The sequence below is a fragment of the Lissotriton vulgaris genome, chromosome 1_1 (assembly GCF_964263255.1).
Source record: "Lissotriton vulgaris chromosome 1_1, aLisVul1.2, whole genome shotgun sequence".
Lineage (NCBI taxonomy): Eukaryota > Metazoa > Chordata > Amphibia > Caudata > Salamandridae > Lissotriton > Lissotriton vulgaris.
Window position 1 is genome coordinate 174,316,719 of NC_141685.1, and position 144,179 is coordinate 174,460,897.

Below are 144,179 nucleotides of genomic sequence, written 5' to 3' on the forward strand. Positions count from 1 at the left end.
AGTCATCCCCCTGAGCATATGGTCTCTCCCAGTACCCTCCTTACACTTCTGTTGCATACGTTCTCCTATATGATGTAAATGAATATTATATTTCCTATGAGCCGCTTTCATAGCCTCTTTGTAGCAAAAGCCATTCAGGACTTAAATTAAAATGTGATTATTATAATCAAGGGAACACATGTGTAATTAAATAGGAACCAACTGGCCTTTTCTGGGTATATACTTACATACTGGAGCTGAAAAGAGCTCATTGATATTAACAAGGTGGCTTTGTGTGTTCCGTGTAGTTTTGTCTTTTTCACGGCTGCCTCTGACTTTTCTGCAGTTTGCCTATACTTCCAAGCCTCAACTTTTACTCTTCTCACCAGAATGCTCCAGCCTTCTTGTTATTTTGCCTATTTTCCCTCCGGTTGAGGCACTCACTTAATCTGCCGCATCAAGTTTTTCCACGTTTCTTTTGCCATTTGGCAGTCTATCAAGCACTCCATATCCTCTTGGTGGTCAAGGTCTCCTGTCGTCGTGTCCTCCACGGTGATACACACACCTTAAATATCTTTATGTACGTTTACCCCATGGTGACGTGGACACCTGACATTCTGCATGTTAGATTTGGGGGTCTCTGGTTGGCACAGGTGAGTACTTGTGACACGCAGGGACCCTCTTCTCTAGTCAGGGCAAGGGACTTACTCTTTATAATAACCCCTGCTCACCCTCAAGGTTGCGTGGCGTGAGCAGACAAGGCTAAACTTCAGAGCGTTATGGGTTAAGCATTTATGACCACATACACTAATTGCAGGAGCCCTTCAGCTGGGCTAAGGAGTAGCTCTCTAGTCTCTCTTCTACCCATTCTATTCCTTCAATGTCAGAGTCTACAGATGCTGCCTTTTCTCCATTGACTGAATCAGGCATAACTTTTCTTTTTTTTAAAAAGGGAGATCTCTTGGCAAAAACAAAAATCAACAAGTATGTGGCTGCGTTATTGGTCTGAACTCATTACGTGGTGTTCACCAATTACTGTATATTAATCACAAATGCAAATTCGAAATCGTCACCGCTGCCTCCAATGTTAGATTTGGGGGTCTTTGGTTGGCACAGGTGAGTACTTGTGGCAAGCATTGACCCTCTCTCAGGGCAAGAGACTTAGGGGTAGATGTATCAAAATTCTATTTTGCGATTTCTTAATAGCGATTCATAAAGAATCGCTATTTAGAATTCGCAAAATGGAATGTATGTAAAAAATCGCTATTTTTTTGCGATTTCTTAGTCTTCCTTATTTGCGAATTCGCACTTTGCAAATTCGCAAATAAGGAAGAATTTCCCATGCATTCCTATGGGCCAGGAGGCCCATAGGAATGATTGAGAAATATTTCTCAATTTGCGAATCGCATTTTGCGAATTCGCAATTGAGAATAATTTCAAGGGTGCAGGGGTTTCTCAAATACACCCTGCTGCACCCCTGAAATGTACATGTGTGTGCATATGGCGCACATACATGCCCTATGGGCATGTATCTGCGTCACATGCCACCTTCACAAATGCCAAATAGGGCATTTTTAAATGAAATCGGAAATTACCACCAACTACAAGTTGGTGGTAATTTGCGATTTCCTAACCAAAATTTGCAATTTCAGAACCCCACATACATCGCATTTAAGGAATCGCTAAATTAGCGATTCCTTAAATGCTTAAGAAAAATAAGGAATCGCAAATTATTGCGATTCCTTATTTTGCGATTTTTTAATACATTCCCAGAAATGCAATGTGGGAGAGAGGTTAACTCCATCCACTAACCCATCTTGCTCTCTGGCCACCAGGAGGTCAGGAAGAGACTCAGTTTCCTCCTGCATCTGTTGCCAAGAGCATGCCCACTTTGTACCTCTCCAAGTGGGGCTTAAGGCGGTTGACATGCAGGACCCTCAAGGGGTTCCTGGGAGATTGCATGTCCACCAAATAGGTAACTGGACTCTTGCACTCTACAACCTCAAAGGGGCCTGTCCACTTATCCTGGAGTGCACAAGGCTCCACGGGGGCCAAGACCCACACCTTCTGCCCAGGCTGAAGCTCTACCAGAGTGGCATTCTGGTAATATCACCGCTTCATCTCCTCCTGGCTGGCTTCCAGATTTGCCTCAGCAAGTGCTCTGAAATGCCTAGTCTGGTTCCTGAAGGCCAGCATGTAGCTATATACATTCTGGGAGGGTTTCCTGGGAGATTGCTCCCAGCCTTCCTTGACCAGACTTAGAGGTCCTCTCACTGGGTGGCAATACAGGAGTTCAAAGGGGCTGGACCCTAGAGACTTCTGTGGAACCTCACGGTAAGCATAGAGCAGGCGTGGCAAGAGGACGTCCAACTTACGCCTCATAGGTTCTTCCAGACCTATAATCATGCCATTCAGAGTTCAGTTGAATCTCTCAACCAACCCGTTTCCTTGGGGGTGGTAAGGCGTGGTGAATTTGTAGGTTACGATTGGGAAACATCATTTAGTACGAAGCAAATAACGTGGAAGGGTATACTCAGATGTGAGTCCCTTGCTCATTGCACCATCAGGATTCAAGCAAGCCGGGCCGACGACGGCTGATATGCCAGAAACCGGTCCCCGGTAGCTTTTTTCCTTCCCAGTATAAGAATTGGCTTGGTAGTGCGGTTTGCCCTGTTCCCATCATTCACTGGGACAGGAACAGACTAATTTGCATATAGCCAGGTTCTGAGCTGGGATGGTGCAGTGAGCTAAAAAACGGTGATGGATCAAGCCCTGATCTTTGGACTGGGTAAGAGTGGTCTGCTTAATTCAGACACTCTGTTCATCACCACCCCCTTTTCTGAATCATTTTGTCCACCATAAGCGTGGAAGGGTATACTCAGATGTGAGTCCCTTGCTCATTGCACCATCAGGATTCAAGCAAGCCGGGCCGACGACGGCTGAAATGCCAGAAACCGGTCCCCGGTAGCTTGTTTCCTTCCCAGTATAAGAATTGGCTTGGTAGTTTGGTTTGCCCTGTTCCCATCATGCACTGGGACAGGAACAGACTAATTTGCATATAGCCAGGTTCTGAGCTGGGATGGTGCAGTGAGCTAAAAAACTGTGATGGATCAAGCCCTGATCTTTGGACTGGGTAAGAGTGGTCTGCTTAATTCAGACACTGTTCATCACCACCCCCTTTTCTGAATCATTTTGTCCACCGTAAGCGTGGAAGGGTATACTCAGATTTTTTTTTTTTTAATTTGTTTTTATTGCAGAATTGGAAACCAGTACACATAATAGATTAACCAGTACACTCATGGTGTCCCATTGCATAGATAAAGTAAGCAGAATATCGTACACAGCCATTTAGCCCACAACCCGGAGGCCGGGCGGGGCATCAATCCGTACTTCTAGCAAGAACATCACAGTGATCATCCCATAGGGATATCTGGTCAATTGCATCATTCTGTATCTGCATTTTACCCCCCTAAACTCCCAACCCTCCCCCTACACCAGCCAGCATTCTCTAGCAATCCAACTGAGCGACTTCACACTTGTAATCCTGGTTCCATACCCATCTACCAATGGACGCCTATCGTGTCGACCTAGGGTGGTTCCACATCACCCTTGCAGCCTACCTGGGCCCTCTCGGTACTCTTGGAAACATATCTAACCCTAGGTTCAACTGCAGTGCCTCTCTAATCATGGCCACGGTGCCTAACACTTGCCCCAAACAATGCCCTTCCCCCCCCCTTGCAACCGCTGCTGATGTGGGCCTGGTTGTGATAACACTACTGTGGAGCTCGCTACATATCGAGTGATGTCTTGCTCTTTCAAGCCTCATGGAGCCCCAGGTATACAATTAGTCTATTCTTCGTCCTCCACAATATATTCACGTAACGCCTGGACTATCGTCTCCAACGCCCTTGACATTTCCAAGCTCTTTTCATTATCAATCCTGACCGCCTGTCTCATCCGGAGCATACTCTCACATTCGGACCATTTCAGCAGTTCATTCACCCATCTCCTCACCGATGGTCCCTCCTTAGACTTCCAGTGCCAAGTAATTTCTCTTTGCGCCAAGATAAGCCCCAGATCAATGAATTTGCTCGTTACTTTTGTGTTCTTTGTGTGCGGGAACCAGAGCAATAGACACGCCGCCATGTCAAAATCCACCTCCCGATAAGTCACCACATTCAGGAGTGCCCCTACTTCTAGCCAATACGTCCCCAACTTTAGACAGCCCCACAGCAGGTGATCTATGTCAACCTCTGGTGCCAAGCACCTCGGGCACAGCGCTTCATGCACCCGGAAGTACCTTTTGATCTTTTCCGGGGTCAGGTAAGCCCTATGTAGGACGTAAAAGTGTAACTGTTGAAAACGTGCATTCCTTGTCCCCTTCCATGTTCGCTTCAGAATATGTCCCCACACCGTGTCTGGAATGGGCCTACCTATGCTATCCTCCCATTTTGATTTCAGACCCAGAAGCGGGTCCAACCCCTCATGTAACATCCTGTTATGTAGGCAGGTCACCGCTTTAAACGTACCCGCGGCCATCATTACATACTGGCAGGCCATGGTTGTTTCTGGCTCGAGGAGCCCTCCTTTCCAGTGTTTCTGTATCGCCGCCACCACCGCCGCATGCAAGAGGAAGCTCCCGTCCGGTAGACCAAACTGTTCCTGCAACGTCTGAAAGGGGACCAACATTCCATCCACATACAGATCTCCCACCATCTGTAAACCTAACTCCTCCCATTCCAACAGCGGAGACCAATCCCCTCCATGTGGTAGCGCAGTCAACATTCCCAGTGGTATCTCTGGGGCATAAGGCCGGGACTTCTTAGTCCTCTTCAAACCCCTGTGCCAACACAACCTGAGCGTCTTTTCTTCTATAGTAAGGCCCCTCAACTCTAGTTTCTGTTGCATAACTATGTAAGCCAGGACGTGGCGTTGTATACCAGTCCCTCGTTCGTTTTCCGGCCCTCTAAATTCCCTGGCCACATGCTGCGTGAATATTTGAAGCTGCGCCGCCAAATAGTACAGCTCAAAATCGGGGACTGCCATCCCCCCTTCGAGCTTGGGTCTAAGCAAAGTATTCAATGCTACTCTGCGACGTCCGTGACCCCAGAGGAAGTCCGTTATCGGCATCCTTAGTTCTTTAAAGATCCGCTGAGGATTGTGCTCCCTGCTCCTGTGATTCCTCCGGGCTGCTGCCAGAGAGATGCCCTGTTGTTTCTGCTGCATTGGCGCCGTGCATGGCGCCAGAGTGGCGTGTGCTGCTTCTGTGCTCCCTGATGGCACACATCCTGTACCCGGACTGGACGTCTATCTAGATGGGAGAGACAATGGTGACCGGCCTCGAGAGCTGCAATCCTATTACGAGCCCTGTGTGCAGAGACCCGCTGCCCGGTACACCTCTGCGGTACCACTGAGTGTAGGAGACATCATGTGGGCATTGAGCTCTTTCCGATCTGTAATGCTGGATAATGCCCGTGACTTAATGGATCGCCTTGATGTTAATGCCCCCTATGCTTCTCCGGTGGTCTTTGATGGCGCCCGTCTGCAGGACACTTCTCCACATCCTGCCCCCGATCACAATGGGGAGCCTACCCAGTTGTGTTCAGATAACTTGGGAGTGAGTGAGACTGGTGATGTTCCGGCGCGGATTGACATGAAGGAGCGGCTACCTGTGGACGGGGGTTCTGAGGTGTGGCTGGTGGGCCGTCCTCGGACGCCATGTTTGGTACTTCCTTCGTGTTCGGCTGGTGTCGATTGCAACTTTCTCCGGAGGCGGATGGCTTTGTTTTGGCAGACTGATTTGAGTGCACTGAAACAACGTGGGGTCCCCCTTCCTATCATCGTTGCTCGCATGACTTTGGTGTGGACATGCTCTGTTGGGCGGCGTTATACCCTGCCGGGATCGCTCCGTCTATCTCTCCAGTTCAATATGGCCACTGTACAACCGGACTACGTCGGTGCCCCAGATCGCAGGGGCCAGGGCTGAAGATGCTCTTACTATCCTGATCTGCGGTAGAGTGTACTGTCGGGGTTGCAGGACATAAACTGTGGAGTTGGTTATTTGTGTTTCTCTGTGGTTCGGGGATCCGGGAATGGGTGGCCGAGGGTTCACAAGCTGGTTGTTTCTTTGATTGATCCTAGTTGTTGGGGTGGAGGTTCGGTGTGGGTTGGGGGGTCAGAGATTAAGTGGTATTGGCCCTCCTCCGGTCTTAGATGTTCTATGGGAGGTTTAGATTAGGATACCCTTTTCTTCCTCCCTTTATTTCAGGTATTACTGCACTTCTTTTCTTTTCTCTTCACTCTTTCTTGTCCTATATTTTGGGTTTATTGGGCGACAGACACACTGCTGGGGGGGGGGGGAGGCCGTAGCCTCTGCATGCGTGTAGGGTGGGGGGTTGGGTGATGGGTTTTTAGTTTGTTTCAGTTTCTATGGTGCCTTGTTTCTCTTCGTTTCTTTTCGTCTTCTTTACTCTATCTTGGGTCCGTGGTTGGGAATGCTAACGGGCGGGTGGCGGTGGACATTGTCTAATATTTTGGATCTGATACCCTGTTACAAATACTTTGAGCCGCCATTCCGCCTGGGGGGACTAGACTTTTAGCTTGTTGCCTAGGTGGTGAATTTATCGCTACTGTCATGCTGTGTCTGCACGGACTCCGCCTTTTTAGTATATAGTTTATGTTTTAAAATGCAAAATGGGAAAGTCGAACTTAATAGTTGCAACAAAACATTGAAAATTAACCTTCATTGATCCTGGGACATGGTATCACGATGGCCTACAGTGTAACCTTTAAATGCTTGCCTATGTGATGATATGATATTGTGTCGCCGTATTGCGCGCTCTGGTGCTTCAACAGTATTCGTGGCCGGCCTGATGGTTGTGGGCCCGTATTTGTTCTTTTCTTAATGCACAATAAAGGTTTTCAAAATTGGAAAAAAAAAATAAAGATCCGCTGAGGGATCCAGATGGGCAGTGTGCGGAAGTAATAGAGCAACCTCGGGAGCGCCACCATTTTCAGTAATGCCACTCGGCCCAACACTGACAAAGGAAGAGAGGCCCAGAAGGATATACAACCTCTCAATGCACGTATACAACGCCCTATGTTACCCTCCAACAGATTCGCGACCTCATGGTAGATGCGGACACCCAAATATGTGAAGCAAGATGGCTCCCAGATCACACCCAAATCACAAGGGGGACGCTGTGTGTCCGCCTTAAGCGGAAAGATACAAGTTTTATTCCAATTCACCTTAAGTCCCGACGACTGACCAAACCTAGACAACATGCCTATCGCCCCCACTAGAGCCTGTCCCACATCTGGCAGGTACACCAACAAATCGTCCGCATACAGGGATATGTAGTGTGATTGCTCACCCTGTTCGATCCCCTGATACATGTCTCCCGACCTGGCCCACGCCGCCAATGGTTCCACTGCTAGTGCAAACAGCAACGGGGACAACGAACACCCCTGTCTCGTCCCTCTATGGACCGGATAATCCGAAGACACAATTGCGCCCAGGCGCACCCTTGCCGTTGCCGAAGAGTACAACACTCTTGTCCACCTACCAAACCCCTCACCAATACCAAACTTCCCCAGTACCTCTTCTAAGTAAGCCCATTCCAGGCTATCAAAAGCTTTTTCAATATCAACCGATAAGACCGCCGGTCTTCCGTCCGTGTCCGCGGCACCGTACAATATCCTAATCATTCGGCGTATGTTTAGCATCGTGTTCCTAGTAGGAATGAACCCTGCTTGGTCCCCGTGCACCAGTCTAGTCATGTGTGGAGCCAATCTGGTGGCCAGAATACGGCTTAATACTTGTAGTCCACAGTCAGCATGGACAGAGGCCTATAGGACGTTACATCAGAAGCCTCTCTACCGGGTTTCAGCAACGGTACTACCAGTGCCTCCCTCATTGATCTGGGCAGGTACCCCAATCTTCCAGCCTCCGCATACACCACCAATAGTCTGGGCGCCAAAATATCCACGTATTTCTGATAAAATTCGATCGGCAGGCCATCTACCCCAGGCGTTTTGTTCCTTGCCATTTGTTTAATGGCCACCCTAATTTCGGTTAGCATTATAGGCCCTCCCAACTCCTTTGCATCGTCGTCATCCAGCACTGGGAGCGGTACCAAATCCAGGTAAGCCCTGATTTCCGAGGCCTCCACTTCTAAGTGGCATTCATACAACTTCGTGTAATAAGACCGAAAACGCTCCATCACCGCTGCCTGCGAATAAACCATCTCCCCTGACTCAGTTTTTATGCTCATAATTGGGCAGCCTCTAATTTCCGGATTAGCAATCCTGGCTAGTAGCGTACCTACTTTATCCCTCTCGGCATGCGCTTTAATGGCGTATTGCTTATAATCATAACTCCGCAGCCGTTCCGTTTCAGTCGCCACTACCTCTTTGGCCTCTAATAACCGGGCTTGTAAGTCTGGTCGTTCAGGTCTACGCCGTTCCAAGTCCCTTAATACCTCCTCCGCTTTTGCAACTGCATTCAAAACTGACGTTCGAGCATTCGAGAACCTGCCCATGCATACTCCTCTCACCACCACTTTCATTGCATCCCATTCTGTGAACCTAGTATTGGCTGAACCCTCATTTTCCTCAAAGTAGTGTTCTATGCCCTGTTGAACCGTGTCACTAAACACCGAATCTTCTAGGGTGTCAGGCCGAAGCCGCCATGTTGGAACTGCTGATCTCGCAGGTTGCCACTGCACTAATACCAGCAAGGGGTTATGATCTGAGATGGTCCTGGTCAGGTATTCTGTGTGGGTGACCATGGCAGCCAGGGAGCCACTACATAGAACTGAATTGATCCTAACGTGTAACGCATGGAGAGCCGAAAAAAAGGAATAGTCCCTACTATCAGGATGTTGCTCCCTCCATACATCTAGCAATCCCCACCTCTCTTGCCAGTCCTTCCTATGTGTGGCTAACCTGCGTACCGGGGAATCAGCCAGCAGCAGGTGCGACCTATCAAGCGCCACATTAGTAACCGAGTTGAAGTCACCTCCTAGGATCATGGGGCCTGCCAGGAAATAGGCCAGTGAGCTCGTGAGGCCATCAAAAAAGTGAGCCTGATCAACATTTGGTGCGTATATACTGCATAAAACCCCATCCCTGCCATATAACCTCCCCTCCACCACCACATATCTACCCTCAGGGTCCACCAACTGGTTCGTAACCTGGAACGGTATGCCCGCCCTTACCCATATCAGCACCCCTCTAGCAAACGCTGAATATGTGGTACCAAAGACCTGACCCCGCCACCTCTTCTGTAGTGCAGTGCATTCTTGCATATTTAAGTGAGTTTCCTGTAACATTGCAATCTGGACACCCCGCCTCACCAGATAAGCATGCACCTTGTGGCGTTTGACCATTGTTCGCAGTCCCCGGACATTCCACATTAAGCATTTCAAATTAGGTAACGTCCCCATGGTAATCATTACTGTACCAGTTCAATAGCAACCAGTTGCCGCCCACATCGTTGCAGTTGCTTCCCTCCAGCATAACTGTTGAAAAAACTCCCCAAACCCCACTCCCCAGGACAGAGCCTAATAACCCAGTTTCAGCCCTGTTCCAAACCTGTAACACAACACACATCAGTCTAATCTGTGGTCGCCACCACAGAAGGCCTTAAGGGCCGCAAGGGGGTGATTTATCGCCGACCCAGGGCAGGCGGAGCCCCCGCCCGCGCCTCCCATCCCACACTGCTTGTGCACCACCATACCAGCCGGCCCTTCAACCACTAGGAGAGCCTGCCCCCGTAGAAACAACGAAATCGGCAAGCCCAATCAATAGTCACTCATTAAAGAGTCCATATGACGTCTGTGGGGTAACTGCTGGGCCCTTCGAACTCTCAGCCTCCGATAGTTCTTCTCCAGTTCTGCCTCCGTCCTCACCAGAGTCCGATTCAACCAACACCTTCTCCTGTTGCGACCTCGTGATACTAGCTGTGGCAGCCAGCGCCCCCTTGTTGTCCGCGGCCATCTGACCCTCCCGCTCCGCTCTCTTGAGCTTGTTTCGTGAGCGGATTCGTTGCGATTTTCGGATCTGGAGCGGTTTATGTCTTTCCCGTTGACTTTTACCAGTCCGGTCCGTGCCGGCTCGATACAACTCAAGCCACGACCACGCTTCATCCGGGGTCTGAAAAAATTGGGTGTTCCTATCCAGGATAACACGTAGTTTAGCCGGGAAGAGCAAGGAGTATTGAATGCCTTCCTCCCTCAGCTACTTTTTCACCGCTAGGAAGGACGCTCTGTTCTTTTGGACCTCCTGTGTGTAGTCAGGGAAGACCGTAACCCGACTATTGTCCACCTGAAAGGGGCCCAATGTGCGAGCCCTCTGTATTAACAGGTCCCGATCTTTATAGTGCAGGAGTTTCACCACCATCGGCCTAGGTGGTCGGCCTAGCATCGGTGGGCGAGCTGGCACCCTGTGTGCCCGTTCCAGGGAGAAGAAGGGAGATAGACCTTCTGGCGCCACCACCGTTTTGAACCAGTTCTCCATATAGGCCACTGCGTCGTCCCCTTCAATTTTCTCCGGAAGGCCTACAACCCTCACGTTGTTCCTCCGATTACGACTTTCTGCACCCTCTGCTCGTCTCTCTAGTGTGTCCAGGCGGCTGAGGATATCCGTCAGTTTATGTTCCGCGGTCACCACCGCCGGCTTCAGTTCTTGCAGCAATTGTTCATGATCTTTTACTTTGTCCGATAGCTTGGCATGGTCCGCTCTCAGGAGACCCAGCCCTGTGGCGACCTGCGCAATGTCCTGATGCAAAGCCTCCTTAGTCGCAGTTATTGCATCCAAAATGTTGTCCAGTCGCTGGTTCAGCCTCTGTTCCTGCTCCGTCACCAACGGGGAGGCCCGGGCCTTGCCATCTCGGGTCAGCGCAGTCGAGTCGTCCCGGCCCTGTTCCACGACGGCGGCCCCCCCAGCAGCCGCCATCTTAGTTGCTTCGGGCGTCATCATACGGCCGCCGCAGGCCTTCCTCCTGGTCTCGTGATCCCCGTCTCGGGAGCCTTGCTCCCTTATGTCGGTCCTAGTGCAAACATCCCAACTGGGCTGCCGAGCCGTGACCCTCTCAGACGGTGCCGATAGCCACTGGAAGCTGGGGCCGCCCGTCATACAATCACCAAGGCCGAGGCTGGGGGGTAGGGGAGGATAGAGGCGGACGTCGTGTCAGCCGTACCCCAGTCCAACGCGGGCCCCCGCACCTCCAAGCCTACTCCCTAGACCTGTTCAGGTGGGCCCTAGCTTCACCAGCCCTATTGAAAGAGGCTCACACTTCGTTTCGGTTCCGGTCCGCCTCGCCCCTTGAGCAGGGATCGCCGTCTCTCTACGCCGCCATTTTCTTCCCTCTCGGCGCAGCACCTCCGGCCTCCACCATCTGGTCTCAGCGTTATGATCGGTCTCCCGAAGGCCCCCAGCTGCTCTCCGATGTTTCCTCAACACTTTGCACGAAAAAATCGCCGTGCAGGGAACGCCAAAGGTGTAGTTTTCAGGAGAAATAGCGGGACCATGCGCGGAGCTGCAAGCTCACGCCGCCATCCCGATCGGCGTCCAAGCCACGCCCCTGTCGCCAGTAGGTATATATAGTTAGGACCTAGTTTCCATAGGAAATCCGCAACATTCTATTGGGAATAACTTTGACGCCGGTTGATGAATCTTCGCGAATTTCTCAAAGAAGATGGCCCGCTCCGCTCCTTTCCTGAAAGTTTTTGGGGGATTCGTCAAGTGGGGGCTGAGAAAAAAGGGGGGTCCCAAAACGTGTTTTCCCCATGTTATTTTCCATTGGACGATTAGACACGGCTACAGCCTGAACGGCTGAACGGAATTACTATAAATTTCGCAAAATGGTAGAGTCTGATTCGCAGATCACGCTTTTGCTTAAATGGTGTAAATCCCTCCAGTAGTTTCTGAGAAAATTAAAAGGAAAAAAAATTATATATCTGGGCGGAGCCTAACCACACATCTCATCGTGAAATCTGATTGGCTGTCAGCACTTCATCCAAGAAGTGTTGGCAGCCATCTTGGGACCAATATACATGAACGCACCTCATTAAAAAGCATTGCATTTAATAGAAGGTTTTAGGACTTTAGTTACATTATAAATCATTTGTTGATGGTACCATACTCATTTTAGGAATTGTGGTGTGTTCTAAGGTGATTTTACCATGTGAAAAAGCCTTCTGCTGGGATATCATGAATCATGTTTGAAAGAAAACTATTATCTTATGCTTTTCCCACAGTGGTAAATGCTAATTCCTAACTATATAAGGCCTGAAACCTATGGTTTTTTCAGTGAATATATATATATAATATATATTGCACGAAGGGCTTGTCCAAACTGTTGCTGCCTACCAAAATAAAGAACGGTGAATTCAAACAAAGTGAGTGGCATCTTCTCGCAGCGAGCAGCTTTCATTTGGAATATGTTGTGGTCCGCTCTGACCTCGAAGATGCCCCGCTGCTGACGGAGCAGATCCTAATGCCTTGACTCTGAGACACTGTGTGAAACTTTGTACCGGTTCGAGTGGGCACAAAGAAGCAGCGGGCTGACCTTGCCCCTATCAGAATTTTAATTGTGTTTTTGGAGGAGTAGTGACAGCTCAAAACTCTACTACAGAGTAAACATGAACTACGGTATCCAGCATGTCAAGTAAAGACACGCCCACTGGGCGGAGTCTAAACACTAGAAAACACCTGTGCAATTAATGCGGATGTCGATCCCCACAACCGCCAAGCCATGACAAAGGAAGTGTTCCGAAACGCGTAGCAGTAATTGGCGTATATTTTGCACGAAGGGCTTGTCCAAACTGTTGCTGCCTACCGAAATAAAGAACGGTGAAATCAAACAAAGTGATTGGCATCTTCACGCAGCGAGCAGCTTTCATTTGGAACATGCTGTGGTCCGCTCTGACCTGACTCAGAGAGACCTTGACTCTGAGACATCGGTATTTACCGATTCGGTATTTACTGAATCCTCATTTACCGATTAGATATTTACCGAATCGGTAAATAACATGTGGGAAGCACTTTGAAGAGTGCTTCAGTGCTTTAAGGATTTGTTATTTACCACCAACTATTAGGTGGTGGTAAATAATAAATACCTCTGTAAATGCAAATCTGTGCATTTACACCAGTGCCATGTGGCAGACATACATGCCCTTAGGGCATGTATGTGTGCCACATGTGCACACAAGCACTATTCAAGGGTGCAACAGGGTGTCAATGTGACACCCTGCCACCCTTGAATCTTTCCCTATTTTACCGAATCGGTATTTACCGATTCAATAATTGACATTCATTCCTATGGGCCTCCAGGCCCATAGGAATGAATGGCAATTACCGAATCGGTAAATACCGATTCGGTAAATACCGAATCTTAACGATTCGGTAATTTTTATTGAATATTTACCTACTTAGCATTTACCGATTCTAAAATACCAAATCGGTAAAATTTGGTATTTTAGAATCGGTAAATACTATTTACCTACATCTGGCCCTTAGAGTCTAATAACTTAAAGTATAAGTAAAAGATTCATATATTCATTAGAAGTTTCAAAACTTCATGTTCGATTTCTGAAGAACGAAAAAAATAATTGTGGCTTCTCTTCGCGCTTCTGGTTAACGAAACACGGCAGAGAAGACCTACAACATAAGCGGGATGCAGCTGGCAGCCCCAGCGTGTACATGCACGTTTTTACAGTGTTTAAAGATGGCCAATCAGTTGGGTGGCGGTTTAGCTGCCGCTTGCTGTGTGGTACAAGTGGGATGATACGAAGTATGCATCTCAGACTACCCAAGGTTACAGTCCTGTTTTTCAATCACAAACTTACTTCAAATGTTTAGTTTGATTTAAGTTATTCCTGTAACTGTTAAAAACAAAGAGATAGATCTTGAGAACACAATTTGTCACAAGGAGAGGCTGAAAAACAAATCTCCTGGTTTTATAGATTCCATCTTGTTTGTTACACAACGTGGATGTCACTGTCTGCGATGGTGAGACCGGGACTGTTCTTATCAAGGAGATGCCACTGAGTGCAAGCTGCCCAGACCTTTAATAGAGAGTTCTCAACCACAATATTTTGGCAAAGAGGTCAAGCCAGGAATAAATGGGTGAGGTTTGTGGCTGCCCAACTCTGTGAACTAAACACCTTGTTGCGGGGTTCACAAAGATTTTTTAAAGCACTCTGTACTTTAACAGAGCCCGTTTCCAAACACTTTAAAGGAGATAGTGATGCCTAAGAATATATTTCATACCAATCAAGTTACAGCCTGGCTCACCAAATGCAGCAATAACAGGCAGAAAAGGCTTACTTTAAGATCCATTACTGTCTAATCTAATCTATGTCTAATCTATGTTTCGTCTAAACATTAGGGGATTCAACAAAATGTATCCGGTTTTATAAAACAAAAAAAACATAAAAGTCATACATATGATGTTTTTTTGCAGCAGACTGCTGGGGTTCTGGACAAGGAGATGGAATTGGCTATTAGACGATTATCTCGCTCACCCTTCCACCCTTCCCTAGTGGCTCCTTCTATTGCTCCATATGCTGGTTCCCATACTCTGCCTCAGTCCCCTCAAGTAGGCTTGGTGGACATACCTCAAGATATGCCTCAAGACCAGGCTGGGGGTATCGCCCCCCTTACACCAGTTGTTGTCACACGGGTCGGTGCCCAGTCGCCAATTTTTAGGACAGCCCCTGACATGACCCCTGGCAAAGTGTTGGGCCCAGGAGGCGCTAAGAGGAAGAGCCCCTCAGTTGGGGGCCCTTGTAAACGCAGAAAGAACATTGGATCACAGTCATCTTCAGCAGTCCACACAGTAGTGCCTAACCTAGATGATATTTCATTAGACATGCTCAAAGCGGCCTTGCTGTCAGCACTTGGAACTAAATTGGACCCCATCCTTCTACAACTTTCTGCGATGGAAAGCAACCTGTCTGCACTGATCGCCTCCTTGCAAGAGGACCAAGCCCTTATCTCCACAAGTATTCCTCCTACAAGGCCTACGATCTCGACCACCATTTCCAGTACCAGTGGTAGTGGCACAGGGGCAGGATACAGAGCAGTGTCTATCACAAAGCAGCCCAGTCACAAGGTAGGATATACAACGCCACCTATTATGCCCAGGACTGACCCTTAAGACCGTTCAGTCAACCGGAGGGGGGCGGGGGTCACCCTGAACTCAGTATCTTTTCAGTCTTATCACCTTTGTTTCTCTAGCTGTGCTTGTCATCTCCGCTACCTCACTAAACGTCTCTCCCAATTTACAAGTGATGTTGTTGTCCAGTGGAAAGAGCAAGCTACTTCTGGTAAACTTTTACAACGCGGGAGTTACACACCCGGATGAGGGCAATATGTCTGCTGGGGTCTGTACTTCAGGATAGCATCTTGAAAGGTCAGAGTTATCACTACATTTTTCTAACGGAATTTTAACACTCATGTGTGGGGATATCAGGCAAGGAGGAGTGGAAGCTATGGACTGTGCACGACAAGCAGGTTACACATGGAACATACTCCCTAGGGTATTGAGCCTAACTCCATCTTGCTTGAATTTGATTCAACATCTGTAATGAAAAAGCTGCCTCCGGGGAAGACAGACATTACTCCCACCTTTATTGGGAGAGGGTGTGAGACCTTTATTGATTTCACCTTTGTATCTCCCCCCTTATTCTCTGGTTACCGAATTTCTGTGCAGGCGAGTGAAGGTAGTGACCACAACCCCATTTGTGTCTTAACAGGCTAGACCCGAACACTCGGACATAGCAAGGTGGGCGGCTGCTGGTGTCCCCTTTAAAGCGGTGGAAGTGGGAAGGAGCGTAAAGTGGGGGTGTATTGTCCCAGAGCTATTCCACGAGTCCCTTTTAACTCAGTGTCGGAGCAAGTTTGCAACCTGTCTCAATGATGAGGCAAGTGCTCCGGACATCATGGGTATATTTTGATCCATGTCTACTGTCATAAGGAAGTTACTACAGCCTCGGGTGGGGGCTGTAAGTACCAGGTCTACGATGGTTCGGCATGCTCCCAGGCTTCCAGGAACCTGAGACAGGACTTGGGTGTTAAGCCCTGAGACCGGGTGGCGCTCAAAGGTCATGAAGAGCATATAAAGCTGCTCTGCAACTCATGAGTTTGTCCTGAAGATGGAGGCCTGGATCGATTTAGTGGAGGCGAGTACACTGCGTAATAGCTCAAAGTTCAGGGGCATTATTAACAGCCCATTTCTATATGGAAATAATGCTGATTTACTGGAAGCCCATATCACTGAGGACAATTGAGTACATTATTTGGAGGGTATCTTCCAATCAGATATCCCGCCAACTGAGGGGCAGGAAAGGGTGGAAGGCAAGTCGGAAGGATTAGTTACTTACCTGTAATCCTAGTTCTCATCCAGGGGTATACTCATCAAAGTCATAATCTATGGATAATCCCCGCCCCTGTGCGGGATCCCAGAGCATATAGAAAATACATATAAATATATATGTATATATATGTGAAAACATATATTTGCAGCCTAAAAACATTTAACTGGCAAAAGTGCTGCAAAATTACATAAATTAGCATACATACAGTAGTACTCTTCCAAATCCTAAGGAAGAAAGAGAGCAGAAAACATTTCTATACAACAATGCTTTATTGCCATAGGAAAAACCTGTAATTGCAGGCATTTGCCAGTAGGCTGTAGTAGAGTATAAAGCAAACAAAGAAAACTGACACCTTGCCTTTAAGGCATTAGAGTAGGGGTACCGTGCCTTTAAGACCTGAAGGCAACCCCCTGCTCCCATGGTGCACCACAGGTGACAGTGGGGTCAGTTCTTTTTTCCGGCTCCTTCTGTGAGGATCCTGGAGCTTGAGCTCTTCAGTTTTCAACTGAAATTGCCTGGCCTCACAGCTGTTATCAATGCTGCAGTCTAGGTAGGCCACCCAGATTCTTGGGCTTTATCGATTATAGTCCCGGTATTTAAAAAGGGAGATCGGTACAGTACCTATTGTTATAGGCTCATTTCTCTTCTGGACTCAGTGGTGGGCCGCATGGTACTTGACACACTTGTATCTTACGTTGATGAAAACAACTTTTTATCCGATATCCAAAAAGGCTTTCGCCCAGGTCGTACCACTGTGGAACAGTGTTTTAAACCTGCACATGGTTCTGAACAAATACACTGTGGCTCGTTCCAGCCCCATATACCCAGCCTTCATGGACCTGTCCTCAGCATTCCACTGTGTCAATAGGTCCAAGCTGTGGCAGTTGATGTCCTCCATTGGCATAGACAGTAACATAATTTTATTTCTGAGGGATCGTCACCGTGATTCAACCATGGTTGTCTGCTATTCAAAGGATCTGAAAGTGTCCAGTCAGCTTGACATCAAGAGAGGGGTGTGTCAAGGGTGCATTTTAGCACCCTTTCTTTTTAATCTATATATTAATTAGAGAAGACCCTTTGATCACACATGCTGATTGTCCCCAGGTAGGCAAGCGTAGCCTGCCAGTCCTCCTATACGCAGATGACGCAGTCCTTTGGCGAGGACAGCTAGGTGCCTACAAATTTTTCTGAATTCTTTTGCCCTTTTTATGAAGGACTTGGACCTTTCGCTTAATCATACAAAGTCGTTCATTATGCAGGTGGGACCTCGTAAAACTAAGCAGTTCACTTTTAAATTCGGACTTTCGTCAATACCGAAGACTAATGTTTTCTCCTATTTGGGAGTTGTGTTTGACGATTCCTTGAGTTGGTGCCCTTTGCTTACTTGGAAGAAACGGGATGTAGTGAAAGGTTTTACAGCTGTTTTTAACTTTGCCAGCAGAGTGGGAGGGAAGCCAACAGGGTCTCTTTTGAAGACACATGAAGACAAATATATCTCAAAGGTTAGTTAAGGGAGTGAGATATGGGGCCACATTGGGGTAGGGGCAGTGCAAAGTGCTGAAAACTCTTTCCTGTGATGGGCCCTTTCTGTCCCACAAAGCACCCCGGTTAATGTTGTGCACGAAGAGTTGAGGATGCCTTTCCTCTCAGTTGTACTGGATTTCCGTCCCCTGGCTTTGTGGCTTAATATTTGGGCTAATTAAGAAAATACACTTAGCAAAGATGTCCTACAGGAATGCCTTTCACTTGACCATGTCTCAAGCATCCGATGGCTCCAGTATAGAAGAGTTGGCCTCTCCAGGGTAGGTAGGAACTATTTGCTAAACCTGAGCGCATATGCAAGAGGGACCTTTCTCTGGTCAAAGAGTGTTTTTTAAAGAATGAGCTGCTGTGATAGAGAGGGAAATGAGTGGTGTAAGCCTAGTGTGCGTAGGTACATTGTGTAAAAACTGTACCAACCACCAAACCTTATCTTCTAGGGCTTAAAAGCATTCATGATAGTTTTCTATTGACCCGGTTTCGGCTCAACATCTTCTATTACCTCATGGCACACCCTCGCGGCTTCCACAGAGGCCAGTGCCTCGTGCCCTGTGGCTGCAACGGTGACTCTCCTCAGGAAATGATTCACTTTTTTAATGTTTTGTAGTTTTTATGCTGTCCCTAGAAAGTTATTTATTATTCCAATTCTCAAAAAAGCGGGTTTTAAGCGGGTGAGACCAGCTCTTATCTTTTACAACTGCTCTCTAATGACACTGCTTTGCATACGCTTAACTTTTTATGGGTCGCTGTTAGACTCAGGTCAAGCTGCGATTAACTTCTGTACTGTAATTCATGAATTTTTTATCTTGTGTTCTGATTAACTTGGACATAATATAATTGTCAATCTGTAACTTGGAAGATGTTTTATCATTTTATGTATGACTTTTATGATTTTCTTATTATGAAACCGAATAAATACAATAATCACTAGGGGATTCATTTAGAGGGTAGCATGGTATCCCTCACAATAACTCCGTGAGTCACAGTTCACACAATGTACATGTTTTGTTCCCCCTACTTCCAACCTTACATGTATCCCCAATCACCTGCCCAAACCTCTCCCTGCTGATGCCAATGTGGTCCTCCGTCATCCCGCAGACCATATTTTTGGCCCCTTTCAAAGTGCCCCTACAATAAAAATGCTGCAGTTGTAAATACATATCAACTACCATTTGTTGTGATTGAAACATTTTATTGAATAATAAAACCTAATAAACATAAGCTGATTATTAAAGCAAAACAAAGCATCAGTTGCCATACACATAAGAGACAAAAGTAGTACATAAAAATCAACATACTGTAACACAGCAAAGTTATGTAGAGCACAATTCCTAATTTCGGGCAATCTTTAAAGTTCAACGATAGAAACGTTCATAAAGAACAGGAAAGGAAAGAAAGAAGGTGGGATACGGTGATTTCATTAATGTAATGCTTCCTAAATATAGAAAAACAAATACTATTATTTTACTTAAGCAATAAAGTCCGCACATTAAAATACTAAGAGAAAAATATTGAACAAAGAACATTTCATGTGTAATTAGAATTCAATTTGAATATTGTAACCTCCTCAGCATTATTTGACTCATGATTACAATCTGAATGCTTTCTGGAAAGGAACCGCCTCATGGGGTTCAAAATCACATATTTTCCAACAACAGGATTCAAATGTTAAACTTGAATTTCAATTCAATTTATTGATTTAGGCCTTTTTGGAGATCAACAATTTTAAATATAAACAAAATCCACACGCTTTTGCAAAATTGTCACCTAAACTTTAATTCAATCCACTTTCTGATTAAACACTTCTCATTCCAGCAAGCATCACAGGACCACTTGTTGTTATCTTCCGAATTAGTAATAATGTTTCGGATGATTTTGAGGGAGGAGATTATCCCGGTCTGGCTAGAACTGTTTAATGGGATCTTAGAAGGTACATCTCGCCTGCCTGACTATTGGAGTGATGCAGTTATTGCCCTGATTTTAAAGCCAGGGAAGAACCCAACTAAATGTCTGGCTAGCATTTCCAGTGATGCCTTAAGGATGGGTTCAAAGGGCCCTTTCATCAGTTCTGTTAGGACTAAATTTAGGTTCCATGCCGGCTGCGGCATCCTTTTAGGTGGTGCGATCCTTTTCGCCCCCTCTAGAATCTCTTTACTGCTTGTGACGTAAAGAAACTCCTTCCTGTCTCTCCTCTAGTGTAGGCCACTATCGCTGCTAGGTGTACCCTCAGCGAGGATGAACTCAGCTTTGCTTTCAGCAGGTGTGTGAGATACCTTAGCATCGTTGATTCCTTTGTTATCTTTCTGTGCAGTTTTTCCTTATTGCACCATAGTGTGAACCTCCTCCATTTTGCCATATAGCACTTTCGTGTTGTAGGTCTTCTCGCTTCTCATATCACCCGCAGGGTGCTCTCTGGTAGTCTTAGATGTGCAAATTCTAAGTTTTCAGGAGCCATGCAGCTAGTCTGAGGCTCTCTGGCTCTGGGTGCAGTTCTTCTCCGTTCTGCATGAAGAGTAAGTCTTTTCTTTTCCCGAACTTGTGGGGTGGCCCCTGTGTCATTTCCATTATTTTTGAGTACCACGTCTGCCTTGCCCAGTGTGGTGCCACCAGGATCAGTGTCATGATGCTGGTTCTACACTTGTTGAGTACCCTGGGTATCAGTGGTATCGGGGGGGAAAAGCGACAGCAAATCTTTTTGACCAGCTTATCCATAGGGCATTTCCCTGGGGTTGTTCCCCTGGTTGCCTGGATGCGAAGTGTTGGCATTTTGCATTCCGGTGTGTTGCAAATAGGTCTATCGTCGGTGATCCCTACCTTCTGAATAGCCTTAGCGTTTCCTGTGCATTGAGCTCCCACTCATGGGATGCTGATGTCTGTCTGCTGAGCCAGTCTGCTTCCACATTGTCCTTCCGTGGTAGGTTTATGGCTAGCCGGTCTATCTTGAGTGGGATGGCCCATCTCCATATCTCATGTGCTAAGTTTGATAGTGGTGCTGATTGTGTTCCTCCCTGCTTGTTGATGTAGAACATCGTTGGTGTGTTGTCAGTTTTTATCAACACTCTCTGGTTGTACAGTTTTTTTTCTGGAAGGCCTTCAGGACAAGGGACACGGTCTTCAGTTCCAGGTAGTTGATGTGTTTGACCGCATCTGCTGGAGTCCACAGACCCCTCATCCTTAGCTTGTTCATGTGTGCCCCCCATCCCTTCTGGGATGCGTCTATGGTGATGGTCACTGTTGGGGTTGGTGGTGTTAAAGGCTTCCCTCTTGTTATGTTCTCCTTGTTCCACCATGATATCTCCTCCTGCACTGCGTGCGTTACAACAACTAGATCTTTCCAACTTCCTGTAGCTTGTGATCATTGTTCTTGCAGTCATTCCTGGAACGGTCTCATGTGGAGCCGTACATCTCGGACTAGGTGTATGCAGGACGCCATCATCCCCATGATCTTGCTCGCTGTCCTCACTGTCAGAGCTCGCCCCTTCTGGAAGTGGTGTGTCTCCTTCAGTAGAGCCAGTGTTCTCTTGTCACTGGGGAACACTTTGCTCTGTATGGTGTCAATCTGTGCACTCAGGAAGATCTTCACTTGCTCTGGTTCCATTGAGGATTTCCCCCAGTGAATGGAGAAACCTAGGTTTGTCAGTGTTTCTGTCAGTGTTTCTGTCAACCGATGTGCATGTTCCTTGCACGTCCTGTGTTGCCTTAAATAGCCAGTCGTCGAGGTAAGGGTATACGTGAATCCCTTCCCTCCGTAGGTGCGCTGCCAATGCTGCAAAGCATTTGGTGAAGACCCTTGGTGCAGATTTTAGTCCAAAAGCTAGGGCTGTGAACTGGTAGTGTTCTTTGTTGATGGTAAATCTTAGTAGATGCTTGTGCCGCCTGTTCATGGGAATGTGCAGGTAGGCATCTTTGAGGTCCATGGTGGACATAAAGTCTCCGTCCCTTATCTGAGGGTTGACCTCTTGTAGGGACGTCATTTTTAATTTTTGTGCCTTCATGTACTTGTTTAGGAACCTTAGATCCAGGATGGGTCTTAGCGTTTGGTCCACTTTTGGTACTAAGAAATAGGTTGAGTACACTTCCTTGTTCCTTTCTCAGTATGGGACTAGTTCGATGGCCTCCTTCTGGAGGAGTTCTTTCGCTTCCTCTAGGTGTAGCGCTAGCTCTCTCCCTGAATACGCCTTTCTTTTTGGTTTTCTGTTTGACTGTCTCTTTTCCAGTTCTATGCAGTATCCGAACTGTATGATGTTGAGTATCCATTTGTCTGTGGTTATCTTCTTCCACTCCTGGAGGAAGTGACTTAGCCTGCCTCCTACTGGTGTTACATGATCTTTGATGTTTTGTCCGTGTAACCCTTTATTTGTCTTGTTTTGCCCCACCCTTGGAAGTGCTGTGTGGGTGGGCACATCTAGCGTGACAGAGTCACTTTGAGGTGGGTTGTTGGTCCCCTCTTCTAGTTTGTCTGCGTCCATTCGCCCTCCCGCGAAAGGACTGGCCCCTAGGCTGGTACTGCCAGGTTTGCCTTTGCTGTCCCCGTTGTGCTTGGCTGTCTCCCTGGTGGGACTGCTGGAATGTCTGGTGTGACGTTCCTTGCTGGTTTCCCTCTCTTCCGTTCGGTCTCCGTGTCAGGGTACCCCTTCTCATCCCCCTGAATTGTAAGGCCCCCATGGACCTTGCAGTTTTATTTTTTTTCTTCAGCTGGGTGAGCTTTTAATCCACCGGCGCCCCACACAGTGTCTCTCCATTGAAAGGGGTGCTCAGAATGCTGTGCTGTGCCTTTGGTTTGAAGCCTGAGATCCTGAGCCAGGCCTGCCTTCACTCCGTGATTCCCAACATCATCAGCCTGCTGGACGGGTCAGCCCCATCCAAGGCTGTTTTGAGGCAAGAATTCGCTATATTCTTTCCCTCCTCCACAGGTGTGAGGCTCTTTGTTGGTACTGGTCTGGGAGGTGCTTGAGCAGCTGTCCGATCTCATCCAGAATTTGGTACTGGTGCCTGTTAAGTAGGGCGTTTGAGTTAGCCATGCGTCAGTGCACCGCTGCATTTCTTCAATCAATCAATCAATCAATCAGAGTACTTGTAAAGCACGCTACTTACCTGTGAGGGTCTCAAGGCACTATGCGGAGGAGGGGTGCAGCTACTGCTCGAAGAGCCAGGTCTTGAGGAGTCTTCTGAAGGCGAGTAGGTCTTGGGTCTGCCGTATGTGGGTAGGGAGGGTGTTCCAGGTCTTGGCGGCGAGGTAGGAGAAGGATCTGCTGCCGGAGGTCGTTCGTTGGATGCAGGGGACAGCGACGAGGGCGAGGCTGGCAGGGCGGAGCTGGCGGGTGGGGGTGTAGAAGCTGAGTCTGCTGTTCAGGTAGGCTGGTCCGGCATTGTGGAGTGCTTTGGGTGCATGGGTGAGGAGCTTGAAGGTGATCCTCTTGTCGACGGGGAGCCAGTGTAGGTCTATCCGGTGGGGGGGGGATGTGGCTGCGGCGGGGGACGTTGACGATCAGTCGGGCGGAGGCGTTTTGGATGCGTTGTAGTCGACGTAGGTGTTTGGCTGGGATTCCTGCATAGAGTGCGTTGCCGTAGTCCAGTCTTGTTCTGACGAGGGACTGTGTCCCCGTTCTTCTTGTTTCGGTAGGTATCCACTTGTAGATTCTGCGGAGCATGCGGAGGGTGCTGTAGCAGGAGGAGGAGACGGCGCTGACCTGCTTAGACATGGAGAGGGAGGAGTCAAGGATGAATCCTAGGTTGCGTGCATGGTCAGTGGGTGTTGGTGCTGTTCTCAGTGTGGTCGCCCACCAGGAGTCATCCCAGGCTGAGGGGGTGGGTCCGAGGATTAGGACCTCCGTCTTGTCCGAGTTCAGCTTCAGACGGCTGCTCTTCATCCAGTCGGCGACGGCCTTCATTCCCTCATGGAGGTTGGTTTTGGCGGTGTGTAGGTCCTTGGTGAGAGAGAGGATGAGCTAGGTGTCGTCGGTATAGGAGATGATGTTGAGGTTGTGTTGGCGGGCCACTTGTGAGGGGGGCCATGTAGACGTTGAACAGCGTTGGGCTGAGAGATGAGCCCCGGGGGACGCCGCAGATGATGTCGGTGGCTTCGGATCAGAAGGGTGGGAGGCGGATGCTCTGGGTTCTGCCGGAGAGGAAGGACGTGGTCCAGTCAAGGGCCTTCTCTTGGATTCCGGTTTCTAGGAGGCGTGTCTTTAGAGTGCGATGGCAGACCGTGTTGAAGGCGGCTGACAGGTCCAGGAGGATAAGGGCTGATGTTTCCCCGTTGTCTAGTTGGTGCCGGATGTCGTCTGTGGCGGCGATGAGGGCTGTCTCGGTGCTGTGGTTTCGTCTGAATCCGGACTGGGACGGGCCCAAGATGTTGTTGTCTTCCAGGTGGCGGGCCAATTGCATGTTGACGATTTTCTCAATGACCTTTGCCGGGAACAGGAGCAGGGAGATGGGCCGGACGTTCTTGAGGTCCTTGAGGTCCGCCTTGGGCTTCTTGAGGAGGGCGTTGATTTTGGCATGCTTCCAGCTTTCCGGGAATGTCGCTGTTTCAAATGAGATGTTGATGACCTTCCGTAGTTGGGGTGCGATGGCTGCGTCTGCTTTGTTGAATACGTGGTGTGGGCACGGGTCTGACGGAGGTCCTGAGTGGATGGAGTTCATGACCTTGCGTGTCTCGTCATCATTGACGTTGGACCAGGAGATCAGGCGGTTGGCGCTGGAAGTGTTTACAGGGGAGGTGCAGTCTGGCATAGTCGGGGTGGTCGTGGTGTTGAAGCTGTCGTGGATGTCAGCGATCTTGCTGTGGAAGAAGATGGCTAGTGAGTCGAACAGTTCTTGTGAGGGCAGGATGTTGTTGGCACTGGGGTTGGAGAGTTCCTTTACGATGCTGAAGAGCTCCTTGCTGTCGTACGCGTTTTATCCAAGCGGTCTTTGAAGGAGGATCTCTTGGCTAATCTGTAGAGGTGGTGGTGTCTGCGGGTGGCGTGCTTGTGAGCTGCATGGTTGTCCGGTGTGTGTTCGTGGAGCCATATCTTCCCCAGTTTCCGGCATTTCTTTCTATCTTCCTCCCGGTTAGGTCGATCCTCCTGCTTTCTTTGTCTGGTGGTGGGCCTGATGTTGTCAGCACAGTTGCCCTTTTTCTAGTAGTTGCCGCAATAATGGAGTCTACTGTGACGGATCCTTGGATGTACGGGGTTCTTTGGAGGAGTGCTTATACTTCTTCTCCGTCCTTGGCGTGACGGACCTGCATGTTACTGGGTCTTTGAAAGCCTCCCTCCTTTGGTCCACAACACTCTGAAGCATGGGGAGGAACTAGCTTCTGGTCTGAGTGGGGAGCAGGGTCTCCAAGAGGAAGTCTGCCTTTGGCTTTTCCTCCTCTAATCTGACTCCAAAACCTGTTGCCGCGTTCCTGATGACCATATTATTGGCTCCAATGTCATCTGGCGGCGAAGGCCTCGAAGGGCACATGTCCACGGCCTCTTGTGGCCTTTCAGTTGCGAGGTCCTGCCATTCCAGGTCCTGTGTCCCCGAGGATGCGAGCCGAGGGTTGTCCGCTGGTCATCGTCCAGCTCCTCCTCGTAGTATAGGGCCTCCTCCTCTAGGTGTTCCTGGGGCTTGGGAGTTTTTGGAGGCCCTTCGGCGTCAAACTCCTCTTTTTCTTCTATTTTGACGATCGGCGTCTACGGCTTCGACAAAACCGTGAACCTCTTCATTTTTTTGTCAAACTCTTTTTTCCTTTGCAGGTGCTATCCATTTCGGCCTCGAGCCGTCTCTTCCTCCCCTGGAGCTCGGCGGCCTGTTCGGCGTCGACCGTTTCGGGCGATCTTTTCCTCGCCGCCATCAGCGTCGGCGTCGACCCGGTCTTCGGGTCATTCTCTCTCGATGTCGAGCGGTCCTTTTCGGGGACTTGCTTCGATGACCTTGGCATTTCGCCGGTCTTCGCCGCCTGGGAGTCCTTTTCGAAGGATCCGCTGGGCTGCTTGTCCTTGGATGCAGCTGCAGCCGTCGAGATTTTCGGCGCCAGTGCTCCCTTTGAGGACTTAAGACTCTGTTTTTTGAGAGTCTGACTCAGACCTTCAAAGGTCTGTCAGGGGTTTGGGGGTCAATGACTCTCCTACCTCTTTAGAAGTGTTCTTATTGGACTCACCGACCGTGTAGTCATTGGCTTCACCAGTGACGTTATCCTCCTTATTGCTGGAGAGTCCCAGGTCCCGAAGCGACGGCGGTTTGCCCTTGCCTTGCATGTTGTAGTTGGCCCTTCTCTGTCTCTCTCTAACCCGGAGAGTCTTCGGTGAGAAGGCGGAGCAGGCGTTGCAGTCCTTGCTCTCATTGTCGACAGGCAGGCAAGGTTATAAACCAGGTGCTGCTCCTTCTGTGCGTATTTGTGGTAGCAGTTATGGCAGAATTTAAAGGGTGTCTTGTCCATTCCTGTGCTCAGGGGGCCCCCTGTGTGCGCATTCTCCGTTGGACGTCGAAGTTCTCCTTCATCGTCCCGGCTTGGTGGTCTAGTCCCTCGTTGACTTCTCCAAAATTTTCTGTTGAAAATTCGCCTTTTCTGCGTCTTCTTTCCTCCAAAAATTCTGGAGCTCCTAAGAGACGATCCAGACCCAACGGCGGAAAATAGAATCTGAAGATGGCGCCCAAAGGTGGGAGCTTCCGCAGGAAGCAGGCCGACGTCACAGGAAGTAACACCAGAAGGTGGGACGTCAGCGCCCACCTGGGCTACAAAAAAAAAAAAAGAAAGAAAAGACTACGATTCCGGACCCAACCACTAGACCGTGGAATAATGCACAGCATAGTGAATCCAGAAAGATTCACTCTGCAAAAATTGTAGTTACCAGACAGCTCAAGAGCTCTAGAACGAGCCGAATCTACCCTCCAAGACTCTACATAAGAATAAAATGGAGTTAGAATAACCAAGTCCTTTTCCATTCCACCCTACCCCACAGCACTGCCACCAACTCCACCACAATAACCTTGAAAACCATAGCTCCTATCCCCAAAGCACCGTCATCTGTTCCCACTAAACACTGGCCCTTTCTGCTTGTCCTAAAGCTACTCCCCCACACTGCCACCTACCCTCAAAAGAATACATGGCTACACTGTCTGGATAGATGTGTTGCAGCAAAGTTTGTACTATGTTGTGACTTGGACACAGCCAATTGCTTTGGTCAGGCGATTGACATGAGTGTGGAACTTCGGTGCATTGCCTGGATTAGGTCTATATGCTTCTCTAAACATACCCAAGCATCGTTAATGGACAAGCTATTTGATGGCGCTCGCCTTTTAAGCAAGATAGTGGACTAGGCCCCAGACAGATTCCTTGGGTCTGTCTGCCTCCGCCACGTAATTTCATCACAAATCTCATCCCCTTTTGGCTACAGTAGGGTTTTTCAACTCTGCCAGCGACAGACCCTGCTACAAACCCAACAGGTCTCCCAGTTCTTTCATGGCCATGGCACACAAAGGCAACATCCAAGACATCATGCCACTGAGTGACCTGCTGCTACAACTGGTGCAGCTGCAAAACCTCTTGGTGTCCTTCCAGACACTGACTCACCCTATTGTAGGCAGTATCCAACATTTTCTCCAGTCAATTAGATTATGCCAGTGGCAGACCCCTTTCCCTATTCCACTCAGACTTAACAGTGGTGACGGATGTATCACTTCTGGGTTGGGAAGGTCATATGGGAGACAGAGATTAGGGAACCCTCGTCACCGACAGAGCCCCAACTCCACATCAAGCTGTTGGAGTAGGGAGAATTTCACTTGGCGATGCAGGTCTTCTGGCCCACCATCACAGGAGGGCTGGTGCAGCTTCTCACAGACAAGACTGTCAATGACGATGGTCTCATCAGGAAATGACACACAAACGTGTTTGACAGCGAGCCGAGGATTCACTGGCTGCAGTTGTTTGGTCCGACGAACGGGCGCTGGAACTGCTTAGTTGAATTTGACTTCCTCCCAGGTACGCTGCCCGAAGATACAGAAGAATCCTTACTCTGTTGTATTGAATATAGTTGAGAAGCATATGGGAGAGACGGCGATCTACCATCCGGATGAGACCATGGTAATTAACTGGAACGGTCGAAACATTGACTATACAGGGATTATGTCTTCTGAGAATCGCCTTTGCTTAACTTGTATTGTACAATGGGAATTTACAGCCCTGCTTTTGTGTACAAAATGTGGATCGGACTGTTTTATCATCATATCACTTTCATCTTGAGCACTGCGCAGTCATCACTCAACAATTTATATATACACTTGCAGCTGAGAATACAATTAGAATTTTGGGAAATGAAAAGGCCTCATCTGAATTCTAATCATGATAAAAAAGGTGTATTAATATCTGCCCAGGGCCTGCATATGTGATACAGACCTGTGAGATAATGAACTCATAGACCTCTATAGTTGTTCACAGTGCTCTGGGAAGTGCTTTTATGCGTCTACACTTGTCACTTCTGGAGCACAATGACGTCAACACTGAGCTGCATGATACCTCCTGCGTGCAGCAGGACTGCTTTAAAGTTTGAGGATTCAGTCTGGCGTGTGGGAAATATTCATAAGGTGAGGAATCTGCAGGTAAAGGAGTATCCACCAGAAAGAGCGTTACCGACGGCAATTAACTGGTTTGTTATGTTTTCCTGCTGTTGTATTTTATCTAATTCCGGGTGGTGAACTCCGCTCGCAGAGATTTCCATACTCCGCGGAGCTTGCGGAGTTCCTAAATAATCCGTACCGTGAAGCGTAGCAAGGTTTTTTACCACACCCGTGCTCTTCAACGTCATGTACTGGAGTAAGGAAAATCCACCTCCTGATGAGATTTTTCCTTGCTCGCGATTGCCAAGGTCTAGTTGGTGAGCAAAAGCATCTTCCTGGCGAGATTCGTCGTCGGATTTCTCAATGCAAGTGGTCGCCGCAGGTCACAACCACTCGCGTTGAGAAACTTTCCTTCGCATTGACAAAGCTGCCGCTCAAGTAGAAGCTTTTGCGCTACACATGGTGCCATTCACGATAAATTTTACAGGGCGGGACAAACAATCGGAGATTAAAATCACCACGAACGGCATGACCCTAACGCACTCCGCTGCTCGTAGAACTCTGCATAGTGCAGCACAGTTTTTTGACACTTCGCAGAGTTCTTCATTGAGGACCACCACCTAGGCTTAATCTTATCATGAAAATCTAGATTTCAGTCATATGTTAAGAAACAAGGGTGAGTAGAAACCTTTTGGGTGGAGAAAATTTAAGACATTTATATTGTGAATTTTTTGGTAATTAGTTGATTTTTGCAAGTACTAACACTTCTCTTTGTAAAATAAATACCTTGAGATTTTTTAAACTTTCAGATACTCAAATTGTGGATTTTGTTGCAATTAAAACATTTTCGAGGCCTGAAATATCTTTGGAGGTTGCATGCTGGCAGCCTAAGTTATCCTGCAAGAGTTGCTTGATTAAACCACAATATGTGCTATCTCATGTAGTCAGGTTGTTAGAAGCTTTTCTGCAACTCAAGATATGCCTTACTTTTCTCCTGGTTTGGATGCATTTCTCATGTTTAGTGAGATTTCCTTTCTGAGTATAACGTTTCCGGCTTTCCCCTCCTGTAGAAGGCTTTAGTCCAGTGTGAATTCTCTCATGTCAAGTGACATTGTATTCGTGATTAAACCTTATCTGACATTCAGAACACACATAAGGCTTTTTTCTCCCGTGTGAGTTCGCTCATGACAAGTGAGAAGTAATTTGTAAACAAAACTTTGCTTGCATTTCGAGCACTCATAAGGCTTTTCCCCAGAGTGGGATCTCTCATGAAGCATAACTCTGTCTTTCAGATTCAAGCTTTTATAGCATAAGGATTTTCTCCAGTGTGGAGTTTCTCTTGGTGAGATAGCGTTTTTCTCTGCAGCTTTTCTGGCCTTCAGATCACTCATAAGGTTTTTCATCAGTATGGAGTCGCTTATGGTTAGCGAGGCTGTGCCTATCAAATAGGAATTTCTGGCATTCACAGCATTGGTAATGTTTTTCCCTGTGTGCGTCTGCTCATGTAGTGTGAGATTGCATTTAAAATTGATGCTTTTCTGCCATTTGGAGCACTAAATTATTTTTGATGGTGAGTTTTCTTATGGTGCATGTAACCATCTCTACCTCTGAATCTTTTCTGACATTTAGAACACTGATAATGTTTTTCCCCAGTGTGGATTCTCACATGTGCAGTGAGATAATATTTTTGGCTGAAACATTTTTGGCATTCGGAGCACTGATAAGGTTTTTCCCCAGTGTGTGTTCTTATATGCTGAATGAGACGTCTTTTTTCACTGAAACATTTCTGGCATTCCGAGCACCTATAAGGTTTTTCCCCAGTGTGGGTTCTTACATGCTGAATGAGACGTCTTTTTTGACTGAAACATATCTGGCATTCAGAGCACCTAAAAGGTTTTTCCCCAGTGTGGGTTCTTATATGGTGATTGAGACTGATTTTTTCACTGAAACATTTGTGGCATTCAGAGCACTGATAAGGTTTTTCTCCAGTGTGGGTTCTTATATGCTGAGTGAGATAGCATTTTTCACTGAAACATTTGTCGCATTCAAAGCACTTATAAGGTTTTTCCCCAGTGTGGGTCCTTGTATGTTTAATGAGTCTTCTTTTCTCAGAGAAACATTTCTGGCATTCAGAGCACTGATAAGGTTTTTCCCCAGTGTGGAATCGCACATGTGCCATTAGAAGTGATTTAACTTTGAAATCTTTTGGGCATTCAGAGCACTGATAAGGTTTTTCCCCAGTGTGGAATCTCACATGTGCATTTAGAAGTGATTTAAGTTTGAAATCTTTTGGGCATTCAGAGCACTGATAAGGTTTTTCCCCAGTGTGGGTTCTTATATGCTGAGTGAGACTGAGTTTGTTTATGAAACATTTCTGACATTCAGAGCATGAATACGGTTTTTCCCCAGTGTGGGATATTGTATGTCGAGAAAGTCTTCTTTTGTCACTGAAACATTTCTGGCATTCAGAGCACTGATAAGGGTTTTCCCCAGTGTGGTTTTTTATATGCAGCGTGAGATGTCTTTTTTCATTGAAACATTCCTGGCATTCAGAGCACTGATAAGGTTTTTCCCCAGTGTGGGTTCTTATGTGCTGTGTGAGACTACTTTTTACACTGAAACATTTCTGGCATTCAGAGCACTGATAAGGGTGTTCCACAGAATGGGTTATTGCATGTCGAGAAAGACTTTGCTTGTGACAAAACCTTTCTTGGCATTCAGAGCACTGATAAGGTTTTTCTCCAGTGTGGATTCTCACATGTGCAGTTAGAACTGATTTAAATTTGAAATGCTTTGGGCATTCAGAGCACTGATAAGGCTTTTCCCCAGAGTGGATTCTTGTATGTTCAGTGAGTCTGCTTTTGTAAATAAAACATTTCTGGCATTCAGAGCACTGAAAAGGTTTTTCTCCATTGTGGGTTTTTCTATGATGAGTGAGATTGTTTTTGTCAATGAAACATTTCTGGCAATCCGTGCACTGATAAGGTTTATACCCAGTGTGAGTTCTTCTATGCCGAGTGAGACTGCTTTTGTCAATGAAACATTTCTGGCAATCCGTGCACTGATAAGGTTTTTCCCCAGTGTGGGTCCTTGTATGTATAGTAAGTCCTCTTTTGTTACTAAAATATTTCTGGCATTCCGAGCACTGGTAAGGTTTTTCCACAGAGTGGGTTAATACATGTCGAGAAAGATTTTGTTTGTTACAAAACCTTTTCTGGCATTCAGAGCACTGATAAGGTTTTTCCCCAGAGTGGATTCTCATATGGTCAGTGAAATAAGATTTACGGCTGAAACTTTTTTGGCATTCAAAGCACTGGTAAGGGTTTTCCACAGAGTGGGTTAATACATGTGGAGAAAGACTTTGTTTGTTACAAAACCTTTTCTGGCATTCAGAGCACTGATGAGGTTTTTCCCCAGTGTGGATTCTCATATGCTCAGCGAGATAAGATTTACGCCTGAAACTTTTTTGGCATACTTTGCACGGAGAGTTTTTTCCCCCAGTGTGGATTCTCATATGCTCAGTGAGATAAGATTTACGCTTGAAACTTTTTTAGCATACTTTGCACTGAGACAGGTTTTTCCCAGTGTGCATTCTCTCAAATTCAGTGAGATGAGATTTATGGCTGAATCTTTCTTGGCACAGGTAACTTTTTTCCCCAACTTGGGTTATTTTGCTTTGATTGAGGTGGGTTTGAACACTGAATTTGTTCTCACAGCCCGTTTTTTTATAAGGTGTATTCATTGAGTTACATTTAATTTTCTCTTCCTTATATGCCACGGTAAGAGTGAACCTGATTTTAGAGTCGGGCTTGTTTAGATAATGTTCAGTATTTATCTCTAAAAGAAATTGTGTGTTTTACACTTGAATTGAGCAAAATATGTCTGGAAGCAGCCCTGTAACACCTGTCGAAATGTTTCTAGCAGATAATAGTCTTTTGGTTATAGCCTCTCCGGCAGCAACTTATTTTGTGACGGAAGTTTTTCTCAAATCTATTTGTATAGGTTCTTAGCAATACAGTAATAAGGTGTTAGTCTGATATTTAATGATTAAACTGAGAAGTACCTTTTTGCACTGATGTAATGGCAGTAACCGAGAACATTAGAACATGCACAGTACTATTGTGGATCACCAGTCACAGAACATCAGTTCCTTTTACCCTTTTTATGTTTGGTGTAAGGTGTAGTTCTGAAGACGAGGATTTATTTACATTAGCTATAGCGCAACGGTGCTCATTTAATCAGTTTTTACACATCACTCCTGCACAGCAGATAATGTTGAGGCGATTTACATAGAATTACAGAACAGAATACATTAAAAAGGAAACATTCTGAGATGGTTATGAAAACAATAAAGTGGTGGATTTTTAAGGTTTTCGCCAGAGTGAGCAGAGTGGGTCGTGGTGTTCTATCCAGAGGCAGATAGTCTCAAACTTGCGTAACTGGTTAAAAACGGTTGTTGAACAAATGTGATTTTCCAATCTTTTGATTGTTTGCTTGTCAGTTTTGGAGTCTTCTTTCAGCGTCTTTTCTTTGATGGTCTGCAGAAGAAACCTTTTGTCATAACTTTCTTTTATGCAGTGTCTGCTTCCCCTCTGGAATTAGATGATGCTTTAGATGAACGTTATTCTGTCATGCTGAGGCAATTTGTGTTTCTGATAATATTTCAGATGAGGATGCTGTGATTGGTCTTTCTGGCATTATTTCTGATGCTGTGTGCACAGATATGACTTTGCTCTGGGTTAATGAAATGCAAAATTAGAGACTTCACTTACAGGTATAGTACTTTCCTCAGCTCCAACTTCCTCGCCACACCTAGGTTTTGGAAATTGTTTAAACTTAGAATGCTGGATGTCCTTCAGTTTTTCAGAATAATCCTTCTTATGGCACTAACATTCAGTTGCCTGGTGCTAAATCTTGCTTTCTTCATGCGTAATTTCAATCACCTATAGTATTAAAATTAAATAGTTAATACATGTAGATTTTCCCAAAAATAATTTACAAGCCATATCAATGCAGAATTGCAGAATTTTGAAAGTGTTGAGCTGTTCTTCAGACAGAGCAGAGTGTAGAATGGTAGCCTGAGAGTACTTGGATGAGTGAGGATTTGTAGAATTTATTAAGCTCACAAAGGATACATGCACCCTATGGAGTTGTAACATAGAATCCCAAAGGCAGACATTAAAGTCATATGGACTGGCACCAAACAGATATTTAAAAAAGAATACTATTAATTAATTTTTAATCTAGAGTTCTGGGATGGGAATTTCTCCTCCACGGACAACAGGCGTTTGCCTCTGCCCTGAGTTACCACCTACTTGTATCTGATATCCTGACTTTTCAGTTCTGGTCTCTGCCGCACACAAATCTATTGTGTGCTGCGAGGACTATGCCTAGACCTATCCCTCAACTATGGTCCTTAGTATGAATCAAGGGCAATGAAATTAAGGCGTACTTTCATGTGTTCATTTTATTCCACCTGATTATCAGTTGTTAGGTTTTTCTGCACCTGGATGTACCGGGTGCAGAAAAAATAGGACACCCTTTTTTTCCAGACAGAAATTTTTTACTGAAATGACGCACCAGACTCTGGGTGCAGCAGAAGCAGCCAAGACTTATGCTGTTTTTTTACTAACTGGGGGAAACACACAATTCTTGCCTCTGTTAGAAAATGCTTTCCTCTTCCCTCCCCTGCTTCACCCGTCCCCCCTCCGCCCCCAAACCAACCACATGCATATATCTACCACCTGCTTAAAACAAGTGGTAAATACCATTCAAGTTTCGGGAAACAGGAAAGAGACCCAGACAAGACTGACTCATCCTGTGAAAGGGTAAGACGCTTACAACAGAGCATACACGCATTGGGGTGACTGGAGTGACAGAACTGACCCTATACTATATTCATGATACTTCTAAATGCCCCTAGAGGGTAAGAGGGTATCAGAACCGGACGCACCTGTCTGTAGCTCATGGTAGTCTGGCATGCCTGCACTATCTTTTCAACTGGACTGTCCATAAAGATGATTTCAGAGCCGCTACGCACATAGCAGGGGGAATCTCAGACCATTCGCTGGTGGAGGTGCAACTCGATAGTCCGGTTGTGGACTTCATGCTACCCTCAAGGGTTGTTCCATGATATTTAAAAAAGACAAGACGTTCAAAGCTCGTATGAGAGATGGAGCAGACTTCTATTTTAAGGGGAACAGGCGGCATGTTGAATCAGCTTGCGTGCTATAGGATGAATTCAAGCCAGTGATCCTTGAGGACACTGACAAGGGGACAGAAATAGTGGGAGAGACTTCCTGAAAGACCTGACCCTGCCAATGCTAACGAATGAGGACCAACACGCACTAGACCACGACCTGACAGTAGACTGAATAAATAAGACAATAGGAGCCTTGCAAACCGGACAAGCAACAGGGCCTAATGAGCCCCCCATAGAATTACATAAAAGCATGATGGACGAAATCAGTGAGTACCTCCAGAGTAGGTTTCAGACTGCCTGAAAATAAGGGTGTCTCCCAGAGGACCAAAGAACGTCTGAGGTGGTGGTCATCTCAAAAAAGGACAAACCAGTAACTGTGTTTGGGTCTCATAGACCTACCTCCCTGCTTAATTTTGAGACTAAGGTCCTTGCATAGGCCCTAGCGATCTGCCTGCGGACAGTAGCTTTATGCCACACGAGGGAACGCGCTTAAATCTCCGACACCTTAATGGAGTACCACATGCAACAGGGGATTCCTTTGCTGAACCAGTGGTGCTGCTGTCATGCTCTTGTATGTGGACCCTCTAGCGCACATGCACGTCAATAACACAGTCTCCGAGTCTTTGCTGTCCGACAGGGATGTTCCTTGTCTCCTATGCTCTTCACACATGCGTAGATTCGCCAGGACCTCTCATATGGGGTATTCCAGTTGATCAAGAGTGGGATGAGAGAATCTCCCTCTACGCTGATGTTTTGGTGTAGGATACGTAATCAGCCTTCTCGAGTGAACGAATCCTACAAATCTTTCACATATTTGGAGATTATTAAGAATATAAGATCAATTGGAAGACGTCCTTAATATTCCTGCTGGTGGCAGGGACCCTGCGGCTGGACTCTACGTGCACAGTTCAAGTGGCACTTCATGGCTTTAAGTATTTGGGCGTGTTCATTTCAAGAGAGCACAGGCAGGAACATACTCCTGAAATTAGACCGGCTTCGCTGGGATGCCCCACACTTGCGGACGCTCCCGCTCTCCTTACTGGGCCGAGTGACCCTATTTAAAGTGATGACCCTCCAGGGTTTCCTGTACATCGTGCAAAAACGTCCTTTAAGATCCCACCAGACATTTTCTTTTAAAAGGTAGACTGAGAACTTCGGCTCCTGTTGTGGGATGGTGGCTCTTCAAGCTGAGTAAGGTGCAGAGGGGAGTTCAAGGTGGACCAGCGGTCCAGAGCATTCGCAAGTATTACTGGGACACGCAGCTGATGGCAGTCAACAACTGGGTTTTTGCGGACCGTGAGGATCCTTCTTACGGGGTAGAAAGATTGCCCATGGGCAAGAAAGGTTACCCCACACCAGTGCAGTATCGAAGAAAGTATGAGTGCACCCTACCTACCCATACCCAAACAGTGGTAAGGGTGTGGAGAGAGGCTACCAAGTGTTTAGGCTGAGAAGGTAAGCTGACTGAAATTACTCCACTGTATGATGGTGATCTTTTAAGTGCAGTGGGAGGTTTGCAGGGCTTAACAAAATAGGGATTGATTAGCTTAGAACGCCGGGCGATGTGTGGAGGGGACAGGCACTTGTGTCCTTCACGATCCTACAACAAATGTATATTAGGTGACTAAAGACGGTTCTGACATTTGCAGGTGGGTCATGCTCTGCAAATGTAAATGTAAATGTCAAGGTATTTGTAGAGCGCGCTGCCACCAAGCGGTTTCCTGGCGCTATCAATCATACCGCTATGGAACCCCTCCTGGCTTTCCCTGTGAAGTGTCCAATCCTGGGCACCCCCAGGGTGAAGCCAGGCATCCTAGCGCTGTTGGAGCCGGTGTAGAGGTTAAGCAAGCTATTGCCCAGAGTTGCAGCGAGAGACCCATGATTAGACAAGGCACGAGGCGAGAATTGTCAGGTCTGAGGAAATTGAGCCCAAGACCCGCCGATGCGGGAATTGAACCCTGGTCCCGGGCCATCAGGGTCTGCCGCTCTAACCATTGAGCCACACTCCTCCGAAAAAGCAATCTCAACCATCTATACGAAGTTGATCTACAATTCTCTGGATCCCTTGGGGATGTTTCAGGCGGCCATTCACCAACGTTTGTGTTTTTCAAAAACAAGCTTTCAAAGCTGGAGTTGATTTTTAAAACCAATAACTAATCACCCTCACACCCCTGGAACTTTCTCCCTGATTAATTTACTCCCAGGAAGTGGGATTCATTTAAAAACAAATTCTCATCATGACTGCCAGGTATTCCCTGGTGGTCCAGAATAAGAGAAAAATACATCAAACAGCCTGATCTAGAGAGGAAGGGCCGTCCGATGTATTTACATCAATGCCACTCAAGTAAGGCTGGACAAATGACAATCCAGCTGACTTGCATTAGGTCAGGCAGACCATCCGTTTGTTGGACATGATACTCCACCACGCTTGTGAAGGAGTACCCTGCTCACCAAACTCTAAATCAAGACCTTTATCTTGTCTGTGCTATGCATGTATCTATAGTTCTGCTTCATTATGTCCATCAGTCTTTGCATTAGTTACCTGGTATTGAGGCTTGTGTGTTTAGTACAGCGTAATCTTACGGTGTGTGGGTTTATTGGAACCCTGCGGTTTAATCTGCACTTGTTGTTTATGCGGTGTTATCACACCCTTGCAATTATAAAAAGTATGTTACAGGCGGCCAGGGATCTCTTGCCCGTGACTTCTGCGGAAGTAATGGTGCACAGTTAACAGCAGCAACATTGCAAAGTGTCAAGAGCCTGATTTAGAGTTCGCTGGCAGGGTTAGTCAGACACAAACGTGACGGATATCCTGGCCGCCGTATTATAAGCACCACTGAATATAATATATGAGAGCCTCATTTCTTTCTTTCGTACTTTCTATTTCCCTTGTTTTTATTATCTTTACTAGCTGTACCCGGCCACGCGTTTCTGTGGCTCAGTCTGGTTAAATGGAAAAGAAAGAAAAGGACAAGCGCACGTTTCTAATATGTTTAATTTCACAATGTTTGTGGGTATACAATATTTTTTGTTGTTCCATTGTCTGTGCAGATGTAGAGATTGTCTGGTTTGCCGACTCTAGACCACACAACATATAATTGTCCCTGTGAAAAGCAATCTGTGTCTAGATCTAAACCGCACAATTCTAAAGATTGGCCCTGAGCTTTTTAAAACATTTTTTTTAAACAAACTGTATCGAAAACCACAGTTTGTAGTACATGTATCATAGCAAGTACGCATTTTTTTTTGTTTTTGCTGCTTGTTATCCAGTTTTTACCGATATCAATTTGATACATGTTTAAATCACATCACATCAGTTATTATAACAGAAACAAACAGTACAGATGGTAGCTTTTGGACGCATCCTTAATATATAACATGTAACAGAACCGCAGGTAGCGGTTGCATCCTGTTCTTTTAAAATATGTTGCAAACTGAACCAACTCCTCCCCCCTTCCTCCACCCACTTCACGGTCTGCCATCCTGACACCAACTGTCCATCCTAATATATGTAGACTATTGACTCTATGCGTCCCTTGTAGTTGTTGCGCATCAACCAAATCAATAGGGTCTGTTCGGGCCTTCGATTAAAAACACGCACGTATTCGACACGCGTGTATTTGAATCCGACGTTGTGTATATAAAAACACACACGTTTTCAAATCCAACGTTGTGTCAAAATTTCAAAGCAATCGGTGGAGTACTCTCGGAGATTTTAGATTTTGAACAACGAACAGTTACATTTTTATTTATATAGATAGATTTTACTTTTTTTTGTCCTCTTTCTTATTTCTTTTTCTGTTTCTCTCTATTCCTGGCTTATCTCTCATTCATTTCTTAATTTAAGAATGCTTAGCCTCCTAAAGCATTTTATTAATTCATTTGTATTTCTTCTTTCCTGTCATGGGGATGACTGCACAGATATCCTTACTAGTAGGATCTTTTGAATTCTGCATGAACCTGTTTACTAATGGTCCTAGTCGAAGGTGTCATTTAGAAGTTAATTATATGTTTCTTATGTGAGGTAGGGTGGGTATGTGTGAGAATGCGTGTGAGTGAGAGAGCGTGTGTGTCTGTGTGTCTATGTTATGTTATGTTATTTGTACTTGTAAAGCGCACTGCTACCCTAGGGTGTTCTGCCGCTGAGTACTGGTGACCTGGGGAGCATCAGCTGTTTAGTGGGAGAAGAATCATGTTTTCAAACCCTTGCGAAAAGAAAAAAGGTTTAGCGCATTTCTGATATGGCACGGAAGTTCATTCCATGCTTTGGAGACACAGTGGAGAAAACTTCTGCCTCCCCAATTAGTTTTCTTAAAGGTGGAGGTTTGGACTAATTTGGATCCGGAGGAACGTAGGAACATACCATGTAAGTCTGGTTTTAAGAAACTCCGGACCAATCCCATTAACCGCCTTAAAGACGACACAAAGTGCCTTGAAGCGTGATCTAAGTGGAACTGGGAGCCAATGCAGTTTCTTAAGTTCTCCTTTGACCGAAGCAAACCTACGGGTTCCCGTCAGCATTCTCTCTGCCGCGTTCTGGACCAGTTGCAACTTGTTCATATGTTGTTTCTGAACATTAAGCTAGAGGCTGTTGCAATAGTCCAGATGGGACATAATGAGTGCAGTGACAACCGTCCTTAGGTTGTCTGCCGATAGGAAGAACTTGCTTTTTTTGCTGAAGATACCTGATTCACTAGGTCCCCCATGGTGAGCTTGTTATCCACCATGACTCCCAAATTCTTAGCTTTCCTAGAGAGTGTAGGGCACGATCCCAGATCCTCCGGCCACCAGTCTGGGGTCCAGACCCAGGGATTATTGCAAAATTTTAACACCTCAATTTTAGCTGAGTTGAGTTTTAAACAGTTGGACGACATCCAGGTGGACATAGAGCTCATGCAATTATAGAACCTCTCCCCCGCCTCCCTTTCCGCACCCTCCATCAGTGATAGCACAATTTGTGTGTCATCAGCGTAGGAGGTGAGCTGGAAACCAAACGACTTGATGACACTGGCCAGGGGTACCACTTAGATGTTAAAAAGCGTAGGGCTCAACGCCGAGCCCTGTGGCACCCCACAGGGAAGTGAGGAGGGTTCCTAAGTGTTGCCATCTAAATCTACTGTCTGAGCTCTGTCAGACAGGAAGGAATGTAGCAGTTTCCATATTGAGCCCTTCACACCAATATCAGAGAGCCTGTTCAGCAGGACCCTATGGTGGACCGCATCAAAGGCCTCGGATAGGTCCAGGAGGATTAAGATGGCATTACCTCCACTATCGACGGCTTCTCTGAATTCCTCGGTTGATTTTATTAAAGCCAGTTCCGTTCTGTGAAAAGCTCTAAACCCATATTGCGATGGGTCCAAGGAGTTATTGGCAGAGATAAAGTTGCTGATTTGGCTATTTATTTCTTTTTCCAGTAATTTGGCAGGTAGTGGAAGCCTAGAGATAGGACGATAATTATTCGGGTCCTTAGGGTCAAGAGATTACTTCTTTAGAAGAGGAAGCACAGAGCCTTTTTCCAATTTTTGGGAAAAATTGCGGACTGTAAAACTGCATTAAGCAGGGGTGTGAGAGCCGTTCCAAAAGTTTCCGGAATTTGCTTAGCAATTTCAGGAGGACACGGATCACTAGGGCCACCCGATTTTAGCACAGACAACAATTTGACCAAATCTGCTTTCTCAATCGGGGTGAAATGCTCCAGTAGTTCTGCCGCGGCACCTAAGCTTCATGATTCTGTTAGATTGAAATCAGTCTGAGTATCATTGATTAGACCATTGAGTGAGGTAAAAATTGTTTCTACTTTGGTTTTAAAAAAGGCAGCTATTTTATTACAAAATTCTGCATCCCCCGGTTTCTTTGGAGCGGCAGGGTTAGCTAGTTTAGAAAAATCATTCCACTTTTAAAAAAGCCTTCCTTGGAGTCATCAGACCCGAATAACTTTCGTCCAATTTCCCAGCTTCCTTTTCTGGCTAAGGTTACTGAGGCATATGTGAAGTCAGTCCTGGCACAATCTGTCGAGCATTTCAAGTGGTGGAACCACCGTTTGATTCTCACACACATGCTATTAAACACGGGGTTCCTCAGGGCTCTATATTGAGCCCTGCACTTTTTAACATCTTTGTACAGGTCCTAGTCCTACTGGCAAAAAGCAGACGGTTGTCATTGGTTTCATACGCCGATGACTCCCAGCTAGTCATCACTTTTTTCGAGGAACTGCCAAGACAATCTCATCACATTGAAAGAGGACTTGGTAGCTATCTCTGACTGGATGGCAGCTAGTTGTTTACTGCTGAATGCTGCCAAGTCAGAAATTCTAGTGCTGGGTAGAGACAGCTCCCTCTGGTCAGAACAGTGGTGGCCTGTCAAACTTAAACCTGCACCCCAGCCAAAGAAGGCTGTAAAATATTTGGGCTTTTCGATCGATAGCGAACTTTCATTTGATGTGCAATCCAAGGCCCTGTCTGGATCCTGCTTTGGTCTCCTAAGAGGGTTGAGGCCCCTACTTGGCTATTTTGCTCCAAAAGTTCGCCAAATCATCCTTCAGGCTACAATTTTGTCAAGGCTGGACTATGGGAACTCCTAATATTTAGGCGTCAACAAGTCCTGTATTGTCCGCCTGCAGAGAATCCAGAACCCAGCAGCTCGCGCCCTGCTAGCTTTGCCCAGATCTTGCTCAGTCTCGCACCTTCTGCCTAAATTGCACTGGCTACCGATAGCGAAAAGAATCCAGTTTAAGTCTTTGTGTGTGGCTCATAAAATATTGACCTACCAAGGACCGCAGATTTTGGCGAATCTGCTGGCCCATTATGTAAAGAACCGCCTTTTGCTTTCGGCTAATGCAGGCTTGGCTTGCACTTCCCGTTTTCTCAGACCTAGAGCGGGCGGTCGACCATTTAAAGTTCAGGCGGCACGCCTCTGGAACTCTCTTCCTACATCTATCAGAGGACTCCAGAACCATCTGGCCTTTTGTAAGGCGTTAAAGACCTGGCTCTTTCCAGCTTAGGCTCTTCTTTTTCCTTTGAAGTGTTTCAGCCATGGCTTAGTTAGCGCTGGGATACCCCGTCACTGGGCAGCTATGCGCTTTGTAAAACTCAAAACATTAAAAATAGTTCTAAACAATGCTTTGGAATTGGATTCGGCAATGGTATTTTGTAACGAGAAGTACTCTTTTTTTAGCTTCCAAAAGAGCTTGCTTGTAAGTGAAAATACAAGTTTTGTAATTCTCCTTCTCTGCTTTGTCATAAAATTTCCGCCAATTCACCTTGTAGCAGGGTTTCCGTTCTCCCACAGAACTGTGCACAGAGATCTAGAACCTGGGTGAGTGAGGGTGACCCACTACTCACCTTTGTTTCAGAAATCCCCTTACCAAGCTAGCTACAGTGTCTCATCGGTAGTAATAACTTACCAATGACTTAGACAATCCAGAACATGAACTTAGAGTACCTCAGGTATCGTGGAACATATGAACACTCTTTCGTTATATTATCACTCCAAACCGAAACTGGGAGGCAAAGAATACACGTGCAAGTTTGAAATGTTTATTTTCCAATGCAGCATTCTCAAACGCAGTATCTTGTATAATATCAATATACATATTATAAAAATCAGAGTCAGCAGCATAGTCACTAATCCATAGTAAGCAAAAGGTGATAGCATTTTATGATGCAAAAATCTATAGAAATCTGTTACACCTATATTTCGCGCACCCTAATTAGCATATTATATTATATCTAAGAAGGTCTCATCTGGGTTCTTAGCAGGGCGGACCCATACCTCTAATTCTCAGTAGGAGGAGATCACATCAACCGCTACCAGCTCTCAGCATGCTCAGCATCAAGTGTGTTGATTCATTCCCTGTAACTGTATCTTAAACCCACGTAGAGCCAAATGTTGGCACAAACATTATTTGTGTTATGACTAACGTGGTGCGAGGATCAGGCCTTCAGCAACCTTGTGTTAGGTTATTCTGAGAGTGTGCAGTTCTCAGTGTGCAGACAGTTGTACCAAGTGTACCAAGCACGACTGATACCAGGGCAATAACATATTATTCTCAAATAAATCACATCTTTCGTCTAGGTTGAAAGCTACAATAACAATTAGGTGTCGTGTGCAAACCGAAGCAGAAAGAAAATATGGCGTTTTAAACATTTAATAAGCACATGCTAACTTAACACAATATATAGAAATGTAGTAACCATATGACACCCCCCCAATGATCCGAGGACGGTTAAAAGAGAAAAATATAAGCCAATACTCTATGAGAGGCAAGACATGAAAGCAGAGTTCAATGATATTGAGCCAAGCTAAATGTATTTAAATGTATGTAAAATTTAAAAACACAAAAATGTATGTATGAATGCCTATAGTGGCCACACAAAATATAAAAAGTCGAACTTGCGGCCTACTTTTAATTAATAGGCCTAGAACATCTGAAAAAATCGAATGTTCGTATTGAAAAAGGCACCATTCAGAATTACTAAAAAGTCACGTGCCATAATGATGGAAGTCTTCAGAGTCACTCATCGTTGAATGAATATGCAAAATAGGTAGCTACAGCTTCCAACATGAAATCACTGCCATCATCCGAAAACAGTTCAGCCATCCAATTAAGCAAAGGGAAAGAACATACGTGCTCCTCCAACACCGATTCCTCTAGCAACCTCAGAGGACAACTCAGTGGGTTCTCGAGAACACTCTGTGCCAGAAAGTCATGCGCCGCTGCGAATATATCCCACTGACCCATTAGTCCATGCATCGCTGCCACAGCCATAACCCTTCCGCCAGAACAGACCAACTCGTGAGCCACTAAGGGGTTCATCAGCTGATCAAAGTTGACGTCAGGAGAAGTCGGTAAACAGAGACACAAATCAATGGCCCAGTCGAAATCACAGCTCAGGCAATGAAACACGGGCTGGACACATGTGAAATAGGAAAATCTGAAGGATAATCCAAAAGCCGTGCTTAATGTCGCAAGCGGCAAGGATCCATAATAATCAAGCATCCGGTTGCGAAACTGCATCAGTAGGGGCTGAGCGTTTCCTTGCGCAGGATGGGCATCCATGTTTTATAAAATAAAATATCACCAGAACGCCTGCAGCCAAAGCCAGCAAAACAGGAAATCCGCCAAACAGGCTAGCGAATATAGAATGAAAGAACGCAAGGATAATACCAAATACTTTTTCAAATGTAGTCACGAGACCACTGCTAACCATTTTAAAAAAATGAGCCAGGCTCGTTGTGGAGGAGGCATTAAAGATTTGATGAACCAGCTCGCAAAAATGAGACGGCAAATCAGTACTTAAAAGTGCCTGTACTTCTGTGCGTGTGTTTGCTATGTGAAGGACATAAGTTTCGCGGGCAGAGCTCAGGGCCACCTGCTTTTGAGACAATAGGGCTCTTATACGGCCTAAACCATTGAACTCAGCTCTCAAGGTTGGTATTCTTGGCCAAATTAAAACTTCTGAATCCCCATGCGTGGGTGGATACAACACATTCTTGCAGCAAACCACCCTTTCTGACACGGTAACCACATAAGCGATACCAGCCTCTAACCCACAACAAAACTCGTTATTCAAAAGTAAATAACTTCCGTTGGACAACAAAGTGAACGTGGGAACTATTGCCGGAACTGGTGTCCCTTTCAAAACACAGGCCAAATTAGGTTTGTCCTGATTACAAGAACCATGCAACTGGATGTGTCTGCATATTAGTGAACGGTCAGGCGACTGTGTACATTCTTCACCATTCAGATTCACTTCATTTCCCTCCTTTAGACATCTGTAAGTGTATGGTAAAGACCATGTCTCATGGAGGAAAGCGCTGCCTAATGGTTCATATCGCCCAATGGCTATATATTTCATACAATTTGTAAATTTATACAAAGCAAATGGTAACGTTATAACACCATGGATAAGCCATGTAGCAGCAGTCACTTCAGCCACTGAAAATGGCAGGGATTCTAATTTTTCAATATGTAACATAGAAAATGTTGCATCTCTCATTGATAGCATGCGCTGTTTTTCAGTCAGATTAAATGGGGCAAATAGTGACGAGACATTCATAAAATTCCATGGCACTCGACCAGACTTAAGAGTCTGTAGTGTCCAAGCAAACTGCATGACAGAACGCAACTGATTTTGACCATGATATAACACGGACACTTCATCATGTACAATGTCAACAACAGAAGACACAATATTGTTCAACGTGTAAATTCGGGAAGAAAGCGTGTTAATGCTGTTATCCACAACTGCAAGCACCTTCTCTAAATTTGCTTGATCAATAGCTCTCAGGCGTTTAGCAGCCTCAACCTGGGTAACTTTCCAAATTTCATTGTAAATTGCATACAGCCATCGTTTAGATCTACCTTTAGCCGGGCCTTTTATAAAGTCGTTCAAATCCACATTATCATTTAATAAAGACAGATGTAGTTTAACTGCAGCTAATGTGGAATGTTGTAACCAATTCTGACACAGCTTCCCCACAGAATAAGTCGTGACAGTATAGTCTTCTTCAAAACGGGGATCAAGTCTGACTTTTGTGAACCCCTTAGCCAAACCCAAAAAACGGCGTTGGCAAGAATCAGCACTCCTATGCCACACCAGCCAACCTTTGGAATCCAAACTGGAAATGTTAAAGGACGAATTGTGTAAAAAAGTTTGCAACTCGTGAATGGACAAATCAGTAGAATTACCCCAACCTGTATATTCCTCTAAATTTGGGATGGTCGGTGTATTTAATTTTTTAGAAGTAGCCAATCCAAAGCATGTTGTTTGCAAAATAGATGAATTTAAAAACAACATGTGATTCGGGATGAGACATGCACGGTGCAAAGCCTCAGTGCCTTGTACCTGCCAATCTTTGGTACCCCAAACCGATTTAAGGTCAATTGTTCCTTTCCAAAATTCGTAGCCATCTACAGCCAATCTGTCTAGAAAGGACTTCGAATACAGCAATTTTGTATCGGTAAGTCTAACTTTGGACATGGACTTTTGTGTCATTTTAAAATAAAATGACTCGGGATTAGATTGATTAAAGTCTGTAAAATAGGTGTATTTTTTCAGAATCGTATTGGAACTGCCACCAAATGGAGTAGGGCAATGTTCCCATTGTGTATAATTTACAGTTACCCTCCTGGAATTTGTCTTATGTAAAAAATGATTACCATAGTGTTGAAAACAAAACAAATCACCATAATTAATAGAATCTGTGTACAGATCCTCAGCATCGAAGGCAGCATAATACTTCAAATCAGAGAATAATGCTTCTACGGCCTGAATATCCCAATCATCAGAACGTATATTCTGTTTAATTACATCTCCCATTTTTACTCTAAGCACATTTGGAACATTAATCACTTCCGTGGGCCCATGTATCTGAAACCTAACCGCATCCCACACAATCCCATCAAGGACAGACCAAGCAGTAATGGTAACTGTATATAAGTTTCGTTTAAGTCTGTGCGCAGAATGTGAAGAAGAAAGAGGGGCCAATGTTCCATTAAGGTACCGAATTCCTGTTCTTTCTTTAACGTAGTGACCATCAATCAGGCGGAAAAAATAAAACACAAAACCAATTGACATAAAAAGATAGAATGAAAATAGGATCAACCAAATGTATGTCCAAGGCGGAATTAAAAAATGTTTTTTAAACAACGTGGCATATCTTATCTTGCAATGTTTGTGGGTTTCTTTAAAGGTTCCGAAACAGAGTCAAAAGAGAATCTGGACTGGCCTGCCAAACGGGTCTGTAAATCAGGCATCGCTAAATCAGCAGGATAAGTGTAGTTTTGCTCATCAATGTTAGTATCAGGAATAGTATTTAATAAAGGACTGGATATGGCAGGCATCTCGAGGGACACCTCCTGTTCTGCACCAGATGTAATAGCCAGCACAGAGTGCCTCACCATGGAAGGACAGGATACAGCTGGTGTCATGCTATGAAGAATCGGCCACCCTGTGTGTCTTGACATTGTCAATAGAAATAAATCTGTTTTCCTTACGACCTGGAAGTGGTGGTAAAATGACTGTTCTTGTGCCCTTCACTCCAAGTACTCGAACCGGTGCTCGATATGAGGGACCAAACTCTTTCTTGTTATCGATCTTCTCTCGAACCAGTTCTCCAACTTGGGGTAGCCAGCCAACTACCGGGATCTGCAGCGCATCATCCGATGTGGAGGGCAAATGTTCCTTTGCAAGACTGTCTCTGGTCTTTTGTAGATTCTGTAAAACATTGCAATGTTCATCTACGTCAAAGGACGTGGCCTGGACCTTGCTGTCTAGCCCATCGAGGTCAGGTACATACATCTTGATACCAAAGAGCATTTCGTATGGGGTCCGCCCACCCAGAGACCTTCTAGGGAGATTATTAAGCGCACGCTGCACGCCTATGAGGTGGGCTAACCAGTTTCTGCCAGTGCCTATAACTCAAGCTGTCAAAGATTGCTTTAAGTCGCGGTTCATTCGTTCAACTACACTATTACCCTCAGGTCTGTAGGGACTCGAAAATTTGACTTGGATCCCCATCGAAACCATAGCATCCTTATACGCCTTAGAGGCAAAAGCCGGACCCCGATCCGAATGGAAGGTACAACAGGCAAAAATTCCCACAAAGACTCGCAAATCCTTAATGACAGTACGTGAATCAGCGCTCCGATGTGGCCATACCCACATAAAGCGTGTGCATGAATCTACTGCTACTAAGATGTACTTGTATGCAGTATCAGAAGAAAATGGACCGCAGTGATCCAAATAAACGCATCCAAGCGGTTTATTCGAGATGTACAACTGCGTCTGAGGCGGACGCGCAGCAGTTGAAGGTTTAATCTGCTGGCAAATGTCACATTTAAGAACATAATCGCGCGTCTGTTTGTACAGTCCCCGCCACCAGAACCTTTGTTGTAGCTGAGTTACAGTGGCTGAGACGCCCGCATGCGCAGACGCCACACCTTCATGCGCCGCTGTAATTAAAGCAGCTCTGCGATCCGAGTTGGGAACTAGACGTTCGCCAACTTCAGGGATTTTCACATAAGGAACCTTATCGGGACTTAAGTGGTATGTGTATTTAGAAGGGAACCCCGCAGGATATTTACTTCCCTTCTCCGTAGCAGCAACTGCTGCCAAAATGTCATCATCTATTTTGCTTTTGGACCTCGTGACCGCTGCAACTAAGTATTTTGATACCGCTGACTTCGCAGCTTCATCAGCAAGCGAATTGCCAACAGCGTGGACCCCCACGCGCTGATGACCGAGAGTATGAATCACAAACACGAGTGGCAGCTTCTCTTTCAGTTCCGCCACTCGGACCCAGATCATTTTATGTTTTATTGTGCTACCTTTGGAGTCACGAAATTCATTTTGAATCCAAAAGAACAAGTTCTCATTGTAAGACTGGACACAGTAGTAAGAATCACTTACGATCAAAGTCGTCACACTAGGATCAGCGTATTCCAATGCAAGCATCAGTGCACGAAGCTCTGCCAATTGTGCGGTGCAGTCCCCAAGCGTCTGCGTATGCACGACACTGGACTTGAACTCATCGTTCACCATGGCCCCGACCACAATGGCGCAAGCGGAAACGTAGGCATGTTTAGAGCCATGCGCAACCTGCGCCGAACCATCAGTGTAAATGATGCAATGGAAGTCCTCCAACGGCCGCATTGCTAATGGAGCAGGATGAACAAATTCATACTGTAAATACTCCTGCGACCGTAAAGTGGGGTCAAAAATAAACGTGACAACCTGGGACGTCAAGGATGCAGCCCATTGAATCCACCGAGGGTGCAAAGCTTTGGAATTAGGTACACTGGCTTTCGTAACCGCCTCTAAGGCAGGACACGGGGTAACAACCAACATGCGCTTTCCTTGTGACAGGGCACGTTCCTTAAGAATTGCCATCTGTACAGCCGTTAAAACTTTCTCCACAGTGGAAAAACGCAATTCAGCCGAAGTGTACAAGTGTGACTTGTAAGCAATAGGTACTGTGTCTCCTTCATTAAAAGTCAGGTACGTGAAACCCACCGCCCCAGGGATAATTCTTATCACCAGGTTGGTTTGGTTATCACGAGTCTGTAAGTATTCAGAAGCGAGCAAATCAGCCTGCAAAGACTGCAGAATGGCTGAATGCTCAGGCAGCCAGCATGATTTGGAAAAAGTTGGTTGTATCAAAGCATACAAAGGCTTGATACGCTGGGCATATTCCGGAATGTAAGTCCTCCCGAAATTCAGAAAGCCCAGTAGAGATTGTAATTTTTTCAGTGTTGTCGGAGAGCGCAACTGTGCGCATTTCTCCAGGAAGTGGGGTGCTAAACCCTTCCCTTCGTTGTTAAGCTCGTAACCTAGAAACAACACTGTGTACTCTGCAATGTGCGATTTTGCAAAGTTAAACTTGTAACCTATGTCAGCAAAGTTACAAATTATGCTATTTACCCGACACAGATGCTCCCAAAGATCGTCGTCTGTGAGATAAATGTCATCCACATACGAACAAGCAACTGGGTCGAAGCTCTCCAGCAGAGAGACAATGCGTGCGGAAAACACTCCAGGACTGTTCTTGTAGCCCATTGGGAGTCGCCTAAACATTTTTTGCACACCACGCATGTAAAACTGGTCCATTGGGAATTTAGACCGTCTAATCTATGGGCATAAAAACCATTGGAAATGTCAAGCGTGGTTTTGAACCGTTTACGCTCAAGACTATTCACTAACGCAGAGCCATGAGTATTCTGTACTGCGCAGTTACGGCAATGCGAGTTCAAATGCCTATAATCCAAAACCAAACGATATGAGCCGTCCGGCTTGTTTACAGTAAAAAGGGGATTATTCATCGGTGACACACACGTTTCAATTACACCTTGATATTCCAATTGTTCAAGGATAGCCGCGACTGAAGCTTTTGCTTCACGCCGTATGGGATATTGAGGTTGAGGCTGTGGCTGAGACCGTAAAGGAATCTCGTGGCTTGGTGACAATTTATCCCAGCCACATTGATTGCGGTACACAGCCGGCGCAAGCGCCAGAGCCCACTCTTCTGCAAAATGCAGCGCTTCCACTCTTGGCACAGTGTGCTGGGTAGGATTACCTCCTCCCCTCGCGGAGCTGCGAGAACAAAAGGTGGGGGCCAGTCAGCCTCCGAAAGCAAAATATCATACGTAGACGAGAGATTTTCCCAAAATACCCCTTTTACAGTTCGCTGCATGTCACCTTCAATTAATAGGACAATTTCAAAAAGACGTTCAGGGGGAGCAACATGCGTATCAGCAGTTTCAATCACAACATAAGAATCAGTCGCTGTCACCTTCAACAGTGGACGGAGGGCCTCTCTCACTATGGTAATCTCTGCTGCGCTGTCCAGCAAGGTCAGAGCCCACGTCAGATTCCGAAGCCGCGTTCTCACTATCTGGGGCATAACGATGCGCGGTCAGGGCAGCGACTTTCTTCGTAGCAAACTATGGTCTCTTGGGCGTAGAGCCTTCCTGCTGATCTCCACCGGCACGCGGGCGGGGCTGACCACGTCCTTGCTGGCCACCCCGGCCCCTGCCGCTCCCTCCACCACCGGTTGACGGAGCCGATGAGTCCTGAAAAGGAACGAGGAGAGAGTTGGTCAGAAGCCTGAAACCTCTCAGGCGATTTAATCATCGCGCGGTCGCGCAAATCATAAACTCGGTCCGACTGCGCAGGCAACGGAGACGCAGGAGCAGAAACCTGTGTTTGTTGTTGTTGTTGCTTACCCTGATTCTGCTTTTTAGGCCAATTTTGTTTCTTGGACTTTTGTTGACCACTAGTGTCCGATGTCTGACCCTGGGGCTGCTTCTTCTCCTTATCAGGAAAAGCTTTAACCCCCATCGCATTGCGGCCTACCATTTTGTAAGCAGCCACAATTATCCTTGCTAACCGTCGGGGTCGTTCGGCCTTGGGAACCAACGCCAATGCGTTAGCAACCTGAAAGTTCACTGCATCCCCCTTGACATTTGCAAGGATCAGATCGCAAACTACATCAAAGGAGCCACACAGGCGCATACCCAATTCAACAGCCAACTCCGGTCCGTGGTCGTCTTGAACACGTTTAAGGACCCCACCTAGATTGGTCACAGACGGGGAGCCATAGCACCTCGAATAGACGCTGCAAAAGTCTTGCCCCAGGTCTCACAGTCAACAAGGTCAGGAGCCAAATCCTTCGGTAAACTTAGTGTAAGAATCCGGTGCTTATCACCCGGACTCGTGTTGGGAAACACAGCTTCCAGCTGGCCAAATTTCTCAGCAAGCCAGAACGGAAAATCATCCTTTTCCTGGGGCTTTTTACCCATCACGGAATTTACCATGACCAGATTGATTTTCAGACCAGCATGTTCTGCACGAAGCTGTGCGCCCCTAGGGGCCGCGTCCTGAACATTACGGCTAGTGTAATGAACAAGCGCTCGAATCACTTCCACCGCGACTTCATGAAGCCGCCGCAGATCAGCCACGTTACAAGTGGCTCGTCGAGGGTGAGGAGTTAACCCAGCCAAAGCGGGCCAAGGAGTGCCCGGAATGGACAAAGGACCTAACCTCGAAGCGGTTAAAGCGTGCGGTAGGGCGCCACCAAACCAAACTCCATGTTGCCAAGCATCAATAGGAACTTCCAGTGCCCTGTACGGAGCGTACGCAACTGGTACATCCGAAGCAGTGTATGAGTGGAACACACCAGAAGTAGCGTCCACTGCCGGAAATGTCACCCACGAATAAAACAGTTCGTACGGGTAAGCATTTTCCGCACTCACCATCAGTACCACAGCCAAGCCTTCCAAAGGAACATCATACATCCGCAAATGGTCACGCACCGCAATGCGACTATGCTGCGGGATTTCCACGGCTTGTGCCATGTCAGCACAGGAAAGCGAAAACACAAAGATCACTTTGTAGCACAACTGGGTAGTAATTCAAAGAAACCGTTTTAGATAGATTCAAGCTTGAAAAGACCCATTTCAAAAATAGGTAGGTTTTTCCGACACTGCCGTTTTCCGGAAACGGGACTGAAGGCGTCCAGGTTTGAATGATATACTACTCGAGTGTCATGATATAAGGCCAATCAACGTATGGGCGCCATGTAGCAGGGTTTCCGTTCTCCCAGAGAACTGTGCACAGAGATCTAGAACCTGGGAGATTGAGGGTGACCCACTACTCACCTTTGTTTCAGAAATCCCCTTACCAAGCTAGCTACAGTGTCTCATCGGTAGTAATAACTTACCAATGACTTAGACAATCCAGAACATGAACTTAGAGTACCTCAGGTATCGTGGAACACATGAACACTCTTTCGTTATATTATCATTCCAAACCGAAACTGGGAGGCAAAGAATACACGTGCAAGTTTGAAATGTTTATTTTTCAATGCAGCATTCTCAAACGCAATATCTTGTATAATATCAATATACATATTATAAAAATCAGAGTCAGCAGCATAGTCACTAATCCATAGTAAGCAAAAGGTGATAGCATTTTATGATGCAAAAATCTATAGAAATCTGTTACACCTATATTTCGCGCACCCTAATTAGCATATTATATTATATCTAAGAAGGTCTCATCTGGGTTCTTAGCAGGGCGGACCCATACCTCTAATTCTCAGTAGGAGGAGATCACATCAACCGCTGCCAGCTCTCAGCATGCTCAGCATCAAGTGTGTTGATTCATTCCCTGTAACTGTATCTTAAACCCACGTAGAGCCAAATGTTGGCACAAACATTATTTGTGTTATGACTAACGTGGTGCGAGGATCAGGCCTTCAGCAACCTTGTGTTAGGTTATTCTGAGAGTGTGCAGTTCTCAGTGTGCAGACAGTTGTACCAAGTGTACCAAGCACGACTGATACCAGGGCAATAACATATTATTCTCAAATAAATCACATCTTTCGTCTAGGTTGAAAGCTACAATAACAATTAGGTGTCGTGTGCAAACCGAAGCAGAAAGAAAATATGGCGTTTTAAACATTTAATAAGCACATGCTAACTTAACACAATATATAGAAACGTAGTAACCATATGACAACCTCTGCAGGAGAGGCCCGTTTGGGAGTCCATTTTTTGTGAGAAACAAGCTGATCACAGGCATCCAAAAGCCAATTATTATAAATGGTCGTGGCCTCCTCCACATCCAGCGGGAGCTGGTACATTGAGTTTTCCAAGACATTTCCCAGTCCCAGTCCCTCCACATCCAGCTTGTCTTGAGTGTGAGTCTCAATATAGTATGCAAAAATAACAATTGATGGGCAGAATGCAGAACAATGTCATACATTCACCCCAGTACAGAGATCTAGGCCTAAATCCTTCGTTTTTTTGCACTCCACACCACCCCAGTTCAGACATGGCCATATGCAAATCGGTTTGACCCTGTGCCTCATGGGAACAGTACTGCCCGAACTGCCAAGCCATGCCTTCCCTGGACCGGAAACAAGCTTCCGAGGACCGGTTTCTGGCATTTCAGCCGTCTTCTGCCAGAATAGCTTGACTACAGTGGTGTGGAGAGCATGGGACTCACGTCTGAGCATACCCATCCCTCTCGGGGAGACAAATGCAAATCTCAATATAGTATACCATAGTGTGCAGAGAGTCCAGTGGATTCCCAGGGATTTTACAGAGGTTAAAGTAGATAATACTAATGCTCTTTTGTGGTAGTGTGGGGGAGCAGTTAGATGTATCCGGGGGTACTGTTAAGCATTTGTTGTACACACAGTGGCAATAATGACACACACTGTTGTACACACAGTGGTAATAAATGACACACACTCAATGAATAAATCTGATATCAATTTATAAAATGATACTTGGTTAGATTTATTTTGCAGAACCACAGAATTTCATCTTGAATAAATATGTTTTGCAATATAAAAAGTGGATAATTCGTGCAATTTCCAGACTTTGCAATGTTAACCTATGGAGTGAAGAAAACATTCAACATACGTATAGGCAACATCCACTTACAAGACCATTCTTCGGAAGTTAAGGTCAGTATTGGACAAGGTTCAGTTCAGAACCAACAGTGCACCACTAGCGGCACGTGGGTGCCGGGGTGCAGTTGCAAGTTCAAGGTTGGAAACCCAATACAGGGGGACTAGGGCAATCGGACAGAGGCTGCTTACAGGTAAGTAACAGCGGCTTGGGGGAACTAGGTGGTCAGGAACTGAAGTTCATGGACTGGGGATGCCACCTAAAAACTTGATTTAAGGGCGTTACAAGGGAGTGACAGGTAGTGTCCAATGGGCCCTCTGCCTAGGGTGTCTACGCACTCTAACATGCCCACCTTCTGTGAGATCCGACTTAGCGGATGGGTGCAGGTTTGAGTGTTTGTTATTTGGATTTGCCATGGCTCTGCTCACTGAGATTGTTTCCAGAAGGAGCTGAATGAAGTATAGACTTGCCCCGTGTGAACTGGCATACGCAATTTGGGACATTTGAGTGGACGCCCTCCTTTTTTGAGGACGTGTACACCAGTACCCGTGTCCTGATGAAGCCTAAAGAAATATTTGGCCGAAGCGCGACCGCGACTGCGTCAACACCATTCTAAGGAGTCCCCTTATATTGATTTATTGTGTTTCGTTTCTGGCGCCTTCTTCTCTATATTTTTGTGTATAAAGAATTTACAACTTAGGCGCGGAGAGGATTTCCTTTATAGCTTATATCACTTAAGGTTATAGTGAATACTGTTCATCCTAATTATTTTTCTTTCCTTTTGTAGGGTACACATTGTTTGTTTATATGTAATGTATGTAATGTATTTGTATGATGTATATATATATATATTCACTGAAAAAACCATAGGTTATAGACCATATATAGTTAGGGATTAGCATTTACAAAACCTTATTTTACTCGCATAAAACCATTGAAATTCCATATATAGTTAGTTGCACTAACTATATATCGCGGACCCGCAATCCACTGCTAATGATGTCACATATTACATCATTCATGACATGGTCAGTGACATCACTGATGACATCACTGATGACATCTCAAATGACATCACTGATGACATCACTGATGACAACACCCAGTGACTGTATGTTTCTGTAAAGTTAAAATATGTCTTACATATTGAAGAATGAGTGGATGTATAAGTGTCTGGATGAAGGATTTAGTAGGTGCATGACTGACTGTATGAGAGAATTATTAAATGTGTCTCACTGAGTGCATGGGTTAGTGACTAAAGTGTCTTAATTTGGCAATCATTATATATGTTGTTCTGTAAACTGCTGCATGTTTAAATCAGTAGCTATATCAGTAACTATATGGGTTATTGAATGGTTGCCCAAGTATTTGTATGGTAGACTGAGTATGTGTGTGGGTGGCTGGGAGGTGTATGACTCTGTGCATAGATGTGTGAGCAATTGATTCCCTAGGTGTATGGGTTCAAAAGTGCATGTAGAAACAGCTGTATGGACAGTTGACTGTGTGCATGAGTGTATTGGTGAGTGAATGGATATCTCAGTGCTACATGTCAAAGTAAGTACATATGAAAAACACAGTCCATGTGAGAGTTGACATATATAAATAACTGAACATAAGAGCCAGTGAATGTGAGAGTGGCTGTATGGATCATTGTGAACTTGTATCAGGGATTGTATAAGAGAGTAAATATGTGTTAGTATATGTTTGAATAAGTAAGGTGTGTATAACTGTATTGTTGAGGAAATGGAGGTGTGATTGATTCTTTGCATGACTGACTAGGTGTGTGAGTAACTCCATGGATGTGTGACAGTCTGTGAGTGTCTGTTTACACTGAGTGTATCTAAGGTTATATTACATTCTGAAGATGTTCATTGTATTATCACATAAATGATATCATCAGTGATGTGATCAATAATGTCAAATGAGATGTCAGTGATGTCATCAGTGATGTCATTTGAGATGTCATCAGTGATGTCATTTGAGATGTCATCAGTGATGTCATCAGTGATGTCACTGACCATGTCATGAATGATGTAATATGTGACATCATTAGCAGTGGATTGCGGGTCCGCGATATATAGTTAGTGCAACTAACTATATATGGAATTTCAATGGTTTTATGCGAGTAAAATAAGGTTTTGTAAATGCTAATCCCTAACTATATATGGTCTATAACCTATGGTTTTTTCAGTGAATTTCCAAGGTTTTGTAAATGCAAATTCCTAACTATATATGGTCTATAACCTATGGTTTTTTCAGTGAATTTCATTGGTTTTTTAAAAGCTAATATCTATAGCTGTAAAATATATTCTTTATTACGTGACGTATCACGTAGCCCGTGAGAGGCCTCATGATGCATCGCATAACCGTGACAAATCGTCTCTGCAGCGCAAACAAAACCGCAATCGCAATTTTTTTTTCTTTTGCCCCGCGGGGAACTTTAATAGCCCCCTCATCAACCCTAGGGGTTCAGGAGGAGTCTACCTTACCCCTTTCCTTCATTTACACCTTTTTTTTTTTCCACCTCTTGTCTCTCGATCCCACAGAGAGACAAGATGGCGGCCGCTCCAGACTGTTTACAATGTTAAAAGCCAATCAGCTTCACCTCAGACTCCGGTTACACTGCCGGTTAGCTTCCCGGTTAGCTTCCTGGTTAGCTGCCCGGTTCGCGTACCAAGACGCGTCTCTACGGCGAAAAAAATCGGAATTTTTTTTTTTTTGGGCCCCGCGTAGCTCTATAATATCCCCCTCATCAATCCTAGGGGGTCAGAAGGGGTCTACCTTGCCCCCTTTCCTTCATTTCCCCCTTTGTTTTGGCCTCCTCTTGTCTCTCGATCCTACCGAGAGACAAGATGGCGGCCGCTCCGGACTGTTTACAATGTTGACAGCCAATCAGCTACTACTCAGACTCCCGTTACACTGCCGGTTAGCTTCCCGGTTAGCTGCCCGGTTCGCGTACCAAGACGCGTCTCTACGGCGAAAAAAATCAGATTTTTTTTTTTTTTTGGGCCCCGCGTTGCTCTATAATATCCCCCTCATCAATCCTAGGGGGTCAGAAGGGGTATACCTTGCCCCCTTTCCTTCATTTCCCCCTTTGTTTTGGCCTCCTCTTGTCTCTCGATCCTACCGAGAGACAAGATGGCGGCCGCTCCGGACTGTTTAGAATGTTGACAGACACCGGAGAGCCAATCAGCTTCGCATCGCAAAGTTCCGTTACGCGAAAAGTACGCGAACCGGAGCGCTACCCGGAGCGCTGTTACAGATATATATCTTTTTTTGAACGTTAATTTCTCAAAATCCACTGAAGCACATATATTGAGACCTAGCAAAGGCACATCGGGCTAACAGTCCCTACAATTTTGCCAAGTTTCGTGCAAATCCATTCAGCCGTTCGAGCTAAAAGTGAGGCCAACCGCCCTATGGAAAAATGAATGGGAAAAACGCGTTTTGGGACCCCCCTTTTTTCTCGGTCCCCCCTCAACGAAACCCCCTCAAAATTTCAGGGGCTGCTCAGAAACAAAATGTGCCATTTTCCTGAAAATTTCAGCCAATTCCGTCCACAAACGCCAAAGTTATTAGACATAGAATTTTCAAAAGTTCCATAGAGAAAAAATCCTAACTATATATACCTACTGGCTATCGCCAGTAGGTAATATTGTAAATATGTATAATCTATATATTATTTTTGCTGTTGTGCCACCTTGTCCTGTGATGCGTATATCTGTGTTTGTAAATTTGTGAAATCATATGCTTTACAAATAATTGGACATTACAAGGTAATTAAATATATCTTGTGTATAACGTTTGTTGTCGAATTGATCCCTCTATACCCCCTTTGTTCTACTTTTTCATCCTTGTGACGTACCTAGCCCAGGTTTGGGAGGGTTATTTGGGCAGAACCCCTGCATAATTTTTTCACCTTCTGTGAGAGGACACAGTCCTAGCCCTAACTGGATAAGTCCCATCATCTTCAAGATGGTGGGCACTGAAAAGTGTACTTGACCTAGCCTCCAGCACCCGAGAGGTGGAGTTGGCAGAGGGGGGCTCATCTCCTCTTCTATCAAAGGTTTCCCACCTGTCCTGCTGCCAAAAAGGGGTGAGGACAGGATGGAGGCCAGCTCCTTCGAACAGGAGAGGCTAGGGTCGCATTACAAAGGAGGCAAGACCTCTGAAGCTCCCCACCACGGATGGCTCTTCCTGACCAGGGGGGATGTGAACACCTCCACCCAGGAAAGGCATTGTTCTCAGCCTCAGAGTGCGCAGGCACTCTCCCCTGAGGTCAGAACACAGTCTGGTGGTAGCAGGCTGGCTCAGGCCAATCAATGACCACACTAAGGATTGGTAGGTTTCAGGGGACCCCTCTAAGGGGCCCTCTGTGTGCAATTTTTAATAAAATTGACACAAATCAGTGCAGGTTTATTGTGTTGAGATGCTTGGTGCCAAACATCACATATTTCAGTGAGGCCATCATGGAGCTGCGAACTCATAATGACGAGTGTCCAGCCTATGTACTTACTATGACTTCCCTGGTCACTTACAATATTCAGGAATCGACTAGGATCACAGAGTCTTGGATGACTGACTCATCCTCCCCGGACATTTATTTAGCCATTCCATCTGGCTATGACATAAAATGTGTCAATCGTGCAGGGGGAAAATCGGGAGGCGGATTAGCTATTATTTTTAAATCTTATTTCCAGCTGACCACTACCAAACTCACCAACATCGGTATCATTGAAGCCCTATACTTTTCAGTATCCGATTCGGCGGCTGTCATTCTAGCCGGATCTCTAATTTACAACCCCCCCACGGCGGCTTCCCTTTCTCTTACCGCCCTCACCCACCAGTTAGCTGATCTAGCCTTGAAACATCAATACTTTTTGGCTCTAGGTGATTTTAACCTTCATGTCGATAACTCCCTCTGCACAAAAGCGAATAATTTACTGGAAATCATGGATAGCCTTAATCTCACTCAACTTGTTACCGGCCCTACTCATGTGGCGGGTCATACCCTGGATCTCATCTTCGCTAACTTTCCCACTATTACTGTTTCTCCCTCCCTTCCTCTTACATGGTCGGACCATTACCTTATCCCTTTTTCTTTGACCCTAGACCGTAAATATATCCCCCCTGTGCCCAGGAAAGAGCTGGGTAGGAAGTGGCACAAAGTCACTTGCGCTTCCCTTGACCCGATATTCCATTTCCAGTCAGACTTTCTATCCCCGGATATCGATTCTAATATCACCAGGCTCAACTCCGCCCTTATCAATGCTATTGACCACATCGCCCCCCAGAAACTCATTACTTCCTCTAGATCCCGTCCCTCCGCTCCCTGGTTCTCAACCTCCCTCCGCGAGGAAAAAAGTAGCTGCAAAGCACTCGAAAGGAAGTGGAGGAAAAATTATGATCCTGAAGCCAAGCTCGCCTACAAGGAGGCCTTGAAAAAATTTCTCAAACTTAAAAAAACTGCCATGAAAGACCATTTCTCGCTCCAAATCGCCAAGGCCAAAAATTCTTCTAAAACTCTTTTCTCCATCGTTAAAAACTTCATCACCCCTCCGGCTAGGACCACTCAGGTCTCAGCTAGCCAGAAACTTTGTGAAGGACTATCGGACTTTTTCCTTGAAAAAAATCGATAAACTCTGCGTCTCCTTCCCTAAAGAGCCAATGCCTCGGACTCAGTCTACCGATCCCCCTAACTCCCCGTCCCTTCATGCTTTCAATAAACTTGTCCAGGAGGATGCTCTTAGACTACTCACTCTCTGCAAGTCTGGCGCACCCACTGACCCTGTTCCGGCCAAAACTATGGGGGAATTGGCTCCTCTGCTAGCCGACCCATTCCTCTCCATCTGGAATGCCTCTCTGCACCATGGCTTCTTCCCTACCACCTGGAAGGAAGCCTTGGTGATCCCAATTCTAAAAAAGGCAGACGCCGATCCCACTGTATTCTCCAACTACCGCCCTATATCCCTCCTCCCCAAACCGGCTAAGGTCCTGGAAAAAGCCGTGCAGCTGCAGCTCACGGAATACCTGGAGAACAACCAACTACTGCACGACTCGCAATCTGGGTTCCGGGCTGGATACAGCACGGAGACGGCTCTGCTGGAGGTCTCGGAGACCATTCGAGAGTGCGTGGACAGAGGCGAGGAGGCCATGCTGGTCCTCCTCGACCTGTCCGCGGCATTCGATACGGTATCCCACTCCATCCTCCTGGACCGACTACAGCAGATGGGCATTGGCGGCACTGCCATCAGGTGGATCGAGTCCTTCCTCTCTGGAAGAAGTCAAAGGGTGCTGTTACGGCCCTTCAGATCGGAGAAAAAACCCCTCTCTTGCGGTGTGCCACAGGGCTCTGCCCTCAGCCCTCTGTTTTTTAACATATATCTTGCCCCTCTGGCGGGCGTGGTGGAGTCCTATGGAGTCAGGGTGGTCTCTTATGCTGATGACACTCAGCTAGTGTTCTCCTTTAGGGGCCACTCTGACTCCGCGTTCTCCAGCTTCCGCCGGTGTCTCAACAACATCAGTGATTGGATGTCGGAAAACCATCTACGACTCAACGCTGACAAAACAGAGGTGCTGTTTTTTAACCAGAAAAACTCTATCCCCTCCTCCTGGTGGTGGCCTACTGCATTGGATCCCGCCCCTTCTCCGGTCCATTCGGCCCGCAACCTGGGCTTTCATTTCAATGACTCTCTTTCCTGTAAAACCCAGATTCAAAAAGTGACATCGGCTTGCTTCCTAAAACTACGCATGATCCGGAAAATCCTTCCCTATCTCCCTTTGGATTCCCGCCGGACAGTCACCCACGCCCTCATTACGTCCCATCTGGACTATGCTAATAGTCTCTATGCCGGAGCTCCCCATTACCTGACTGATCGGCTTCAGATTGTCCAGAATGCGGCAGCGAGGCTGATTGGCAACATTTCCTATCGTCAGTCAGTTGCCGCATATCGTAGGGAACTGCACTGGCTTCCGGTGGCTAGCCGAATTCAGTTTAAGATCCTCACTCTGACTCATCGAGCCATCAACGATCGCGGACCTAACTACCTAAAAAAACGAGTTCTAATATCCAGATCCACCAGATCTTTAAGATCCAATGACCTTTGCCTCCTGATCTCTCCCCGCTTCAGACTTTCCAGAATGGGTGGCAGAGGATTCAGCGTCATTGCTGCTAAACTTTGGAACTCCCTGCCAGTTGATCTCAGATTCTGTCCCTCTGAATCTGCCTTCCGGGCCAGACTCAAGACCTGGCTCTTTTCCAGACTCTGATCTTCGTGTCACATCCCCTCCTTTCCTCTGAGACTCAGGTTCCAGCGCCGGGACACCCCTCCGGGGGTAGCTGTGCGCTTTACAAGCTACATAAAATAAAAAAAAAAAATAGGATACTGCAGGGGCATCAGGGGCATTTCATGCAGATATGCCCTCACAGGGGGAGAGGATGTGGTGCAGCAGCAAGAGCTGCCGACTCGGGAAATGGGGTTCCGGGCTCAAGTCTCTGCTTCAGCGCAACATCCTGTGATTCTGGGCAAATCACTGTATCACCCCGTGACCATAGACAGCGTCTGGAAACCATCACGGGTGATGAGCCGCACAATATAAATCTGCGAACTTTAAATGTAACTCCCTGCCTGAGATATGGGTAAGACACCCTTCTAGCAGTGTTCATGGGTATGGCACACAGGTTGGCTCTTCAGTTTTGTCTGCACCAAGACACTCAGGCCGCTGTGGCAGTGTGCATGTGCTAGGTGAGGGACCTCTTAGGGTGGCATAATTTGTGCTGGAGCCCTTAGGGACCCTCTTTAACCACAAGGCACTTGGTACCAGGGGTACCTTTTACAAAGAACTTATATGTGAGCTATAGGGGTGCCAATTATGGAAATGACAGGAACAGTTTAGGGAAGGAGATCTGGCACAAGGGACCTGGTTGGCAGGGGACTCTGTGCACTTCCAGTCGAAACCACAATATTTTCCAGGCAACAAGTGGGGGCTAATTATGTCCAAAAGAGGTATGTGTATTCATGACACCCTCCCCCCACAAATGAAAGAGGATGAGACTAACCTTCCTCTATAGAGTCTTCATCGCCCTCTTAGTGGATAATGTGAGTAATGCAGGGATACAGGGCCTGGCCCTTAAGTGGCTTACGTCTTTCCAAGAGGATCGCACTCAAGCTGTACGCTGTGCCCAATTCTCTTCCTCTAAAGTCAAATTGACTTGTGGGGTGCCGCAGGGCTCCTCCCTGTCACTGCACCTTTTTAATCTGTATCTGTATCCTCTAATTCAATCCTTAGGCTAAAGAAAGGTATGCACTTTCAACTACGCTGACGATCATCAACTGATCTTGGAAATCGACAAGTCTGCAGCCTCTGTTAGTAACTTTCAAACTACCATGTGACATATTGGTAGCTGGATGAACAGTAACCACCTGCATTTAAACCCAGACAAAACTGGCCCTGGAACTCTAATGTTTGTCCGACTGAGTTGGGAAACCCACCCCTACCATCTAGATCAAGTAAAAGACTTGGCATCACAATTGCTGCGATCTGTCTATGAAATCCCAGATTGGGACGGTGGTCTCTACCTGCTTTTTTCAGCTCCGGAAGATCAGGAAGATGAACAGAAGTTACTTACCTGTAAACTGTGGTTCTACAGTATTGCTATCTTTTATAGATTCACATGCTTGAATAATTCCCCAGAGCCGAAGTGGGAGTCTTACGGTACATAGAATAAATAGCAATATAGCAATAGCATAGCGAAAGCATAGCGGAAAGTGCAATAGGAAGTATTGTAACATAGAAGTTAATAGGAAAAAACGTGTCACTTTAATAACTTGTCCAAGTCATTAGATATGGTCCAAACTCCAGCCAGTCAGGGAACTGCACCCTCTGGAACCTTCTCCTCAGAGGCTCAGGTGTTCCGATTTTTGAGCACAAGTGTGGCATAGGAGCCAAGGAGAAGAGGGGAGCCTCTGAGCGGAGGTGGGTGGGTCACATGTGAATCTATGAAAGATACCAATACTGGAGAACCACAGTTTTCAGGTAAGAAACTTATGTTCTTCTCCAGTATTGGGGTATCTTTCATAGATTCACATGCTTGAATCAGAGTAGATAGCAGTAATTCGAGAATTGTGCATGGTAAGTCATAAGTAAATCGTAAACAGAGTACGAGAGAATACATATACCTATATTACAGTATAGCAGTAAACATGGGCACATCTGCAAAAGCAGAAATGTATACATATATACAATGTGTGCAGGAGAAGGTAAGAAACAGAGGCTCACCTTACTTAAAAAGATTACGTAGCATTGCTTGCCCCACAGCTGTGTCAGCATTGTTGGCAGCTTCCAGACAGTAGTGCTTGGTCGCAGCTCTGCTCTGATCTGATGAAGAGGCACACCAGCAAAGAGAGAAGTAGAAGAGGAGACTGCTCTAGTAGAGTGCGCTTTAATCGTTGCATGAAGTGTCTTGCCTGCTTGCTGATGGCAAAAGGAAATTGCTCTAGATATCCAACGCGCAATAGTCTGTTTAGCAACTGGAGATTCTTTACGCATCCTGCCGTAGGCTATGAAGAGCTGATCAGTTTTACGGATACTGGTTGTTCTTTGCAAATAAAATTTCAAACAACTCTTAACATCTAGAGAATGTAAAGTCTTTTCTGCTGGCAACTGTGGATGAGGGAAAAAAGTCTTTAGGATGACCGGTTCATTCAGGTGGAAATCAGATGGAACTTTAGGAATTAAGGCCTGATTAGTGCGGAGCAACACAGCGTCTTTGGTGAATTGAAGAAAAGGTGGTTTGATAGTAAAAGCTTGTATCTCGCTGACTCGAAGTAAGAGCTAAAAGCAGTGATGTCTGCCAGGAGATGAATTTAAGATCAGCGCTACGAATGGGCTCAAATGGGGACTTCATGAGTTGTGCCAACAAAATGTCCAGATGCCAAGGAGGAGGCGGGCGTCGAATTTTAGGGAACATCTGAAATAAGCCTTTGAAAAATTGTTGAATAATTCTTGAAGAATAAAGAGAATTTGCGCCATCCTGCCAATATCTGGAAATTGCAGCCAGAAAAACCTTCAGGGTAGAGTGAGAGAGTCCGGATTTTGCTAATTGTAAAAGGCAGAAGCTGCTCTGGCATAGAGTGAACAGGGTGAACATGTATTTATTTATTTTATTTATCATCATTTGTAAAGCGCAACTGACACTCTACGGGTAACCTGGCGCTGTGATTCAGGCGGTTAGCTTAGGGCCGAGATACTGTGTCCCCTGCCAGGAAGGAGTTAGCAGGATGCCAAGGAGCATACTCAGGGGTAGAGCCAGGTTTTTAACCTTTTTCTAAACTGCAGGATGTTGTCTATTTGTCTTGTATCAAATGGAAGAGTATTCCAAAGGCGGGACGCTGCCGCACTGAAGGCCCTACCTCCTGATTTGACTTTCCTAACTCTAGGCACCCTCACCAGATTAGCCGATGAGGAGCGCAGCGCTCATGGAGGGACATACCATGTCAGTTTCTCCTGCAGAGATTTAGGCCTGTGACCATGTGGAGCCTTAAATACTATACATAGTGCCTTAAATCCTATCCTCTGCGAGACTGGCAGCCAGTGTAAATCTGAGAGTGCCCGGGAGGCGGAGGAGCGGCGTGGTTGCACTAGAACCAATTTGGGCGCCATGGTCTGTACTCTCTGCAATCTCTCAATCAGCTATTGCGGGGATTCTAGTAACAGGGCATTACAATAGTGCAGCTTACTGAGGATGGTGCTCCGGACTATCAGCACTGTTAAAAGAACATCGGAAGTATTTTCCAAAATGCTCTGATCAGAGTAAAACAACTTCCAGCTGTTTTGTTGACATAGTTTTCTAATGTCAATTTCCTATCAACCATGACTCCCAGATTACGTACCACAATACTGGGAGCCAATGGAGTAGCAGGGGATGTTGGCCAAAACTCAAGCGAAAGTTTAAGAGGGATTTTACCTACTGCATCTCTGTCTGAGTTAAACTGAAGAATTTGAATTTGAAACTTCACATCAAAGATAGAGGCGTTTCAACTTGCGTTTGTAGGTTTTGTTAGTGGAGGGTTCTCTAGCGTTAGTGAGGACCTCCCTGCAGTCCGGAGGAATAATCAAATTAGCAAACTCATAGTGCTCAGGCGCCAGGCTGCCAATCGCAGAGAAGTTGGATCCGGATGGCAGATCAGGCCGTGGTTCATAGTAAGAAGATTCGAAATTGGGCGCAGCCAAATTGGATTGCACTCCGACAGAAGGAGAAGCTCTGTAAACCAGAACTGGCGAGGCCATCTGGTGGCTATGAGAAGAATGCAGCAGGGTTCTTTCCGCATTTTCCAAAGTACCCTTGCGACTAGAGGAATCAGTGGAAAAGCGTGAGCATATATTTTTGACGCATTCCTGCACGATTCTGAGTGGGGAAGCCAACTTGCATAGAATGTGCATTTGCGGTTCAGGTTGGTCGTGAATAAATCCAGATTGGGGTGTCCGCAAAGCTGAAAGATGCGGTTCAGTGTCGGCTGATGAAGTTCCCACTAGTGGTTTGACGAGACCGACCTGCTCAGGGAGTCCGCTAGAAGGTTGGACACCCCCGGAACATGGACTGCTGTTAAAGTGATCTGATGTTGAATTGCCCATTCCCAAATTTACTGAGCTTGTAGGGATAGCAAAGTGGATCTTGTGCCCCCTTGTTTGTTCACATAATGCATGCTTGTTGTGTTGTCCGTTTCGGACCAACACTGAAGCTCCTTGAATGAGGGTGCAAGAGGACTTCAAAGCCAGGAATATCACCAGTAACTCAAAAAGGTTTATGTGCCAAGTTCATAGGTGGGTGTCCCATTTCCCCTTGACTGCGAGGGCTTAAAGATGCGCTACCCACCCTTCGAGGGAGGCGTCTGTCGTGAGGATGAAACTTGGAGTGTCCACTACAAACGAACTGCTGAGATGTTTGGTATGAGAGTCCACCATAGCAATGCTCTTCGTATCTGAGACGTGATGTTGATGACATTGTCGAAGGACCCTGAGACTTGTTGCAATTGATAGTCGAGTTCCTCCAGTCGGGGTCCCATTTTGAGGCGACAGTTGGGAATTAGGGGAATACCGGAAGACAGCATCCCCAGAAGCGATTTAAACTGTTGAACAGAAACATAATGTTATGTGCCCAGGAGAGTTGCCAGTTTGGAAATCAGCTGTTGTCTTTCGTTTGAGACAAAAGCCCTTGTTTGCTGTGTGTCTATGATGGCCCCCAAGAAGGTCGTCACTTGAGAGGGGGTGAACTGAGACTTCTCCAGATTGATGGAAAGACACAGAGACAGGCATGACTGAGTGTGTCTGGTTGCGACTGCGAACGACTGCGCCTTTTTAAGGCAGTAGTCGAGTTAGCAAAATATTTGGACACCATCTAGACCAAGATGTTCTGCCAACGGTGCCAAGACTTTGGTGAACATTCGGGTGCAGAGCGAAGGCCAGATGGAAGGACTTGGAATTGGAAATCTCTGCCAGCCGCTATGAAGCGCAGGAATTTTCTGTGCCTGGGTAGAATAGGGACATGAAAATAGGCTTCTTGAAGGTCCAGCGTTGGCTTGTAATCCCCTTGAGACAGTAATTGAAGCACTTCTAGAAGAGACAACATCCGGAAAGTTTGCTTCTTGAGGAACTTTTTGAGGGAACGAAGGTCCAGAATAGAATCTTGAATAGAAGCCTGCATCCCTTTGAATATTTGGGACAGTTTGATCGCTCCTTTCTTTAACATGAGATTGATTTGGCATAAAAGTTCCTTCAGACGGGCAGGAGGAGGACCTCTGTGGGGAGAATTTGGAGGGAATTTCACAAACCTCAGCAGGAGGATTTCCCTCTGTACTGCTTGTAAGAGGCAGCCTGGAGCTGTTGAAACGACTGCTGTTGCAGGGAGGAGTAGTAACGCGGTTGGTCCTGATAGGGATGGTACTGCTGGTATTGGTTGTAACCTCCCCGAAAGGAAGAGGAGGAGCCACGACCCCTCGCACCCTCAAAGGGCTGCTCTTAAAACTGTACAGTAGACACTACACACGGACCCAAGAGGCCTGGAATTTAGACTTTGACATTCCAATGGAAGATCAAGACTGGCAGCGGGCCTGTGAACTAACGTGCATGGTTTCTAGTAATGCCCATTTTCGACTGATACTTTATAATTTTCTATGAAGAACCTACTTAACGCCACAAGACCTTTATCGAATAGTCGTGTCTTGCCCAGATTTATGCCTGTGCTGCAACACTGTGAGGGCTGATTTCTTACATTAACCATGGCCCTGCGATGCAATACACTCCTTCTGGCAACTAGCTGTCGAAGAAATGGTGCATGCCACACAACTAAGTATTGAGCTGACACCCAAATGATGTTTATATTGGTATTATATGTCTATGTATACTCTGAATGCCAGGTTGTATGTTGACAAAATTAATATAAAGTTCTAAAAAACAAAAGCCATTACATTGTGGGTGGTAGAGGGTAGTGAAGCGGTAATTCACGCCACACTCCTTCGATATGTGTTTCAAGTAGCCAGACATGAGGTTGGTACCTCGGTATGACACCACCCCCTTAGGGAAGCCCACCCTGGTAAAGATGCTAATGAGGGCTCTAGCCTCTGCAGCAGCAGTGGTAGTCCTGAGGAGAATAGCCTCAGAATACCTGGAGGCATGATCTACTACCAGCAGAACTGTTCCCTGATGCTGTAGGGGGTCAAGGGGACCAACAATGTCAATCATTGCCTTTTCAAATGGAACGCCAACAACTGGAAGCGGGATTAAGAGGGCCTTTGGGTGCCCACCTGTCGTGCCACTGGCTTGACAGATGGGACCGAAGTTACAAATCTACTTCACCTTCTGGCCAAGGTGTCCAGCTACGGGGATGCAGGTGGACCAGAGGTATACTTCTTGTTTTTACAGCCAGAGTCTCAAGGTCAGTGCCCAAGTGACCTACAGCCATGGCACCAAGCCTTCTTAGGATCCCAGTTCTTACCCTGGTACCCACCCTTTGGCAGGTTTTTGGGGGCCTGAAGTAGAATCTTTCTTTTTCGGGCTACCCCATTTCCCTAGGGTCGCTTTCTGGCCTCTTTCATTTGGTCTCCCCCAACCAGCAGGAGTCTTGGTCACCCTAGTTTTGACCCAGTGGTCTGCCTTCTTCCCCAACTCTTGAGGAGAAAGTGGACCAAGGTCTACCAGGAATTGATGTAGCTTCCCTTGGTAACAATTACTTAAAAGATGCTCCTTCATTAACAAATGATAAAGCCCTTCAAAGGAATGCACATTCTTACCTACTAACCAACCTCCTACTGATTTCAGTGAATAGTCTACAAAATCTACCCAGGCCTGGCTCTGAAACTGGTGCTATACTCCGTACTGAATCCAAAGCCCTCACTTAGGGAACCCTTCATGAGGTCATAGGATTCAGCCTCTTTCTCACTGAGTGTCAGGAGTCTATCACTGCACTTTTCTGAGAATATTTCCCACAGGATAGCACTCCACAGCTTCCTGAGGACCTGCCTGCTAAGACAGGCCCGCTCAAAAGCAATGAACCACTTGGTGATATCATCACCCTCAAATAATGTTGGGCCAATCCCTCTGGGGTTTTTAGGGTCAAATGAATCTACTTTCTCCTTATTTATGATTGTGATGCCACCAAAGATGGGTCTTAGGCCAAACTCCTTTCTCTCTCTTCTGTAGCTAGGAGTTGGGCTTCTAGAGCTGCCCTCCTGGCTAGTCTTTAAAGAGCACGCTCTTCGTCTGAAGAGGCTTCTTTGTCGTGGGGTGTCACACGGTCACTCCTACTGTCAGTATTTTGATCTGTAAGATCAGAGTCATCCTCTGGATGCTCTTTTGTCATATTCCGCCAAAAGATCCTGGAGCCTTGCTTTGGTAGGGTTTGACCCAGTCCTGAGCCTATAGGTTTTACCCAAGCCTCTGCGCTATTTTATACTTAAAGGCATAAGGTGTGAGGTCGATTCCCTCCACCTGTATCAGCTCTTCTGAGTGACTACTTCTAGCACTCAGTGTCTTTGAAAAGTTTGGAACCATTTTGGAAAGGAAAAAACCCTAATACTGGTTTCCTAACTACAGCAAGAGTTTGACTTTTGAAACAGCTGTACTCAAGGGGACCGAACCAGGGCCCTGACATATTTCAAAATTTGGAAAAATAGTCAATTTGCAAAACTACAATTTAATGAAAGGCGATTTCTGGATTGAATCTTGTTGTCACTTTTTGTCAGGGTGGTCCAGCAAATGCAAAGTCGTGTACCCTACCGCTGTGCCACCAGTGTAGGAAGCTGGCTCTCTATATACTATACCAAAAAGAGGTAGAGTGTGTCGTGTACCCTACCGCCGCGCCATCAGTGTAGGAAGCTGGCTCTCTATATACTATACCAAAAAGAGGTAGAGTGTGTCGTGTACCCCACCGCTGCGCCACCAGTGTAGGAAGCTGGCTCTCTATATACTATACCAAAAAGAGGTAGAGTGTGCCGTGTACCCTCCCGCTGCGCCACCAGTGTAGGAAGCTGGCTCTCTATATACTATACCAAAAAGAGGTAGAGTGTGTCGTGTACCATCCCGCTGCGCCACCAGTGTAGGAAGCTGGCTCTCTATATACTATACCAAAAAGAGGTAGAGTGTGTCACGTACCCTACCGCTGCGCCACCAGTGTAGGAAGCTGGCTCTCTATATACTATACCAAAAAGAGGTAGAGTGTGCCGTGTACCCTCCCGCTGCACCACCAGTGTAGGAAGCTGGCTCTCTATATACTATACTAAAAAGAGGTAGAGTGTGCCGTGTACCCTCCCGCTGCGCCACCAGTGTAGGAAGCTGGCTCTCTATATACTATACCAAAAAGAGGTAGAGTGTGCCGTGTACCCTACCGCTGCACCACCAGTGTAGGAAGCTGGCTCTCTATATACTATACTAAAAAGAGGTAGAGTGTGCCGTGTACCCTCCCGCTGCGCCACCAGTGTAGGAAGCTGGCTCTCTATATACTATACCAAATAGAGGTAGAGTGTGCCGTGTACCCTCCCACTGCGCCACCAGTGTAGGAAGCTGGCTCTCTATAAACTATACCAAAAAGAGGTAGAGTGTGCCGTGTACCCTCCCTCTGCGCCACCAGTGTAGGAAGCTGGCTCTCTATATACTATACCAAAAAGAGGTAGAGTGTGCAGAGAGTCCAGTGGATCCCCAAAGGCTTTACAGAGGCTCAAGTAGATAATACTAATGCTCTCTTTTGTAATAGTGTGAAAGAGCAGTTAGGCTTATCCGAGGGTAGTCGTAAGCATTTGTTGTACACACCGTGGCAATAAAAGAGACGCACACTCAATGATTAAATCTGAGACCAATTCATAAAAATGTCACTTGGTTGGATTTATTTTGCAGAACCACAGAACTTTGTCTTAGGTAAATACATTTCGCAATATAAATAATAATATACATAATTTTCAATATAAAAGGTGGACACTGCAATTTTCAGACTTTGCAATGTTAAGCAATGGGAGGAAAAAAACATTAAACATACGTATACGCAACATTGACTTACAAGACAGTCTTCGGAAGTTAAGGTCAGTACAGGGCAAGGTTCAGTTCAGCACCAACAGTGCACCACAAGCGACAAAGGGGTGGGCGGGTACATGGTGCAAGTTCAAGGTCAGTCACTGAATACAAAATAAAGGGGACTGGGGCAATCGGACAGAGGATGCCTACAGGTAAGAAGCAGCGGCTTGGAGGAACAGTTTTCGGGGCTGAGGCTAAAACTGAGCAGGGGCCAAGGCAGCACCAACACTACAACACTAGCGGCACAGGGGCGGCTGGATGCAGGGTGCCAACACAGCATCGGGTGCCCAATGGAAAGCAATGGAAAATCTGAAAAAGGCTGCAGGCTCCAGCCATGAGGCCGATCGAAGGAAACCAAAAGCCATTGAGGTAAATTATGATGCTCAGGAACGTAGGAACACCTTTTGTCCTCTTCAGCAAGGCCCAGGATGGACGGGTGAAGGGGTGCCTTTTGGTGTCAGAAATGGCTAACCAGTGCACATCGCGGTTGAGGGGTCTTCTTGCAGAAGCTGCAGGCAACTTCTAGGAGTCCAGGAGAGGTCAGCTCATGGTGGAGTTGGGCTCTTGAGAGCAGGAGAACCTTGCTGAACAGGTGGGCCACTTGGACTCGGGCTGGTGGCATTGGGTGCAGAGGTAAAACCAGGGGGGCAGGCTGCGCAGTTCTTCAGGTCACAGAGTCTTTACTTTGAAGAGGGTTGCTTTGTGAATAGGTCTGCTTTTCTCTGGAGACCTTGGTCTTTATCGAAGGCAGGCAATCCTCCCAAGGTTCTGGAGGTCGCTGGGCTGCAAGACGAGTTGACTTTTGGTTCAGGATCATCCAGGGATGCAGACAGGCCAGTAGGGCTGGGACCATGTCCGTAGTTCTCTACAGAGCCTCACCAACAGAGAAGGCTGCAGTGCCCGGCTCTTCTTAGGTCACCAGGAATTGAAATTCAGGTTCTGAGGATGCCACCTAAAATCTTGATTTAAGGGTGTTACAAGGGAGTAAAAGGTAGTGGCCAATGGGCCACTTTCCAGGGGTGTCTACACCTTCTTATCATGCCCACCTCCTGTGGGAATGGGGACATAGTTCTAGCCCTGATTGGATAAGTCCCACCATCTTCAAGATGGTAGGCACTACAAAGTGTACTTCACCTCGCCTCCAGCACCTGAGGGGTGGAGTTGGCAGAAGGGACGGGGGGCACACCTCCTATTCTATCTAAGGTTTTCCACCTGTCTTCGCGCCAAAAAGGAGGTGAGGTCAGGAAGATCGTTTGCTCCCTCTAACAGGAGAGTCTGGGGTCGCATTACAAAGGCGGCAAGTCCTTTGAAAATCCCTGCCACAGATAGCTCTTCCTGACCAGGGGAGGAGTGAACACCTCCACCCAGGAAAGGGATTGTTCTCGACCTCAAAGTGCACAGGCATTCTCCCCATGAGGACAGAACACTGTCTGGTGGTAGAAGGCTGGCTCAGGTCAGTCGATGATCACACTAAGGATTGGTAGATCTTGGGGGACCCCTCTAAGGGGCACTCTGTGTGCAATTTTTAATAAATCGGACACTGCAATCGGCACAGGTTTATTATGGTGAGATGTTTGGTAGAAAATATCCCATATTTCAGTGAAACCTTCATGGAGCTGTGGAACTCGTAATGACAAGTGTGAAGCCAATGTACTTACTATAGAGCTTCCCTGGTCACTTGCAATATCCCGGAATCGACAAGGATATTGCAGGGGCATATCTGCTCATGCAGATATGCCCTCACAGGAGATATCCCTAAAGCAGCGGGCACTAAAAGGCCTGCTAGAGGGGTGTCTTACCTATATCTCAGACAGTCCCTATGGGCATCGCATACAGGGATGAGTGGCATGTCGACTCTTCATTTTTGTCTGCACCAAGACACGCAGCTGCAGTGGCAGTATGTATGTATGTGCTTGGTGAGGGGTCCCTTAGGGTGGCATAATTTGTGCTGCAGCCTTTAGAGACCCTCTTCAACAACAGAGGAATCTTTTACTAGGGACTTATATGTGATCTAATGGGGTGACAATCGTGGAAATGACTGGTACACTTCAGGGAAGGAGATCAGCTCAGGGGACCTGGTTGGCAGGGACCCTGTGCACTTCCAGTCAAAACTATATCATTTTCCAGGTAAAAAGTGAAGGCTACCATGTCCAAAACAGGCCCTTTCCTACATTGAGACATATTTCCTAGGACAGCGAAAACTCTACATCAGGTCTTGCTTATAGTCCTTATACTGCCACTGCCACTACTGAACATTAATCTTGAATTGTTAAAGCAGGGCCAGGATCTGAACAGGAGCCAACGAACAGTAGGGCAACTCACCAGATAATAAAACTATTCTGTCTTCACACTCACTTAGAGAGAACAATGCCATCCCATGTATTGCAGGAAAAAGAGGCCACAACCCTCAGTGAAACACTCACTGCTCAGATGTGAGTCGTTAATAAGAATAAAATTAACATAACGCGTCCCTGGGGACCCCACAGACACAGTTCCTACCTGTACCATAAATGCTTGGGGTTCCGCAGGTAAACCTAACAGTGCAACAAAGTCTTAGGGCCCTACAGGTAAACCTTTCCTAACCCAGTGCTACAAATGCTATGTACTCACTGCAGCAGGACTGGGCGCTCTAGGGCAGCAATTAAGTTGCTTGGCATTCATCTACCCTTAGCTAAGCCACGTGATAAAGGCAGTAGATCAGGATGATTCTCCTCGATCAGAAGTAGCTCTCACTATTGAAAAGGTGAAGGTCCTGGTATAACACAAACGCAGACATGCGGTTAGGCTCTACCAGGACATGTTGTAAACTAATAATGTATGTATCTGTAGGATTAGATTGCATTGCAAGTTAATTCTTATGTCACTATTTTCCGCATACTACATATAATATAGATTCCTCACATGCTCACCCTGATGAAGGGAGAACCCCCAAAATCAATTGGGCAGACTGAATTTGAATTTACTTGCGGAACAGTGGATTTTGAAAGTGATTCTATGAGAATAAATATGCTTAAACTGGAATACAGGTGGATTTGCTTCCAAGGGAAGGAGACATTGATGCACTTTTACGGGAACAAGCTGGGGAGCAGGAGACGCAGACCTGATCTAATCTGGCGCTATATAAACAACTGTAACTAAATACATCTACCTTCTGGCACGCGATGAGTGGATTTCATAAATACTACAATAATGAATGAAAAATACACTGCATGCATAGACAAGGTTTGCTATGTAACATCTGGACTCCTGTAAACCTAAACAAACACCAGTAATCAGACACTAGGGACATCACCTGAAGCTCCTACGTTTTTCCTGTTGTTTGGTATCTTGTTTTTAGAAGGTGGGTTTTTAGGATAAGCTATTTTTAGGTATGTCTTCTTTTATTCCAGGATGGGCACTAGTTTTAGCATTGTCATCTCTTATACTCTGCACACCAAGTTGCTGACTTTCTTTCACGCATTCCTCATTTCCCCGAACAGGAAACGTCTGGGGGTGGGGTGTGTCAGGTAGCCCTTGTGGTAGACGATGGGATAGAGGATAAGGAGTGCCATGCCATCCCTTCGTATATTTCTCCCCTCCTATATTCACAATCCCCTTTTACCAGTTGTCTGCTTTGCTGTCATCAAGAAGTGGAGAGAGGTGAATCGGCAGGCGGCCCCTTTAAGCCACAGCTGAGGACGGACATCAGAGGATACACGCTTAAAGAAGGCGGGTGGAGAGCGCGTCAGGTTGGTCAGTAGTTGATCCAGCTGCACGCAGCACAGGAATGCGAGGCGGAGAAACCAGCGGGGGAAGACCGGAAAGACAGAGAAGGCCTAACAGCCTTCTGAGAGAGAGAACTGGAGCCCAGAGGAGGTCACAGTTTGTCGGTGAGCGTAAAACCCGAACCTGGCAGAGGAGGGAAAGCCGAAACAGAAGACCAGACCTCACTGAAAGACGTGGAGTCACCACACCATGGCCCCAGAGTGACGTGACTCTTCAAGGTGCGTGGGCGTCTATGGGGCTTTTGGAAAGGGGCTGAGTCAGAGAGGGACGGGAGGGGAGGCTGAGGGTTGAAAGGGACCCATGGAAAAGGAAATAAGTGAGACAGAAAAGAAAGTCAAGCGCAGAAGTCATCGGCTACTCTTTTTCCTTTGGTTGCTCCAACCTCTACCCCCTCCCTTGACATTTATGCATAGCTATTATTTATCCCTCAAATCCTCCCTTGATTAAACCCTAAAGCAAAAACACTTACCTGAGTCTTTTCCTTCTGTCCGAGGGACGACGGCGGCCGAGGCTCACCTAAGGGACTGAAGTGGAAGACCCTGTGAGAAAGAAGAATATAACAGAGACAATCAATCATTGTGATTTCCTATAATACTAATAAAAAGTGCATACCAAGAAATTATTCAATGCAGTGTGCTCCTTCTTGACCGACTCTTCTACAACGGGGAGCTACATACTCTCCCTACAGGGAATGGGAGACAGAAACACAGAGACCAACAGACACACACACACGGGAAAGCATAGTAGGAAAACGCATACATAGTTGTTCTATGCTTGCATATGTACATTGTTTTAGAAAGATGGTGGAACTATTGATTCTGTTCAATGCGCTTATTTTGTTAATTACTTTTATCTGCTTCTATTATCATTGCAGCACATACATTCAATACCAGAATTACGACGGTTCAATAAATAATGAAAATGCTAATGTTATATTATTTTAATTTGATATTACACAAGAATTACCCCTAAGCAGAAACTACTTTAAGGAGAAATTTAGGATTGGTACGTAGAACTACTCTATCTTTGTGAGGTTGAAAGAAAGGCTCTTGTATAGGCAATGCCTGAAGTTCTTCAACTCTACGGACACTTGTGCATTGGTTCAAAAGGCGGCCCATTAGCCTTGTAAGGACTATGTTTAAGTTCCACTCTAGAGCAGGGGGAACACTTGGTGGTATAACCCTTTTTAATCCTTCCATGAAGGCTTTAATCACTGGTACTCTGAAGAGAGATAGGTGTTGTCTATTTTGCAAGTGTGCAGCTACGACTCCCAGGTGTAAACAAATGGATGTGTAAGTGAATCCACATTGCTGTAAATGCAACAGATAACAAATGATGTTCTGCACAAACACATCAAAATGATTGATATTGTTGTTGTTACAATCGGCAACAAACCGTTTCCATTTGCCTCATAACATGCTCTAGTAGTAGGCTTTCTAGCTTCCTTGGGAATATTCATACAGTCTGGTGGTAGTTGTAAATAACCAAACTCTATGACTTCAGGAGACAAATCGCTAGGCTGAGTTCTCTGGGAATTGGATGTCCGACTTCCCCATGGATCTGAGTGAGGAGACAAGGTGTGAGATGTAGCTTTTGATGTGGAACCACTGAGAGTTCCAAGGATGAGAGTACCAAGGTTGCGAGCCCATGTGGGGGCTATTAAGATCAGTGTGAGGGACGTTTGTCTGAGTTTACGAACAAGTAATGGAATTAGCAGGAGAGGCGGAAAAGCGTAAGCAAATATAACTGACCAAATCATCCATTGGGCATTGTCTTTGGATGCTGCTTGTGGGAACCTAGATGCAAAGTTTGGGAATTTTGCGTTGTGTACTGTTGCAAACAGATCTATTTGTAGAAAAGCCCATTTTTGAAAGTAGGGAAGAAGAACTTGGGGATGAAGTTCCCACTTGTGTACTTGCTGCCTGTGTCTGCTAAGCAGGGCTGCAATCTGAAGGCCTACCCCTGGGAGGTGTTCTGCTAGGAGATAGATTTTCTGGTGAATCCCCTAAACCCAAATGCTTTGTGCAAGGCACGACAGCTGGAAAGAGTGAGTCCCTCCCTGTTTCTGTAGGTAGTACATTGCGGTCATGTTGTCAGTGTGAACTAAGACAGTCTTGCCACAAGTTGGGTGAGAAAAGCTAAGGAACACTGCTAGAAGTTTCAGGTAGTTGATGTGGAGACGTTTGTGCTTGTCTGACCGGGGCCCCTGGACTTTGTAATGTAGAAGATGGGCACCCCAACCGATTAACGATGTATCTGTGGAATCGGGTCTATGAAAGGCTGCCCTTTTGCTAAGTTTCGAGGGTTCCACCATTGCAGCGAGCGATGGTTGTGGCGGTCTACCAACACTAGATCGGTTAATTGATCCTGGGCCATATGTACAACCCTTTCATTTTGCGCCTCGCAATTTGCGACTCATTGTGAGTCACAAATTGCGAGGCGCTAAATGAAATGTACAGTAGTTGTTATTACACTGATTTGCAATTCCCAATGGGCTCGCAAATTGCGAGGCTCATTAATATTAATGAGCCTCTCGCAATTTACGAGCCCATTGGGAATGCCAGCCCTACCAGGGATGGTGGACTGCTGGGCTCAGCAGACCACCATGTCTGGGACTGCTTTTTAATAAAGTAGCTTTTTTTTTTTTAATGCTGACGTTTTTCTTAAAGGAAAACGGGATGCATTAAAAAAAATTGTTTTTACGTTTTAGTTTCATAGTTTCATTCTTTAAGGGCAGGTAGTGGTCCCTGGGACCTCTGCCGGCCAGTAAAAAATATTTTTAGACACAGTCACAAAGTGGAAGGAGTCCCCTTGGGCCTCCTTCGAAATTGTGACTGCATTACCACCCTCTTGAAGAGGGTGGTAATTTGCGAGTGTTTTGCGACCGCAATTGTGGTCACAAAACATTCACACATAGCATTTCGAACGCAATTAGGAAGGGAATGCACCTTTCTAATTGAGACTCTCACTTCCTAAATAGCAAATGAACTCGCTATTTTAGAATTTTACATGGCCAACAGCGATTTTGCATGTGCAAATGGGTTTGCAAACCCGTTTGCGCATGCAAAATAACATCGTACATCTGGCCCCCTGTGATTGATTCCACTGACTCACTAGACATTGAGGACGCATATGAAGCCTTGCATGAGGTAAGATTGCAACGCAGGATGCCATCATTCCCAGCAGATGCATGAAGACTTTGACTGGTAATGATTGGTTGGGTTGAAATTGTTATAGTGTGGCCTGGATATTGTGAATCCTGGCTATATTGGGAGTGGCTAGAGCTTTGAGAGTGTTGATGGAGGCTCCCAGATAAGATTGTACTTGTGCCGGATACAGGTGAGATTTGTGTGCAATTATTGTAAAACCCAACTCGTGAAGTAGATGTACTGTTGTCTGATTGTGTAGTGTCCTTGGTGAGAGAGAGGATGGGCTGGGTGTCATGGGCATAGGAAAACACGTTATGGGACCCTCCTTTTTTCTCGGCCCCCGCTTCAAATGCAATATTTTAGACCCCGGGATTTCTCCTTCCCACGTAGCTCATTTTTAAACAAGCACAGGACCCCGCGCTTCGTTTTTATGTTTTTTTTACGGCGGATCCATGCACCCAGCGTAAAACTCTCAATTTACAGATGCACGGATCCACTGAGGCCATAGATATATATGTACTTTTAATTGTAATTTTCTCAGAAACTACTGAACAGATTTACACCATATAAGCAAAAGGCACGAGTCTGAACCAAGGACTACAACTTTGCCAAATTTGGTGTAATTCCGTTCAGCCGTTCGGGCTGTAGCCGCGATGAACGGTACCTATGGAAAATTGCATGGAGAAAACACGTTTTGGGACCCCCCATTTTTCTCAGCCCCCGCTTCACGAATCACCCCAAGACTTTCAGGATAGGAGCGAACCGGAGCGCCCCACCAAGTTTAAAAATTTCACGAAGATTCGTCAACCGGCGCCACAGTTATTCCAAATAGAATGTTGTGGATTTCCTATGGAAAATAGGACCTAACTATAACTACCTACTGGCGACTGCCAGTAGGTAATATATATATATATATATATATATATATATATATATATATATATATATATATATATATATATATATATATATATATATATATATATATATATATATATATATATATATATATATATATATATTACAAATCCTGAATTAGATACCACGTCTTGATTCACGCGCAGGAACCAAACAGGACACGGACCCAATATTCTCTTGGTGCTTATCTCTTTATTTTAGCCAGATGTCAGAGACGCGTTTCGCGGCGCGAACGCCGCTTGTTCGCTCGACAATTACATTTAGTCATGAAGGCTATTTAAAGTGACAGTGCTTTCAAAATTGTGAATCACGTGGTAACTTTTTGTCATAGACATGGACGAAATACTATATATATATATGTATATATGTACACACCAATCTCTCTCCCAAGCCTTGGAAAAGAGTGTGACCATGCTCCGGGGGACTGGAAAAGGTGCTTTATTTGAATGAAGTTGCGCAAGCATTGAAAGGAAATTGCTGAAACGCTTGGCAGACTCGTTTCGTCCTTAGAATGGACTCTTCAGTGCCTGTTTCAGTTTGTTCTCCTTTGAGGGGCTCTTTGCTGCTGTAAAGTTTTATCTTGCTGTGACCACTCCCAAGTCACGTGGTTACGCCCCTTCTATGCCTCACAGGTGTGTGAATCTCCTTGCGCTGTGCCTGCTCCCCTGATGCATGCTGGATACTGTAGTTCACCGCAGGGACCCATGTAGTGCAGGGACCAACCAAACACCAAGTGATGCCTCCAACGAACCGTCGGTCAGCGCTCCACAGCCTGCAGCGGTCAAAGGGCAGGTAACAAAGAAACTCCTCTGTGCATGGAGAAAACACGTTTTGGGACCCCCCATTTTTCTCAGCCCCCGCTGCACGAATCACCCCAAGACTTTCAGGATAGGGGCGAACCGGAGCGCCCCACCAAGTTAAAACAATTCACGAAGATTCGTCAACCGGCGCCACAGTTATTCCAAATAGAATGTTGTGGATTTCCTATGGAAAATAGGACCTAACTATAACTACCTACTGGCAGTCTTTATATATATATATATATATATATATATATATATATATATATATATATATATATATATATATATATATATATATATATATATATATATATGAATATGATTGCTCAGCTTTCCCAAGAATAATCCCAGCCGGGTTTGGAAAAAGATACAGCACTCTCGGGGTTCCTGGTACTCAGCAGCAAGGATTTATTAGTCCAAACAGACGCGTTTCGGGAGAAACTCCCTTCGTCAGTGTTTACATGAAAACGCGTGAAGCGCCAACATTATATCACATTTTTTCATTGGTAACGGACATAAACATAAACATAGGACTGACGTGAGTATTTTTGTCAGCGCCATCTTGTAATGTGTAATGTACCAGTGTGGATGTTGATATTACATCAGCCTGCATTTACCTTGATGGAAAATGTTCGCAATTGTTTTGTGAGCATGGATATGGTGCATCTGGTACTCCACAATTTTATGGGGGAAATTCCTTTAATTTAAAGCACAGAAGATTGTGCATATCAACTTGAAGACCAAACGGTCTACTCGTCGTGATCTTGCCCTGGATCGGCGATTGCAGCCAATGAGGCTGCTAGTTACCAAAGAATACATCATATCCATGGACCTTCACATAATCACATCATTAAGGCTAGCTCCAAACACCCATCCAGACAATTTCAAATCCCCTCATCCAGTAAATTATTTCTCCAGATTCAGTTAAATAAAGTTCAAAATAGCAGAATCCAAAAATACAAAGGTCATGCAAGTACAATTACACGGAAACCCACAAATATCATTCAGCCCAGGTGAGATGATAATTCTTCCCCCATATTCAGCCCTCCAGGGGCCTTAGTCTCCAGGTCTATAATATATCGGGATTCTAATCTCCTGAGCATCTGTAACTTGTTGCCTCCTCGTGGATTTTCGGATATACAGTCCACACAGAAAAACCTCAACAGGTCCCTGTTGCTATTGTGCTTTATGGCAAAATGCCGAGCAACCGGATAAGAGAAATCCCTATTTGCGATCGCTTGCATGTGCTCAAGCACTCTTAGTTTTACCGGATTGATTGTGCTGCCAATATATCTCATTTGGCAAGGACACATCAAACAGTAAATCGCATAGTCTGTGTGGCATGACATAAATTTATTTATCCTCTTTCCACCCTTACAGCCTCTCACCTCGAATGATAATGTTCGTTTACTAGATGCGCAGGCCTTACATCTCCCGCAAGGGAAGAAGCCCTTTGCATCATTCAATGTGCCCTGATTCTTGCGTGTGGGGTTTAGGTGGCTCTGAACCATGTAGTCACGCAAGCTTCTGGCCTTGCTAAAGGTAATTAGTGGAACAGTTGGCATATCTGGACCAATAATGTGGTCAGTCTTTAGAATATGCCAATGTTTTTGCATTATAGATCTCAGTTTCCATGAGTTGGTCGAGTAGGGAGTAATCATGCGGAATTGACCATCAATATTTTAACGTGATTATTTCTCAAAGAGAGAGTGTCTCGGAAGTTTTCTTACTCTATTGAGGGCATTGTTCAAGAGGTTACGTTTATATCCTCTCTCAGAGAATCTGTCCATACTTTCCCTAGCTGCCTGTTCAAAATCTTTCTCCAAGGTACAGTTACGTCTTAACCTGAGTAGTTCTCCGTAAGGAATGCTGTTAATGAGTTTTTTGGGGTGACTACTAGTAGCGTGCAACACGCTGTTTCCCGCAGTTGGCTTGCGGTACAGTGAGGTACATATCTTATCGTCTCTCACGGTAACTTGGAGGTCTAAGTAGTTGACCTGCTCTTGACTGATATCCCCCGTAAATCTCAGATTACAATCATTGTTGTTCAATAATTGAATGTACTGTTTTGCCTCTTCTACCGACCCATCCCAGATTAGGAATAGGTCGTCGATATACCTATACCAGGCAACCACCTTGTTGTTAAATGTTTCATGTTCCGGGGCCCAGGCTACCTGCTCCTCCCACCAGTCTACGAACAAGTTCGCATAACTGGGGGCGGAGCAGGAGCCCATCGCTGTACCAGACCGTTGTTTATATATTTGAGCCTGAAATAAAAAGATGTTATAATATAAACAAAATTGGATCAACTCCAGCAGCATTTTGTTGTGCATAGCAAATTTCAATGGTTTCTTATCCAAGAAATATTTCACAGCATATAGGCCCTTCTCGTGTTCGATACACGTATAAAGACTCGTGATGTCTAATGTCAAGAGTACATAGGTGGGATGCCATTGTAGGTTCTCAATTTTTTCAATGAAGTCGGATGTGTCCCTTATATATGACTTCAGAGAGAGCACAAATTCGAACAAGTAGTGGTCTAGAAATTTGGACAAGTTCTCAGTTAAGCCCCCTATAGACTAAATGATCGGTCTTCCAGGTGGGTTGTTAATGTTCTTATGGACCTTGGGGAGGTGATAGAACGTTGGTAAGGTGGGATGCATAGTTTTTAAAAACAAATATTCCTCCAATTCTATCATTTGCTTCCCATGCCACTTCTTCAAAAGGTCATGCAGCATGTCCACGCTTCCATGTCGAGCCACCACAACCAATGCACATCAACCTACTTGGTAATATACATTAACTGGTTAGAGGGCGTTTTCTTTAAGCAAGCTGAGGAAGGAATCTTTGCCGAAACGCGTCCTTGCAATAAAGAAGCTTTGAAAGGGGCTCCTGCGTGTGCAGTGTTTCTTCATTGGAACCGGAGCGTGAATATATATATATGTAGGTATGTTATAGTTAGAACCTAGTTTCCACAGGCAAAACATTTTTTGATTTGCAAATAACTTTGGCGTCGTTTGTCGAATCTTCCTGAAATTTTCCCAAAAAGATGTCTATCCAGGTCAGCTCCTATCCTGAAAGTTTGGAGGAGATTCGTCAAGCAGGGGCCGAGAAAAAAGCGGGGTCCCAAAATGTGTTTTCTCCATGTTCATTTCCATAGGAAATTTTGCGACAGGCTACAGCCTGAACTGCTGAACGGAATTACCCGAAATTTGGCAAAAAGGTAGAGCTTGGTTCAGAACGCGACCTTTTTTTAAATGGTGTAAATCCATTCAGTAGTTTTTGAGAAAATAAAAAAATAAGAGTAAAAAAATCAATTTCCCATAGGAAAATTTGTGCAAGACTACAGCCGAAACTACAGAACGGAATTACCCCAAATTTGGCAAAAAGGTAGTGCTTGGGTCAGAAAGCAACCTTTTTAGGTCTCACCTGAGCCAGCACATGCCCTGCACTGGCGAGACTTTTAGTAAGTGGGCTTCAGAAAATTCTACCACTGTGGCCTAGAGCTTGCGGTTACGCGCTCGGGCGCGCTCTCACGAGCAGAGGAGCTATTTGGCTTTCCTCTCAACTCATGGGTCATCAGCTTTCAAAATATGAGAGCTTTCTGTCACATTCCTGAAGTTGATAGATTCCTTTTCATTTGCCTATATATCCCTACCTCTCTTCTACCCCTCTACCTCTACTCTACCCCACTACCTCTACTCTACCTCTCTTCTACCCCTCTGCCTCTCTTCTACCCCTCTACTTCTCTTCTACCGCTCTACCTCTCTTCATCCCTCTACCTCTCTTCTATCCCGCTACCTCTCCTCTACCCCTCTACCTCTCTTCTACCCCTCTAGCTCTCTTCTACCCCTCTACCTCTCTTCTATCCCTCTAGCTGTCTTCTAGCCCTCTACCTCTCCTCTACCCCTCTACCTCTCTTCTACTCTTCTATCCCTCTACCTCTCTTCTAGCCCTCTACCTCTCCTCTACTCCTCTACCTCTCTCTACCCTTCTACCTCTACTCTACCTCTCTTCTACCCCTCTACCTCTCTTCTACCCCTCTAACCCTCTTCTACCCTCTAACCCGCTTCTACCCCTCTACACCTCTACTACCCCTCTACCCCTCTAATATCCCTTTTCTACCCCTCTACACCTCTTGTACCCCTCTACTACCCCTCTACCCTACTACCCCTCTAACCTACTATCCCTCTATTACCCCTCTACCCCCCCTCTATCTTTTCTACCCCTCTACCTCTACTCTACCTCTATTCTACCCCTCTACCTCTCTTCTACCCCTCTACATTTACTCTACCTCTCTTCTACCCCTCTACCTCTCTTCTATCCCTCTACCTCTACTCTACCTCTCTTCTATCCCTCTACCACTCTTCTACCTCTCTACTACACCTCTACCCCTCTTCTATCCTTCTACCCCTCTACCTCTTTTCTACCGCTCTACCTCTACTCTACCTCTCTTCTATCCCTCGACCTCTCTTCTACCCTTCTACCCCTCTACATCTCTATCTCACTTATACCCCTCTACAACGCTACCCTTTTTCTACCCCTCTACTACCCTTCAACCCCTCTCCTACCCCTTTTACCCCTCTACCCCTCTTCTACAGCTCTACCCCTCTTCTACCCCTCTACCCCTGTTCTACCCCTCAAACCCTCTAATAACCCTCTACCCCTTTTCTACTCTTCTACCCCTCCTCTATCCCTCTACTACCCCTCTTCTACCTCTACACTACCTCTCTTCTACCCCTCAACCTCTACTCTTACCTCTCTTCTACCCTTCTACCTCTCTTCTACCCCTCTACCTCTACTCAATCTCTCTTCTAACCCTCTACCCCTCTTCTACCCCTCTACCTCTCTTCTACCCCTCTACCCTTCTTCTACCCCTCTCCGACCCCTCTACCCCTCGTGTATCCCTCTACTACACCTCAACCCCTCTACTACCCCTCTACCACTGCTCTCCTACCATTCTACCGCTCTACTACCCCTCTTCTACCACTCTACCCCTTTTCTACCCTGCTACCCCTCCTCTACCACTCTACTACCCCTCTACCCCACTACTACCCCTCGTCTACCCCTCTACTACCCCCCACTACCACTCTACTACCCCACAACCCCTCTACTACTGCTCTACAACCCTCTACTACCCTTCTGATGCCCCTCTACCTCTCTTCTACCCCTACCCTCTACTACCCCTCTTCTATCCCTCTTACACCCCTCTACTATACCTTAACCGCTCTACATCCCCCTCTACCACTGCTCGCCTACCCCTCTTCTACCTCTCTTCTACCGCTCTTTTACCCCTCTACTTCTTGTACCCCTCTACTTCTCTTCTACCCCACCCCTCTACCTCTCTTCTATGCCTATACCTCTCTTCTACCCCTCTACCTCTCTTCTACCTCTCTACCCCTCTTCTACCCCTTACACCTCTCGACCTCTACTACCCCTCAAACCTACTACCCCTGTAACCTACTACCCCTCTACCTCTCGTCTACCCCTCTACCTCTTCTACCCCTCTACCTCTATTCTACCTCTCTTCTACCACTCTATCTCTCTTCTATCCCTCTACCTTTCTTCTATCCCTCTACATTTCTTCTATCCCTCTACCTCTCTTCTATCCCTCAACATCTCCTACTTTTCATCCCCTTTACCACCCCTCTTCCCTTCTACTACCCCTCTTCTAACCTTCTACCCCTCTACTACCCTTCTACCTCTCTACCATCCCTCTTCTACCCCTCTACCACTCCTCTACCCCTCTTTTATCCCTCTACTTCTCTTTTACCCTTCGACTTGTCTTCTACTCCTCTTCTACCCCACTACCTCTCTTCTACCCCACTACCTCTCTTCTACCACACTACCTCTCTTCTACCCCTCTACCTCTACTCTATCTCTCTTCTACCCCTCTACCTCTCTTCTATGCCTCTACCTCTCTTCTACCCCTCTACCTCTACACTACCTCTCTTCTGCCCCTCTACCTTTCTTCTACCCCTCTTCTATACCTCTACCCCTCTTCTACACCTCTACACCTCTTCTACCCCTCTACAACCGCTCTATCCCTCTACTACCCCTATACCCCTCTTCTAACCCTCTACACCTCTTCCCTTTCTTCTACCCCTCTACTCCTCTATTACCCTCTACTACCCCTCTACCTCTCTACTACCCTTCAACACCTCTTCTACCTGATTCTATTAGGGCCCAGAACCATTTTACTTAGTGATGTCCATCTGCACACTTTCCTGCATCTTGTAGTAAATTGAATATTGACAAACAGAAGTGTTATTTCCAGAAACAGTGAGTTCTGCAGCTTGTCTGTGTATCTTTTATCTGCACCTCACAGACTCCTCACATTCCTCTCGAGAGAAGATCCTGCCTCCTACTCATTAGTGTCGTTTCAGTAACTGTTTCTATCATGTGTTCATGTTTCATTGACTTGTATTAGGAGAAAAGTGTGTAAAAATACATTGTGTAGCATTAGCATTATATACTCAAATTGCTTTAGGGTGGATGCTCTCGTCCATTGCAAAGACAATTGTCACTTGTTAGTTTGCTTGGCCTTTTTCTATTTTTGCATTAAATGTATTCAATGTAATCTGCCTGTTACTAAATAACTGACTTGAATTGTGTCTTGCTGATGTGAGCTGTGGAATTGTTCGGTGTATTGTGTCTGCCATGATTTTGTTCCTCAATAAAGGTTTTTGAAAACTTTTAAAAAAAAGAAAAAATATTTTTTTTCCATTAAATGTATGATAGATTTGTTGGCCTCACGGTGTGCTGGTTTTTTTTTTTACATATCACAAGAGATGACGAGGAAAATGACAGTCCAGTATACACATTCTTCATATAAATCAACTCACAGTATACTGTTCTGGAGGTTCAGTCCCACAGACATTATCTCTAACTGAACGCAGGCACTCTAGGAAGCATGTGCTTTTCAAACCAGTTGCCCTCTGATGCGGCACTATTGGATAAGTCAAAATGTCCAGAATTTTAGGAGGGTTACCGTATCTAGTGCACTCTGTTAGACAGTGCTCACCTGTGGTAGTAAGATGGTAATAGGCACCTTATCACCTATGCACGGTGCAGGGCTTTGAGTTACAAAGCTCCTCACGCTGTGGAGAAGATTAGGTCACATTTACCCATTTTCCCATATTTGGTCATGATGAAATGCCAACTGATTGCTACATGACTACACAGGGCATGAACAAAGTTGACCTGAAGTATAGACCCCAGCTTACCAGCAGGTCCATAGGTGATCGACACTTTCACACAGTGATAGGGGCCATTAGTTCCTCATTTTTTCTGCCACTGTTTTTAATCTCAACATGGACCAGGAAGATCACATGAACTATATTGCGGCAACTGGCCGATAGTTGATCTTATATTCATACTTTCACCAATCTCACATCTTATGACACAACATCCTCTGTCCTACTATGCTCATCCCGAGTACTTAATAAAAGATCTCCGACAAAGTGTCCTCTTGTGGTGCCCGCCAGGCATTGTAGCGCCGGCCTGGTGAGGAGTATAGCCCATTGATGAAGCATGTCACCTTCAAGTGAGTGAACGCAATTGTCTTAAAAACACATGCTTCCTAAGGTGTCTGCGTTCAGTTACAGATAATGTCTCTGGGACTGAACCTCTGGAACAGTATACTGTGATTTGATTGCCCCTCTGACCTACCGGTCATTTCCGCCTGCCCTTTGCTGCTCTGTGTTGCCCAGTGACCTGCTTGTTGTTTGTGGCTGCCTTCTTTGACGGACTTCGCCCCATCCACATTGCGGAGCGCTGGACTGTCGGGACTGCAGTTCCCAGGAGGCAGCGCGCTCTCACATTTCCATCGGGCCAACGAGGATAAATTAGCGTTGGGGCTCCTGTGGGGCAGGACAAGGGCGGGCCCGTCAAAGGCCGGAGGAGGCCGGGTAGCGCCACCCCCCTTGAGTCTGAAACAGGACACCTCCCATAGGGACGGACGCTAGACCGAGAGTGGCAGTAAGTAAACAGCCGGATACACATTGTGGACACGTCCTCCAGTGAATGAGTGGAAGTAATAGCTGATTACATCAGTTTTAGCAGTTAGGGAGGCAGCGCCTTGTGCTTTGTGGACTCTGTTTCATTTTTAGTGTCTTTCGTATTGTGTGTAACGTAGGACCTGACCATAGTTCTATAGCACATCTGCGCTGTAACCGGTGGGAGTATCGAACACCACTCAGTAAGCGGAAGGTGATTCCTGGGATAGGGGCAGGGTTAAGGGGGACCCTTGATGCATTTCTTCAAAGAGCAGAATCACTATTAGTCCACGAAATTCAGCTCACAGAAAAAAGATTGTCGCTGGATACACTGCTAGAACATAAGCGATCATCAATGGGCCCCATAGCGAGGTCTAAAACACCAAGTAAAAGTATCCTCCAAGGTCCATCAAAGCAAGATAGAGGCAGCATCACTAGTGCTATGGTTCATGTTCCCATATGACACAGGAGGGTGGCTCACTTATGTACCCTGATGACCCACTTATAACGGATTCTGACCCTGACTGGTCTCACATTAGTTTTGAAGAGGTGGAGAAGAATTCCAGCGCGTCCACTCCAGTGATTGACAGGCCAGAACAAGGGCCATCAGAGTTGGTAGCCTCTAGGGCCAACTCAGGTATAGGAAGCATAGTAAGGGGGGCGGAGAAGTGATCACAAGATCAAAAGGTGCAATAAAAGACAAATCTACTACGCAGTTGGTATCACCTCTAGCTAACACAAAGACCCGGGGCACACGATCGGGGGGAGGGGGCCGATTGTTTCAAAGCCAAAATCAAAACAGAAGGGTGCCGTAAAGATCAGCAGAGTGAACACTGCCGTGAGACCCATTTGTAGCACGCAATGTTCAAACTGTGGGAAGATGGGGAGCGGACAATGAATGGAAGATCTATTAAGGTCAAACGTAGAGCTCCTTTTTTCCACCCATTTGGGACCGGTGCTCGAGAGAATTAAGGTTATTGAGGAAAAACCATCTTGGCTATGCGATCAGGGGAATAGTGTGCCAGGTAGAATTAGGGGACCGGAGGAGGGGGGAGCAGAAGCCTCATCAGACTCAAAGCCCACAACTAGTTATGAGGGTCAAGGAGGGGGGCACAGCGAAGGCGGGCGATTGGGCAAAGACAGTGAGGGCACCAACAAGGGTGCCTTGGCGGGTAAAATGAACGGGACTACCCTAAGCATAAACAGAATGGGGCCACCTAATACGGTTTGTCCTGACACAGCCCAGAGGGGCTCGGAGGGAAGAAGGGCAATAGTCAGTGAAGAGGAGTTAACAATAGCGGACGCTGTGCCGAGCACTAGGAGTTTACCGACATTGGATCTCCCCCCAGCCTCAAGCCCCTATACAGTGGTCCTTGTAGGGGTTCCTACTAACGGGGATGAGAGGGAGGAATCCCCGCGCACTCTAATTAACAAGACAGCACATTGGCTAGTCAAAAACACGGCTTTCAATATCACACAACACAGACATATTCTGATGGCAAGGAGGGTGGCTTGGATCGGAAGTAGCAGAAAGAGCTTTGCGGGTGATTGTGTGATTTTGAATTTCAGATATCCAGAGTTAGTCAATGAGCTCCTCCATAGTCAATCCAGTGGTCAATACCAAGGGGATGGAGGGTCCAGTATCAGACTGCTCCCCTTGGCTTCTTTCTATAGGGATATGGCCCATAGGAATATGCAAGGTGACCATAGGAGGAATAGGATTGCATCAGATGGGAGGGGGCAGCTAGTTTTACTCATTAACCGATTTGCACCTCTCCACTGTGCTTCAGCCCTAAATGAAATAGATTGACTGGTGGGGGGGTTGAAAGACGAGAAAGCACGAGTGGGGAGGGGTCACTCATAATAGGAGACAATAAAGGTCCAGGGCGCACACAGTCAGATGATTTCAATGCCAATGTGAGAGTTATAGAGCCCGGTGGGAGAAATGTGGAGAAAGATGCAGGGAATTTGGGTGAAGTTCCTGTAATGCCCACTAACCCTACAACTGTCACGGCAGGCAGTCAAATAGTGGGAGAGATTAAGATCATATCTTGGAATGGAGGGCTTAGCCTCAAAAATCAAAAATCAAAACTGGCTAACGTATATTAAGAAACATCAAATAATCCTCCTACAAGAAACATGGGAGGTACATAGTAACACCCAGGCAATAGAAGGCTACAAAATGTTTTTCGTCCCTGCACGTAAGTCAGCGCCGGGGAGGGCACAGGGGGGGTCTGACTATTTATGTCGATCTCAGACTCTCAGGAAGGTGGAGTGAACTTAGATGGGCCTCGGACTGCACACTGGGACTCACATATCGTAATAAGGGTTTTATTTAACTGTTGTAAATTTCTATAATGCCATTACTCCAGGACAAACTCTCCAAAGCCTAAATGAATTAGGGGCTCGGCTGGCAGGCATGGAGGAGCAAGGGGCACTGTGCTCCCAGCTAGTATTAGCAGGGGAGCTCAATTGCCACTTATGCCCCTTCCTAAGAATAAATGAGGGGAGCAGGTCGGCTTGCCCGATTGTAGAGGGGTGACACCTGACTCACACAAGGGAAGGAGGAGCGGTGAATAAGATCCTGGGCAGGCATGCCCTAACATATACCATGGATTTGATTGGTGGGGAGGGCAATAGCAAAGTCACCCCTACTTTCAAAGGCAGGGCGAAGGGCACTATCATTGATTTTATTTTCGTTACACCCATGTTAAAGTGTCAGGTTACAAAGTTTGAGATAGAGGTTAGCATTTCCAGCGACCTTAACCGGCTTCTCCTGTGCATCATAGATCCAAATACGGTACTTCTATCACAATGTAGGGGGGCCGGAGGTTTGATTAAAGCCACTGACCAAGGTAGGAGACTAAGGTGGGTCAACACGGACAGAGAGGCATTTTACAGAATCTTACTGACACAGACCGAGTCCAACGTTTGGAAGTGTTTGGACTTGGAGTTTGAGGGGGCAGACCTGATCAAGGCATTTGAGGGAGCGGCCAAACAAATTGATTGCTTACTTAGGGGCAGGAAGATCAACAAGGAACACAGTGCACCAAGGTGGTTAGATCAGGACTGCACCCTCGCCTTGAGGGATCTGAAATCGGCTCTGAAATGCGTACCTAGGGACAGAGGGAAGGTATCAAGCTGCAGGGCTAGGTACAATAAAACACTAAGATGCTGCAGAACCGTATTGACGAACCAGGCATTGGAAAACTTGAGAGAAGCGGCCGAGACAAAGGACTCGACTGCTTTTTGGAGAGTTGTTAATGAACCATGCTTTCAGGATTCAAATAAACCCAAGCTGGCCTGCCACATCCTCCCATAAACCTGGCTTGAGCATTACAAGGGGCTGTATAACCATGGTAGCATTGAGAACTAAAAAGTGGGAACCCACCCCAGATTACCTTTTCCTTGGGAGAAATAAAGGCGGAGATTGAGGGGCTAACCCGTAATAAGGCCCCAGTGCCGGATGGGATTCCACCAGATCTCCTCTTAAGCCAGAAAGAACTCGGGGTGCAAATACCGCAGTGCAAACAATGATGCCAATATCCTGGTGTACGGCCACAATAGTCCCCATATTTAAATAAAAAAGGGGACAGAAATAGCCCTCAATGCTATAGGCCTATTTCATTAATTGATGTTACTGTGAAAGTGCTCAGTAGGGCCATTCTTAACCGATTGATTGATTGGGCGGAGGAACATGAGATCATTATGGATACCCAGTATGGGTTTAGGCACGGCCGCTCCACCACAGATCAATGCCTTAATTTATATCTCCTGGCAGCCAAGGACACCGTAGCCAGTGAGGGGACGGTGTACATGGCTTTCATGGACCTCACCGCGCCTTTTGATTGAGTAAATCGGAAGAAATTGTGGGGACAATTGGGGGCCTTGGGAGTTGACCCTGGTCTGGTAAATATATTACGGACACTGCATCAGAATACTTCTGCCCAGGTCAGATATGATAAGGAGGGAAAAGTCACAGACCACGTCCCATGCTCACGGGGAGTGAGGCAGGGATGTATTTTGGCCCCCTTCCTCTTAACTTTATATATAAATGGTTAGACCCAGGCGCTGGTAGCTCTAGGGGTGGACTGCCCGCATATGGGTAGGAGAGGGATACCGGTGTTACTGTATGCAGATGACGCGGTACTCTTGGCCCGCACTGCGCGTGGACTGCATCGCCTCATAGATGGCTTTGTCCATTTTATGGATAGCTTAGATTTGTCACCGAAACTCACCAAATCATATGTTATGGAGGTAGGGAAAGGACCATCCAGCAAAACTGAGTATACAATAGGCACACAGGGACTGGAAAAGGTCAAGTCATTTTCATATCTGGGGATCATGTTCGACAGTCGCCTTAGTTTTAAAGCCCTTGTGGAGGAGAAATGCAATAAACTAATTAACTCAACAGGGGCAACTATGAATTTTGCAAAGAGGCGAGGCCGATGGGCTCCGGAACAAATCCTGAACCTCTACAGTTCTGTAAGCTGTGCCAAAGTTATATATGGGAGTGAGGTCTGGGGCTTTATAGACCCGCTTAAGTTACAAATAGAAGGAAACAAATATTGGAGGCGGGTACTGAAAGTCCCACAAAGCATTTCCTCCTACATGGTTCATGAGGAACTGGGTATAACCCATCTGTGCGATAAGCTGCAATGGAAGCCCCTCGCATGCTGGATTGAGGTATAGACAAACCCAGAGGCGGCGTTAAGTCAACAAATAATATCAGACTGCATTGCACGGGCACAGGGTTACAATATTCCTTGGATTAGACACATCAAGGAAAACCTGTTAGCCATGGGTTGTGTTGAATATTTTACCCACCGACCAAATTGCTATCTAAGGATAAGGGCCATATTAAGTCAGAATTTTTAAACAGAGCCAAGTCAAATAGGAAAGCAAGAGAGCTGACTAAGCCATCAGTAAGAACTCATCAGTTAACAAAGTTGTGCCTGGGCATGGAACCTTATTTGTGTCTTATTTACAATCCTCAAGACAGATTTCTCATGACCCGTTTCAGGCTAGATTTGTTACACCATACTTTGGCGGTTCCAGCAGGGTATACAAAGCATTTGGAGAGTAAGGGCTCCTGTGGCTGCGACCAACGGTCTCCACAGGATACGCTCCATTTGGTCCTACTATGCCCATTTTACGCTTACCCTAGGGGACTATTTTTAAAAGGTATTTTAAGGAAGGCCAAGTTCAAACAAGTTAAGGTGGTCCTACTGTTTCTGAAATTGTCAGTAGAACCTTTAAAAACTTTTCTGTGTAGTACATTTTCTAAGATTAGCGATGAAACTCAGAGCCAGTAGCGGGGAGGAATAATGGACCTGTGTGTTCAATATTTGCTCCGATTTGCACTATACTATGGATGAAACATTTTTAACCGGGTACCTCCTTGTCATTTCTATAAGATCATCCCTGTGCCGAATCATTTATATTTTATGTATTGTTGTTAAACAGGTTTTTAGTATGTTTTTTATAATGTATGAGATATTGTTTTTTAACACTGTACTTTTATGGTATTGCTTTATGCCGAATAAAGTATATTTTGAATTGAATTGATTGTGTTTTATTTTAACAAATGTACATAGCAGATATTGGTGCTTGCTTGTTTCACAAAAATGATCGGATACCTGCCTCGGAGCGCACTTCTTACAGACGAGTATGGGGTTATCATGATGCTGCTACAAGCTCCTTACCTGTGTGAGTTATCGGGAACGATGCAGGGGGCAGACCCAAACCAGCCACACATGGAGATCAATGACAAATACTGAAGAATTAACTGAGCTTCCAAGCTGGTGACCATTACTTAATTAACCTTGAAAATAAAAGACACGTTTTTAGTATCCTGTTGACTCATGACCATAAAAAACAAAGATTATAAATTCAATATTGTGCCAAATACTTAAAAAATGGAACTGGATGTGCTGAATCCGATGTTGTCCTAGGTCCTGCGTGACACCTTCCACCACTATTGCTTATGGAACTTGTAGTTTTATTTTCCTCATTAAAAGGATGGGCTCTAAAGTCCCAGTGTTCTAGGCGATGTTGCTTAAAATCAGAGGCCTGATGGAGGGTGAAGCATGACATGACTCTGCTTAGTAGTGAGACGAATGACAGTTCCCCAGCCCTTTCATTCTTTGACAGACAGAGGCTTGTTGGCCATTCATATTTTTTTGCAACGACAAAGAAACTTTTATTGCAGCTCCTGTCAACTGAAGAGATAAAACCCCTGGGCATGTTTAATTAACTACCGACAAACATGAACTATCAAGAACATGAGTTTCTGGAAAACTATCAAGCACCCAATCAGAATCAGCCACCCTTCACACCCAGGAATTCTTGAGGCTTGGCTTTGGAGAGGATTAATTGCACGTGGTATAAGCAGTGGCGTTGGTGCATAGGGCCGAATGGGGCGTTGCCCCACTAGCCTCAGGAGTCGGGACGGGGAGGAAGACAAGAGAGCCACGTACCACACGCACGCAATGCAGCAGCGTCAAATCAATGAACTGCTCACTGCCCCGTGTGTCACAAATTAAATTCAGTCAGTCTGACTCTTTCGGTTTTTTTCGTCAAGGGACGGCCAATGACGAGGGCACAGCAGGTCAGAGACATACCTCGCATGTGCTGGCCGGGGCGAGGAATATTGCTCACCCTGGAAGCACATCCGGAAAGAGTGATGTCACCATGAAGGGAGTGGATAATAAAGGGGAAAATGCCTGGTTTCAAATGCGTACAAAGGGGGTGGTGATGGACGGAGCATCTGAACCAATCAAACACTCACACCCAGTCAACAGATCTGGGTTTAATCCATCACCGTTCTTTAGCCCATGGCCATATGCAAATCAGTCTGACCCTATGCCTCATGGGAACAGTCCAGTTCGAACTGCCAAGCCTTGCCTTCCCTGGACCGGAAACAAGCTTCCTAGGACCGGTTTCTGGCCTTTCAGCTGAACAAAGCGGTCCATCACCACCCCCATTTGTACCGCTTTGTTCGCCATAAGTTGGAAGGGTATGCTCAGACATGAGTCCCTTGCTCACTTTGCCACTGGATTCAAGCAAGCCTGGCTGAAGACGGCTGAAATGCCAGAACCCGGTCCTAGGAAGCTTGTATCTGGAGCGGAGACACCCGCGAGCAGCAGGTTAAAAGCAGCAGCATGTGCGCACTTCTCTTCTGCTGCATTCTTTTCCTGCCCCGAGGAAAGGGATGGCTTACTTAATTTAACTACAGTAGATGCGGCTTCATTTTGCATACGTTATGCCACTTGATTGGTAAAAGAAAGAAATTAAATACCGCTATTCCAAAAGTTGGCAGGTGTAGCTGTGACGTTAAATGGGAGCTGTGTTGATGTGTCTGACTGTTTTTGTATCAATACATCTGTCTCCCATTCCATGTTTGCATTGAGTAAAAGACAGCCTGTTTCTGTTTACCAATCGATGTACAAGCATTTGTAATGCAATAGGTCTCGCAATTACACAAGTTTAAGCTATTTGTATTGTAAATGACAATGCCTTTTATTTATGTTTTAAAAACAAATCAAAAATGAAAGGCATTGTTATTTGTAATGTCAATAGCTCAAACTAGTGTAAATGCAAAACCTATTGCATTGCAAATGATTGTTTTGTAAAAGCGCCCCATACTGTTCTTTCACTTTAATGGCGACTCACCCCTTTCTTTAGAGACGGCTCGTCTAAGAAAAGGGGCCCGGCCAACATTAAAGTTACTGCGCTGCATAAGAGTTTTACAAACAGGCATTTGCAATGCAATAGGTGTCGTATTTTCCATCCACTCAGCTGTTGTTTCTTCCCACCTGTTATTAGCGCCTAGAGACCTGACGGTGATTTGGCGCTATATAAGTCAAAATTAACATAACTTAACAAATGCTAGTTTCAATTTACCATGAGCAATATCGACCTTTTTAAAACAAACTCTTTTCCATGTGCACCTTTTGCATTTTCGTGCTAAAGCAATACATATATTTTTGATAAAACAAAGAGGGTGGCACATAACTCAGCAGGCCACAGGTTGGTCATTTAGACTCAAATGTGCAAATGGCAGGTCAATACACATGTCCTTCGCTTACAAATCCAAGGGCGTGAACACACATCTTTCTGGGGGTTGGGGCAATGCACCAGTGAGAAAAGACCAGGTAGAATGTACTACTTTTCACAGTTCTCCCATTAGACTCTAAATAATGTTGATAACTATGCAGTGTAAGCATCTTGTAGAGTTAAGCACTTAAAGGAAATAGGCCCCAGAGCTGTGAACATCTTCACAACTAATGTGCTTGCACCATTTGCTTTGTGGAAACATCGAGCTATTTTTTATAACGACTTTCTGTAAGAAATAACACTAGAATCAGTTCCTATTGTAAACATTTTGTGACATTGAGCAGAAAAAATGAGAAGACAGAATGCACTCAACTATACCTCGAACAAGAAGCCAGGTGCTTTGAAATTCCGTTTAACTGTATCCACTCTTCAAACACCCGCCATGGGGCCCCCTGAGGAACTAGAAACTTAGACACCTTGACCCAGACCCACCTGGACACCCAGTGACCTGTCAATGGCGCCTGTGACAAACAACCTATCAGCGCGGGTTAGAGGCTTGGCATTAACTGCGCATGCGCTGGGGACAGATACGACTGAAGATTGCATTTTGATTAACAACTGTGCATGCGCGGAGGACTGACCACAGCTGAAGATTGCCTTTTGATTAACAACTGCGCATGCGCGGAGAAGTGGCATTACGATCCCACTGCGCACCACCCGATGGAGGGTTACAGAGGGTGGTCTGTTGGGTGAACCAATGCGCATGCGCGAAGGACAGACCTCTTGGGCCTTATATTAACAGCTGAGCATGCGCGGAGGACAGACGCTGCTCACTGCTCTCAGGCCCTCTATTACCAGCTGAGCATGCGCGGAGGACGGACACTGCCCCCTGCACCGGAGCACGAGAAGTCATCGAATGAAGTGCATTGGAGGAAATAAATATCAGAAATTTCTATATTTTTAACAAGGAGAAGCTCTAAACATATTTTTAAAATAATGGGAAACGACTGAAATGAAAGGTCACTAACCTACAACCTCTTTCTAATATAACTACATTTTTAAACTAATGGCGGCAAAGAAGACACTAGAGAAGGAAGTTTGTTGGGGCTGAGAGACACTTGCTTAGCTTGACAAGACCTCACTCGTGGATCAACACTGTGCAGCAGACAAAAAGGAAGTTTTAGAGGCCAGTGCGTCAAGAAATGTAGACGGGCCAGTTACTCTGAATCACTTTTGCAAATGTGCGCTCGGTACAGTTATACAAATCTCAATCTCGGCTGCACAGAGAGTGTTATTATTGGTGCAGAAAAGAATGATGCTTCATTTCAACCGCGCTATTCTAAAACACAGACTCTTATTTCCTCTGCAAACGACGTAATAATTAATTGCCCGTCAATTGTCAAGGTACGAAATTGTGGCAACATGAGGCTTTACCAAAAATGACATTGCCATGAAGTAAATGCTAAGTAAGGGATTTTTGCACATAGGTCAGGTGGGCTGAGGGATTTCCTGACGCTTTAAATCACAGACGGGCAAAGTTAGTTTATGCAATTGTTATTTACGAGTCGGAGGCCAAGAGGGGGGAGTAGAAAGCACCTCTGTTGTGTGACTGTGTGCAAGTGTCTAAGTAGAGTAAGTGAGGAGGAGGCGTGCTGGATGCGGAGGGCCGGGCGGCAGCGTTTAAACAGCAATCACGTAACTGCCTCCAGATGCACCTGGACTAGTTATGCCACACAATGCACATGAAGGACAGGTTGCCGATGATGCCCACGGCGAAGATGATCGATGAGAGCAGCATCACAGCATAAGCGCTATACGAGTTCTCCGTCATGGGGTAGAGTGGGTTCTGGACTTGCGGGCACTTCTGGTCGGTCGTGGTTCGGTTCCCCAGGGTTCCCGCTCTCAACCCTGTCTGTCTCCGAGGCCCCGCCATGCCTGACTTTGGACGGGTCTGTGATTGACGTGAGTAGTGGCTTGGTAGGCCTCAGGTGGGTCATACTGCTGCACGGCCTTACATCTAAAGTCCCAGGTCTTTACAGGTATAAATGCTTGTTTGTGTGAAATGTATTCACTGCTGGAGGCGGCGGTTCCGTCAGTGGCCACTAGAGGGTGCTCCTCGCCTGCTGATGAAACCCACTGAGCTGCACATTGGATGAAAGGGAGAAGGGTTTCCTCTTCCGGGTCAGCGGCGGCAGAGACAACACCAGCAGCGGTGCTGACATCACTTCCGGCCTCTCCTGGTGTGTTCAGCCTGCTGCAGAGGAGGAAGGAGCCGTGTCTGGTGAGCAGTTACCTTCATCTTTCGACCCTCACAGACCCCCCCCCCCCCCAAGACACCAGATCTGCCCCCCCCCCCCCAGCCCCAGGGAGAGGAGAGAACCTGGACATATCTGCGCAGGTCTCTACTCAGGTAGGAGATTGTCTGCACCTTCTGCTGTGTTTGTAGAAATAGACGGAATAATCCTGGAGGGATTCTCTGCAGGTTTGCTATGTGTGACATTTTCATAATTTTAGTGTAATTGTGAGTGACATTTCAAGGACTAAGAGTGACACTTTCTCGCGAGCAAAAATCAAGAAATTAAACATATAGATAAACATAATATTAGAAATTACACCCATTTGACCAACAAGAAACCCTTGCAAGGTTTTAAACCTACTGCAAAGCACCAGAAATTGAAAAAGGTGTGTGCCCTTGTAACCACCAGATCATAGTGTTAAACGAATGAGTAACCATGATATTAAACACGTTTTTCAGAAGCAGTTATGTATTAAAGTTCTGTGCACATACGGGAGACATACACCAAGGTTGGGCAGAAGAACAGGCTGAGGCAGGAAAACATCAAAGCTGGGCCGCTAAAGCCTGGTTGGAATGATTGATGTGTTGCCAGACAGATCGACAGAAAAGCCAATTACCAACATATTGCCATAGCCAGGCTTTGCCGACTACGCCCCTGACTCCTCCCTGGCTATTAATGGTGCGCAGTTGCTGACCATCACAGTGTGGACTCCAGGGCTTCTCTGTCCCACGTGGGACCCTGCTCAAACAGGATGCAAGGCCCCAACAAAATTCTCATCTCAGCCCTCAGTAGTGTTGCAGGATGGGCAGAAGAAAAACAACTTGATTCCTCCCTCAGCCAGCCTTTGCCCACTGGGCCCCACTGGATCCCAGCGCCCTCCTGAAGAAACCCACAGCTGACCCCACCGAACTCAAAAACGATCGCCCTATCTCACTCCTTCCATTCCCGGCCAAAGTCATCGAGAAAGCTGTCAACAACCAGCTCGCCGCATTCCTCGAAACCAACAAATCCCTCGACTCCTCACAGTCCGGCTTCCGAGCCAAGCACAGCACCGAAACCGCCCTCATCGCAGCAACAGACGACATTCGAACTCTACTGGACAATGGAGACACAGTCGCCCTCATCCTCCTCGACCTCTCCGCAGCCTTCGACACAGTCTGCCATAGCACTCTTCTACAGCGCCTCAAAAACATCGGAATCCAAGGAAAAGCACTGGAAGGGATCACCTCGTTCCTCTCCGGAAGAACCCAGAGAGTCCGCCTTCCACCATTCAAGTCAGAGGCCACTGAAGTCATCTGCGGCGTACCTCAAGGGTCCTCACTCAGTCCCACCCTCTTCAACGTTTACATGAGCCCCCTCGCGGCCATCGCACGCCAACATAACCTCAACATCATCTCCTACGCCGACGACACTCAACTGATCCTATCACTCACCAGAGACCCTAACACGGCCAAAACCAACCTACACGAAGGAATGAAAGAAGTAGCCGAATGGATGAAGCACAGCCGTCTGAAACTGAACTCAGACAAAACAGAAGTCCTCATCTTAGGTTCCTCTCCCTCCGCCTGGGACGACTCTTGGTGGCCAGAGGCCCTTGGAAAAGCACCCATCCCGACGGACCACGCACGGAACCTGGGCGTCATTCTGGACTCCTCACTCTCGATGAACAGACAAGTCAACGCCGTTTCTTCATCTTGCTTCAACATTCTTCGCATGCTCAAAAAAACATTTCGCTGGATCCCTACCGAAACTAGAAAAACAGTCACCCACGCTCTGGTCACGAGCCAACTGGACTACGGAAACACCCTCTACGCCGGCACCACCGCAAAACTCCAGAAAAAACTACAACGCATCCAGAACGCCTCAGCCAGGCTCATATTAGACATCCCGCGTAAAGAACACATCTCTGATCACCTGAAAAACCTCCACTGGCTCCCCGTCAATAAGAGGATCACTTTCCGGCTCCTAACCCACGCACACAAAGCACCCTACAAAATCGGACCCGAATGCCTCAACACACAACTATCCTTCTACACCCCCTCCCGCCAGCTACGATCCTCCAACCAAGCCCTTGCCACTGTACCCCGCATCAACAAAACCACCATGGGAGGTAGATCCTTCTCCTACCTAGCAGCTAAAACTTGGAACTCACTTCCCACTGACCTTCGCCTTACTCAGAACCACCTAGCATTCAGAAAACAACTCAAAACGTGGATATTCGACAAGTAAATCCCCACCCTTCTTCAAGCGCCTTGAGACCCTCTGGGTATGTAGCGCGCTATATAAATCTTCTGACTTGACTTGACTTGACTTGACTCAGGGAATCAATCAAATGCAATAGGTCTTGTCTATGAGGCTTATTGGCTCTACCAATCCATCATGCTGTACTCTTTACAGCATGAGCACAAAGAGGAAATAAAGGCGTGACAGAGCATACGTGATCCTTTATATGTGTCATTATGCAAGGGCCTTGTGCATGACCATGTTTCCAAATTGACTCAAGTGTGTTCCCCGAATTTTTTATTTGAAGTATAAAATTAAAAAGAAGTCATTAAAATACATAGGACTGAGGGGGGGGCGGGGGGGGGGGGTGGAGCAGCACTCAAGGGAGATGAATACTCTGGGATCGGGAGGAGCATTCAAACAAGCGACAGCAAGAGGGAGCCTGGGTGAGAAAGAGCAACATGGAGCTGCTCCCATGCTATAGAAGGATTATCAATGCATGCTGCAAAATTGTGATTCTTCCTGTTATATGGGAATGGCACCTAAACATGTTGCATCACTTCTATGTGCATGTCACAAGTATGCATGACTAAGCAAGGCTTAGTCATGCATACTAGTGACATTGGTGGGTCACAGCTGAGTCGGCAGCCAGGAAGTGTTGTTATTTAAAAAAACTATGACTACTCTCTCGGGCCAAAACGAAATAAATCATTACCCCAAAGTGGATACTTTCCTAGGCCCACACGGAATGCAGCCAGCAGCACAGATGTGCTTGCATCTCAGCAACTTATCCTATAACATAGAATCAACACCCAAAAGTCAGTACCAAACACGCTAACTCGACAGCAGCACCTCCGGGGATTGATTAGGCAAGCCTAATGCTGAGGCACTGCAACAAGCGCTGTAATTGTTATTACAAGACGCGTTGGACGGCTCATCGCTTAAATTACACAGCCGAGTCCTCCCTCTCAACCCGCACACCTGACCCACACCTAACGGCATCACCCCTGGCCGCTGTTCTCCCACACCCTGCTCTCCCCCAAACCCTGCTCCCCCTGTCCCCACTCTACCTGTAGCTGAGCCCAGCATTTCCAAGATGCAAGGACTCACACCCTGCTCTCCCCAAACCCTGCTCCCCCTGTCCCCACTCTACCTGTAGCTGAGCCCAGCATTTCCAAGATGCAAGGACTCACACCCTGCTCTCCCCCAAACCCTGCTCCCCCTGTCCCCACTCTACCTGTAGCTGAGCCCAGCATTTCCAAGAAGCAAGGACTCAGTCTCCAGATGTGTTGGTTCAGGGTGCGGCTCTCAAGGCTGGTCGCTGGGTCGGTCCTGCCATTAATCACAGCAAATGCGGGGACGAGCATAGGCCAAGCATGGGGAAGCACCATTGTACAAGTGCCAGTATCCACTGACCACTGCACCGTGGCTTAGCAAGGAGCCTTGAGGTGGCCTGTGTCGACTGTTAAGCACAATACTAACAGGGGGTGAAGGAGGAAGACAGGGATCATAAAAACCCAGATCTGTTGAAGTAGGAAGGCAGGTTTCGGCAAGAGCTTTATAACAGTGCCTTATAACAGTGAAAGACAAGAGGATTTGTTGGAATACAGTGTCATCTTGTGGAGTGAAGGATCACAGTGGTAGAGTACCGTGTCGTAGTGTGGAGCGAAGGATCATTGTTCGTAGAGTGGAGTGGGGGAGTAGAGTGCCATGGAGACCACTCTATGCGGTCTCCCCAAATACTGGCCGGCCCCGCTGAGGGCATCGCTTAATGCTGCGGCCAAACTGGTATCCAGAACTAGAGAAATAACCACATCTATCTGACCTTGAAAGTTCTGAACTGGCTGCCCTACGAGGCAAGAATACACCTAAAGATCGCTTGCATGACCCATAAAGCCCTGCATAGCAATACCCCCAGTTACTTAGCTCTAAAGCTAGAGCGATCGGGAGGATGCAGACAACTGTAAAGTGTGAGTTCACTACTACTGAAACCACAATCCTTCCATAAAAAGTTAACTGGTTTCAGAGCATACTCAGGGATTGCACCGAAGATTTGGAACTCCCTACCTCCAGTGGTACGCTGAATCTCTTCCTTTACTTACTTCAAAAAAAGAAGTAAAAATGCTTCTAATGAACAAATTCACATCCTAAGACTTTAATTCTATTGTGACCTCTAGTCATGTGTGCGATCCATATATTATTGCCTACATCTTGTGTATTGAAGGCGAATACCGAATGCATGTTTACTACTTCAACCACCTAATGTTATATAACTGTGTATTGTGAAGCGTTCTGATTCCCTCGTGGATCATTCTTTGTTGACTACTAGTCACCCATGCTATCCATATACTGCTATCTACCTCTATTGTACTGAATGGTGAATACCAAATGTATGTTTACTACCTCAACCATCTAATGTTTAATAACTGTATATTGTAAAGCACTCTGATACCCTCATGGGTCGTGTTCGTGCTATATAAAATTTTATAAATAAATAAATAAAATAAATGTTCACAGGTCAGGGGCAGAGATGAGGTGAAGGTTTAAGTATCGAGTCAGTGTATTTCAGGGGTCGCTGCTCTGGGAGTGTGATGAGGGCTCAGGCTATTATGACGAAAAATGCCAGTTGAAACAAGCTGCAAGGGTAATGGTAATTGAATTCTGCTGGGTAATCTGATGATGGTGGATAGGGAGGAGGGGAAGGGGTGAAGCAATACAAGTAGTGGGGAGAGGGGAGGATACAGAACAGGGTACCCATGGGCTAAGAGCTAGGTTGAGCTTGGGTCATGGAGGAAACTTATTCATAACAAGGAGTTTGATGAATGAGGAAAATTTCATCAAGTAATTCTAGGCTGCGTTCAGATGCTTGGATGAGGATAATCCCATTATTATAAAGGGAGATGGTTGCCTCTGCTCGGCGAACAATAGAGGGAGTGTTGGACTTGACCCTTTTTGCAGGGTCATCCCTGAACTTTTTGCCTTCCTTCTGTATTTTTTCTGACCTGTTGTTGGCTATTTTATGACTCTGGGCACTTTACCACTGCTGATCAGTACTAAAGTGCATATGCTCTCCTTATTGTAAAATGAATATATTAATTGGTGATTCCATGATTGACTATTTGGTTTACTTGTCAGGCCCTAGTACAGTGCACTGAGTGTGCCCAGGGCGTGTAAATCCAAATGCTGCTAGTGGGCTTACAGCATTGGTTGTGCCACCCACAGAAGCAGCCTTATAAAATGTGTCTAAGGTCTGCCATTGCAGAGCCTTTGTGCAGTCGGATACTGTCATGCTGACTGGGCAAGTACACCCACTTGCCAGTCCCTGAACCTTCCCTTTTCTTCATATCAGTCACCCCTGTGGTAGGCCCAAGGGCAGGGTGCATTGTAAGTATAAGGTAGGACATGTGTGTGGCATGTCCTAATAGTGAATTACAGCCATTTTCATTTTTCACTATTGCAAGGCTACCTGTTCTCCTTAGGCCAGAATGGGCGGTTAGAATTGTTACATTTTATAATCCTAACCGACTCAGAGAACATGGTAGAAATTCGAGTTTAGTATGCCTGGACTCAAAACAATAAAATACATCATTTAGGGAAGTTTATTTTACTATTCTGTGTTTGCAGATAACACTTTTAGAAAGTAGGTATTTGCTTGTCTAACTATCCAAAGCCTGCCTCTGCTAGGTTGTGTATTCCTTTGTCTGGGTTTGTGAGTGACAGGGCTGGGGGATTCCAGGAGACAGGCTGGGGAAGCCCAGTGGTGAATAGAGAGATCTGCATCTAGATGAGGGGGAGGAGTTGCACCTGGGACCTGAATAGGGCTGGGCCTTCCCTCTACAATGCCGGCTCCACCCCCGGTGGTGCGTCTGATGTCTCTGCCCTGCACCCTGAAAGAAGAGAAGGAAGACTGTCAACAAAGTGCTCCAGGACTGTACTCGCCTTCCACAATGCTGGCTCCACCTCCTGGGGGGCGTCTGATGTTTCTGCCCTGCACTGTGAAAGGAAAGGAGAAGTCTGGTAAACAGAGTGCTTCAGAACTGGTTTGTACACGACCGAGGGGCAAGATTGCCGCTGATAGACCGCAGGAGAGCAGTCGCACTGTCTCTCTCCTTCGTGGTATGACTACAGAAGCTGATGCCGAAGTGCGCTGATTATGCTGGCCGTTTCAGACTGGCTGCTGCGATTGTTGAGCAGACGGATTAGATTGAGACAGCCACAGAGTCAAACTGGGGAGATCCCATGATGGATCACTGTGGGTAAACTCTTGAAGGCTCACCTCTTCCAGCGCGTGAGCTACCTGATGTCCAGAATGGCCCGAGAGGAGCAAAACCCAAGGAGCAAAAGGAAAAGGAAATGAAAGAACCTGCAGCAGCAGTAACGCCTGTGACAGCAGCTGCCCTGAACTTACTCGACGCAGCCCTAGCAAAGAAGTTAGCAGCAGCAGCCAAAAATTTGGGGATCGTGGAAGAGCAGACCAGGCATTGTATGGGAGAAAAAGAGACACCCAGCGATGTAGCAAAAAAAGAGTACCAAGAGGCGGTAGGTTGGAGGCGTGAAAAGCAAAGATTCTGCGCTATGACAACCTACCCTGTATGAGGCTTTTCCCGCGGTGCCCATGGGGCCAGCTTTTTCAGAGAAGGAGAGGAACACAGAAGAAACCGGACGACCTGGGGCACTCAGCAGACTCCTCACAGCATTGATTCTTCTGTAAGGCAGAACAAGTCGAGTGTGAAGGAGGCGGGTGAACTTGGGAGGCCTGTACAGGAGATCCAGGATGCTGACGAGGAAGCTGAATGGAGGGGCGGAGGGAAAGGAATCCCTGCGCCAGCACCCGAGGACGCAACCGCTCAGGACGGCGGAGGTAGCCAACAGAAAGAGGCAGAGACCTCAGAGCCCCCAGAGGTTGGTTTACCCATGGTTAAAAATGCTGACATCAGGTAGCAGCTCCCGGCCCCACCACCAGCATTGTTGGCAGCCTAGGTAGGATTGCAAGTGACAGAGTGTGAGATGGAACAAACTCCGGGATCTATTGACATTATGCAGAAGGCTCACGTAGGGCCAGTGCAGGGGTTGGGGATACCTATGCCAGGGTCTGACGCTGTGAAAGGAGTTTAAATTGCGCCAGGAGAGATGGGAACAAGGCATCTTTGCCTCTAGTAGGTGCGGCTGGGCCGGATGGATTTAAGCAACTCCAGAAGTCTTCTATTTCACATTCGGTCCCTGGCTCCCCCAGTGATGATTGTTTTTTCTCTCTCAATGACGACACAGGCTCTTCACCTTCAATTGGAGAAAGCTTGACAGGCGAATCAGATTTTGACTCCAACTCTGACCCCTCTACTGAGGAAGGAATCTCAGTTCAAAAGGCGCCTGGTACCAAGGGGGCAAGACAGCAGAACAAAAACAAAAACCGAGAGGCAACCCATCTCAGGGGGAGGTAGTCAAAAAACTTGATTGGGACTACTCAGCAACATCTCAATTGTGTCAAGAAAGTGGAAGCTCAGATGCGCAGCAGCATACTGCAGCCACACTGCAACCCCCAACCATAGACCTATTGTTCAGTACGCTTAAGCAAATGCACGGGGAAGCCAGGGCAGAGACAAGAAGGGCCAGACAAGAGTCTAAAAAAATATAAGGATCGCTAAGAAAGATGAACAAAATGTATATGGAAATGGCAAGCAGAGTCACCCAGGTGGAAGAACGGACTGGGAAACTTGAGGATGACGTTTCCAAATGGCAGGATTGCAAGGAGTCACAGAAAAAACTGGCAGAAGATCTGCAATGGAAGCTTGAAGATTTCAAGAATTGCCAAAGACACAATAACCTTTTGGGGGTCGCTGAGGGGGCTGAGGGGCAAGATATCCGCTCTTTTGTTGTTGCCTTACTAAAGGGTGCCTTTCCTGAGCTATCAGCATGGGACTGGGAGAGTGAGGTTCAACGGGTGCACAGATTCCCTTTGACCCAGAGGAAGGGTTACGCAGCAGCATCAAATATTAAACAGAGAGCGATTCTTGTCTACATAGGGAATTACCTCCTTAGGCAGGAGATTATGGACAGGGCGAGACCAGAGGCCAGAGGCAAAGAGGCAAAGAGGTCGGCTGAGGATATAATATAACATTCTTTGCCCGCCCAGACTTCTGCCACGCAACCGTGGAGAGAAGGTGGCGTTTGAGGCAAATGATCCCGGCTTTTCAATCTTTTGGCCACGAGGTTTTCTTGCTATTTCCGTCACTATTGAAAGTGCTTGTGAACGGACAAGCAAGGATATTTTTTTCAGAGATAAAGGCTCAGGCATACTTGATGGAGTTTAAGGAAAGGAAAGTGCAAAACAAGGGGGCTACTGATGGAGCACAGTAATTGGCCTGAAGAAGTATTTATACAAGGCTAGGAGTCCAGCTCTCAAAATCCAGCATAGCATTGTATTAGTTATGAGCATATGGCATCAGCACAGTGGCACTAATTTGGAATATAATAAGGACAGGGAGGCGGCGCAGCATCCTGCGTGCATACAGCTGCTGCACATAGGTGACGGCTGACCTATTTACCCATAATCGGGGGGGGGTCTGAGGGAGGGGTTCTGAAGGTGGGGGTGAGAGGGGGCAGGGCACACCACAGTAGGACATTCTTGGGTACATAGACACTACACACTAAGGAACACACAGAACAGAGGGGAAACTGCAGGCTCTGAACCCAATAGTAGAAATCTGTTTGATGTTGGAAGGGATGACTGGTTAGGATAATCACCAGACGCAACCTGATGTATACACGAATAATTACTATTAACGTGTGTGGGTTGAGCGAACGGCTTAAAAGGCAGATAGTCGTAGCGATTCTTAGAGCCTCAAAGGCAGACTTTATTTTCCTACAGGAGAGACACATAGAAGGAAACAAGGGGTTCTTGATGGAGCAAATAGGTTATCACGTGCTGGCTTATTCAAAGCAGGGGACTAAAACCAGAGGCGTTGCAATACTGTCCAAACACAAGGATGTCCCAGTTAGGAGGAAACTTGAGGATCTATGGGGAAGATGGGCTTTAATAGAGTGCATGATTAATGGTGGCTGGGTTACCCTAGGTTCAATCTATGGCTCTACGGAGGATGATCCGGAGATTTTTTCTTTCCTGGATGTAGAACTATCAGCATGGGCCCCCATGTGATCCTTAGCGGTGACTTTAATATCAATGGTGTACGAGTACTTGGCCTGGATCCAACAGATAAATATCAGGGGCTCAAGAAGAAGGTATGTCGGGCAATCTTAAGCCTGGCTAGAAATAACGCACAAGTAGATGTGTGGTCTAAACTTAAGCCCCGAGAGGATGGGACAACTTACTATTCGGCTCCCCATAAAGTTTGCGTCAGGTTAGATTATTTTTTGGTTTCTAATAGTTTGGTAGCAAAATCCCAGATTGAAAAACTGCCACATATCATATCAGACCACAATCCTTTAGTTTTCTCCTTAGATGACGCAATAAGAACCAGGCCTACGAGCAAGTGGACATTAGAGCGTGGGCTTTTAAAAGACAGTAGCTATGTGACGCACATGAAAAACTGGATTAAAGGATACTGGGATATCAACAGGGGCGGTACGGCCAGAGGATTTACCTGGGATGCCTTTAAGGCTGGAGTCCGTGGTGAAACTTTGAGTTTTAGCCTGTTTAGAGGAAGGCAGGAGCAGGCAAGATCAACCGAGTTAACTAAGACTTTGGTGGAGGTTGAAGCAGAGCTGGCTGTACTGTCTTCTTCAGGCACGCCTTTAAAAGAAATATTGGTCAAGGTGGCGAAGGCAGCGGCAGAGGAAATATATTGCTAGCAAGGTGGCAGTCACGTACGCAGCAAGGAAGGAGCACTGTTATGAATGTAGCGAACAGGTGGGCCACACCTTAGCGGCCCGAACAAGGCAAAAATTGGCACTTGGTGAGATTAAGGGGATTATGGATAGCTCTGGCCACTTGATAACGGACTCAAGTGGGATTTGCGAGGTGTTTAGACAATTTTACACCGACCTATATAATGAAGAGCAACTAAAGGACCCCTTGGAAATTCAAGCTTATCTGGCAGGTATACCTCCCCCTTCTCTTTTACAAGAGCACAGAGAAGAGCTGGACTCGCCTTTGGTTGGAAAAGAAATGGCAGGCTTACCAGCAGGTGAAGCCACAGGACCGGATCAGATCCCTATTGAGTTCTATAAAACTTTTCAGGCAGAAATTTCTAAGGATATGATTGAAACATTGAAACAGGCCCAAAGGGGTTGTTCCATTCCAAAGACTAGGGCGGGAGCTGAGATAGTTATTATACTCAAAAAAGGGAAATCTCTGATAGATCCTGGGTCTTACAAGCCAATAACATTAATGAACGCAGATGCAAAGATCTTTTCTAAAGTCTTGGGCTCTAGGCTCTCAAAGGTGATAGGCACGCTGGTCAGCAAAACACAACACAGATTTATCCCAGGAAGAGCGACGACCCAACACATTCGCAGGGTTATCACTGATGCCGCAGAGGTCTCAGGAGGCCCGATGTCGGTCATGTTGCTGGATGCTGAGAAAGCATTTGACCGGGTCTCCTGGGACTATCTTTGGGCTGCAATAAGATGGGCAGGTATTGGCAATGGGTACATACAGTTATCCAGGCACTATATATAGAAACTACCGCGCGCGTCCGTGTAAATTCGGAATACACGAAGACGTTAGAAATTAGGCGAGGTACGAGGCAGGGGTGCCCATGCTCACCACTGCTCATTGCTCTGTATATGGACCCCCTGCTTCGGAGGCTCGAAGGGAATAGGACCATCTTGCCTGTAAAGACCTTGGGTGGCGAGTGTAAAGTATTCGCATACGCTGATGACGTAGCAGTCTTCACTCCAGCTCCTACAGAGGCTATCAGGGAAATTGAAGGGCAGACTGCGGAGTTTGGCCGAGTCTCTGGATAAGCCCTTAACGGCCCTAAAACACAAATAATCGAAAACAATAAGGTTGCCTGCTCTGATAGTCGGGTAGTGGAATCGGGAACATATCTGGGGATTAAAATATCAGCAGACTTGGATAAAGTAGTAGCTAGGAACATAGAGCCAATAATCAATAAGGCAAAAAAAGATCTTGATAGACTCCACAACCTTCACCTTTTTATAGTAGGTCGGGTCAATGTTATAAAAATGATTCTGCTGCCAACATTTTTATACATATTTAGGGCAATCCCGTTAACATTCGAGGAAAGGTAGTACACTATATAAGAGCAGATGTCAAATAGATTTATATGGGCGCATGGCAAGGCGAGATGGGCCCTACGATACATGTCACTTCCTGTGGATCGTGGTGATTGGGCTGTCCCGGACTTCAAAATGTATCATTGGGAGGCAGCATTGCAATATATGTCTGGGCTTATAGGGGGGGGCATAGTGGAGGATGAGGATACCCCAGGTTCCACTGCTATATATACTTTATTGCTAGGGGGGGAGGCTCCCAATGCTTTTCTGAAATATACAGACCCTAGTTATTTCAAGAGAACTAAATTTAAGACCCTGATGGCTGCATATAAAATATGGTCAGCATTTAAGAAAAAAGCGGTCTTGGAAGATTTAATGCGTACACACGGTTGTATGGAAATAATTCCCTTCCAACGGCAATCTTTGCAGACTCTGTCTTTCTAGACTGGGGGCGGCGTGGAGTAGTGAAAATTGGGGAGCTTATGGACCCGCACGGAATGTGTCAGTTTTCCGACATCCAGCAGTTGTACGGTGTTGAGACAAGGAGTTTTGCAAATATTTGCAAGTTAGGAGCTTCTTGATGTCTAAAAAAGGGGGCGCAGCTGGGTTTGGCAAAAATTCAATCATGGAGCTCTATGAAGGCAGAGGAACTTACACGATTAAGCAAATATATGCAGAATTAATAGCAAGTGGAGAAGACGACCTAGGAAAATTTGAACATAAGTAGGCCGAGAAACTTGGTGCTGGGCAAGAAAGCGTCCAACTCTCACTAGAGCTAGGAAGGAATATTCTCTGTTCTGCGGCACTCCAGGCCCAACACTATAAAACAATATATTCATTATATTATACGCCCGCTAAGATTGCACAATGGGGAGGCACATCTGGAACTACATGCTCTCGGTGTGGTAGTACAGACGCCGGGATAGTACATATCTTTGCCACTTGTCTAAGTGTACAGCCATTGCATAAGGCAATAGAATCCTTCCTTGAAAGATCATTGGGAATTAATACCACTCTTACACCATCAAGGATCATTCTGGGAGTGGATGGGGAAGGTATGGCTAACCAAGAGTGTTACTTTATTTTCTTGGCAATGGCAGTGTTACGTCTTTGTGTCTCCTCAGTATGGCTGGATCCAATGCCCCTTACATTTCATCAATGGCTGGCCAGACTCCTCTCTGTTTGCAATCTTGAGAGGGGGATATATGTAAGGAAGGGTAAAAGGGGAAGAAGATTAGGTTTGCAAATACGGGAACCTCTGAATAATTGGAAAGATAGATAGGTTACAAGCACGCATTTATGTTCACCCATTGATCCGGTATCTATAACTCCCATCTAGGTTGTTTGCGATCTTTTCAATGATCATATGGTGGGTACCTTTATAATCTTAGGGACAATAGTTTGTGAAGAACTGCGTTTACAGGGGTTTTAGGGGTTCTAGGGTTTTGGATTGTTTTACCTCAAAGATACTCTTTGTACATGTCAAAATGTAAACATATAATTTGAGTCTTTTCTTTGCCTATATGTTTTTAATTTTTTGGTTATTTTTGTGTTGTGCCCTGTAAGGGTAAAAAAGGGGAAGCATTTTCAATAAACATATTTTTTTTAAAAATTACAAAAGAGCTGGTTTGGACTGGGCACAGGCCCCTCTTCCCTCAGAGAACAAATAATTTTGGGGTATAAATATTGGGACCCTGATCCCATGAAATTAGATCACTTCTGGACTTACAAGATGAAACCTCTGCTGAGGAGAGGAACCTGAAGAAACTGAGGAGAGACTATTCCCAATCTGAAGTGCTTCTTGGGGGATTGGCCTACGGTGGTTGCCTGACTGCCAAAGAGAGGAGAAAGAACTTTGTGGACTTTATTTTCAACTTGTGCGAAGATCTCCAAGGGCTTGGAAGAGAGCTTGCCCCCTGACCGAAGTCCCAGGACCACTGGACTTCACCAGCCTTTGTGGATTGCTGCTGGAAATGCTGTTTCAGTGGTTACAGAGGCAAGGAGCTGTGACCGACTCTCACGACCGGCCTGGTGTCCTGTAGGCACTGCATCAAGCAACGTCTGCCTCGAACAACGCAAGCTCTGAGCTCACCGACTCCGTCTCGACGCCGTCACCGAGCCGTTGCCTGCACCGCGACTGGAAGGACACCGCGATGTGCAATGCCTGGCTACACCGACTCATACTGATCTGACCGACGCGGTCGCTGCTGCTGACTTCAAGTCCTCTGATCACACCGGAGTTGGGTACCGCCTCGCACGCTTCGCGACGCACCGCCCGACTCGCACCGTGGTCTGGACTGATTGACGCCAGCTCCCGAACTCCGGCTCTGTCAATGCACCGCAAGCTGTAAGCACTGCATCGAAGCACCGTCTCGCCCTGCAACACACGCCTTGGATCCACCGACCCTGTCAATGGGCCGTTGCCTGCACCGCATCGAGGGACAACGCATCCTACAACGCTTCTTTTCTGCACCACGACGAACACCGGAACCGGCTCGCACATCCATACCGGCCGCCTCAAGTAAAAGGTACTGTGACTGAGTCTGTCGATATTTGAGTGGGCCCGGACCGACGCGGTTCGCTGGATTTGCTAGACTCTGACTCTGTGTTATTTCAACAACGCTGTAGCCAGACTGGGCTACCGACTCGCACAGAACCTTGAATTAAGCCTTTTAACCAGAACTCTTGATCTGGAATAGTAGTGTGGATTATTTTTGTTGTTTACTGGTCTTGTAGTAACTCTATATAAAAATATACTCATACCAATTGTAGTATTGTCACTGGGTTACTGTATGTGGTCACAAATGCTTAACTTACAACGCCTCTGAGATAAAGCCTTGCTGCTTGTGCCAAGCTACCAGGGGGGTGAGCAGGGGTTATTTTAAGAGTGTACCCCCTTACCCTGACTTGAGGCAAGGGTCCCTATTTGTCACAAGTACCTACCTGTGCCAACTAGAGACCCCCAATTCTAACAGGGAGTTACCGAGAGTCTGAGATGGTTGGGGGCTTTAGTGAATGCAGTAATCTGGAGCAGAGAGCACAGGGCTTTCCTTCATTATGCTGGTCTATTAATGCAACAGATAAGGTTACTTATGGTAGCGCCATTATTTGTGCAGACATAGAGGGGTAGAAATACAGGTTTTTGGGTGAAATTTGAGAAGCCTGTGTTTGAAGTTCTTGAGCATGCTTTTAGATCAGAAAGGCCAATTCGGAGTCTAGCGTCCAGAAGTTACTGAAGACACAGCTCTTTAATCTCCCGTAGCACCGCGCAGTCTCCAACATGCTGACCTCTTGCTCCTCTTGTCTCAGCTACCAGCGCTGGGATACTCCCACCGCTGGACCAAGCCGCGCGCTTTATAAGCTATATATATATATATATATATATATATATATATATATATATATATATATATATATATATATATATATATATATATATATATATTATATATATATATATATATATAGAGAGAGAGAGAGATAGATAGATAGATAGATAGTTAGATAGATATTCCCTGAAAAAACCATAGGTTTCACACCAGTTATAGTTAGCTGGAAATTTTACTGACATAAAACCATTCAAATTCCAACGTTATAGTTAGTTGGACTCACTATAACAAGCGCGCCTGCAATGCACTGCTGATGACGTCACATATTACATCACTCATGACATGGTCAGTGACCTCACTCATGACATCACTGATGACACCATCCAGTGAATGTGTGTCTTTCTAAAAAATAAATATGTTTTATATATGTATTTGTAAAGGTTGATGGAAGAATATATGGTTAAATAAGTGTGTAAATGTATATTTTTTTTTATAAAAAAATTGATTGATTAACTGCCTTATTAAGTGTATTTTAGTGAATACTTATATTAGCGAGTAACTTTTAAATATTGAAATATATGTATCAGTGTTTCACTTCGTGTATAAGTGGTTGCATGGGTTGGTGACTGATTCACTGTTTGTATGTGTTTTGAAGACCGCATATGTGCAGGACTGTATGGGTGGATGAGTGTGTAAATGTGTGTGTTAGTGAGTGAATGACTGTCTCACTATTGTCTTTATCAGTAACGACATATGTTTTAATCTAGTATATGTGAGTATTGATGTATATAAGTGAGTATATGTGAGAGTGAGAGATTGTAAGAGTTCCTGTTTAAATAAGTATGTGTTTCTATAAGTGATTGTTTAAGAGAGTAAGTATGTGTAAGTTTCCTTAGAAGTAAGGTGGTAGTGTGTGTATAGTTGTATATGCAAATAAATGGATGTTCAATAGTTTATTTGCATGTGTGAGTATGTGTGTGAGTAACTTTTGGATGACTGTCGGTGTGTACCAGGATGTATCGGTGTATCACTACATATGATGAGTGAGTATATGTATGAGTGACTATATAGAACTGTTGGTGAATGAGTGGATGTGTATATAGATGGTGGAATTACTGAATTGGCTGTTGTAACTGGTATGGATATCTCCTTTTTTGGGAAAATGTTAGTTTCTATTTTTGAATATGTGTTTCAAGGGTTACATTACACTGAAAGGAGGTCTGTCACTCTGTCACAAGGATGGTGTCATCAGTGATGTCATGAGTGATGTCACTGACCATGTCATGAGTGATCTAATATGTGACGTCATCAGCAGTGCATTGCAGGCGCGCTTGTTATAGTGAGTCCAACTAACTATAACGTTGGAATTTGAATGGTTTTATGTCAGTAAAATTTCCAGCTAACTATAACTGGTGTGAAACCTATGGTTTTTTCAGGGAATTTAATAGGTTTTTTAAATGCTAATTCCTAACTATAACTTGTGTGAAACCTATGGTTTTTTCAGTGAATTTAATAGGTTTTTTAAATGCTAATTCCTAACTATAACTGGTGTGAAACCTATGGTTTTTTCAGTGAATTTCAAAGGTTTTTTAAATGCTAATTCCTAACTTTAACTGGTGTGAAACCTATGGTTTTTTCAGTGAATTTCATTGGTTTTTTAAATGCTAATTCCTAACTATATATAGGGCCTCAAACCTATGTTTTTTTCATTGAATTTCAAAGGTTTTTTAATAGCAAATTTCTATAGGTATGAAATGTAATATTTTTTATAATGAATCCTATATTGTATATTTATGTAATACTATTCTCTTTATGTATATTGTTCATGTTTTTTTTTTTGCCCTGGAACGCTCCCTGTGCGTGTAGCGGGGAGTGCAGTCTTGCGGCGCGCCCCGGGGCACGTACCGGTGAGCGTCTCGTTAGCGCTATTGCCGTGAACGAAAACATCATTGTGACGTATCGCGTAGCCGCGTCCGCGTGATACGTACGGCATAAGCGCACCCGGAAGCACTCGAGCGCATACGATCGCGCTACGTAACCATCCGACGTGCTTACGCGACGCGCCCCGGGGCGCGCCCCGGGGCGCGTAGCGTAAGCGCGTCGGGTCATGTGACCTACAAATAACCCTTTATATTGGTTCAGGACAGTTTTGGTTTCCAAATGATGAAAGCCCTGGTCATGTGACCTGAAAATAACACTTTTCATTGGTTCAGAACAGTTTTGGTTACCAAATGATGAAAGCCCTGGTCATGTGACCTGAAAATAACACTTTTCATTGGTTCAGGACAGTTTTTTTTTTCCTAATGATGATAGCCCCCACTTTTTTTCCTCATTCTCACTTTGTACTTTGAGTGAGGAAAACCTGTTTCCAGAGCTATTACTAATTTGTACTCAGAAATGGCTTCAGTAGCAGCAGCAGCAGGAGCATCTCAGCCACCATCACCACCACCAAGAGGACCACCACAACACCACAGTGGTGGAGATGAAGAAGAGGAGGAGGAGGAGGAGGAGCTTCCTGCAAGAAGATAATACCCCATAAAGGCCAAAGCAGCACATTATCTGGGAGTTTTTTTCAATCCCAAAGGACCAGAAGAAAGTAAATGCGCCATGGGTTACTTGCCTAATCTGTGGCACTGAACTTTCAAGGGGGAACCCTAACAAAAAATACTCTTTTGGCAATAACACCATGATTCGCCACATGCAACGCCGGCACCCTAACAACTATACTAGGGCAGAGGTCTGAGAAATGGCCAGGAACCCTCCCCAATCTTCTCCCAGCACCTCCCAAAGTAAGCAACCCACTCCATCGGGTCCAGAGGCAAGGGTGATGGTCCCAAACATACAAACTCAGTTTGGATAATTCCAAATTGTTTGTATATTTTGTGGGCATACAATTATTTATGGTGAGCAAAGCATAAAGCTCATCATAGTCTATAAATCGGAGCCAGAGAATTACTCTGGCTGCGATTTATAGACGATCTATTCCTGATATGGGATGGACCGGACAATGAATTTCTGGAGTATATGGAGATCCTGAATAACAACGAAATAGGACTAAAATTCACATACGACATAATCAAAAGTGAAATAGTATTTCTAGATACAAAAGTATATGTCCAGAATGGCAAGCTGGAAACCACAGTCCACAGGAAAACAACAGCTACGAATAGCATATTGCATGGACAAAGTTTTCATCCCGAAGTACTGAAAAAGAACATCCCATATGGGGAATTCATCAGGATGAAGAGGAATTGTTCAAATCAAAAGGAAATGGACAAGAAGTTGGAAGGAAACTGCAAATAGATTCAGGAACAGAGGATATAAAAAAGGTGATATAGAAAGAGGTGAAAAAAGAGCAAGGGAAAAAAATCGAATTGAAACATTGATCCCGCAAAGAGAAGTGAAACCTGAATCAACCTCGAAGGAACCAATCAGAATGATATTGACTTATTCAAAAGAAAGCCACAGAATAAGAAAAACACTACAAAAATACTGGCATGTTCTGCAAAAGGATCCTGATATAGGAAAGGAAGTGGGTCAATTTCCGCAAATAACATTCAGAAAAGCACCATCTTTACGGGATAAATTGGTTAATAGTCATTTTGAAGAAAGAAAGAAAAAAAGTAAAAACTGAGTCATTTTGAAGAAAGAAAGAAAAAAAGTAAAAACTGGCTGGATGACAAACGGAAAGGATTTACAAAATGCAGCCAATGTAAGGCCTGTCAAGTAGGACGTAATCTGTCCAAAATCAAGGATCCGAAAGGACACATTTTCACAGTGGAAAGCAACATAACTTGCAAAACAACACACGTAGTGTATCTACTACAATGTTTTTGTGGCAAAAGGTACATCGGAAGCACCATCTGTCCCTTACATAAAAGAATACTAGAACATATCCGAGCGATTGATAACTGTGATTTAAGCTATGCCATGGCCAAACACATGTTAACTCATGAAAAAGAAAAAAGGACATGGAAGGATATGATATATAGTGGACTGGCAACAGTACCGATAAAAGAGAGAGGTGGAAATAGACTGATGACCTTACGTCGATTAGAATCAAGACTTATCATCCGATTCAAAACAAAGATCCCTGGGGGGTTGAATGGGGATGAAGAACTTGTGCACCTTTGAGTAATCTTTACCCCTTCTGAAAATATTCTGGTCAACAATAAGATAAATGGAGGTCAAATATGTGCTATGTATATGTCTCAGAATTTGGACACTAAGTCCATATAGACTATAAAAGGCACGCGACACCATGCATGTATACAGAATGCATGGGAAAATGGGCATCATCATATTCCATTCCATCACATTATGGTTGCATAGGAGAGTATTTATTTAGAGTAACTCACTGAGAGAATACATGTGAATTAATTATATATATATATGTATATCTTCATGCTCATAAACAGCGCAAATGTAAATTAATAGAGACAGATACATTTGTACTGACCGGTACCAATATCCTAATGCAATAATTTTGACACCGCAAATGTAATGTGAAAAGGAAAAAATTGAAACTAAAGCAAGAAGTAACTACCAGTACCATAATGCATCTTAACAGTGCTGCCATGATTTCCTGGTATAAATTGTAGAAACTAAGGTTGGACAAATGTTTGTAACCGTGAACAAGATCAAAAGATTGAAACGCGTTGGTTAATTTTTTTTTTTAAATATGTCTTTTATTCAGTGCAAAGGAGAAAAGAAGAATACAAGCATATTCCATACAGAGTCTCAATGTATGAAGATTCAATAGTCAAGGTAATGCATACATAGATCATGGAGTAGTCCGCAGAGTATATCACAACATTTCGCCGAGAATGTCAGCGTTCAAACAGTGCGTGATCATGCTGTCTTAGTTATTGTATCTTGCCAATCAAGCTACTTCGGTAAAAGCGTAACGGGGTGGGGGTGTCAAACTTGGGGTCGTGGGGCGTGCGGTGCAACAGCTGGTGGGGCCTATGGTAGGGGGGGGCGAGGAGAGAGGGGGGGGAGGGCCCAGTAGTAATGTTTCAGCAGGCTCGTGTCTGATCTTGCATGTGTGGGAAGTATGCTGGCGATGCAGGAGGGTGTCGGCAATCCTGGCGTGTCAGCTGAGCCGGGGGGGGGGAGTAGAGGGGGGTGCCTAGGGGTCAGGTGTATGGGCGTTGTGTCTGTCGTCTGCGGCTCCTGGAGTGTGTTGGTCATCGCTATGTTCCCCATCCAGGGGTGTCTGTCTCTCAGGAGTATCTGGTGCCTGGGGTCCATTGTGGAAGGAGCGGATCATATCGTCCCAAAGCGCCGCTATGGGGTATTTACGCAATCCCGCCGTCTCCTCATTATGTAATGATATACTTTCCGCTTTCGCCCAGTTATCTAGTGAAGCGCGCCAGTGTTCCGCCGCTGGTGGTGCCGCCCGCTTCCAATGCTTCGTGATGAGTCTTTTGGCTGTGATGAGGCCAAGGTCCCAGAAGCGGGAAGGCACCCTGTTCAGTTTGGTCCTACGAAAGAGGCCCAGGAGGCACGCCTCCCACGAGAGCGGGATCGACATTGCCGTGCATCGTTTCAGTATCGTGAGTATCGAGTGCCAGTATGCCCGAAGCTGGGGACATTGCCACAGCATGTGGAGGAGATCCGCTCCCTCCGTGCCACACCTCGGGCATTTGGCTCCCGTGCCCGGGAAGCACAAGTTTATCTTGTCCGGGGATAGATATGCGCGGTGTAGAACATAAAATTGGATCTGTTTGAAACGTGCATTGCGGGGAATGTTGCGGGGGCCTGAGAGTATCGCCGCCCACTCCTTGTCCGTCCATGCCTTCCCTCTGTCCACCGCCCATTTGTCCCGGAGAGGTTGCAATGCGTGTTGAGTGTGCGAGAGTAGCGCCTGTGTCAGCCAGTGCACCACATGCGTCCCGTTGCCCATCACGTGCATGCACTGCACTAGCTGGTGTGTGGGCGGTTCGTCAGCGATGTTCCCCCATTTCCGTGTGAGTGTCCGCAGTATTGCGGCATGTTGCAGGAATTGTCCCGCGGTGAGTCCCGTGTCAGCAGTCAGTGCCTCGAAGGAAAGTAAAGCGCCATCTGCGTACAAATCTGCCATGGTTTCTATGCCTGCGTGGGTCCACTGTGCCAGTGTCGCCTCTGTCACGACTGACGTGGCTTTGGGGGTGCCCAGGAGCGGTAACGCTGGCGCATACGGTATGGTGGTTCTGGTGAGGCGTAAGCATCTGTCGTAACATTTCGTGGCTACAGCCACGTGTAGTTGCGAGTGTTTCCTAGGGCTCGTCAGCGGGTGAAATAGGGTGAGTACCTGCAGTTGGGAAAGGACGTCTGTGGCCGTAGCCGTGTCCTCGAGATTCCTGCCCGAAATCCAGGCTACCGCCCATTGCACCTGTGCTGCTAGGTAATAGAGCTCTAGGTTCGGGACTGCTGCGCCGCCCTCAGTGACCGGGTTGTAGAGTTTCGTCAGTGCTACTCTTGGCCTGCCTGTGTTCCAGATCAGATCTCTGAGCATGGATTCCAGCTCTCTGAATATGCGGACAGGGATATAGAGTGGGAGGTTGGCAAAGTAGTACAGGAGCCTGGGGAGTATTATCATTTTCGTTAAGGTTACCCTGCTTGGCACGTTGATGGGGATTGAAACGCGTTGGTTAATGACAGTGTGCTGCAATGGCACGCTGTTGAAAATAAACCTGCTATAGAACAAACTTCCTGAAGGTGTGCGAGTATAATTGTTTTGGTGGATAATTATTTACAGGGAAAGCCCGTCCCTGCAACTCGCACCGGCTGTTCAAAGTGTGCCCTCGGTAACGGGATCACGTTGGTGGACAAATATATATATATATATATATATATATATATATATATATATATATATATATATATATATATATATATATATATATTGATAGTTTAGGTGGTATATGATAGTGTAGGAATGTCAGCTGTCTGGAACAAGTTTGGAGTCTTGTGATCTTCGAGAAAGGGAATCCATGGCTAAGGATACCAAATTTCCAGAGTGGAAAGAGGGGAGAAACTGGAGTACTACATGAACACAGGGGTGGCAGAGCGGCGCTAATTTTATTGGACCTCTCTGCCGCCTTTGATACGGTCCCTCACCAACTCCTCCTGGCTCGCCTCACTGAGATTGGCATCACGGGGGCTGTGTGGTCCTGGCTGGAATCTTTTCTGGATTCCCGCTATCAGCAAGTCTGGATGCCCCCTTACTCCTCTTCGGCCAGGCTTGTTCAGACCGGGGTCCCACAGGGCTCTTCATTGAGCCCACTTCTTTTTAACATCTATATGACCCCGCTGATCTACCTGGCCGAGGAGCTGGGTGCAAAAATTATGGCCTACGCCGATGACACCCAGCTCCTGTTTACTTGGAGCAACTCGACTGTAGAAACTAATGTAGCACAAAAATGTTTGGCAACTGTTTTCACCTGGTTAGCCCATGCCAAACTCAAATGCAATGAGGGAAAATCAGAGATCCTTCTATACGGTCAATTTCCAAGCCAATTTACTGAATTAATTTGGCCCCCTGACTTTCCCCGTCCCCTCACTGAAGGTGGCCCAGCCAAGAACCTGGGCATATGGTTCAATGAAGATCTGAGGTTCGCAGAACAGATCAAGCGACTGACGGGTGCCTGCTTTGGGACCCTCAAATCTCTGAGCAGATTCTTCCCTCTCTTACTGCAGCCAGCAAAAGAAACGGTCGCTAGGGCCCTCATATTATCTCGCCTGGATTATGCTAACGCGCTATATCTGGGCTCTCCTTCCTTTCTGGTTAATAAACTTCAGCTTATCCAGAATGCTGCCGCAAGACTCCTGCTGGGCATCTCCAGACGAAACAGCATAAGACATCAATTGGCTACCCTTCACTGGCTTCCGGTGGCCCAAAGAGTCCAATTCAAAGCCCTGGTACTTACCCATCGAGCCCTTCATGATACAGGTCCTACCTATCTCAGGAAAAGAGTGTCTTTCCATGTTCCAAATCGCCATCTTAGGTCAGCTTTCCAACGAAGGATGACAGTTCCCCGTTTCCAGCGAACCAGATTGGGCGGGCAATCTTTTTCGGTCAAAGCTGCCACCCTCTGGAATTCCCTCCCATTCACTCTCAGAGACACCAGAGACCTTGGCTGCTTCAAGAAGCTCCTTAAGACCCATCTTTTTAATATAGCCTACTAAAGCTGCTCTGTTTGGATGTTCAGCTCTCGACTTCTTTGTGGTTATGCTTCGCGCCAGGATACTCTTGAGTAGTTGTGCGCGCAATAAATATACATATATAACATAACATAACGTGGGGGGAAGCTGAGAGGAGTTGAGGAGAAGGAAGTATGGTCAGATGAAGCAAGGAAGGGATGGAGCAAATCATGGACTGGCTGGAGGAAAGTTCCATGACTCCGTTCTACAAAGACAGCCCATTAAACAACAGCATAATGACAGAATATGTCAAGCGAGAATGAGGTTCTCTTTCTGTTTTTTTCTTCCCAGCATTATATGCGTGCGATTACTAGGTGGAAAACAGAAAATCCTGAGGAGAGGGCTCGTAATGTAAATGGGGACCCTCGGGACAGCACTTTCTAAGAATCATCATATAGTAAATTAAATACTCATCGCCGCGTGAATTGGACTACATTTCCCATCAATCGAGGGTCCCCATTTACGTGCGACGTCCAGCAGTCACGTCACCTCCGTTAGTCAGCATCGGACCGGATGACACGGAAACTGCGGAATTGAACACCGGTAAGCCAGTTTTTTTAGGTTTTAGCATGTTGAGGACACTATTTAGAAATCAAACGGAATGGTAATTCGCTTTTCTGCATCTTTCTAGCGGGCTGCGCTTATCAAACAAACAAAGGATATTTTGAATAGCGTTCAGCTTCTGCTTTGGAAACCAACAGGTACGCTACATATTTTAAGCACTATGATAATGACGACTTGTGATTCCGGTCCGTAATCACACAGAGGGGTGACTTTTTGATTACTTGTCCCCTTCTCACAGGTCCTGAGCACTTTTTTCTTCAGGGAAGTTTCTAAAAATACAGGAACAACTCAAGGGTTCAGCTTTGTGGCTGTGACAAAGTAAGCAGCTTCTTCCAACTGGTTATAATGGTCATCAGTGGGATTCATTAAAAGACAGATTGGCTGACAAATTTGTTTTTTTTCCGTTATATATTATTTTTTCAGATTCACTTTGTACAGCTCAACCTTCAGGAAGTCCACGGCTGTGGTCTCTTAGAATTAGGTAAGTGAAGGCTGAGGTGCTAGGTGGTAGCCATCTCTCTATTCGAAATGGTTCCTCATGAAAGTCATGATACATAGTTTTTTCTTTTCTTTTTTAGCGATGTTTGGTCCTGATGAGAACCCTGAACCAGCGAGGGTTTGAAACGCGTAGACCTTTTCTTCTCAACACCAAAACAATTTTTCTTCTTTATTGGCATTTGCTTGATGTTTGATTGTAATGAATTATAACTGTGTATTGACAGCAGCTGATTGTTATATGTTATATGCATTGAAAAAAGTTGGAATCAACTCGTGTTGATCTTTATGGTTTTGGTGTGAGTAAGAGCCACTGCTCAAAAAAGTCACGGTAGGACTTTGTGTATGTATATGTGGGTTGAATGAATGCAGAATGAATGTGACAATTTGAGTAAAACTGAGGGTGTGTTTGTAAGAATGTGATGCAATGTGAATTGTTTGTTTTTTCAGTGTTTTTTCAAAAAATATTTTCCCTGATCTGTTTTGTATTTATTAATTTAATTCATTTTTGATATTGAAATAAAGGCAATTGATAAGCCTATGGCTGCATTGTTTGATAGTCATTGCATACCTGGAATGAAGGATTAGAATTAAGTATCAGTATTGGCACATATTGTTGTTGGTTGGTCCATTATAAATAGGGCATGGACTTTATATATAGGGAGAGGGTCGATGCATGATGCAGGGACTACAAGGCCCCTTTATGCCACAAGGGCCCCAAACACAATCAGCGCACAAAAGGCCCCCGTAATCAGGCCTTGAGAAAACAGCCAGGGGAATCCTCCTGAAAAAAAGAGTTAGTTGTGAATGGAACCAGGCACCTCCGTGAACAATAAAATTTGATGTATGGCACAACATCCTGATGCCCACCTTGCTGTCTTGAGTCTTCCTGATCCATCTCTTACTCCAAGAGCTGTTCTTGTTTTAACAAAACCTTGACCATATGCATCTACCTAAAGCTGTAACTAGTATATGAGTGCTATGCGAGTGCCCTTTTTTTGCAAAGTTACTCTATGAACACCTTTGCTGAAATAAATAGATTATGGCATGTTCAAAGGAACATTTATGCAAATATCTCTGTACGGCTAAATGTGTCTTAAATATGTCTTGATAAGTTTCAACAATAGCAATAAATGAAATGCTTTTACAATCAACTAAAAATTGTATATGCACATTCCGGTATTTTCCATTTAAGTAATTTAAATCTCTTTACATCCAACAGAAAACAATCCTTGATTGCACAAAATGTTTAGGAATAATGAAAATAATATTGTAAATCTGCAAAAGCAAAGTCCGAAACACTGAGTTCCAGTATTTACGAAAACATATGTGCCGACAGAGGCAGCCGAACCTGAACATAAACTGGCAGATCTTGGAACTACCATCAAGGGCAATTCGGTGATTCTACGAGTCACAGCTATGCACCTCTGTGCCTCAAGATGAATGAATTACCTCTAGAAAATAATGGCAACACTGATCAACCACTTCTTGTGTAAACATGTCTAATACCAGCTCTGATCATGAGGTGGTTACAGCAGAACTCTGCTTCCTAAAGTGATATCAGACCACCATTCAGTGCTAGAGGTGTATTGTAAACTCTTTCAGGCCATTCCACAGCAACCAGCGACAAGCATAGTTAAATGAAAGTTAAAAGAAATGGAGGTTCTGATATATAAACACAAAGTATATTTACCAAGCCTAAAACTCATCAGAGAACACACACAGGGGAAAAGCCATACACATGCAATGCATGTCTGAAGAGCTTTAGTCAATTATTAAGCCTAAAAAAGCTTCAGCGAACACACACAGGGTAAAAACCATATCATTGCAGTGAATGTGGAAGTAGTTTTACAGAATCATCTAAAGTCATGAGTCATCAACGAACACACACTGGGGAAAAACCATTCAAGTGCAATGAATGTGGGAAGAGCTTTATATATTTATCCCACCTAAAATGGCATCAGAAAACACACACTGGAGAAAAACCATATCCTTGCAGTGAATGTCTGAAGAGCTTTAGTCTATTATCATACCTAAAATGGCATCAGAGAACACACACAGGAGAAAACCCATATCCTTGCAGTGAATGTCTGAAAAGCTTTAGTCGATTATCACACCTAAAACGGCATCAGAAAACACACACTGGAGAAAAACCATATCCTTGCAGTGAATGTCTGAAAAGCTTTAGTCGATTAGCACACCTAAAACGGCATCAGAGAACACACACTGGAGAAAAACCATATCCTTGCAGTGAATGTCTGACGCGCTTTTGTCGATTATCACACCTAAAACAGCATCAGAGAACACACACTGGAGAAAAACCATATAATTGCAGTGAATGTCTGAGGAGCTTTAATCAATTATCACACCTAAAACAGCATCAGAGAACACACACTAGAGAAAAACCATATCATTGCAGTGAATGTCTGAAGAGCTTTAGTCAATTAACACACCTAAAACAGCATCAGAGAACACAACATACTATTACAATGAATGTGGAAGTCGTTTTAGTGATTCTTCAACATTAAGGATTCATCAACGTACACACACTGGAGAAAAACCATACCATTGCAGTGAATGTGGAAGTAGTTTTAATCAATCTTCAAAATTAAGTATTCATCAGCGAACACACACTGGAGAAAAACCGTACCATTGCAGTGAATGTGGGAAGAGATTTTGTCGCTTATCAAACCTGAAACAGCATCAGAAAACACACACTGGGGAAAAAACATTCCTGTGCAATGGGTGTGGGAAGACATTGTGTCGCTTATCAAGCCTAAACCAGAATCAGAAAACACACACTGGGAAAAAAACATTAAAGTGCAATGAATTTGGGAATGGCTTTTGTCAATTAACAAACCTAAAACGGCATCAGCGAGCACACACTGGGGGAAAATGGTAGTGTGGCCACTAGGGTCACGCTATACTTTGCTAAAGTTAGCCTGAGTTAGCAACCATTTTAGCTGCGTGTCTTTTTAATTTGCACACAACACTCTGTACCTTCTTGAGCGAGACGCCTTTGTGCCCACATGAGCTCATATTGTTAAATTTTGCTCACAGTGTATAAGGTCATAAAACAAGCCATTGTGCTTTCCAGTTCTGGTCAGTCCTTACTACCTAGACATAACATTAGGCACTTCTTGGCACGACTGAGAAATGCTTGCATTATACTAACACACAGCAGCTTTCTCAAGACAGATGGAAAATCTCCTTCTCTGAACTAAAGCCTTGCTGTGCTTGTATGATGTAACCTTACTCTTAAGTTCTAAGGTGAGGGGTTCCCCAGAATTGGCCCAGAGATATTCTTTTATATAATATACATAATCCTACCAGGGGAGGGTGGTCGAGGCATTATAGCGTAATATCCACTGATGATACAGAATGATCTCCCCCTTCTTGTTTTATCGTATTGTAACTTTGATCATTGTTTTTATCTTATGTATTATTCTGCTGGTGCTAGCTTGTTTACTGCATTGTTTACGCATTGCTTGTTTACGCTCAGAGTTTGTTAGTTGAAAAATAAACATTTTAAACTTTACATAGACTCTGCATTATTTGGTGTGGACAAGCAAGGGTGAGTGAGCAAAAGGGTGTGCATTGCTATCGCGACTCTGAGAGGTCGGGATTTCCGTGTTCTGGGTTTGTCTAAGCATTAGGTATCTTCGGAGGGTCTGGGGAGCTCATGAGACACTATAGCTAGTCGGTCTAGGGATTGTGGGTTATTAGGTGTAAGTGCGTTACAACCAATATTGCACTAACAACCTATTTTCTTGTGCATAGTTCTGAATGTGCAGAATCGCTACAACAAAACCATTCAAGTGCAGTGAATGTGAAAGTAGTGTTAGTGACTCATCAACATTAAAGGTTCATCAACGAAAACACACTGGAGAAAAACCATATCATTGCAGTGAATGTGGAAGTAGTTTTACGGAATCATCTAAACTCATGGGCCATCAGCAAACACACACTGGAGTAAAACCATACAATTGCAGTGAATGTGGAAATAGTTTTAGTTCCTCTTCAGGATTAATGTATCATCAACAAACACACACAAGGGAAAAACCATATCATTGCAGTGAATGTCTGAAGTGTTTTTATAAATTATCGCACCCAAAGCAGCATCAGAAAACACACACTGGAGAAAAACCATCCCAGTGCAATGAATGTGGGAGGAGATTTTGTCGCTTATCAGTTCTACATGGACATAAGCGAACACACACTGGAGAAAAACCATTCCAGTGTAATGAATGTGGGATGAGATTTTGTCGCTTATGAGTCCTACATAGACATCAGCAAACACACATGGGAGGAAAACCATACCATTGCAGTGAATGTGGAAGTAGCTTTTGTGATTCATCAACATTAAGGATTATTCAGTGAAGACACACAGGAGAAAAGCCATATATTAGCAGTGAACGTGCAAAAAGCTTTTGTCAATCTTCAAACCTAAAAAAAAATCATCGAGCACTCCACCATTACCATCAATTTAAAGTGTCTATTCTGTGCTTTTATTTATTTCCCTACAGCTAGGAAAAACATGAAATATCAGGAAACCCATTGGGAGACTAGAACAAAGTGGACTAAAAGTAAAGAAACATTGTTGGTTTTTATTCGAGAGAGTTTTAACTAAAGAAATACAAGCACACCTGACCATGCTACCTGTAAAATCAACACCATGAACAATGCTTGGACTAACAAGGGTATTTTCAGCTAATTTTAGAGATTAGTAATAAAACATATAAACCCAACACACTCAAAACAATTTAAGAAGCACAAAATGAAGATTCTGGCTGTGGTTTTGGTCATTTTATGCATCATTAATGGTTCTGTGACAATGGCCAGAGAACTGTGTAGAAAAGAAGAAGTGAAAGCAGGAGAATGTGAGCTGCAGCTCTCTGGGTGAACCCTTGCAGTGCATGACATTTACCTCTGAAGCAGGAGAATGGGAGTGGCAGCTCTCCGGGTTAACCCTTGCAGTGCATGACATTTACCTCTGAAGCAGGAGAATGGGAGCGGCAGCTCTCTGGGTTAACCCTTGCAGTGCATGACATTTACCTCTGAAGCAGGAGAATGGGAGCGGCAGCTCTCCGGGTTAACCCTCGCAGTGGATGACATTTACCTCTGAAGCAGGAGAATGGGAGCTGCAGCTCTCTGGGTTAACCCTCGCAGTGCATGAAATTTACCTCTGAAGCTCTGATGTAAAACAAATGAGGACACAAATTCCTCAGCCATGAAAATTATGATTACGTTTTAACTGTAAAACTATGTGACAACAATTGAATTGATGTTACTCTTTTGGTCTGTCCTTACGATGTAGCAACTGTTATACAATTATGTTAAAAATTAGACAGTGCGTCTATATAGAAATAGGCAATGGATGAATGGGGAAGTATGCCTGTATATCTTCAGTAGGGACCATGCGCCAACTAAGTGCTGAATATTGATCATCTCCATCGCAATTACATTGCAAATGCTTTTTTGATACACTGTTTTTTTACATTGAGTATCTGTCTCCGTGATACGTTGTTCTCTAAATTTTTGGAAACAAAAATATAAAATTAGATATAAATAACATTGGTACAAATAAACATATATTTTTGAAAACTCATTATACTTGGTTGTTCACAATTTGTCTTTTCCTATATCAAAGGTTCACTTTGGTATTATATTTCCTAACTGGTTTTTTCATACTTGTAGAACAAAAGATGATCATAGTCCGAATTTCCGTCTACGAGCCGTACTCGTCAGCACATTACACAACCTCGCATTTCATTAGTGACAAAAAAGTTAAAATCTCAAAGAAACATAGCCCTCGCCTGGCAAGGAAAAACCCAGGCAACACAAGCTTATTTAACAACTACAAGCAAGCACAAAAAGCCTTTAAATCATCTATATACAGGGATAAACAAATGGCGTCTGATCAGTTCTGGCTGAAGCTGGTTCACGCAAGCAAGAACTCCAACGCAAAGTTATTCTGGTCTCTAGTTAACAGGGGTCCTTTAGGTAGAAGTGAGCATGCTAGTGCAAATATAACCTCAGAAAAATGGACTCAGTTTTTATCTAAACATTTCCGCGACAACTCAAACAGGGGTGGTCATTCTAGCCCCCCATCAACTAATTGAGTTATTACCTTTTGAAGCCAAACGCATAGTTAAGACCGAGCCAAACAACTTATCTAATCATGTCCTGGAAGCAAAAACATTTGATGGAAAGGAGCAAAATGAAGACCTACTGACGGAGACCTTGATGACACCAGAAGTGTTAGGAAACAACATTGCCCGTGCAATCAGGAAAGCAAGGTCAGAAGGAGCTCCTGCGGCTAACGGTCTTCCTTGGGCCCTGTTTAAATCAGACGTAGATTTATGGTCGGACCACTTGGCCCCCCTGTTTTCATACTGTAGGCTAAACCACAACATCCTGGAGTCCTGGAAAGGCACTATTATCCACCCAATCTATAAAAGTGGAAAGAGAAATGACCCTAAGAATTTCCGAATTATAGCTCTCCTTGACATCGAATCTAAATACAATGCCAGTATTTTGCTGTAAGAGCTGTCGGCCAGGGCTGAATCAACAAAGCGCCTTCCCTTCAACCAGACCGGCTTCGAGTCGAACTCAGGAACAACTAGTAACCTACTTGCATTATCTGTTTTGATGGAGAAAGCAGGAGTCCAAGGTATCCAACTTCGCTGCTGCTTTGTGGACTTCAAAGCGGCTTTTAATATTTTGGCAGACGTGATATTATTCACTGTTGTGATGGAGTAACCCGTCCTTCGAGATCTAAATCAGGCCCTTGGTTATTAACAGGTTTCTGAAAGCTTGACGGTCAAGAAAAAAATGAATCTTGAACAGCAAAGAATTCCAGCACTTAAAAAATAGAATTCAGAATTCTGCGTTACAGTTCTGGACCCTTGGCCTAGAAAATAAATCTGTATTCAAAACAGAAGGAAGGTGAATGAAATTAATTCTTCACTAAAATGATATTCTGGCTTTGTGTTTACAAGCAAAAAGGATCCCTCATTCTATATAAAACCAGCTGGTGAATGCTTCCCGGACGAGTATTTCACTTCAGAAGAGTGCAGGATCAATAATGAAGGTTGTGGGATCCGTCCGGTCTGCCACCGGCGTGAATCCAACCCCGTAAACCAGTGCAATCGCCTTCGACCTTGCCGGCCGGGAGGGGAGTGAGGATTCGGTCGTGACGTTGAACGGCTTCTCCCACTGCCGGCTCGGCACATCGGGAAGAAGCCCGTCGGCCCTGGAGGGCACCCAGTGAGAGGTGGCCCAGCTCGCAGATGTTGCCACTTTAAGCTTTTCGAGGATGTAGGTCCGTACCAGCCTCCGCAAACTGCCAGCAATTTAATGAGACCCGTGGCGCTCAGATCAACCCGCCTGGAGTGCCTGCCACGTGCGACGGCCTGAAGTGCTTTACCAGTGGCTGCCCTCGTGGGCCACAATTAGAGGCACCCATTGGTGGTTACGCCCACTGCACCTCCACACAGTGCTGGAACCCATTGTCTGGATTGTACCTCTGTGGATGCTTTCCTCCTCTGCGTGCTCACCGGGCAACCAACTGATCTCCTTGGCGGCAGATGCGCCTGCCTCTCCAACGATCTGGCATCCCACTTTGCGCCACGGCATTTGGTGCCTGATCCAGGCTCAGTGACCCCGCTAGGGCGTGGGGGGCCCTGTGACTGTGTAGTAGCTGACTGGGAGTCGGCCCCTGCCATTGTTATTTACAAGGGGCTAATAATGACCAAAAGTGAGCACAGATTGGATGCAACAGTGGCAATATTTGACTCCTGCCCCTAGGGTCCTGACTACCCCGTATTACTTTGGTCCTCCAGCAAGGGTCCCTACACTGCTGAATTGGCGTCTGTCTGCAGTCCCACTGATCCTAGTTCTCTGCTCCCCTGGTCCGGTAGTGTCCCTCCGGAGGCAGAAAGCGGGATGCAATGGCCCCTGCAAGGGGTCCTCATTGCAAAAACTGTCCAAATGTGCCCATTCCAAGTCAGATGAAGCAGAGGGGAAGCAGGCTGGCGTGGAGGCGATGCAGCAAACTGAAGATGGGGCCCCAACGTTGCTCGACATTATGGAGGCTATCAGGGGAGTACGCACAACACTGGAACATGAGATTGACACAGTTTCAATCGACGTCAACCTCATATGCACCGATATGAGAAACATGGGGGAGAGGGTCAAGTCAAACGAAGCCTCTGTCGCCACAATTAAACACTCCACGACGCAGCTTGAAACGACGGTTAAGCAACTGGAAACCAAAGCAAGGTGAGGGGGCACGCCGAGATGGCGTAACCATGCGCTTTATACATTTCTTTATTATTATTTATTTTTAACTGCGGACCTTGAGCCTCGGCAATAACCTACGGGCATTGTCAGGAGGGCTCAGGCATCTACCCAACTATACTCCGACCTCTACCACAGTTTTGATCTGGCATGCGACAACCACCGCGCTGGGTTGGAATGGGAAAATTCGCAGGGGACTCCATTACTGGAATCCTTTCAATTGGGTATGCTCTCGGGTTATCCAGGGTTTGGAAAGTGGGATTTGATTGGTCTCTCCACGGTTGGGGACCTGTGGGTGAAAGGTGCGGTGGTTCCATTCGGTGAACTACCAGTAAAATACCAACTGCATGACGGGGAAACGTTTCGTTATCTTCAGGCACGTAGTGCATTATGTAAGGCAATTCCCAAGGGCTCCAATCTACCCATCTCCTCGCCTCTGGAAGATAGGCTTCTAGACGATTATCTCCCAGATAAGGCCATCTCCCTGACCTACCGTAAAATACTTAATAATTCCCTGGAGACTCTCGACAGACTACACACAAAATTATGCGGTGACGTGGGAGACTTATCTGACGAAGATTGTAGGGAGGCCCTGTCTTCTCCACCGTGAGGTGACTGTCCGTTCCCGCTTCAAGCTCATACAGCTAAAAATACTTCACAGGGCCTATTAAACCAGGGCAGAAATTGTTAAAATGGGTCTCTCTGATTGCCCACTCTTTCCCCGACGCTGCAATTCTACAGGCACTTTCTTACACCAGTGGTGGGACTGTCCTTTTCTTCAACAGTACTAGAGTGGGATTTTGTCCACCATGCCCCAAATATGCCATAAACCTATAGAAACCTCTCCTCGACTTTGTCTCCTAAATATTTGGGATGACACTGACCGCTCTCGAACTGAACAAACATGGTCTTCGCTGAGCTGTATAATCGGAAAACGCAACATAGGAAGAAGGAGGAATGGTGCCCCAACACAGGGACTTGGCGACCGACATGGACTGGTGCATGCAGGCTGAAAGAGTGGTATATGAGAGCAGGGGATGCCCAGGTAAATGGACACAAATATGGGGCTCCTGGAAAGAAAACAGAGGTATTCTGTGCACTCCCTAGACTCTCTCCCTTAAGCACTGTCTGGCGAGAGAACACTAAGCACTCTCTCACAAACCCAACCTATTCTAGACTCTCTCCATCAGGACCTGCAGACGGCTGGCGAGTGAAAATAAGCACTCTCTCACAAACCCAACCTATTCTAAACTCTCTCCAGCAGGACCTGCAGATGGCTGGCGAGTGAACACTAAGCACTCCCTTCACAAACCCAACCTATTCTAGACTCTCTCCAGCAGGACCTGCAGACGGCTGGGGAATGAACACTAAGCACTCTCTCACAAACCCAACCTATTCTAGACTCTCTCCAGCAGGACCTGCAGACAGCTGGCGAGTGAACACTAAGCACTCTCTCACAAACCCAACCTATTCTAGACTCTACAGAAGGACCTGCAGATGGCTGTCGAGTGAACACTAAGCACTCTCTCACAAACTCAACCTATTCTAGACTCTCTCAATTAGGACCTGCAGACGGCTGGTGAGTGCACACTAAGCACTCTCTCACAAACTCAGCCTATTCTAAACTCTCTCCAGCAGGACCTGCAGACGGCTGGCGAGTGAACACTAAGCACTCTCTCACAAACCTAACCTATTCTAGACTCTCTCCAGCAGGACCTGCAAACGGCTGGTGAGTGAACACTAAGCACTCTCTCACAAACCCAGCCTATTCTAGACTCTCTCCAGCAGGACCTGAAGACGGCTGGCGAGTGAACACTGAGCACTCTCTCACGAACCCAACCTATTCTATTCTCTACAGCAATACCTGTAGAAGACTTGTAAGTGAACAACAGACACTCCCTCTGTCAACTCCAACTTATTCCAACCCTTTTCAACAACACCTGGAGAAGACGGGTGGGTGAACTCCTCAGGCAAATGCAACAAAACTAGGGCTGCTGATTGACCCCGATCGCAGGCCCAGAGTGGCTGATCCACAAAGGCTGGTTCGATCCCATGTGTGGGCAGAAACTTCACCTGTTCTAGTCCAGAAATGCGTAGTGTTCATAGGAGACAGGCAGCCCTTGTTCTGGAAGAGCATGTGTGTTGAGTGCTTTTGACCCTTGGCCCTCTTACAGTAATTTATTGACCCTATATTTTTAAATTACTCCCCACCCTTGCTGGTGACGGAACCGCTCTGTCACCAGCCTCGGTTGAGCTTTGCTCATGACGGAGCGGTTCCGTCATGGCCCGCCCTGCTCAATGGAAAGCTCAGCGCAGGCACGGAATTCGCGCCGCCCAGGCGTTCCGAGCGGGCCATGGCGGAACCGCTCCGTCATCAGCACAGCGCACCCGCAGCTGATGACAGAGCGGTTCCGTCATCAGCAACCAAGGGGTTAAAGCAAAACAAAATATCAGTTGCTATACATATAAGAGACAAAAGTTGTACATAAAAATCAAAATACTGTAACACAGCAAAGTTATGTAGAGCACAATTATTATTTTTCGGGTAATCTTTAAAGTTCAACAATAGAAACGTTCATAAAGAACAAGAAATACTAATTATTTTTTTAAGCAATAAAGTCTGCACACTAGAATACTACGAGAAATGTATTGAACAATGAACATTTCATGTGTAATTTGAATTCAATTTGAATATTTTAACCTCCTCAGCATTATTTGACTCATGATTACAACCTGAATGCTTTCTGGAAAGGAACCGCCTCATGGAGTTCAAAATCACATATTTTCCAACAATAGGATTCAAATGATAAACTTGAATTTCAATGAAATTTATTGATTTAGGCCTTTTTGGAAATCAACAATTTTAAATATATACAAAATCCATACATTTTTGTGAAATTGTCACCTAAACTTTAATTCAATCCACCTTCTAATCAAACACTTCCCGTTCCAGCAAGCATCACAGGACCACTTGTTGTTATCTTCCTAATTAGTGATAATTTTTCGGATGGCAACAACAATAAATATGTTTAGAATTTTACCTCCGAAAGCAAAAACATGCCATTTCTAAATCATGGTGCACAATAAAATGTAGGAACAGAAGGGCATCATTTGGTGTAGCATTCATTGAGGTTTGGCGAGGTTTGAAAATAGAATTCCTGATCTTTTGGACATTTAAATGTCATATTTTAAAGGAGTTCAAACAGACCCAGCACGTGGTCCTCGAAAAATAGAAGATGAGTGAAAATGTGCTGATAAGTAATCTATTAATGTAAAATACAGTGGTCAGGCAATGCTTGTGGATATAATCTATTAATTTTTTTAACTCCATAGTTTGTTCAATAAATTGACTGAGCATAATATTTGAAGGTACATCTCTCAGATCAGTTCTATTACAGTTTTAGTTGCGATAACACTAATAGAGATCATTGATAGACTTTGAAAGCCATGGGTGGAATTGATCCTTCGTCTAAATCTAGATTATTGTCTGCAATAGAAACCAGCACAAACAGATCAAATCTAAAAGGATTGAATATGTTTATTATAACGCGTTAGAGTAAACCCAGAAAACGCGTAGGCCGACGCATAGGCCAACGGACAGAGAGAAGGCGAAGAGCGATGATGCATCTTTGCCTTCTTTTTGTGCATCAACTTACTTGAGGAGTGCAAAGGCTTCGAAGAGAAATGGTGATGACTCAGCGACCTTCTTCTCGGTGGGGACTTTGAGCTGCGCGGAGTGGACTGCCAGGCCTCCAAATACTATCGGGACCGCTCGGGCAAAGACTTCAAGTTCATGGCTGGGTAGTCGGAGCACGAATTCGCATCGTGGTCGCGCTCCAGGAACCAAAGGCACAAGAGATGCGGAGCAGTGATCGACATCAACTTGTGTCCAGAGTCACAGGGCTTGAAACCGGTCCGACGATGGGACATCTCTCATGCTACCAGAAGTCAAAGACTGAAAAAAAAAGGTTGACCAAAGTCGAAAAAGGGTTTAGTCAAAAACTGACTAAAAGGCACGCCCTCTCCCGATCTGGGTTGGCTGGTGCGGAAAAAGACGGACTTTAGCGCGCAAGTGTGGCATCTAAGTAGACACTGCGACATCATCCCGGTGACTACGCCACCGGACACGGAGTCGACCGACCCCACCTACTGAAGCGCAGGTGTACTGCTAAGAAAACATTTCTCTGGATCCAGTCTGAAGCTTGGGGGTAATTCTAAGGTAAGGAATCTATTACTAATAGTCTCTCTTTCAGATAGAAGCATCCTAGGACCAGTTTCGGGGTAAAACCCCTCATCGGCCAGGCTAGCTTGAATCCAGTGGCAAAGTAAGCCAGGGACCCATGTCTGGGCGTACTCTGCAAACTTAGGGCAAACAAAGCAAACACACTCTTGCCTAATCATCCTCCCGCGCAGCCGATCTTAACGCTGCTGCGGGCCGCTACTAACACCGACGCCATTCCGGGGAAGCCCTCCGGACAGGCCACGCCCACTCTGCACCAGGCCACACCCCCGAGCCTTTATAGTGCGCTTTAAATCATCGTGTAGCCAGACAGCACGAACTCCTGAGGTGGAAAGCCGGGAGCAACGAAGGTTTTAAATTGTATTCCTGTGTTTTTACCTGTGATTGCATTTGCACTTTACTTCACACTCTTGCCTAATCATCCTCCCGTGCAGCCGATCTTAACGCTGCTGCGGGGCCGCTAATAACACCAACGCCATTCCGGGGAAGCCCCCCCGGCCAGGCCACGGCCACTCTGCGCCAGGCCACACCCCTTCCGTTTCCTACTTCAGTTATGTGCCTTTCCCGGGGGGTTTATTCTTCTGTTTACCCTGCCCTGATTACCACCCGTCCCATCTAGGTTGATACTTTTTTTAATCTGCCCTACCATAGGTGCAACATTCTTGGTTATTGTAGGTTTTTGGATTGATTTTGAATCCTGGGTATTTAGGGAAGATGTTTCCAGGGCTACCGGTTGAGTTGATGCAATATTCCCTGGCCCAATGCTTTTGGCCACAGTGGTTTCAATTGGCTTCTTAGTTTGCTTGTTTCCTGTCATTTTCTTAATGAGTATGGCGTTTGCCTTTGTGATTTCCTCTATACTCCCCACTGTTTCCCCTATTCTCTTCACCCGTTCTACCAATGGTAGTATTAAAGATTTACCGGTACAAAAGGGGGGTGGTGATGGACGGAGCATCTGAATCAAACACTCACACCCAGTCAAAAGATCTGGGTTTAATCCATCACCGTTCTTTAGTCCACTCTGCCACCCCAGTTCAGACATGGCTATATGCAAATCAGTCTGACCCAGTGCCTCATGGGAACAGTCCAGCCCGAACTGCCAAGCCATATCTTCCCTGGACCGGAAACAAGCTTCCGAGGACCGGTTTCTGGCATTCCAGCCGTCTTCAGCCCGGCTTGCTTGAATCCAGTGGCAAAGTAAGCAAGGGACTCACGTCTGAGCATGCCCTGCCACACTTATGGCGGCCAAAAGCGGTACAAAAGGGAGTGGTGATGGTCGGAGCATCTGAATCAATCAAATACTCACACCCAGTCAAAAGATCTGGGTTTAATCCATCACCGTTCTTTAGCCCACTCTGCCACCCCAGTTCAGACATGGCTATATGCAAATCAGTCTGACCCTGTGCCTCATGGGAACAGTCCAGCCCGAACTGCCAAGCCATGTCTTCCCTGGACCGGAAACAAGCTTCCGAGGACCGGTTTCTGGCATTCCAGCCGTCTTCAGCCCGGCTTGCTTGAATCCAGTGGCAAAGTGAGCAAGAGACTCACGTCTGAGCATACCCTGCCACACTTATGGCGGCCAAAAGCGGTACAAAAGGGGGTGGTGATGGACGAAGCATCTGAATCAATCAAACACTTACACCCAGTCAAAAGATCTGGGTTTAATCCATCACCGTTCTTTAGCCCACTCTGCCACCCCAGTTCAGACCATGGCTATATGCAAATCAGTCTGACCCTGTGCCTCATGGGAACAGTCCAGTATTCAAGATTTAACCAAATGTTCAATCTGGGCGAGTAGGTCTGATGGTGGGGTAGATACGGGGACTCGTGGTATTGGACAAACCTTTGGTGATGTAAGGGGCTGTTTGTTGCCGTTGGGGGACTTGAATACAATTTTTGTTGTTTCGCTAATCTCCCCCTATGTTTGGCACCTTTACGCTTCCTTTTAGCTATAGGAACCTGAGCATGTGTAGGAGATTTTGTATTGTCTTTAATAGGTGAGCTGAGACCAGTACTCGGAAGACTTAAAGTCTGATATAAATTGAACATTGGGCTCAGCCCCTGTGTTTACCGATGTTAACTCACAACTTAGATCCCTGGTTGGCCCATAGTCTCGTTCTAGTGGGGTACATGAAATATTGCTAATCTCATTTACATCCCCTAATGCAGATGGAGGTTGCGAGGATTCGATTAACACCAGGGAAGATCGTTTATTAGATGTACTTTCTACAGATAGGCGTTTTTCGGCTCTCACTATTTCAAGTGCAAAAGCAGATGTTGCCTTGTTAAGTAGTGGTCTATTGTCCCCTTGAGCGATCCCCCCTGGGAGATGATAGTTTTAGGGACCCCTTTTGTAGTCATAATACGAGTGATGTTTCTATATATGGCCAAGTAACAGAACAGGACACACAGGAAACCCACCTAGCCGGTGTGTAGTCCAGTAAGCAAGAACCACACAATAAGCTATCGTGTTCATATATAATTAACTTACTCAGTTTTTCTCAATGTCCACAGTCAAATGGGGTGGCCCAGCCAGGCCTCTTTTGGCTTTTGAGGGCCACAGAGGGCCCGCCCTTTGCCCAGGCTTAGCCCGGCTAGTCCCGCGCACCTCCCGCAAGGCGTTCCTCAGCTTTCAAGCGCTCCGGGCACTGCGATGATGTCAGGCATGCGCCGTGGCCGCCGGGGCACCTGGGGATTGTAGTCCCTGCCCTCGCGGCGTTCGTCTGGCCGGTTGCACTGCCTTTTCGTTTTGCAGATGAAACGGGCACTGCGAAGGCAGTCCGGTCCCCCCACAACAGTATTCACCCAAGGAGCCTCGTGGAATTCAGCCAGCTAGCCAGGTAAGGTTCCCAATGAGCGCTCGGCGCTCCTCAGCTTTCAAGCGCTCCAGGCGCTGCGATGACATCAGGCGGGCACCTGGGGATTGTAGTCCCTGCCCTTGCGGCGTTCGTCTGGCCGATTGCACTGCCGTTCCGTTTTGCAGATGAAACGGGCACTGGGAAGGCAGTCCGGTCCCCCCCACAACAGTATTCACTCAAGGAGCCTCGTGGAATTCAGCTAGCTAACCAGGTAAGGTTCCCAATGAGCGCTCGGCGCTCCTCAGCTTTCAAGCGCTCTGGGCGCTGCAATGACGTCAGGCATGCGCCGTGGCCGCCGGGGCACCTGGGGATTGTAGTCCCTGCCCTCGCGGCGTTCGTCTGGCCGGTTGCACTGCCGTTCCGTTTTGCAGATGAAACAGGCACTGGGAAGGCAGTTCGGTCCCCCCACAACAGTATTCACCCAAGGAGCCTCGTGGAATTCAGCCAGCTAACCAGGTAAGGTTCCCAATGAGCGCTCGGCGCTCCTCAGCTTTCAAGCGCTCCCGGCGATGCAATGACGTCAGGCGTGCGCCGTGGCTGCCGGGGCACCTGGGGATTGTAGTCCCTGCCCTTGTGGCGTTCGTCTGGCCGGTTGCACTGCTGTTCCGTTTTGCAGATGAAACAGGCAGTGGGAAGGCAGTCCGCTCCCTCACAACAGTATTCACCCAAGGAGCCTCGTGGAATTCAGCCAGCTAACCAGGTAAGGTTCTACGCTTGTCACTTCTGGAGCAGAATGACGTCAACACTGAGCTGCATGATATCTCCTACTGCGTGCAGCAAGACTGCTTCAAGGTTTGAGGATCCAGTCTGGCGTGTGGGGAATATTCACACGGTAAGGAATCTGCAGGTAAAGGAGTATCCACCAGAAAGAGCGTTATCGAAGGCAAGTAACTGGTTTGTTATGTTTTCCTGCTGTCGTATATCATCTCATTCTGGGTGGTGAACTCTGCTCGCGGAGTTATCCGTACTCCTCGGAGCTCGAGTTCCTAAAAACTCTGCTCCAAGGAGCGTAGCGAGGTTTTTTTCTACGCTCGTGCTCTTCAACGTCATGTGCCTGAGCAGGGAAAATCCACCTCCTAATGAGATTTTTCCCTGCTTGCGCTCGCCGTAGTCTAGTTGGTGAGCAAAATCAACCCCTGGGGCGATTTCTCAAAGCAGGTCGTCGGATTTCTCAATGCGAGTGGTCGCGGCAGGTCACAACCACTCGCGTTGAGAAAACTTCTTTCGCATTGAAGAAGCAGCTGCACCCTCTTGCGCTGAACATGGTGCCATTCACGATTATTTTTACAGGGCGGGACAAACACCAGGTGATCAAAATCACCCCAAACGGCATGACCCTTATGCACTCCGTTGCTCGCTGAGTTTTTTTGTCACTGTGTGGAGTTCCTCATTGAGTAACTCCGCATAGGCTTAATCTTATCATGAAAATATAGATATCAGTCATATGTTAAGAAACAAGGTTGAGTAGAAACCTTATGGGTGGAGAAAAATTTAAGACATTATTCTTGTGATTTTTTGGCAATTATTTGATTTTTGCAAGCACTAACACTTCTCTGTGTAAAGTAAAGACCTTGAGAGTTTTATAAATTTCAGATTTCTGTTGCAATTAAAAATATTTCCAGGCCTGAAATTTTTTGGCAGGTTGCATGTGGGCAGCCTAAGTTATCCTGCAAGAGTTTCTTGATTAATCCTATTGCAACTACAATATGTGCTCTCTCATGTAAAGTCAGGTTGTTAGAAGCTTTTCTGCAACTCAAGATACGCCTTACTTTTCACCTCATGTGGATGCATTTCTCATGTTTAGTGAGATCTCCTTTCTGAGTAAAACGTTTATGGCTATCCCCTCCTGTATAAGGCTTTAGTCCAGTGTGAATTCTCTCATGTGAAATGACATTGTATTCAAGACTAAATTTTATCTGACATTCAGAACACAGAAAAGGCTTTTTTTCCCCGTGTGAGTTTGTTCATGTCAAGTGAGAAGTAATTTGTGACCAAAACTTTGCTTGCATTTCGAGCACTCATAAGGTTTTTCCCCAGAGTGGGATCTCTCATGAAGCATAACACTGTCTTTCAGATATTATGGCATTAGGATTTTCTCCAGTGTGGAGTTTCTCATGGTGAGATAGCGTTTTTCTCTGCAGCTTTTCTGGCATTCAGAGCACTCATAAGGTTTTTCATCAGTATGGAGTCGCTTATGGTTAGTGAGGCTGTGCCTATTAAATAGGAATTTCGGGCATTCAAAGCGTTGGTAATGTTTTTTCCCTGTATGCGTCTGCTCATGTAGAGTGAGATTGAGTTTAAAATTTATGCTTTTCTGGCATTCGGAGAACTGAATTATTTTGATGGTGTGTTTTCTTATGGCGCTTGTAACCATCACTACCTCTGAATTTTTTCTGACATTTAGAGCACTGATAAATTTTTTTCTCCAGTGTGGATTCTCACATGGTCAGTGAGATGAGATTTATGGCATTCGGAGCACTGATAAGGTTTTTCCCCAGTGTGGGTTCTTATATGCTTAGTGAGATTGTTTTTTTTACTGAAACATTTGTCACATTCAGTGCACTGATAATGTTTAAACCAAGTGTGGGTTATTGCATGTCGAGAAAGACTTTGTTTGTCTCTGAAACATTTCTGGCATTCAGAGCACTGATAAGGTTTTTCCCCAGTGTGGGCTCTTATATGATGATTGAGACTGTTTTTATGACTGAAACATTTCCGGCATTCAGAGCACTGATAAGGTTTTTCCCCAGTGTGGGTTCTTATATGCCGAGTGAGACAGATTTTTTCACTGAAACATTTGTGGCATTCAGTGCACTGATAAGGTTTTTCCCCAGTGTGGATTATTGCATGTCGAGAAAGACTTTCTTTGTTACAAAACCTTTTCTGGCATTCAGAGCACTGATAAGGTTTTTCCCCAGTGTGGATTCTTTTTTTTTTTTTTTTTTTTTTAAGTTTTTGAAAACCTTTATTGTGCTTCAAAGCAAAACAAATACGGGCCTACAACCTATCGGCCGGCCACGAACACAGTTAAGCATCAATGCAGCGATACGGCGACATAGCATTAAACACTGTCAGGCGAGTATTCAATCATACTGTATACTTCGTAACACCACGTCTCAGAATCAATGAAGGTTAATTTTAAGGTTTTTTAAGCCAGCATTGTAACATGTCGTACTACACCAAGTCTTTTGAGAAGAAAAAAGGAAGGATCCATGCAGGATGAGCAACACCACAGTTTCAAACACACGTACAGGATAGGACCGCTAACCAGTGAGTTCCCCCTGGGCAGGAAGGCAACCATCCACAGAGTCAGATATGAGACCCCTCACATACGCCACCCGAACCCTGCCGCCCCCTAACCCCTAGTAAAACTAGACATGGACCCGACCAAAAGTAAAACCAGAAAATAGGAAAAAAGAAGAAGGCACCATAGAAATAATGACTATGTTCTAACTACTAACCCCCCACCCTACACGCATGCGGAGGCTACGGCCTGCCCCCCCCCCCAGCAGTGTGTCTGTCGCCCAATAAACCCGAAATATAGCGAGAATAAGGAAGAAAAAGAAAGGAAAAGAGAAAAAGAACGAAGGAGACAAAACGTACCCAATGGTATAGAGAGGGAGAGAAGGACACCCTAATCTACAACTCTCAAGGGTAAGAAAGAAGGGAGGGAGGAGGTTCAATTCCAGGCAACCCGGTCTCCGCCAGTCGTACGACATTCGCCCCCCCGTAGTCCGAATAAACTGCAAGAATTAAAGCAATGTAGGAGCGAAGCATTATTCAACAGCGAACACGCAGACTGACCACAAAATACAATCCGAAATCCCGACCCGCCCGCCCAGCAGCCAATGTCAGGAAAAGCAACCTAGCCCTGTCCTGAACGCGGACAGTCCCACAGTCGCGCTGCCCATGAGAGGCCCGCCCACCACAAAACAAAGGAGCAAAATGGCGAGAGGGCAGGGGACAACAAAACGGAGGCACAAAATGGCCACGATGAGTCAGCAGGAAGTCCGTCCATTGCAGCAGAGTGTTCCTTAAGCACACCAGGCGTACACAGTGTTCCAATCAGGATAGGCAGAAAGCGCAGCGCAGGAAGAAAAGGCAGCCAGGACGATGCAAACAGATCTCGGGGCATCCACAGTAGAGAGTCTGGCCACAATGTTGCGCTCCTCTCCTGGAGGAGAAACAAAGTATTTCGAGGGTAGCCGTCAGACTGGTAGCCCTGGGCGTCCGCAAGATACTCAGGGAGCTCAGATGTGCATCTTACCGGAGAGATCATCGGCGCCTCACACGTTGCAGGCGATCGCCGTGTAGTTCAGGGCCATCGATGTCCCAGCTCAACACTGATGTCAGTCGGTCCTGCTTGTCGCCCAGTTCCCGAGTGCAATGTCGCACCTCTAAGCGGAGATCACGCAGAGCTGAGAAAACTGCGCCGAGAGAAATCACGGGCTGTAGACCTCTGTTCTTGTGCCCCCGGGGGATCTCCAGAGTCACGGGTTCTCCCATAGCCAGGGCGACACTGGACTCCGGCGTGGAAGGGCTTGGGTCCCCACAAAACATGGCGGCACTCCCAGCCAACTCAATCAGAGTCCACCCCGGGCACCAGTTTCAGAATAGCGCCAGCGCAAGTTTCCACTGACCGAGGAGGGCACTCCGTGCCCCAAAGCAATGCAGGTCAGCTACACTCCATCCGGCAGTCTCTGGCAGCGAGGCGTGGGGTCCGCAAACAAAGTGCAAATCAAAATGTCCGTCCCTTCCACGTATCAGCCACCTCAAACAAAGGCTCCGCTATATTGGAGGTCCGCAGCTCCGTGAACACTGTCCCCTCTCCGCCCGCGTCGCAGCGTCCCTGGTGACTAGGCTCAAGGCGCGCCTCGCAGGGCCAGCGCCGGTCACACTACCGTATGCGCCAACGGAGCACTCCGGCCGGCATCAGGGTCAGGAGGCACGGAGGGGGAGCCCACTGAAGCGAGGTCCAGGGCCGGGAGGCAGGGGGCAGATTTCTCCGGCTGCCGGGCAGGTCCGGGGCCCGGGAGAGCACCGTCGTGATCAGCGTCGTCTCACACACACGCTGCCGTCGAAATCGTCAGGATGTTTGAGCAGGATGTAGGCACGGCAGAAACGGACTGGCAGAGCCGGGAGCCTACAGGTCCGCTCCGGTCGCCATCTTGGCTCCTCCTCCTCCCAAGTGTGGATTCTTGTATGTACAGTGAGTTTGCCTTTGCAACTGAAACATTTCTGGCATTCAGAGCACTGAAAAGGTTTATCCCCAGTGTGGGTTCTTCTATGCTGAGTGAGACTGGATTTTTGACTGAAACATTTCTGGCATTCAGAGCACTGATAAGGTTTATCCCCAGTGTGGGTTCTTCTATGCAGAGTAAGATTGGTTCTGTAAATGAAAGATTTCTGGCATTCAGAGCACTGATAAGGTTTTTCCCCAGTGTGGGTCCGTGTATGTATAGTAAGTCTTCTTTTGTCACTGAAACATTTCTGGCATTCATCGCACTGATAAGGTTTTTCCACAGAGTGGGTTAATGCATGTCGATAAAGACTCGGTTTGATACTAAACCTTTTCTGGCATTCAGAGCACTGATAAGGTTTTTCTCCAGTGTGGATTCTCATATGCTCAGTGAGATAAAATTTGCGCCTGAAACTTTTTTTGCATACTTTGCACGGAGAGTGGTTTCCCCCAGTGTGGATTCTCATATGCTCAGTGAGATAAGATTTACGCTTGAAACTTTTTTGGCATACATTGCACTGAGAGTGGTTTCCCCCAGTATGCATTATGTCAAATTCTGTGAGGTACGATTTATGGCTGTATCTTTTCTGGCACAAGTAACTTTTTTCCCCAACTTCAGTTATTTTGCCTTGATTGAGGCGGCTTTGAACACTGAATTTGCTCTCAGTCCGTGTTTTTATAAGGTGTATTCCTAGAGTTAATATCTCTACATTTGGTTTTCTCTTGCTTATATGCCACGGTAAGAGTGAACCGATTTTAGAGTCAGGCTTGTTTAAATAATGTTCAGCATTTATCTCTAAAATAAATTGTGTGTAATCTTCTTAACACTTGAATTGAGCAAAATATGTCTGTGAGCAGCCCTGTAGCACCTGTTGAAATTTTTCTAGCAGATAATAGTCTTTAAGTTATAGCCTCTCCGGCAGCAAATTATTTTGTGACTGAAGTTTTTCTCAAATCTATTTGTATAGGTTCTTAGCAATGCAGTAATAAGGTGTTGGTCTGATATTTAATGATTGAACTGATAAGTACCTTTTTGCACTGAGGTAAAGGCAGTAATTGAGGGAGTTGAGTTAGAATGTGCACAGTACTATTGTGGCTCACCATTCGCAGAACATCAGTTCCTTTTACCCTTTCTATGGTTGGTGTAAGGTTAAGGTTTGTAGTTCTGAAGACGAGGATTTATTTGCATTACCTATAGCTCCACGGTGCTCATGCAATCAATTTTTATATTTAACAGTTTTACATATCACTCATGCACAGTAGATAATGTTGAGGCGATTTACATAGAATTACAGAACAGTACACAATAAAAAGGAAACAATCTGTGATGGTCATGAACACAATAAAGTGGTGAATTTTTAAGGTTTTCCCAAGAGTGAGCAGAGCGGGTCTTGGTGTTCTATCCAGAGGCAGATAGTCTCAAACATGCGTAACAACAAAGGTGATTTTCCAATCTTTAGCTTGTTAACGTGTCAGCTTCAGAGTCTTCATTCAGCGTCTTTTCTTTGATGGTCTGCAAAAGAATCCTTTTGTTATAACTTTCTTTTATGCAGTGTGTGCTTCCTCTCTGGAATTACATGATGCTTTAGATGAACGTTATTCTGTCATGCTGAGGCAATTTGTCTTTCTGATAATATTTCAGATGAGGATGCTGAAGTGGTCTTTCTACATTATTTCTGATGCTGTGTGCACAGATATGGCTTTGCTCTGGGTTAATGAAATGCAAAATTAGAGACTTTATTTACAGGTATTGTACTTTCCTCGCCACACCTAGATTTTTGTAAATTGTTTAAACAGAGAATGCTGGATTTCCTTCAGTTTTTCAAAATAATCCTTCTTATAGCACTGACATTCAGTTGCTTAGTGCTAAATCTTGCTTTCTTCGTCCGTAATTTCAATTACCTATAGTATTAAAATTAAATAGTTAATACATGTACATGTCCAAAAATATAATTTACAAGCCAAATCAATGCAGAATTTTTGAAAATGTTGAGCTGTTTTTCAGACAGAGCAGAGTGTAGCATGGTAGCATGAGAGTACTTGGCTGTAGGAGTGAGGATTTGTAGAATTTTCAACATTTTATTAAGCTCACAAAGGATACATGTACCCTATGGAGTTGTAACATAGAATCCCAAAGGCAGATATTAAAGTCATATGGACTGGCACCAAACAGATATTTAAGAAAGAATACTATTAATTAATTTGTAATGTAGATTTCTGGGACGGGAATTACTCGTCCACGGACAACAGGTGTTTTCCCCTGCCCTGAGTGACCCCCTACTTGTATCTGGTATCCTGACTTTTGAGCTCTGGCCTCTGCCACACGCAAATCTATTGTGTATTGTGAGGACTATGCCTAGACCTATCCCTCAACTATGGTCCAGAGTATGAATCAAGGGCAATGAAATTAGGCATACTTTCATGTGTTCATTTTATTCCACCTGATTATCAGT

At 45.8% G+C, this 144,179-nt stretch overlaps 1 protein-coding gene across 1 annotated transcript; it reads right to left on the bottom strand.

Annotated features, from left to right (window-relative positions):
• Positions 1-28,948: 28,948 nt before the first annotated feature.
• On the bottom strand, positions 28,949-95,338 carry LOC147738052 (uncharacterized). Its single transcript, XM_086952105.1, has 4 exons — positions 95,177-95,338; positions 92,446-92,564; positions 74,343-74,412; positions 28,949-33,370 (listed from the first exon to the last, which is right to left on the bottom strand). The coding sequence occupies exon 4, from the start codon at positions 31,939-31,941 to the stop codon at positions 29,986-29,988; it is 1,956 nt and encodes a 651-aa protein (XP_086808231.1). The 5' UTR covers positions 31,942-33,370; positions 74,343-74,412; positions 92,446-92,564; positions 95,177-95,338; the 3' UTR covers positions 28,949-29,985.
• Positions 95,339-144,179: the final 48,841 nt, after the last annotated feature.

Coding starts and splice junctions, on each gene's coding strand:
- LOC147738052 (XM_086952105.1), bottom strand. CDS start 31,941: ATGAGAATCCACACTGGGGGAAAAAACTCTCCGTGCAAAGTATGCCAA.